The sequence below is a fragment of the Tiliqua scincoides genome, chromosome 2, assembly GCF_035046505.1.
Source record: "Tiliqua scincoides isolate rTilSci1 chromosome 2, rTilSci1.hap2, whole genome shotgun sequence".
In the NCBI taxonomy this organism is placed as follows: domain Eukaryota; kingdom Metazoa; phylum Chordata; class Lepidosauria; order Squamata; family Scincidae; genus Tiliqua; species Tiliqua scincoides.
This window is the reverse complement of record NC_089822.1, coordinates 209,882,292-210,026,470: the sequence shown is the minus strand read 5'-3', so window position 1 is coordinate 210,026,470 and position 144,179 is coordinate 209,882,292. Positions and strand designations below refer to the sequence as shown.

General features: G+C 43.1%; 1 protein-coding gene across 2 annotated transcripts; it reads left to right on the top strand.

The window, feature by feature from the left end:
• The first annotated feature begins 40,809 nt into the window (after positions 1 to 40,809).
• SFMBT1 (Scm like with four mbt domains 1) lies at positions 40,810 to 136,438 on the top strand. 2 transcript variants are annotated; one of them, XM_066614938.1, is made up of 21 exons: positions 40,810 to 40,879; positions 95,205 to 95,360; positions 100,423 to 100,517; positions 107,449 to 107,689; positions 108,287 to 108,375; positions 110,045 to 110,291; positions 112,045 to 112,142; positions 113,718 to 113,819; positions 114,547 to 114,697; positions 115,351 to 115,433; positions 116,394 to 116,520; positions 116,932 to 117,045; positions 117,637 to 117,679; positions 119,549 to 119,613; positions 123,522 to 123,661; positions 129,512 to 129,621; positions 130,958 to 131,133; positions 131,830 to 132,008; positions 132,141 to 132,386; positions 133,957 to 134,085; positions 134,763 to 136,438. In XM_066614938.1, the coding sequence occupies exons 2-21, from the start codon at positions 95,333 to 95,335 to the stop codon at positions 134,901 to 134,903; spliced, it is 2,604 nt and encodes an 867-aa protein (XP_066471035.1). In that variant the 5' UTR covers positions 40,810 to 40,879; positions 95,205 to 95,332; the 3' UTR covers positions 134,904 to 136,438. The 2 variants fall into 2 exon arrangements, with proteins under 2 accessions (XP_066471035.1, XP_066471034.1); XM_066614937.1 differs by lacking the exon at positions 40,810 to 40,879 and adding an exon at positions 42,156 to 42,231.
• Positions 136,439 to 144,179: the final 7,741 nt, after the last annotated feature.

The following is a 144,179-nucleotide window of genomic DNA, read 5'->3' as shown; positions in this document are numbered from 1 at the left end:
GGGTTGCATGGGGTGGGAGTGAACAGAATAGAAAGGTGAAGGTGAAATGGGGCAGTGATGAGGGCAGGGAGGAGGGCCCAGGAGAAGGTGGGATATGCAGCAGCAGTGCACACCAAATCCTGATCCCCTTCCCACATCCAATCCACCTTCCTGGGTCAGCACAGACTTACACCAGCCATCCAGCTGGCTCAGATCTGAGTTGAACCATAACAGTTGCTGGAGCTTACCCCAGAGCAAGAGGACAAATGTCCCCTTACCCCAAGGAGCTGAAAATTCCCTGCGGGGTACAGTGGTAGCTGCACCAGAACACCTGCATCACTACACAGGGATTGAGCTGTTTTTGTTCTTACTGCCTTTAGGACCCAGAGAGTGCAGAGCATCAGCCTGTTTCTGCAACATGGTAGTGTTAATTAATGTGAAACAAAAACTGAAGAAAATGCTGCAAATGTGGAAAAAGAACAAAGACAAGATTATAGCTAAAATTTTCAGTACAGCGAAAGGTAGATCTGTCCAAGTTCCATGGAAATCAATGAGATTTATGTGCTTAGCTGCAAGTGATTAGGTCCCAGTGAAACTGGAATGAATTTGCCCTGTATATGAGTGAATCCACAGAGAATTGGGCAGCCTTACATGCCATGTCAGCACTATTCCTGCTATAATCACGTGACGGGCATAAATAGCAGAGTTTTGCAGAAGGCAAATAGTGCATTTGCTTTTCAGCCTTGCTTAGAATGAATGAATACATATCACAAACACAGAGTGTGGTAAAATCTCTAAGGAACTGCAGATGTAACTTTTATTATTTTATTGGAAGGCAATAACCTTCAGAGGGAGGAGGGGCCGGGTTATGTGGCATGTTTGATCAAAACAAATGCCAAAGTGAAAAGTAGCGATTCACTCCCAGGCAGAAGGCTGCGAGGACCCCGACAATCAGCAAGAAACAGAACCTCTGTCAAAGTCAGGTTTGCTTAAGCAGACTGCAGTCAGCTTCCTTGCATCTATACCTAGCTGTCTGGACATTAGTGTGTGTCACTGATTGAAGGATGTTTGGTGCTAGAGGCTTTGACAGGCTAAAGGATTTGGAGCTCAGATGGAGAAGTCAGGAGAATATATCAAGCGGGTTCTAAAAAGCTAGAGGCAGTGTTGGGTTGTCATTTTTGCCAGACTGTTTCCTTCACAAACCTACACACAGAGGATCTGACACATCTTATAGAAAACATTGATAAATTAGTGCAGGGTAGAGAGAGTCTGACCTTAATGGATTTTTATTTTAAACATTGTTGTGTGTGTTGTCCAAGGACAACTTCCATCCCCAGCAACGCTCTTCCCTCCATGTGCAGCAACATCTCGACCATATTTAGAGGCTGTATGCACACAAATGCACTCAGCTTCTCCAGGGCTGCAGCACACACTTCTCCTTCATGTAAATAGAAACTTTATTTAAAGAACATGCAGCACATGCCTGTGAGCATCTGCTCAGAGGTTCGTTCCACTGGGCTCAATGGGACTTACTTCCAGGCAAGCGTGCTTAGCCTTGCCAATTCACAGAGGAGTTTTAGCCCTAACAACAGCAGCAGGGTGGTGGGGACTGCCTCTTTTGCTGCCCTGCATCGGGGGTCACAGCAGCATGGCGTGGACGGCTTCTTCACCAGCCACACTAGCTGGGGAGTGCCTCAACAGGCCTTGCACCATGCTGGCATGGCACTTTGCTGGCTCGCTCCTGCTCATAGGCCATTGACATGTGGATAAGTCGAGCCAGGATTTCAGGGTCAATTTTAAGTCCTAAATTTTTATACATTTTACCCTTTTGCGTGAACCTTTTTCAAATCATGCAGCTGTTTCTTAATAGAATGCCCCTAACCCCCCCCCCATCCTGAGTGAAAATCAATGCAAATTTCATTATGCACTAATTTTGCTGGGCTTTTTGTTGTTGTTGCCTCAAAATGATAGTCAACATTTGGTTTGACTAGGGAGTTTTCCCTTAATTTTGTGATTTGTTTCATGGTACACTCTGCCCTGGATATAGAATTGCAACTGGAATAACAGCAAGATGAGAAACAAAGCTTCCCCCTCCCCCTCGGCTTTTTTTCTTCTGCAATCTTTGAATAAAGCAAAAGTGACAGAAGGATGGCCCGGCAGTTCCTCACCCTTAATGAAGAACCCACGTTCGACATTAATTTGAAATAAAATCCATATTGTTAATATGGATTTTATTAATATGGATTTAATATTGTTCATTTTCTGCAACAAATGCCGATGCATATCTGTTTCTCAGGAACCTGTATTTGAAGTCCTAAAAAAAGGAAGACTGAATAAGAAAAAATTTCGCTTTCACAAATTTCCATAAAACATCAATAGCATCATACAAAAGGCAGCTATCGACACCTGCAGTCAGCTCTGAATTCTGAACACGGCATGAGATTAACTGGCTTTCCTCGAGGTTCATCACTTACTTGGTTTAGAAAGAAATTTTCAAAGATTGGAAAGGCAAGAACAAGTGAGGCAGCTGAGGAAAGAAAAGTTGGGCAAAATCTCCCTCTTGAGACTGAGGCTGCAATCTGATACACACTTACCTGGGAGTAAATCCAATTGAACTCAATGGAATTTACTTCTGAGTAGACATGCATAGGCGTGTGCTGCCAGGCTGTAATCCTGTGCACATTTACCTGGGACTAAGCCCCATTGAACATATTGGGACTTACTTCCAAGTAAATATGTATAGGCTTGTGCTTTAAGAAGCAAAGCTGCTACTACAAGTATATCACCCCATTGGAGAGGTCTCACTTCTGAATAATAGCTGCTGAATCTGCTACTTTTTGCATTTTAGTTTTCAATTTTTCAACTGAGAGATTTATCTGCAGGTTGAACAGTGTTTGAAATCATCACAAGAGAGAAATTGTCTCTCTTCTTTCCCATCCACCCCTACACTATATCATGGATCAGGCTTCTAGTATAAGAATTTGAAAACACATCACTTTTTGGTTCATTGCAGTCTGCTTTCCTCACCAAGCAACCTTAGGAAGCATTTATAATAATAATAACAATAATAACAGTATTTATATAACCAGTTTAGCTCATCACGAATGTTACTGACCACAAGTTGATGATACTGTACTGTATTTTGATTACTATGTCATATGCTGAAATCTTAGCTCAGTCTGAGTTACACTGGGTGGGAGAAGAAATCTATTTTTCATTGGCATGCAGTATGCTCATGCTGAGCTCAATCCTGAGCTGCCTGGCATGCGGGGCTGCAGCAGCTCCCACATCCCGCATGTTCCAGGCAGCTGAAGGGGACTTTGTCCCCTTCCCCTGGGTAAAGTAAGTAGCCCCACAATGGGGCTACTCGATTCTATGGCAACCCAAAGGTCAGCATAGAATCAACAGCCTCCATGTCAGATGGATGACCCAACACGGAGGCTCTGGATCTGGTGAAGCAAAGATCCCACCCTGCTCCTTCCCCTGGAATGTCTCCTCCCCACCCTCTCCCCGTGCTCTCCCCACCCTCCCTCTGCCTCCCCCCACCCTGCAACACCTTCTCCCCGTCTCCCCCCACACCTCCACCTACCTATCCACTGCTTGGCGATCCATGCAACTTCCGAGCTGTGGAGCTCTGGCGCTTGCCCAGGGCTAGCGCCAGCAGAGCACCAGTACTAGAGCCTGCAAACGTTCCTTATAGCACGTTTGCAACAGTGTGTGCTGGCAGTGAACTCGCACACAAAACAGGGTTGGGCCCTTAGGCTGCAATCCTAACCACACTTTTCTGAGAGTAAACCCCATTGAACAAAATAGAACTAACTTCTGAGTAGACCTGGTTAGGATTGTGCCCTTAGTTATCTAGGTACCACATGTGTTATAGCACTGCATGGCACTCACATCCACCAACTAGACTCTGAGATTATAAGCTAGAATGAATGATTTGCTGTTGTCATTCTGGTCAATATTGCATTTTGCAGTCCTGCACTGTTTCTGTTCTAGAAGATGGAAAGAAACCTTTACTGTGGGAGATACTGTGGAAAGTTCAAATTCAGAAGCCATTAATGAAACTAAGAGCACAATTCTAAGCATCTTTAAGAAGTCCCACTGAACTCGAGGTCTGAGTAGACATGTATAGGATTGCACTATAAGAGGGGGACTGACAAGGATGTAGAAACATGTAGTCTCATAAAAGACTGTGGTTTTTTATTGACATTAGGATCATTAACAGCAGATTTGATACATTCACAAAGCCATAGAATTCTAAAACAGTGCTTGATGGCACTTAAGTTCACAACCAGAGAAACAGTGAATTCTGAGGAATCTGCTGAAAACTGGACGTGACACCCAACACCAGTGGAAACACTAACACATGTGTTTTGTAACGCGGAAGTGTAAGTCAACACAATTATAGGTGGTCACATAGCTGCACTCTCGGGATCACAATTGTGCTTTTCTATTGTACCCCCTGCACACAGAACAGCGATTGAATGCATCACTATACATTTCTTCTTCCTCAATAAAACGGGTGAATCTATCTGCCTCATGGAATTCAGAATTATGTTCCAAACATACATACTGAGTGTAACTGCTACATCAGGTAGTCTTTCAATGTTTAAGGCACTAGGAAATTACAAAAGTGCCAAAGATGTGAGCTAAACTAAGGCTATACTTCACTTGGCCAAAGAGAACAGGTAAAAATGCACTCTTGAAGTTATATCTGAACTACTGAAGTATACAAAATGAATTAATTAAGTTGTAAAATATATCAAAGGGCAAATTTGTCCTCACTTTGCCAACCCATTGGGATAGTTTGATTCTCAGCGCAAAAATGACTGTTAAGGCCACACTTCTTTGACTAGCCATGGACACGTGTCAGGTAATTAATGAGTAGCAACAGCTTGGCTATATCGCATAAATATTGTGCCTATATTGTGATTTATATGTAACTGGCTAATCCTGAATTGCTTGAATTATTCCCTGGAATGACAAAAGTAGCCTTGTTGCTTTATGTCATTGAAGTATTGCCCCTGGCCTTCACTCATACAATCATGGAGCTGCTTACTACTGCTTACTAGAAATGTTATAGTCATCTCATACAGTTCAAGTCACTTGTTGTGAATGATGGTGTGACTGTTTTGTATATCCTGCCTTACCTCAAGGGCTCAAGGTGGATTGTATTGGCAATCTTCAGTCTCGAAAGACTATGGTATCGCGCTCTGAAAGGTGGTTCTGGCACAGCGTCTAGTGTGGCTGAAAAGGCCAATCCGGGAGTGACAATCCCTTCCACACCGGGAGCAAGTGCAGTCTGTCCCTGGTCTGTCTCCCTGGCTATGGGCCTTCCTTCTTTGCCTCTTAGCCTCAGACTGTTGGCAAAGTGTCTCTTCAAACTGGGAAAGGCCATGCTGCACAGCCTGCCTCCAAGCGGGCCGCTCAGAGGCCAGGGTTTCCCACTTGTTGAGGTCCACTCCTAAGGCCTTCAGATCCCTCTTGCAGATGTCCTTGTATCGCAGCTGTGGTCTACCTGTAGGGCGCTTTCCTTGCACGAGTTCTCCATAGAGGAGATCCTTTGGGATCCGGCCATCATCCATTCTCACGACATGACCAAGCCAACGCAGGCGTCTCTGTTTCAGCAGTGAATACATGCTAGGGATTCCAGCACATTCCAGGACTGTGTTGTTTGGAACTTTGTCCTGCCAGGTGATGCCGAGGATGCATCGGAGGCAGCGCATGTGGAAAGCGCTCAGTTTCCTCTCCTGTTGTGAGCGAAGAGTCCATGACTCGCTGCAGTACAGAAGTGTACTCAGGACGCAAGCTCTGTAGACCTGGATCTTGGTATGTTCCGTCAGCTTCTTGTTGGACCAGACTCTCTTTGTGAGTCTGGAAAACGTGGTAGCTGCTTTACCGATGCGCTTGTTTAGCTCGGTATCGAGAGAAAGAGTGTCGGAGATCGTTGAGCCAAGGTACACAAAGTCATGGACAACCTCCAGTTCATGCTCAGAGATTGTAATGCAGGGAGGTGAGTCCACATCCTGAACCATGACCTGTGTTTTCTTCAGGCTGATTGTCAGTCCAAAATCTTGGCAGGCCTTGCTAAAACGATCCATGAGCTGCTGGAGATCTTTGGCAGAGTGGGTAGTGACAGCTGCATCGTCGGCAAAGAGGAAGTCACGCAGACATTTCAGCTGGACTTTGGATTTTGCTCTCAGTCTGGAGAGGTTGAAGAGCTTTCCGTCTGATCTGGTCCGGAGATAGATGCCTTCTGTTGCAGTTCCAAAGGCCTGCTTCAGCAGGACAGCGAAGAAAATCCCAAACAAGGTTGGTGCAAGAACACAGCCCTGCTTCACTCCGCTTCGGATGTCAAAAGGGTCTGATGTGGAGCCATCGAAGACAACAGTGCCCTTCATGTCCTTGTGGAAAGATCTGATGATGCTGAGGAGCCTGGGTGGACATCCAATCTTGGGGAGAATCTTGAAGAGGCCGTCTCTGCTGACCAGGTCGAAAGCCTTTGTGAGATCTATGAAGGCTATAAAGAGTGGCTGTCGTTGTTCCCTGCATTTCTCCTGCAGTTGTCTAAGGGAGAATACCATATCAGTGGTGGACCTGTTGGCTCGGAATCCACACTGCGATTCTGGATAGACGCTCTCTGCAAGTACCTGGAGCCTCAAGGTGGATAATAGCAGTTTAATTATTTATGTAGGCCTATGTCTTTAAAGGGTTCCTAGTAAAAGCAGATTAATGGAGCCATGAGGAAGGAACAGTAAGGGAAATCAGGCACTAAAAACAGAATGTTAAAATATTGACACTCACAATATTGCACATGTACATTTTGCTCTCACACATGCTACCCAGCAAGAGATCTGTGTGTTTAGGCAACTTTCGCTGCACAGTACAGTTATGCATCTGAATGCACATCTAACCCATAAGTAATGGCTAACATGAATGGAAATGACTAGGACGTGTGGTCACCCTGGACTAGTTCCTTGTGATTTCTGCCACTGGATCAGGTCCACTGAAAACTGTAGGTCTTCTGATCATAGGGAAGTTGAGCTGCAAAATCTCAGCTGATCCAGGAACAGACAAGAAGATGGCATCTTCATCCTGTTCGTCTCACACAGGTCAGATCACCTTACATAGTGACTGTGGGATGGGAGACCCTGTGCAATTAGCCTATGAATAGATGGTCTCTGCCCAACTTCCTGTTCCTGGCTTTCTCTTGCCCAGGCCCACTGATACTATCATATTTAGCCAATGCAAATTAGGTAGCCTTTGTCCCATCACATGATCCTTGCAAAGGCTACTAACGGTATTTGTCAGATATTAATGTGCTGTGTGTTTCTAAAAATATTATCACAATCCAAATAGATTCACAAAGCAGTTGGAATGATTGATGCTATTGTCTCATCCCGTACAACATTTAGCCAGTTCTCCTCTGCATTTTAAAACAATGCTGAGTAAGCGACATTAAAAACTGGAATGCTTGCAACTCAAAGGCGGCATGGATCCAATGAGTCTCCCCAAATTCAATGTACTCGTATTTCCTTGTAAGCATGTTTAGGACTGCAGCGCAAAGCAATCGTCATTCCTTTGCTGTGCCTTCCAGCTGTAAAGAAAAAGGATTGCTTTGTTCGAGGGATGTTAATATGATCTTAAAATATCGGAGGACGATTGCCCACAATTCTTTTCTGATTGGCAAACATAACCATGAGAACTTCTTTCATTCTCCTGTGTCATTTCCCCTTATGAAGGTGCCCTCATGTGGTCAGATTTATATTTCACCACATTTTTAAAGATCATTTTGGTGAAATTCACAGCAGCCTGACCACGTCAGGCCTCAGATCACTGAGGGTTGCCACCTTTCTGGTTTTTTTTTTCCTAGCAGAAGTCCTTGGACTTGAACACTTGTATGTTAGGCAGCAATTCAGCAGGTGTAACTCATCCCGGTGTGGAGGGACAGTGATGGGGAAAGCACCATTTGCCTGTTTTGCAGCTGTTGAAGTTTCAAGAATCAGGGCCTAGGAGAGGGGGGTAAAGGGGGTAATTTGTACTTGGGCCCAGGGTCAAAAAGGAGACTCAGGAGCCAAAGGAGAGGGCCCAGAAATTTCCTGGGATCTGACATTTTCCTATCTACTCAGACTTGTTGCCCACACAGGAAGCTGGGGACACTACCACAAGTATGTGGCTGCAGCTACTGGCAAGCCATATCTGCTGGGCTGAGGAATGCATGCATAACACTCCTTAACACAGTGTCAGATCTGGGAGAAAACTGGCCTGCTACAGTAGTTCTTTGGCTTGTGGATCTGCTTACCACAGAGTGTATAGAGTGTATTGGAATCGCAGAAGATCTGTCGAGGAGGTAGGATATGGTGTCAGCAGTGGCCCCTTTAAGGGTGAAGGCCTGGGCATTCAGCATGGAGTGTGCTGCACAGCTGCAGCCACTGGAACGCAATAAAGCCCTCAGGCATAAAAGCACCTGATGAAGGGAGAGTTTGGTGTGTTTAGTAGAAGGAGGAAAGCATGAGGCTGGATTAATGGAACTGCCTGGACTGTGGAGACTTTTGGAGGCACTGAGTTTGGTGTTTGGCTGCCAGGCCCAAGGCCTGCTGAGGACCAAAGTGCTGCTATAGTGGTAGGAGGAGCTGCTGGTAGGAGAGGGAAGAAGGAGGACCTCTGCAGGTTAAAACCTGGTGGTGGGGTCCAGCAGTGCTGCAAGGCAGAACTAGGGTCATTTTGGGGGAAAGAAGGGGAGCTAATTAGCTCAAATGGGCATAATTCTCTAGGCAGAGCTTGGCCTTGGAATCTGGCAAAACATAGGTACACAGCTACAAGACTACAGCTACTGCAGAAGCAAGTTTTGGTATGCACAGGACACTTTCAATATTGGTGTGAGCCTAAATATGAAGATGCTAATTTTCTGTGTGATTTTTCTAAATTCAAAAGATTTTAGAGAGGAGTGTGGTTTGTTTTTTATATTACTGAATCTCACTGCTGATGTCACATGGGTGGGTAGACCTGGGCTCCAAAGACTCTTCCAGCTGTCTCCACCATCCCCCCACCCTGTTCCTATTCTACTTGTCTGTCACTGCTCTTGCCCACTCTGTTTCACCCCTTCCCCCTTTGCAGAGGGCCCAAAAGAAACTTTGTACCCCCTGATAAAATTCCTCTCAGAGGCCCTGCCAAGAATATTCCTAAAAAGAAAAGTGACAATGGTAATCAAACCACTTAGTGACTTCAGCTGGGCATTGATCAATATATGTATTTATATATTCAACTCTGGAGCCCAGTTCCATGCCCTGCCATAAACACTTATGTACTCCACCTTGAAATTCACATACAGGCCAATCCTTCACATTAGACTCTGATTGGAGGACAGGGACACAGCACTATTGTGACCTGACACATTTTTTAAAAAATTTGATGCTGACATATTTATTTGTGTGTGTATGTGGCACTGGGTACCTGCCAGGAGAGCATATCTCAGGCCAGTCTTGTGATGTTTGCACTGGGCTGATGGTAAGAAGCCCCAGTTCTCACAGGCCTCAAAGAAAACCACAACATTGGTCTATCAGAGCAATCACCCCCACATGCACACACACACTCTCCAGCTGGCAGGCTTGCTTTGTATTCATTTCTCAGAAAATTCGGTAGACAGCTGCACCTCGCCTGCAGAGCATGTTTGAACCTGTGAACAAAAGCCACATCCTGGGAGTTTCCTGACACAGAGTAAACAAAACTGTTAGCCACACAAAGGAAGAGCCCCCAACCCTAGCTCTCCTCACCAACTCCATGGCAAAGTATAGTCAACAGGTGTATGTTAACTGATGCACTGCCCCCCTCCCCCCCAGCAAATCAAGAGTTCATTCCTGCATCCTTAGCAGGCAAAACATAAAGACACCCATCTTGGGTGAATAACAAGCAATCCAGGGTCATCAAACCACAAAAGAAAGGTCCTTGATGAGCACACCCCACAAAAGCCATATGCTTTCCTATAGGTACTTGTTAAAAAAAACCCAGGGCCAAGACCCACTGTGCTCCTCATTCAGCATGCTGCCTTGTTGCTGTCACTGCCATTTGTGGACTGCTAGTGCTGTGCCAAGCCCCTTCTTCCATGCCCTTCACTATCCAAGGATATTTGTGCCAGTTGGCACTCAGGACAGGTATTAGATCACTCTCCTCCTTTCCAGCCTTGCTACCTTCTTTCCTGCCTTTCCTCCCTGAGCACAACTGAGAAGTCACTGCTGTAGCACCTTCTGAGCAGTACTCCTGTGAGCCACCTAGCAACACACTCTTTCTTCTGGGAAGGCACCTTAGTTGCCTTGCCTTGCTTCCCTCCTTGGAACTAACTACAGCTACAGCCTAGCCCCAGGTTTGCTCTTTAAGCCCTTCCCTGACCCTTTGCATCACCTTGAACCTAGAGATCACTTGGTCTTGGCAACCAAGTCACACAATCTCTGCCATGCTTTACACCCAAGTCAGCAGATAGATAACATTGGTCCTCAGCAAAATCTAATGATCAACCCACAAGCCACCCTGTATTTTCTTGTCTCATGTGCAGTCAAACTGGCACAGTGCTTCTGACTTATCCCCTTGTCCTAAGCATTGTTTGTCTAGGACTCTTGCTCTACTTGTTTCATGGGGATGCCTGAGATCAGGTCCAGGCCCCCCACATGCTATTCTCTTTAGCCCAGTGGTTCCCAAAGTCCTCCATGGGAGGAGGGAACCACTTGAGGGGGCAAGGCTGCAGCAGCGACATACTCTCCAGGAGGAGAAGTGGAGGCAAGTTGGCAGAGGGAGATGGGCATCTCCCATCAACCTGCTGCCTGAGGCAACTTCTTCAGTTGGCCTCATGGATGTCCATGAGGCCAACTGAACTGATTGTTTTTATACTGCAGCTCAATGGTTAGTATTGCTTTTTATAATTTTTACTGTGCTCAATTGTTTTCATCGTGTATCCTGCTTGCTGTTCTTTCTGAAGAGAACTGCAGTCTAGACAACGCTTAATATAAATAAGCTGATGAATCATGATTTTGAAAATAGATACTGTGCATATACTATATTTTCACTGCCTGAACTATTTGCTTGCTACTATAGGGCATGGCCACTGCCAGTTTGTTGTGCTGACGTGTCAAAAAATTCTGTACAGGCAGCTATCATTTCAAGTAGGTTGTTAGAGCCCAGTTTAATTACAGCATTAGCAAAATGTCCATCACTATGATGGGGATTGGACTAGAATGATCCTGCCTGGTGAGAGTGAAGTGAGATTCACACAGAGGATCTTCCCAGTCTGTCCGCCCCAAAGCAGGCCCCCGCAACCCCCAAAAGTCTATCCTGAGAGTCAGGAATCCCTGGGGAAGAAGTTGAGATTGGGTACAGGGGCTGCTGCTGAGGAAGTGGTGATCCCCACAAACTGAGCAAAGGCACCTTTCATAAATGGAGGTGGCAGGAGCGTCATTGTGCTCATGCAATTTATAATCCAACTCATTTTGACTGGGAGGGATCATTTGCATTTTCAGCCATGGGAGGAGCATAATTTTTTTTAATATGCTCTGAACATGGAGAGGTATTATTTCCCCACACACGTTCCCTAGCACAGTGGGTCCTCTTCACCCACAGATTCAGAACACATAGATTTGACCCATCTTGGGTTCTGAGCCCATGGGAAGAACCATAGAGAACCTACCAGTTGTGACCAGAAGCATCTTCCAGTCACATCCAGGAGACTTTCTGAGGCCTGGAGAGGTCATGCAGCCTCAAGTGCCTTGGTTGGTCTTTGGAACTTAGGGCTTAGCTGAAAAAGGATGGAAATATGTCAGTGAATTTGCTTCAGTATTTGGTACGTTGGTACGTTCATGCTAAAGGACATGAAATACTGGAAGAGAATGGTGAAGAGAACCTCTCCCTAGCAGAAGTTCCCTGGAATGGTAGCTACAGGAGCTTGCTAAATTCAAAATGCTCTTCAGTGGCGTAGCTAATGATCCTGCTGCCCGGTGCAGAGCTCAGCATGTTGTCCGGGAAGTGATGTCACACCCGGAAGTGACATCACTCCCAGGTTTTGATTTCCCACCCACTTTTTTTAAAAAGTGAAAAATAAAAAAATCTGCCACATCCCCCAAGCTGCCTCCCCGCAGCACCAGCTCCCTCCTACTCACCTCCATTCCCTCTGAGGTCTTACACTGGGCTGCTCCTGCAGCCCTATCAGGCTCATGGGGGGGAGAAGCAGTCTGGCACTGGCAAGCACCCCACCAGCCAGGCACATTGGGCCACAAGGGGCAGTAGGCTACATTGAGGAGAGCCCTGCACTGTGAGGGGAGGGGAGGGGAGGGGAGGCCCTGCCCTGCCCTGCCCTGCCCTGCCCTGCCCTGCCCTGCCCTGCGGAGGGAGGGGAGAGAGGAGGCTATGCTGGTTCACATTGATTGTGGGGGAAGGAGAACTCAGGGCAGGGGGGGGAGGATGTAGCGCCTGACAGGCTCCAATCCTATCTGCACTTACCTGGGAGTAAGTCCCATTGGTTATAATGGGACTTACTTCTGAGTAGACCTGCCTGAGCTGTGCTCTCAGGCGCCTGTCCCAGCCCCATTTTCCTGGGAGTAAGCCCCATTGACTATAATGGAACTTACTTCTGAGTAGACCAGCACAGGCTTGGGCTCTGAGTTGCAATCCTCTCCACACCTTCCTGGGAGTAAGCTCCATTGGCCACACTGGGACTTACCTCTGAGTATAGGCTCTGAGACACTGAGTGGGTGAGTGAAAGGAAGGCTTTCCTGCTGCGGCTGGGGGAGGAGGATCTGGGTCTTGGGGCAGGCAGGCGGGAGGAAGTTGTGCCTGACTGACTGAGGCTCCAATCCTGTCCATGCTTTCCTGGGAGTAAGTCCCATTGGACACAATGGGACTTACTTCTAAGTAGACATGCATAGGATTATGCTCTGAGGCCTGCAGAAGGTGGTGGCGGGGGAGACGGTGATGCGCCTCCTCCTCCCTCCCTCCCGCTGCTGGCTCTGGTGGGATAGGGGCAAACAAAGCCTTCAGCGCCTGCAGCTGTTGGCTCTCAGCAGAGGCAGGAAGGAGGAGGAGGCCCCGCTGCCGCCACCTCCTCCTGCACCTGCATTGAAGCACCCCACGAAAGCCTCCCAAAGCCCCACAGAAGTCTCAGGCACAGCAGAGCAGAGCTGCAAACTTTCTCCTCTCAGTGCCTGCTGCTGCCGCCTTGACCCCCCCCCCTGTCCAGGCTCAGCCAGCGCCAGACACGTGGTGCGTGTCCTTGTCTCCGTCTTGCCCAAATGCAGCGCGAGGGCGGCTCAGGCAGGGCCCCCCCTCCAAGGAGCTTCCGTGCTCCCTCCTGCTTACTTACCCCCTGCTGGGGGGCAACAGTGTAGCCTGCTGCCTTACGAGCGTGTCTATTTGGCTTCTGGCCAATGTACCTGGCAGGGCTGCGGCAGCCCAAGACAACCCATGTGCGGGTGGAGTTGCCCCGATGTGGCTCCCCAGCCCCTGATGTTGCCCCTCTCAGCAGCTGTAGCCCGGTGCATTTGCTACCCCCTGCACTTATATAGCTACGCTACTGATGCTCTTATTTTCCAAGCTAATTCCTTTGGAACAATGTCCTGAATCTTTGCTGATCAGACTCTGCACAGGAGGTTCAAATGGTAATTTCTCAGAAAAGTATCTCAAGGCAGAATTGTACTGATCTGCTGTTGTATGCTCCATGATCTGAACATGGCAGGAGGTAAGTCCCAGATGATTTCAGCTGAATAAATTTCCAAGCAATGTGCTTGGAATTACAGCCCAAATTAAGTCAGTTACAGTGCAATCCTAACTTGCACTGGAACAGACAGGCCAGCATGCCTGTGCTGTATCCAGTGCAAGGTTTGAGTGCTTAATGGCTCAGCAAGAGGAATTGCTTCCCCTTACCCCGGGAGAGTCACTGAAGCCCCAGTGGGGCTACTCAGATCTGAGCCACCTCCAGAGGTAGCACAAATTTGAGCAGCCTGGGGATGGTTCAGTGCTGTGGAAACAGTGTCAGGATTCATCATAACCGCCAGATCCTGGCCACACTTCTGCTCCCCGCCCACCCCTGGAAATGCCCACACCCTATCTGCTCAAGGGATCTTGTCCATTTCCATTACACCCCTTAAGGGCCAGGGAGGGAGAGAAGGCAACGACATGATCCCCAGGATCATGCTGCTGCCAGGGACAGAAGGGGGGGTTCCCAACTTACGTTCCCCTATTCGGCCCTCTGGGGGGGTGAGGGGAGACCCACAGGCGCCTTTGCAGGTCTCCCCAAGCCTTAGAAATGTTAAAAATACCAATCAGAGACGACTTCGTTTTCTTGAAACTGGAAGAGGTTTCTGATCAGCATTTTTAACATTTCTAAAGCTCCCCACGTTCCCTGAATGCTGGCACAGGGGGAGGTAAGTTGAAAACCCCCCTCTGTCTCTGGTAGCGGCGCAATCCTGGGGATCACATCGATGCCTTTTCCCCTCCCCTGCAAACTTCTGATGAGAAGTTTGGGAACCACTGGGGATGAAGAATGATGTGCACCACCCTGACTTCCTTAGAAGGGTGGGTTGAAATATATACAACTACATATAAACAACTGCATTTCATGCTCAGAAAACCTTGCCTTTCAGCATGTCTGTCTTTAAGCAAATGCCTGAAATTCATAATCAATTTTAAATAATTAGCAAAAACAAAATTAAACTTATGGCAATGAGTGAAAACAATTTTTAATTCCTGTTTTTGTTGTTCAAGGGAAAAAAGAATAGATTGCACACATCAGTAATGACCGAACAAATAGACTTGTTCTCTTATAGTGTTTGATACTGAAAGCAATGTTGTCACAATGCGTGCAGATCCCTTGCCCTAAAATAACCATGTTCATTGCAACTGTGTGCTTTATACCTGATGCACACAGCCAACCAAACAGAGTGTTTATCTGGTGATAATCAAATCACTGGAGTGTGTTATTACAGTTGAGTGTGTTATGGCAGTTATTACATAGCTTCTCTTGAGTTGGTAAAAAAGCTATTTTTCAATATCATTTTGCATTATCCCTCTATGAAAAAGAGTTCATGAGGATTTTTTAAAAGGTCTGTTAGCATTGGGCCAATTTAGTTAAGCACTGTAATTTTGCAAAAGAATTCAGAAAATCATGAATAAAACATGAAATATATTCAATGAGATGAATGGGGTGTTAAAAAAGAAGAGGACTCACAAAATATGTTTTGGCTAATAGGCAAGGCATTTGTTCTTTTCAAATAGCCACTGTGTTATTGTCCTTGTTCTTTAAAACTTCCCCACAATTTTCTTTTGAATTTTCAACCATGTCCTGGAATGGATGCCTCAAGCTGTACTTGGTCTTCCCTCTGATGTATCATATTCCATGTAATCATGAAATCCCCCCAAAAGTATAGACTTTCCTGTTAAATATCTGCTTCCTAGAACTATGCTTATTCAAAACTAGAGAAATCATTTTCCTATCATTTTGACAGGCCATACAGAAGGCCAGGATGATTAAATGGTATTATGGGGTAATTACTCTGCATGATCTGAATATACACCCTACCAGAGCAATCCTAGGCAGGCCTATTCAGAAGTGAGTTCCATGGGCAGCCTGATCCTACCTGCCCTACTGCTGGCAGAGCAGCACCAGCGGTGGGTGTTGCAAATGTGCCATAAAGCATGCTTGCACCACCTGGAGAGGAAGTAGCACTGGTGGGGATTGGGGAGGCCTGCACTGCCTCCAGAATCCTTGGCTGCCGATGATGAGCAGGTAAGCACCGAGCGACACAGGGTAGTGGGTGAGGGTGGAACAGGGGGAGGGACGGGACCAGGAGGGGTAGGACTGGCCTCTTCCACCAAATCCTATCCCCTGTGTGAGGCTTGAAAGTCCAACACAGGGCTTCTCGAGTCTGTGCCAGCAAAGCAGTTAGCACTGACTCAAGAAGCCCCATTGGGCAGGCTGGGGCTTTACTCAGGGTAAGGCGACAAATGTCCCCTTCCCCCAAGGGGACCTCCAGCCTGCTTGGATCCAGCACAGGATCTGGGGAGCCACTGCTCCTGTGCCGGATAGAATTGGGCCCTTAGTTTAGTGAAACTTAATCCTTGGTAGGTATATATCGGATTGCAACCTTAGTGCCAGTCTCCTTCTCTTCTCCCAGTGAACAGGCAAGTAAATTTTTTAAACAGTTATTTTTTTGAGTGATACTAAAGACTTGCAGGGTTTGGGTCTGATACATACATCTCTAAGCCTTGGTCAAAGTGGCCTGGGTGGCACTGTACAGAAAGAGAACCTGTGTACTTTTGGCTGCCCAACCATGTTAGCATCAGAAGTCATAGAGACCAAGTTCTTTGAGTCCAGTCTGAGTATCGGAATGCAACATGATAACAAGCAGCCTTTGAAAGCAGTGTTATGCCCTGACTGTAAGGAAAACATGCTGTACCAATAATACTTAGCTGATATTAGAGACTCCTTCAGAAGAACTGACATGCCAAGGAATAAAAAATCATTGTCCTGAATCAATAATTTTGTACACATTAATCTCTTTGTATTTTATTTCATCTGGATCCTGCTCCATCCCATGGGCTTAGTGTGGTTTATAGCAGTTTTTTTTCTAAATGTTAATAGTTCTATCTCCAAGGGGCTTGCAATCTGTACATTTTGATGTGTCATCACTGAAAGATTTAAGATGCTGCTTCTACAAAATTTTCTGTGGGGCAGTAATATTTTAAACATGTTAGACCTTAACCTTAAACTGCATCAGGCCACTGGCCCATTTTGTGCATTATCCTCTACCCTGGTTGGGTGTTGCTTCCCAGTGTTTTAAGCAAGGGACTTTCCCAGCCCAACCCAAGTATTCCATAGACTGCAATGGAGATCTTCTGCCCACGAAATATGTGCTCAACCACTAGCTACACTCACTCTACCTGGTGTTCACATACCATTTCAGTACCCCACTTCATTCCAGAGACTTTCTCCAGTGAGAGATGGAGAGGGTTCTTGCCCCAGTAGTAAAGCATTCTTGCCACACAATTTGATTTGTTTTAAATAAGTTTGCATTTCAGACATTTCCAAGGTCTCATCTTCAGTTTCTAAAAAAAGCCATGCCTCACTGTTCCCCCCCCCTTTTTCAGTTTCTACAGAATGCAAATAATTCTTCAGACTTTGAAAAAAATATAGCCTGCTAGCCCAATGGTTCCCAAAGTGATGGGTCATGATCCATCATGGGAACTGGAAGTAGAGCATTCCCCCTTAAGGAAACAAGCCCTTGGGGAGTGATGGAGCTGTGATCACTGTAGCGCTGTGGCTACTGTAGCGCTGGAGGCACGAAGTTCCCTCCAATGTCCTCCATGGCTGTGTAAACAATCCTTATCTCCTGTTAGCAGCTACTGCTGTTTTCACAAGAAAACCGGAAGTAACTATTGATCAGAGATAAGGACTGCAGCCATGGAGGACATTGGAGAGGTCTGCAAGCCTCCAGGAACCTGCAAGAGGCCAGCTCTGCCTCTCAGGTACAAAACAAGCCCATTGGTAGCAATGGAGCTGCGATCACTGCAGCGCTGTTGCTGCCCCCTCCCCGCCCATTCCCCACCCATACAAATACCTGGTTCCCAACTCCCCTTTAAGGGTTTAGAAACCACTGTGCTAGCTAGACAGTTAAAACAATGGCACAAAACAACTACTATTTTGTCTTTTATTTATGCTACTGTGGTTTTAACATGTTATTTTATTATGTACAGGATGTGCTGTAAGCCACTTTGGACACGAGGACACCTTGGATGCCTTTCTTAACTGGAGAAAGGTGGTATATATGCAAATAAATAAATAAGTAAATAAGACTGCCCCCTTCTGAAGCCATGAGGATTCTGAAGGACAAGAACCTTCTCTTCCCCTCAAAAAGAAGCCCACATCTTTGGAAACTGTAGTGGTTATCTACACAGGCACTGAGCTTAGCCTTCGTAACATGGCAACTGGTAGGCCAGCAAGCAAACTTGCTAGTTCCCCGCCACTCAGGCATGCCAGAGTGGGCCAGTTGCTGAGTCTTCACCCAGAGTCTGTCAACAAGAGGATGTTATGAAAAAGTGCATATCTAGGAATGTGTATTGCGGTCAAGCCAGAGCCAGCAGGTTTCTTAGCAGTGCAGATTTCAGTAACCTTCAATAATTTTCTCTAGTGTCATCATGTGCTTTGAGAATTAATAAAAGTCTGAGGAAGCTAGCCGGGAGAGCGGACTTCTCTCTCAATCTCAGACCGTCCTACTTCCAGCTTAGCTCTCACTGCATCAACCCTCTAAATGTCTGTTGTGTCTCTCATTGCTCTGACTTCTTGCTGCTCTAATTCTAACTTTCAAACCCTCAGAGTGCTTCTGCTTTTAGCACTCTCACTCAGGCACCAAGGTTCTAAACCCTGGGTGCTTCCCAAGTAGCGTTGCGTTGCAACAGAAACCATCTGAAAAACTCTAGCTATGTTACTGTGTAAGGAAATATAGGCCTACGTTGCCATTTGCATTTGACTCATCTATTTATTTCTGTCCAGCATTGCCCAATTTCTTCTCTCAGTGCCACTGAATACTCATTCTACTCAATTGTGTCTAATTATTTGGTTCTTAAAGTATTGTTGGGGTTTTTTTCCCCCTGAAGAATGAAATGAGGAATCAGTAGATATTTGCCAGCTACTGTGTGGAGTTCAAATTATACTGGGTGTTGTTCCTTTTCTACAAACATCTAACATTATATATTCTTCCTTTATAGTGATATTCCTTAACAGGTGATTTTAGAGATGCAAAACTATGTCTAACATGCTAGAATTTAGTCCAGAAACTTACATGACAGGAATAAAGTCCCCTAACGCCAATATGGATTTACTCGCCCAAACCCATTGGTCACATTTTGATAGCGCACATTCCTGTTTTTTTCACAGGGAGAAATGAGCATCGGTTCTCTGATCTTTTCACCTCAGAGTCTGAAACACCGTGGCAGTCTGGGGCCAAACTACACAGATACTCTGTTACATTTTTCAAGCAACTAATGCTTTTTAAGACAGAATTTAGAATCTTGATCGTAGGGCTAAGACCAATTCTGAGGGCCAAAAGCCAACCCCCAATCAACCTATGAATTACTAAATACATCTGTAAGTGTGAATTTTCAAAAATTGCTTTCTCAGCAGATATTGAAAGTCCCCAGCAGCATACAGCAGGCATTATGTTGACACTGCTGCGTCGCCACACAGGGAGTTAGCAGTGGGCTGTCCATGCTGCAGGAGCTGTTCTAGCCCATAATATTTTCTTGCATTCATGCTGTTGTGATGAGCATGTTGGATTGTCATGTTATCACCATACCGGTAGGAAGTGCACTGTGTCGCTGTACAATTGTTCACAAACTAGCACTCTTTAAAGTGGTGTGGATCCTGGTAATGTAGGACACACTGGAGTATAATCAGGATTTCTTGGCACTGTGGGTGGAACCCCCACATGATGAGCCATCAACAGGCCTGGTCCAAGCACCCCCTAATCTTCCCTGTAACATGCCATTTCCCCCTACAGACACTGCATATCACACACGTTTCCCTAACCTCTTCCCTATCTCCCACCCTCCCATCCTTTCCCTTCTGTTGTTGCCAGCACTAATGCCCTCTGATTCCCCTTGCCTTCATCCCATTTCCTGCCTTTTGGAAAGTCATATGGAGGAGACCAGAAGGAAAGGAGGCAGAATGGAGTGGTGGTGGACTAGAGTGGCTCTGTTATAAAAACAACACAAACTGCTGATAAAACTAAAGCCACAGGAAAAAAAAAAATCCAATTAAGACCACAACAGCAACCGATTACAAAGCTCAATATAAACTAAAAGCTAAAAATACTGAGGCGATTACTCAGAGTGTTGGGTGAACAAAATCAGTGTGGATGTGGGTAGGGGAGATAAAACAATCCAGAGAGGTGCCATGGGAAATTTTCTCCTTGGTCAAACAACAGCTGATATGAATCAGGATCATGGTGGGAGCTAAGGGTTAATGGCTCTAATGGTACCCTCCCACCTATCCCATCCTCCTCCTTTAGTTTAGACAAACTAAGCACATTAGATCCAAGCACATTATTGACACACAATGGTTGGCAACCTTCAGTCTCGAAAGACTATGGTATAAGCTTACAGCACCTGGTATTCCCAAGCGGTCTCCCATCCAAGTACTAACCAGGCCTGACCCTGCTTAGCTTCCGAGATCAGACAAGATCAGGCATGTGCAAGCTGCCACTAAAACACACATTCCCCTGGGGGCTGGGGATAAGAATAGGCCCTCAGTTTGGCTGTACTTGTCGTAAGAGGCGACTAAACAGCCACCGGGTAGATGGGACTCGTCAGCCTGGGAAGGCAGCTCATCTGAGAGAAGGAAAACTCTGATCCCAAACCTCCACTGCCTTGTGGCTACATCCAGTTAGGGAAAAGGCTTCAGGAGTCAACTTCGAGGCAAAATCCGGAGCCGGAGTCCCTAAGGCAGTTCATGGCTGAACACAGTCACGTTCTGGCAACTCCTGCGACGCCGCTGGAACCAACCGTATTGGCCTCTGCCTTTCCATTGGACCATTTCAGCGACGTGGAGAGGGGGGATTTGCTGCATGGGTAACAGCCTATCCTCCATACTTACTTTACCCAGGCTTCGCGCACTGGAGAGGACACTGTTCCAGAACCACCATTCAGAGCGTGACACCATAGTCTTCCGAGACTGAAGGATGCCAACATAATTGACACACATTATTCAGACCTCAGCCATGGCAGAATTATGGTACATATGATGCTGTATCCTGCTCAGGCTGGCGGCACAAGGAGACCGAAGATGCAGTGTGAACTTGGGCAGGTGAGTTGGACACCTGATAAGTCAGGAGCTTCTGGAGTGCCAAAAGTGGGATCATTTACAGCTCTGAGGAGACCCACAAAACAGACACAACATTCAAGGTAGACTCAGATGTTGCTCCATCAGAGGTTTGAGGTTGATAAAGGGTTTATATTATCGCTGTTGAAACGTTTAAAGCAGCTAGTTCTGGACATTCTCCTGGAAAACCTGTTGTGAAAAAGGACCTCTGCCTGATTTTGCAAACATTTACTCTTATGGCAGAGGGGAAACTGTGGCTGCCTTATGGGTCCCTTCTCTGAATCCAAAGAGAGGGTCAGGACTATGTCCTCTGGTCACGGAGGGAGGGTTGAGTCCAATTCCTACATAGCAATTTCCTGAAAGGCGGCATCCTGGGTCTGCACTTAGAGGATTCTTGACTGCCCCTTTTTACACCAGTTGCAGAGACTCTTGGCATCCTAACAAGCTGCTTTTCACTGAGTCAGGCTGTTGGTCCTTCTAGCTCAGTATTGTCAACACTGACCAGCAGCAGTTCTCCAGAGTTTCTGAATTTTTTTCGGTCTACTTGGAATACTGGGGATTGAATTTGGGACCTTCTGCATGCCACTAAACCACAGCACATTCCATTTGTGCTGCTGCTGCTACTAATGACTGCCTGTCCAATCTATAGCCCTATTAAATTAAGTCAAAGTATGAAAGAAAAAAATCCACATAAGTTGGCTTAACCCATTTTTGCCCAGCCCACAGGTGTACACATTTGATCCCTGTTGCATATATGCAACATTGGGCAAAAATGATTTTAAGTGAGTGGTGAATCAAATCTGTTCATGTGGTGCCAAGCAGAGAAGAATTACACACTGAAAGCTACATCTGCATACAAGTGCCCTATTCCAGTTTTCTTTTCAGTGAACAGTTTTTTTTTCCAGCAGGCCCAAACCATGACTATAGTCCCAACACCAATTATTTGCTAGATACCTGTAGTTCAAAAGCATTATTGAAAGGGAGACTTCATTTGACCTTCGTTGGATCCCTGTTGCTTTGTACTCTCCCTTGCCGTCAACCTTTCAGAGTTGATGACTAAATCCAATTACTTAACTTTAGTCCATTTTTTCTTAAATACATTTTAAACGGCAGGAACGAAACCTTCATTTTCCTCTTTTAATTAAAAAGAGCTATGGCTAAGTACTCAAATGCCAGTTAAATAACACCCTACATAAATAAATTAAGCGTGCTGTCCGTATGTACAAAATCATTACGCAATGTATGGTCATTTTCTCTGTAGTGGTCATACACTGTGGTGGTATACAAAGAGCACATCAGTGTTGGTTTGACTCAAAGATCCTTTCAGACTTCACATGATGGATTTATACAGCCAAATTTTCTACTTTTATTTCAAAATACGATAACTGATTTTTTATTTTTATTTTTTATTTTTGCAGAGTTGTGTATACATACTGTGTCCACGAACAGGAACAGGTATTACCCCCCCCTTTCCCCGTTGAAAGGCACAGTTCTTAGCCGCTCAGCAGATGAATAGTTATGTGCAAAGAAGCATCCCGGGGAAGCCTAAGGCCTCACACAGCTTTCCTTCACAGCACAGAACTCCTATGGGAGCAAAGCAATTGCTATGGTGCTGCGAAAAAAGCAATTTTAAGAGGAATTCTGATGAGAAAGAAAATAAAGCCTAGTCTGAATTTAGGATTTATTTGAATGTATGTACAGGAAGTGTACTTAAGCCATGCAAAGTGTTTTAGTATTTACTGAAGCCATGATTATCTGGAGCAAGTCATGCAGCTAACGTTTTCTAGCACAATTCCTGTGACTTCAGCAGCTCTGTAGCAGGCAGGAATTCAACAGATGTTGCTTTTTACGTCATTACACCTCCTTGCTGGGGAAAGCTGAACTGGTTGAACTTATGCCTATCCATTCACCATGGAGGAATATGCCAACTTAACATGTTACAGAAAACCCGAACCACTCTCATTTCCACCACAGTAGACATGCGTCTTTCCTGTAATGTTTTCAAGGGTATTTCCATGTTGGAAAACATGTGCTATACAGTACTTGCTTCCAGAGCCCCAAGTTGCCAAGCCTCCAGAACACAGATTTACCATGTGATTTCAGTTATATGAATTCCCTTCAACCATTATTTTTTTTGAACATGTGCATCATGTCTTTCCTCCCCAGAGGACAGCAGAGAGTTAAAACATACATGCAATCAAATAAAACATGAAAACATGTTTCAGCAGGGCTCTGCTTGGACATTCTGTAAGCATGGAGACTTTTGGAGGATGCCTGTGAGTGTGTCAGCACCACACCGTTCTCCCCACAAACAGCAACAAGCACTGTCCATGGGGAGAGATTCCCTCCCTGATTAGGGACTTTGGATGCTCAGTGTCCCTAGTCATATGGAGGATCTGTCCTCATGAAGAGTGTTCACCTCTGCAACTGCTCTGCATGGAAAAAGCAGAGGGTTGGGCTTGCCAGAGTGCTCATACATACTGTGTAAGCAGGGGGGCACTTCCCACCTACAGACTATCTGCATAAGACTTGGTATAGGTAGACCCAGAGTACAGTGCTCAACACCATCTTCCAGCCCATCTTGTCTTATAGCTGGGGTTTTAACTGAGAGGGTAGTTCTTGCTGTCACCATTCAAAGCTAAGGAAAACCAGACAGAAGGAAGCTGCCTTCGGTGGAACGTCCCTCCCAGCAGAATGGAGAGCCCCAGGAGGTCTCTAAAAGCCAGACAGTATTGAAGGCTGGTAGTCTGGGAAGATGAGGCAAAAACTCCCTGCCAAGTGAACTAATACCAGGCAGGTAAAACAGCAAAATAAAGTGCTTATTAAATAGAGGTGAAGGCAAAAAGAAGGCAGTTGAGGATGTATTTGAGACTATCTAGAAGCCACTCCTAAAAATAAATAAAAAAATAAAGTCTATAGATGCATGAAGTGTGCAATTTTATGTAATTCCTTTGATTGCTTGTAATATACAAAAATTTAAAAAAATTAAATTAATTTTTCAATAATTATGAGTAATTCCTTTGATTGCTTGTATGTCTGCTTTTTTAAAAAAAATTAATTTTCCAATAATTATTTTCACATTCACTTTATTTTAGTTTTGTTATAATCTTCTTTTAGTTGTTTGTCACTATTTGTCTGTGTCATGCTCTGGGTTTTTTTTTTTTCCTTTCATATAAAATGAAAATAAAACATTAAAAACAAAAAAAGAAGGCAGTTGAGGAATCGTATTTAGGCAAAGGATGGTGCAAAGGTTATAAAAGAAGCTGAAAATAAAACAAATTACTAACCCAACTTCTCTGGGTACCTTCCTATTTCCCTGGATTAGGATTACTTGAATTACTTGAAATCTAATTTCAATAGATTTCCATCCTTCTTTAATCTTTTTTTCTCTGTTCTGGTTAACTTACCAAGATGCATGTTGCCTCATTCCCACGACCATTAGCCCTATGCTACTGCATCCAGTTTTGGGAACCCTTTGGGATTCTGGGGCTCCTGTCACACATCTGGAAGGGTCTCCAAGTCAGTCCCTCTCTGTACAGTTTAGTGTTGGCAGCAAATTCCTATTATTTTATTCCAAATAAGGATGAATGGGGAGAGAAGAGAGGATGCCTGGTTCAGATTATCTGAGCTTAACAAATTTTGTTTGTTTGATTGGCCTCTGTTAACTGGACGAAGAGGCACCTTTTAATGTGGTGATCTCTTACATTTAGCAGGGGAAGAGCAACTGTCCCTTTTCCACCCAGCATGCTATGTAAACTGCTTTGTGAGCTACTTTAGTGGAAACGCACAAGATCCCTTGAGGAGACAGTGTGTGGTATCAACAGTGGCCCCTTGCTCTGACAGGTCAGGGAAGCATGGGGTTAACACCAGAGCCTGAGATTGTACTGCAGCCACTTAGAGGTAACAAGGCCCTTGGGGATAAAAGCAGCACCTGCAGGAGTGAGAGTTTGTGAGTAGCAGAAGGAGGAAAGGTTGGAGGAAGAAGACTGGCTGATGGACTGGCGGACTAACTGACTGACTGAGGGACTAATGGACTGGATGACTGATTACTGGACCTGCTGACTGACAAATGGACTGACTGATGGATGGCCAGATGGGTAAGTGAATGGACTACTGAGGATTGCTGGAATAGAGACAGCTGCAGACTGCTGAGTGGTGGATTGCTGAGGAGGCACTGCTGTACCCAGAAGAGCTGTTGCTTTGAGAACTGGGAGGAGGGTTCCTGCAGCCCCACAGGCAAGCTACCTACTGCTTACCTTCGTGTTAGCGCTGAGGGTCTATAGTAGTTTTGTATGCAACTAGAGCAAACTGGGTTTGAGCCAGGGGGACTAATTAGCTTAAAGTGTGCATAAGTTCTCTAGGTAAAGCTTGGAAAGGGAATTTGGCCAAACAGCTATTTTCTGTAGACCGTTGGGTACAGTTCGAACTAGAGCACCCAAAAATCCCAGTCCAAACATCTGCTTGGCTGTGACACTACTGATGATGATGATGACAATAACAATAACAATGTTATTGATGATGACGACGACAATGTCAATGTTATCGATGATGGCAATAAAAAAGCATCATGACAATATAGCAGGCTTTTGTAAAGAGTTCAACCCAAACACAGCTCTTACTGATTCACCAAGAGTAAAACTGAGTAGGCCCATTAATACTTGGCATTTATATAGTGCTTTAGAGTGCCCAAAGCACTTCACACACATTATCTTGTTGTAACATTGCAAAGCAATGCCTCATAAGGTAATCTAATCTTGTAAAGTCATCTTATAGGGTAATGCCTCAAAAGAAGATATTCTGCATTAGATCTATTTTTGTCTTCTATCTGGAGCTCTTTACTGCTCCAGAACCATATAAGAACAGAGTTTGTGCTTCAGTCTGAAATATATTAATGTATTACTGGCTCTATGATCATAAAATCTAGTGAACCTGAGAACATCTGCCTTTGTTTTAATGCCAGTCATACACTCAGACCAGCAACCTGTTCTAAAGAACAACCATGGGTCTAAATAAGAAAAAAGTATTAATTTTATCTACTGCCAATTCATTTTCCAATAATTTTATAATAGTTTCCGTTTATAGCTCTGGAGACTACAGCAATAACTGAGGTTTGTTGAATCCAGCCTAGGGCTACAATCATAACCATACCTATTAGAAATAAGTCTCACTGAAATCAATCACTCTTAGTTCCAAGGAAAAATGGTTAGAATTGGTTTTGTAACACCTGTTCTGATCAATTAAGAACGAACAAGGATGTTATACTTGGAAAATGAGGATTTGTCTGGCGTCAAAGAGGTTTTTGGAGACAAACAGTTCAAGTAAGTTGGACGGGAGCTAGTTTTGCACTGATGATGGTTTCCTTTATTCTTGTGTGTGCGTGTGCGCGCGTGGTTTTTGTTTTCTATTCCTATCTCAATATTCACCTCCCTATTCCTATCTCAATAATGGGGACTCCTGAGGCAGCTCACAAACAAGAATTAAAACAAGAACAATAAAAGAAAATCAAAATGAAATTAAAAATACAAAACACAGCAGACAAAAATTAATTTAACATAGTCAATTGAGAAAAGAGGAAGACTAGGAATTCCATTATCATCCATGCTGAAGAGTCCCAGAACAGATCTGGCTCATTTCTCATTTGAATGCTAGCAGGGAAAGTGGTCATCACAGATACCTTGCCCTTCCTCCAAGGAGCTCAGGGCAAATCCATGGAGTTAACCAACTGCATTCTCACAAAAGCCTGCAGAGAGTGATTTGCCTGAAATCATCCACTGAGCTGCATGATAAAACAGAGTTTAAAATTTGAACTCAAAGATCCTCAATATCAAGTGTTATGTTCCCAGTCCCACCTCCGCACTGGGTTCCATGTGTGAACACCTGAGTGCTCACTTTTGCATGCCTCCCCCAGAAAAAAAATAAACTTGTCTATTAGTTTAGGAGGGCAGGAGGTCTGGTCTAGAGGGTAGAGCCTCTGTCTGCCTGAAGATAACATCCACAAGGTCGCCAGTTCGAGGCCACCGGCACCGTGCGACCTTGAAGCAGCTGACAAGCTGAAGCCGAGCTATTTCCATCTGCTCTGAGCGTGGGAGGATGGAGGTCAGAATGTGAAGCCAGATCAGAATGAAACATCTGAATGTAGTGGTTCTTGAAAGAAAGAACCTTCTTTCAAATTGTAAAAATCCCTATTTAATAAGGGATTTAAATAAAGCCTGCCTATGTAAACCACCTTGAATAAAGTCTTGAATACAGACCAAGAAAGGCAGTATATAAATACCTGTTGTTGTTGTTGTTGTTGTTGTTGTTGTTGTTATTAGTGGATACATGTACATTTGTAAATAGAGAGATTATTAAAGGCAGCCTAAGTCTAAAGCACGCTCGTTCCCCAAGGAACGTATTCTATGAAGACGACCTTGAACTTCCTGCCATGCAGGGAAAGAAGACACCAAAGAATATTATTCAGGAGGTGCATTTTGAGTACTTCTTTGTAAAAGACTTTTCAGTTATTATGAAGTTCTGCTAGTGTCCGTTTCTGCTCCTGACCAGGCCTGCCTTTGTGAAGTAAGACATGTAGTAAATAGATGACATTTTCATCAGTCACCATTTTGCCCAAGCTGATTTTGCCTCTGGAATGATGACATAACATATTAGTGAGTGATAGGTGATTACAATACTCTAGTGACATTTGTAAAAATCAATCGTGGAGAACCTTTCCCTCCACAAATTGCAGTCCAAATTAAACTGTTTCACTTGACACAATTTCCTTTATAGATATCATTTTCACGTACGTAACGCAGCAACCTTGCTGAAGCCAAGTAGGTCTGGGTTTGGTCACTGCATGGATGGGATACTGCCTGAGATGCCACTCAGGGTAGCATCCTATAAATGCCGCTCTGAGTTCCATGGAGAAAAGGAAGGTATAAGGACCCAATCGTACAGGCACAATGCACTGCTGGTACTCAGGCATGCCAGCAGCCCCAGGAAAAACCCTGATGCCAGTAAGTTAGTGCAGGGAGTGAACAGGGGGTAGGATAGGCAGAACAGGACATGGAATGGGTGGAATGGGGCAGAGACCAGGACAGGGAGGAGTGTGTGTTGAGGCAAGGACGGGAGTAGTACCACCAATATCCAGTCCCCCTACCTGGCCTCAATCTGCCTTTCTAGGTCCACTTGCACCAACAAATTTGCTGGTGCACTTTGAATAAACCCATTCAGATAACGGAGGCTTACCCCCAGGCAAAGAAACAAACCTTCCCTTTCCCAGAGGAGACTTTGAGGAGTGCCCCCTGCAGCATGCAGTGTGTGCTTCAGTGGCAGGGCTGTATCAGCTGGGGAGGGGTAGATAGGATTGGTATGTAAATTTAAGAAAATCAAACCATTGGCTTCCCCAGACCACAAGAGTATGTGTGCCTGTTTTGCCACACACACATGCACAGTGTGGGAACCTGCAATTGGTTACAGTTTCCCAAGGGATATGTAGTATGTTTGCATGCAACAAAAGACATGCTTCTCACAAATGAAGATGTACGTGCAGTTGGTTGGTGTGCTTGGATTTGTGTATCAGATTTTAGGATACAAAAGTGCAGGGTATTCTCTGCACCTGCAAACTGATGAACAGGCCTGAATGCATAATCTATGGTAGGATTATATCAAGAATGAAGAACTGCAGTTAGCTGACCATTCACTTTCACCACTGAATCAATAGCCAGGCCAGTTTCAAGTGCTGTTTCATTGAAAGTCTTTTTGAAAGAGGAACATGTGCTAGTTAATGCAGATGATGCCTTATCAAGAGTGTTGTACATAGAAAAATTTGAAGAGGACACTATGAAATCTAGCCTTTTAGTGTGAGAAGGGTAGTTAGAGAATTTGCTAAATACAGTGAAACATAAGATTTTAGTATTCTTTTTCTACCATTAAGTGTGAAGGTATAAGGTCCAAACTCCTGCTAAATAAAACTGCTGTGTGACTTTGGATAGTTCAAATAATTCTACTCTCTGTCTTTTCCCATATACGTAACCTTTGGGGAACCCCTTACTAGGGCTTTGTAACATGGGAGCATTTCATAACATGCTTACCCCTGCTAATTGGGTAAGAGGCACTTTTTCAAGTGGGTGCTCCTTTTTTTTAGCAGGGGGAGAGTGACTGGCCCACCTCACCCCAGCACTGTCTGTTCTAGTGGCTGTCTGCTGGTATTCATTTGCATCTTTTTAGATTGTGAGCCCTTTTGGGACAGGGAGCCATTTAGTTATTGGATTTTTCTCTATAAACCGCTTTGTGAACTTTTAGTTGAAAAGCAGTATATAAATACTGTTAATAATAATAACAACATGGGAAGTGACAACTCATTCTGTAATACAGTGTTTCTCAAACTGTGGGTCAGGACCCACTAAGTGGGTCACAAGCCAATTTCATGTGCGTCCCCATTCCCTTCCGTATTTTATTTTTAATATAGTAGATGCCACCATGGTATGTGACTGCATTTGGGAAAATGTTACACATCTGTACTTTTAACAAGCTACTACATATATGCTTTTTACAATGAGAGTAAATGGGACTTACTCGTGGGTAAGATTGCAGCCTAGGACTGTTAGAATTTTCCTGCTTGATGGTGTCATTTCCGGTCATGACATCACTTCCGGTGGGTCCTGACAGATTCTCATTCTAGAAAGTGGGTCCCAGTGCTGTAAGTTTGAGAAACACTGCTGTAACAGAATAATTTACAGTAGCAAAAACTTGTAGCTCATCTCCTGAATTTTCTGATATTGTATATTGCAAAAGAAAGAACCTCTAGGAAAGTTAAGGAGTTACAAGCAAATCCTTAAAAAAACAAAAAAACAGCCCAGGAGAAATCTAACAATGGTAAGCTTGTAAGAATACCTTTAGTGCATCTCTGCTTCCTACGTTATATATCTTTTGTTGTAAAATAAAGAAGAAAAGATTGGGGGGGGGGCACGGGACAATTACTTGGCTGGATGATGCAACTAAAGGCAGAGACTTTGAACTACCATTAACATGGCTATCCTCACCACCGTTATGGAACAAATCAACTCTGAGCTCCAAAGCACAAACAATTAGAACCTTGTTGCTGCACCCCAAATGAAACAACAAGCAGCCATTGCCACATGGCAAACTGCTGCTCTAGAAAGCACCTGCTAAAGGGTCAGAATAATATCTGCTGCTGAAGACGACGATTATGCTGTACCAGTTGCTCCTCCCTTGGAATTGCTTATTCTGCTCCCAGGCACTGCCTGTACTCTGCTGCTCACACACTGTACGTGCGGCAGCGACTTAACAGCATTCCCGTATCTCTAGTGCACACAGTAACCATTTTGAGCCACTCCACATGCTCATTAGATAAGTAGCAGCACAGCCACAGCTCCAGCACACATGACCCCCAGCTGCAGCTCTTGGGGCATGTCCTCCTCTTCCCTCTGTGAGCATTTCTAGAAACAAAGTACTACTGCGAGGGGAGGGGGGAGAGAATCCTCGCCTCTGTTAACCACAGTGAAACCTTGTGTTGCTTTTCAGCTGCTGCTGGCCTAGGACTAAATAAGCAGGCTATTAAAGCAAGATTCTTCTACGGCACTATCTATGTTGCGTTACACCGTGCATAGCTTTGTTATACAATGCTGCTGTGCTGTTCATAGCAATAAACCAGCAAGCCAGCAGAATGCCTAAACAACTTGAGCTACAGAGAAGGAGCTAAATGGTTGGCAGTGGTGAAAGCCTCTTCCATAACAGAGTGTTTTTGACTCAGACTTCACAGGTTATTATGAGGATTAGAATTAGGATCTGGTTAACTTCTTTTATATAGGCCTTGATTTTTCTGCTAATGCAGCAAGTAGCAGGGCCAAATTGAGGGTGTAGAAGACAAGGTTAGGATTGTGGCTGACTGATCCTGAATCTAAATCTGAAGTGTGTGTGTGTGTGTGTGTGTGTGTGTGTGTGTTTCTGATGTCACTTACTGGACAAGGAAATAGAGCAACTATACAGCAGAAACCCTTTAGAAGATTAGTGTGGTATCATTGGAGATGTGCGGGGTGAAGAACAGGCCTTTCTGAGTCTTCAGTTCTTTCAGTTACTTCTGATTCTAGAAAGACATCTGTTCATCTCTCAGATGAAGAGAAGCAGATCTTTCTTTGATATGATCTGTAGAAAATGTTAAACTAACACCAAAGTTTGCCCAGAGGCAGTTTCCCCCTCAAAATGGGCTTCTAAAAGCCGCATACATGTACTGTGATCAGATGGAATTACACACATTTTTCCATATAAATGAGAAGGATGCAGGCATGCGTGGCTGAAAGCATGGTTTCAAGCTGGAGGTGGGAGTGCTCAAGTCAGATTTCAGCCCTGAAGTATAGGGTTTACTGCATCTTTACATGCACTTGCTCTGCGCTGTCCATAAGCAGAGAATCAAGTTCAAGAAGTAGTGAGGATAGAATACTACATTCATATATGCCAGTTTGCACAGACACCCAAGTTCTGCCATGTGAAATTTGTTATCAACTAGTTAAAGTTACTTAATTTACAGCACAACCCTGTGCGTGTCTACTGGAAAGAAAGTTCTATTCTGTTAAAAGGGGCTTACTCCCAGGAAAGTGTGCATAGGGTTGCAGACTCAGTTTATTTGATTCTATTGACTTCTGCTTTTGGGTAGAATCACTTGAATAGTGGAAGGGAAATAGGAATGGTGTGCATAGGACAGCTGGCACATATGTGGTCAGGAAAGCAGTGATGATCTGGGTTATGAACCCACCAAGAGTTTCGTGGGCAAAAAAGCATCCTGTTTTCTGACTACTAGAGAGCCCCGCCTTTCCTTTTTCTGTTTGCTAAGCCTTTTGCACATATCATTATTTGGTGACTCCATTCCCCACCTCCCCACTGTCCACTGCATAGTGACAGCTGGAATTTTGGGATTGAAAGAAGCTCTAAGTCACCCCAAGAAAGCAAGAGGATGTTATTTGAGGCAGGCCCAGGCAGATTCCAGTTTATCCTAGTTCCCTCTTCTTTGACAAAATTATATTCTTAAATACAAATTGTGATATATCCTTTTATAAGGGGAAAAGAATTTTCACAGTATCTGGTGCAAGAAATACCTTCTTCGCTTTTGCCACTACAGCTTTTTTTAAATGGTTTGTTTCTTTTATGTTTAGACTTTATATTGTTTTGCACTCCCCCTTCACTTAGCATTGGGAAGTTCAGGGCACTGTTTATTATATGGATTTCCTTTGGAAGATGGAGTAGTAGAGAATTAACATACCTGTGTAATAATACCACCTTGAGTGCTAGGCTTGTTGCTTGGGGAAAGGCAATATAGAAATCTCCAAAATAAATCAGTAAATATTACAGTGCAATCCTATTCTTAGCTAGTGCTAGAACAGCAGCAAGCATAAAGCACGTTTGTGATTACTCATGGGTAAGCAGTGCTAGTGGGAAGGCCAGTGCTGGCAGTAGCATATAGCATAGCTACAGGGGGACAACAGCACTAAGTTCTAAACCAGGGGTGTCAAAGGCCCGGGGGCCGGATGCGGCCCCTGGAAGCTTTTTATCCGGCCCTTGGGCTCTCAGCTGCTGAGCAGTGCTAGGTGTTACCACTGAAGCAGCAGCCCACATGAAAATTGGGCTTTCCCATATCTTGAAATATGATCAAGATTTGCGTATTTTCTCTTCTGTCATTTGCAGTTAATGAATTTCTATATGAGAGCAAGGTGCTGATTTCTGGCCATCAGCTGCTTAATTATGTCACTTTCTACTTGATGACATCATTTCCGGCCCTCAGCAGGCGCCCTGAATGCTAAGTTCGGCCTTCTGTATGAAACGAATTTGACACCCCTGTTCTAAAGGGTGCCTCAACGCTGATTAAGCTGCCCCTGCCCCTTGCCATAGGAGCTATTCCCAGTAATGGCTCTGACAGCAAGTGGAGGGGTAGCTTACACAGTGTGATGAGCTTGGGAGCCAGGGTGGTGTAGTGGTTTGGGAGGTGGACTTAGACTTGGAAAATCCAGGTTCAAATCCCCCCTCAGCCAGGAAGCTTCCTGGGTGACATTGGGCAGGTCACTTTCTCTCAGCCTCACCTACCTTGCAGGGTTGTTGTGAGGGCAAAAGGAGGGGAGCGGAGGAAGGGCGGTATAAAAGTGTGAAAAATAAATAAAACCTAGTGCTGTGCCCCCATAGCTATGCTACTGGTCTGCCAGCACTGTATCCAAAGCAGTGGCTGCTGGTGGAGGTGAGCAGTCCACTGAGTGGCACAGGGAAGGGAAGGGTGGTGGTGGTGGAATGGATCAGGTCTGGGAGACCTCCAGCAAGCTCCTAACCTGTCCTGGATATGGCATAGGCCAGTGGTTCTCAGACTGTGGGTCGGGACCCACTTGGTGGGTCGCGAATCAATTTCAGGTGGGTCCCCATTCATTTCAGTATTTTATTTTTAATTTATTAAACTTGATACTCCCATGGCATGTGACTGCATTTGGGGAAATATTACAGATCTATACTTTTAATAGGCTACTCTGCATATGCTTTTATATGATAGTCAATGGGGCTTACTCCTGGGTATGTGTGGGTAGGACTGCAGCCTAGGATTGTTAAAAATTTTCTTGCTCGATGATGTCACTTCCTTTCATAACATCACTTCTGGTGGGTCCTGACAGATTCTGTTTCTAAAAAGTGGGTCCCGGTGCGAAAAGTGTGAGAACTACCGGCACAGGCCACTTGGCCCAGCTGCGCCAGTGCAGGAAATGTTTGGGCTACCCATCTCTTTATTTACAAATACAATATACAGGTTGAATAGATATTGCAAGAGTGCAGAATCAAGCACATAGGTAGGTACCGGTACTTCTAGTCCCTAAAATCCTAAACCAGTCAAATAAAAGCAAATTGCTGGTTTTTTTCACTGTCTTTCCACACATATCCAAACTGAATGATCAGTTTTATCCCCTACCATAAGTAGGTCTTAGAGCTCAATCCTATGCATGTCTACTCAGATGCAAGTCCCTTTATAGTCAATGGGACATTCTCAGGAAAGTGTGGATAGGATTGCAGCCTTACATTCCAAATACTTGGAACATCTTTTTTGTTTCTTTTTTAATGTCCATGTCCCCCCATCTGCAGATAACATCAAGCACAGACAAAAAAAAACTATCTCTCCACTCTGCTTTGCAAAAAGGCATGACAACACTGTGACCCCAATCAAAAAAAAGTTAGTCATGACTGACAGTGCAATCCTTTGCAGGCCTACTCAGAAGTAAGCCTCATTGTGTTAAGTTGGGTTTACTCCCAGGAAAGTGTGCATATATTGGGGACATACAATAGCTTGTGTGACTCACATCTTCCCATGCTTCAACACACACACACACACACACACACACACACACACACACCAAAAACTTTCAAGATACTGAGAACAAAGCAAGCTCTGGAAAAGTCACTCAGTAGCCCCTAAAGTTTCTTGTATGTTTAGAGTTAAACTAGTTGACAAGATGCACACATATCTAGTAGCATCAAATAACCTGGTGATTTAAGCAATGTCTAACAGACTTTGAGAAATGAGAAAAGATCTAGATTTTCAATCAAATGCTGTGAAGTGACAGAAGGAAACTGCATATTAAAAATCCTAAGCAAGAGGTTTTAAGATATAATGTATTGAATAAATACATTTAAATGATGCATTAGATTTTTCATAGTAACATGCTGAACACAAGCTTTTGATGTATTTCATACAATAATGTGCACATGACAAGCTTTACGGTATTTTTATGAAATTCATCTTTCATAAAATAGGAAATTTTAGTTTGTTGATTTTCCAGTCAGATATTACTGCATCAAAGAAGAATCTTGGCACAGGGATGGAAGCATAGAATTTTGGAAGACACCTTTGAGATAATCTAGTCCAGGGGTGGCCAAACCCCGGCCCTGGGGCCACATGTGGCCCTCGAGGCCTTGCAATGCGGCCCTCAGGGAGCCCCCAGTCTCCAATGAGCCTCTGGCCCTCCAGAGATTTGTTGGAGCCCGCACTGGCCCGATGCAACTGCTCTCAGCACGAAGGCAACTGTTTGACCTCTCGCATGAGCTGCGGGATGAGCGCTTCCTCCACTGCTTGCTGTTTCACATCTGTGATGCAGTAGAGGCAGCAAAGGAAAGGCCAGCCTTGCTTTGTGCAAGACCTTTTATAGGTCTTGAGCTATTGCAAGACCTTCATTTATTCATATAAGTTCATCTTTAATATATTCATTTGTGTAAACTTATGTAAATTTATTCAAATTTTAAATGTAAATTAATTCTTTTTTCCCCCGGCCCTCGACACAGTGTCAGAGAGATGATGTGGCCCTCCTGCCAAATCTTTGGACACCCCTGATCTAGTCTAACCCCCTGTATCTGCAGCATAGGAATTTTAACAATTGAAAAAAGCAGCCCAATTCTCATAGCATTTGCATGAGCAAGAGTCCCCTTGCCATCAGTTTAGCTGGTGTCACTGTTGCCCATGCTTTGCAAATGGAGTGCAGCATTAGTGACATTGCACAAACTGGTTACCCCACACACCTATTCCTAGGTCTCGGACAGCTGAGTGATGATATCAGATTAGGCTATTGGTTGCTATACAGTGTAGCCATGTGGCTTCATTCTCCAACAGCAATTCAGATTTACAGTCTAAAAATCAATTGGTTTTGGTCCTGACATGAAACATACTTTCCTTGTGTCTGTCAGAACCACTGATTTCTACAGTAGAACTACAAAGTTAGTGGAATCCCCTTCCATATTGATGACTTTATGCTCTGTGTGCTGCTGATGAGATAGTTGCGCATCATGTCAGCACAATCATCCAACTAAACGGAGGCCTTTCCGTGCCTTATATTAGAGCTGTTCTTTGCTAGGCCCTTTTGTCGTTCTGCTTCCACTGAGATTAGTTGCATATTGCAGTCGAAGCAGGCTGTTGTTGAAGAGGCCTCCTTTGAGAAGGATGTGCTTGCTAAGATGCAGCTCACTTGATGTGCCAAGCACAGAGGCACCATGGCTGGGGAAGGGCGGCTACATTGGCTTCTTAAGTATGAGCACCTGCTCCAACCCCTGCTGCATTAACATTTCTGCCCAACACTTTATATACGCAACAGGGATCAAATGTGTACACCTTTGGGCCAGACAGAAATGGGTTAACACAGGGTGCAGGATTGCAGCCAGAGGTCCAATGCTCACTTTTCTCCAGGGAATTAGAGTAACACTGCTCCATTTTGGATTGCTGGGAACCATCAAGTTGGAGGGCCACATATTGCATCAAAGACCCACCCCAGCTTTAACTCAGTTTCTCCAAGATTGATAATGACCTGGAGAAGAGTCACAGGACAGGACTTCTGTGGTGTGGTCCAAGACCTCTCACATAACCCTAGCAACTCTGGGAGGGTTGGCACTGTGGCAGCTTCCATACCAATGATATAATGTGAGTTATAGGCCTTTGAGACTTATCATCAGAGGTGAGTGAAAACTTTTATTTTTTTCACGCATTCTGGTGTTTTCCACAGTTAGAAGTGCAGCAAGTGATGTTATGTGTTTTTATTCAAAATTTACATTATAACTATAAATTATAATCACTTTAAAAGTGTACTAGGTATGTGATATAGGTGGCATAGCACCAGTGAATGCAGTCACAGTAATTATCCATGCACCCTCCATTAAATAATAAATAAAAACCAAATAAAATTGTTTTATTTTTTTCACATTTTGGGTGTTTTGTTTTTTACAATAAGAAGGGCAGAAACAGGTGTCATTTTTTAAAATTTTATTACCGTTTTCACCCACCTCTACTTATCATCATTCTTACCATGAGGCTGACTTTAACAAAAGACAGACTTTTAATAAACATTATTATCACACAACCTTTTTTTAAAATAAAACCTGCAGATATTTAAATTCCATTGAAAAAATGCGAAAGATTGTCACCACACAACCTCAAATATTGACAGTTTGCTTAAAAGCAACAAAATACCCCAACCACGCCCAGAACATGCCCTATCTCAAAGAAAAGGCCTCATTAATATGAGTGAAAGATCAAAGCTTCTGTGTGTGTTCTGTTATCTAATGTACTTAAGACCTGCAGAGTTAAGAGAAATGAGACACTTTCTAGTCACTTAAAATAATTAGCTCAGCTAATCAGTTTCTGCTAAATATGTCCTTTGCAGGCTTGAAAAAGAACATTTGGTGTATTGCCAGAGAAGTCTTTGTGTTCAGTTTTATTGAAGAGACTGCAACTTGTTATCACTAATGAAGAGAAAGGGGGATGAAACCGGCAAGTGAGCATCTGCAGTACAAAAATAGGAGAAAAGTTTGCCCAGAGGCAGCATGGCCTATTTTGATAAAGCACTTGAAGTAAGTCCTTCTTAGTATATGTTTCTTCCGATGTAATCATAATCTGTGGTGCTGATTTGTGGCACTTGCAGCCCAATCTATATACAGTCAGTTCTCATTATCTGCCATTCATTTATCTGCAAATGGCAGAATTGCCACCTATTTCTCATTATCTGTGACTCTGTTCTCGTTATCTTCGAGTACTGTGCCAGTGCAAGCTGAAAGCTGTCTAGATTGGGTCATTTTTCCACATCAAACTGTCATTGGTATTGGCCCATGGAGAATCATCGGACACATTTGTGTCCACTTCCAGACATGCCCCACCATCTTGGGAACTCCTTTTGAAACTTCACAACCCTAGTGATGATGAAAGGTCTCTGGAAGGCTACCTGAGGACTGCTCTGGGGCTGGGACAAGCCCAAGGAAGGAGTCAAGGGACAGGTGGAGGAAGAGGACAGGTAAAACAACCTTCTCCCCACTGCTCAACTCTGAAGCCTCATTGTTGGGCCAGAAACTTTCAATGAGTTGAGGGATAGCCAGTACGGAGGGGGAAGCATCAGATGTTGATGAGCCCTCACTATCACCTAGCTCCATAGACTTCAAGTTAAGATTCAGGTTCATAAAGTTCATAGACTGTATGGTGAAGGGGGGTCCACTAGAACCTAGCCCATTTTCCCCATAGACTCAATGATTCAGTATCTGCTAATTTAGTATCCACTGGTTTTCAAGGAATCTAACCATAGCGGATAATAACTGACTGTAATATTCAGTAGCAATTCTTATTGTATCTAAGGGCTTGTGCTGGTACAGCCAGGCCACATGGCCTGTGCTGTATCTTGCACAGATTAGGAGCGGGCTAGAGCTCACCTCAGGGTAAGGGAATATTTTTCCCCTTACCCTGTGCCCTAACTTGCTGAGCCCTGTTCTGCCAGTCCCACCCCCCCCCCACAGGCTGGTTCCTCCCGCCACCCCCAAAACTCACACAGCCATTTGGCGGTGCAATTTACTTCTGGGCACTCCCATGGCATCGTTCGACAGATGTGGGCCCAACGTTGGCACTCCCTCCTCACAGGGTGTCGTAAGTGTGCTTTACTGCACTTACAAAACCCAGCGCCGGTACTGCAGCACAGCATTGGTGCCAGGGGCAGATTGGATGGGGCCTTTAATTGGAAGCAAATTCCACTGAAACAAATTGAAAGAAAAGGAAATTAACAGTGTAGTTGTACTGAAGCTTCTTCACAATTTACTACACAGTTATGGTGATTTGTTGAGCCCCCCCCCTCCCTCGCTGACTGCAAACCTATGAGTCTGCATTATTGGCTTCCCAGTAGTATCAACATAGAATAGTTTTGTTCCTTTAAAAAAATATCTTCAGTGATCTTCAACAGTGTTACACAGACAAAATTTTGCACTGATACTTTTTCCAATGGGGCAGATTTTTGTTTGTGTTATTTTTTTTTTAAGTCAGAGGTTGACGTATAAATAGTAAAACTTATTTATTTGGCCATAAGCCATAACAAAACCAAAATACCAAACCAACTTAGGGCCCAATCCTATCCAAGTTTCCAGCACTGATGCAGCTGTGCCAACAGGTGTGTGTGCAATGTGCTGCATCCTGGGCGGGACAGTCAAGGAGGCCGCCTCAAGGTAAGGGAACGTTACCTAGAAAGTTGGATAGGATAGGATTGGGCCCAAAATACAGTGTTTCTCAAACTGTGGGTTGGGACCCACCAGGCAGGTTGTGAGCCAATTTCAGGCTCGTAATTCATTTCAATATTTTATTTTTAATATAGTAGACTATGATGCTACCATGGTATGTGACTACGTTTGGGGAAATGTTACAGATCTATATTTTTAACAGGCTATTGTGTTTATGCTTTTAACAATGATAGTTGTTGATAGATAGGACTTACTCCTGGGTAAGTGTGGGTAGGATTGCAGCCTAGGATTGTTAAAAATTTTCCTGCTTGATGATGTCATTTCTGGTCATGGCATCACTTCTGGTGGGTCCTGCCAGAGTCTCATTCTAAAAAGTGGGTCCCAATGCTAAAAGTTTGAGAACCACTGGTTTATGGGAATGTGAACCACTGGTTTATGTGTGTGTGTGTATGTGTATATGTGTGTGTTACACACACACATATATACACTCAGATGTTAGAGTTCAGTAGGGCTTCCTCCCAAGCAAGTAGAGTTGCTGCCTTAAATACTCAACATTCCAGGATGCTTCGTTCTTGAGTTCTCCCTGCAAAACACATGAAGGGACCACCCTCTAGTGGCCCGACGAGGCATTTTGCTTTCCGAAAGTTGCCTGTCTGTGTCCCCCTCCCCCCTAGAAGCGAAAGCCTTGCACTGCCTGCAGGCTGCGGCTCTTTCGCCTCCTTTTCGCGCCGAGCCCTTGCAAGGCAGCGTCTCTTCTCCGTTCTTGGGGCCAGTTCCTCTCACTCTGGTCCAGGCCAGCCGACCAGGGAGCTGCCCCGAGCGGCAGTGGTTTCTTGACGTCGAAGGGGGACTTTCTCAGTATCACTGGAAGCGAGCAATGAAATCGATCTGATCGCCTTTTGCAATGCTGTAGGTTGCATATCTCCGAGATCTATTCTTGGGGTGGGTTTGAATGGGTTAGGTCAAGTCACTCACACACACACAGAGAAAGAGAGAGGAAAGTCCTGCGTTGCTTCTGCAAGCAGTGGAGACGACCAGCCTTTGCATGAAGGGGGAAGCACTGGCTCTTCGATATGATCCTTGCTTGGAAAGGCACCGCTAGTTAGATCTGCCCTCCACAAGGCGACTATTTGTCTATGGTGGGCTTCCCCCCCCCCCCCATTATTGCCTGCTTGCGTTTCCTACATGCGTCTTTCCTGTCTGGAGATCTCACAGTGTTTGCTCTGCCTGTAGGTGCCTGGGCGCATCCCTTCGCCACGACGGCTTCACCGAATTGCAGCGGAGTTTTCCCCGCACGCTGACCGATCATTTTTAGTTAGGCGATCAACTGGTGGCTGCATGGAACACATGGAGCTGCACGCTCACTTAGGCGTTTTGCAATCGCCGCCCGCCACCACAGAGACCCGAGTGTCGCTGGGACAGGTTGAGGCTCCAACCTTATCCATGCTTTCTTGGGAGTAAGCCCCATTGACAATAATGGGACTGACTTCTGAGCAGAGCATAGGATGGGGCTCTGGGGCTGCAAACCTATCCACACTTTCCTGGGAGTAAGCCCCATTGACTGTAATGGAACTGACTTCCGAGTAGACATGCGTAGAATGGGGCTCTCAGGCTGCAGTCCTAGCCACACTTTCCTGGAAGGAAGCTCCATTGAGTAGAATGAGGTGTACTTCTGAGTAGACATGGATAGGATGGGGCTGGAAGGCGCCCATTAAAGAGTGTGTAGTAGATGTATATGCATTGCCAGGGGTCTGTACATAGACTGCCTGCGCCTCTCCGGAAAGCCGGCGTGGCGTGGTAGAGGGCGATGGCTTGCTCAGGGGAAGAGCGAAGGCGAAGGGAAGCTTTTAGACATGATCACTCCCCCCCCCCTTATTTCCTTGCAAGGACGCCGTGAGCTAAAGGGAGTCCCCCCCTTTCCCCCCTCCTGTCGCCTTTAAGCTGCGTGGAACTCGCCCGCTTTTATTACTCTTCCTGATTGCACAGGCGCGTGGTCATGAGGTTCTCGGTGTTGCACAACCGCCTTCCCCGCTCTCTTTTCCCCGTCGTCTTTTCTGGGTAGGTTTTCATTTAGTGTTTTAATTTAGCCCGCCTTTCAGTGTCTCCCAGCTGCAGCAGCAGCACCCCAGCCTCCTCCTCCTCTGCCGCCGCCGCCGCCATCCCCTCCAGTTTGCACGCACTTGGGCCGCGCTTCCGTCCTGCATCTTTTGCAAGAGGGGAGGGAGGAGGAGGAGGAGGAGAGGCGGGTTGGGGGTCAATGGCTGGAGGAGGAGGATCTGGGCCACATGGCATGGGATAGATCTATGATGATCAAGGCGTGGTGGAGGGGAGCTTGGGCTCGGGCGCCCCCCATTGCACTATTAGTTCGGGGCCTCCCCCCCAAAAAAAGAAAGGGGGCAAATTCAAGTTGGCCATCAAGGGAGAAGGAGGCCTGGCTTCCAGCTCTGCACCCCTTTCGCCAGGAGGCTTAAAGCACTTCAACCAGCCTGCTGCTGGGCAGCCCAATCCTATGCCTGTCTACTCAGGAGTAAGTCCCATTAGGTTTACTCGCAGGAAAATGTGAATAGGATTGCAGAGCCAATCCTATGCATGTCTGCTCAGAATCCCATTGTGGTCAACGGGGCTTACTCCCAGGACTGCAGCCTCAGAGCCCCATCCTCTGCCTGTCTGCTCAGAGGTCAGTCCGATCACAGTCAATGGGGCTCTCCCAGGAAAGTGGGGACAGCACTGCAGCCTCAGAGTCCTGTCCTATGCATGTCTCCTCAGAAGTCAGTTCCATAGAGCCAATGGGGCTGACTCCCAGGAAAGTGTGGCTAGAAGTGCAGGGAGGTCCTGAAGGGCTCCAAGCTGGGGGAGGCCAGCGCGCCCAGCGGTGAGCGAGCGCCTGCCTGGCTCCAGCTGCTTCTCGCTCCATTCCAGCACACAGAAGGTGGTGTCTCTCCCTCCGAGCGGGCCTCGCTCTCCCCACCCGCCCACTGCCGGGTTCGAGCCCAGGCGGCGGCCGTGCGCTCTCCCTCTCCAGCGCGCGGCAGAACTTGAGGCAGGTGCGCGCCCCGGGAGGGGTAACTCCTGGGGGAGAGGCGGGGGCGCTGCGGCGGGGGGGCGCGCCGCCTGCAGGCACCCAAACTAGGGGAGCAACTTTAGCTGCTGCGGAGGGCGCGGCAGCCCCGCTGGCTGGCGCCGGGCGTCCCTCACCAGCGGCCGAGCTGCGCGGCGTGTCCCCGGAGCGCGAGGGAGTGTTGCGGGCTCCCAAAAAGCCAGGAGCGAGGGGAGGGACGGGAGGGAGGCGGCGGGCGCATGCGCTCGGGCCCGGCCGTGCCATATTGGAATGAGGCGGTGAGCGGAGCGCCGGCGAGCCGTGCCCGAGCCAGCCCCCGGCAGCGGCGCAGGGCTGGAAAAACTCCCCGCAGGTAAGGCGGGCGCGGGCTGCAGACCCTCTTGGGCGGGGCGGCGCCCGGCGCAGCTGCTGGGCGCGTTTTGCCGCCCGCCCGGCCGCCCGCGGGGGTTTTCTCGGCTCCTGAAGTTTGATGCGGGAGACGGCGAGGGAGGGCGGCAGCGGCAGCCAGGCAAGCAGGCGGAGCGCGGCGCGGCGCGGCGCGGCGCTGGGGAGGGGGAGAGAGCGCGAGCGAGAGAGCGGCGAGCGCTCCACTTGGATGCATGCACGGGCTGGAGCAGCAGCCGCCGCCGTCGCTGCAGCAGTCGCGCCAACTCCGCGCGCGCGCCGCCGCCGCCACTGCTCTCCGCGCAAGAGGCGCGCGCCCAGGCGGGGCAGCCCCGGGCCCTAGAGGGGGCGCCTGCCGCGCTGCTTCTCCGCAGCTGACGCCCTGCAAAGTTCTGGGCGCGGCAGGGGGCTCTGCTCCTCCCAGCCACCCTGGGCGCAGCAGGGGGCTGGTTGCCCCACCCAGGGGCGCGCTCCCCTTGTCTCCACCGGGCTGCAGTCTTGTGCGTGCTTTCCTGGGAGTAAGTCCCACTGGACTCGCTGGGACTTGCTTCTGAGTAGACACTGTGGGCGGGGGTGGCTAGAGTCGCTCGCTTTGGATGCACTTTCTCTTTCCACTGGGGGCAGGTTGGAGGGGAAAAGTCATCTCAAGGTAACTTCTGGGAACTTGGGTGGCCTTATGTGTTGGAGGCTGGACAGACGCAGCTTTTGCTCCCCCCCCCCCGTGACTTCCCAGGGAGGAGGCCTCCTCCCCCACCAGTCAGTTCCCCTCCCCCCCCCCACATGGCGGGGAAAGTGATCTTTAAACCCAGGGAGCTCCATGCGGGTAGCTGTGAGCACTTGGCTACCCAGCTGAGCTGTTCATGCCAGTCTCCAGCCTCACCACAAACCTGGGCTGCATCCCATTCACACTTTCATGGGAGTAAGCCCCACTGAACACAAAAGGACTGATTTCTGAGTAGATGTGCATAGGATCGTGCCTCTGGCCCCATAAATAGCTGCTTGGGGCTGGGGTGGGGGTAAGGTGAAGAAGGAGAGGAAGACTTGCATCTGCTGCCCACAGTTGTTTTGATGAAGTGCTGTTATTACCATGCTGCAAAGTTACACCAAGCCCAGCCCCTTTCCACCCATCTCACAAGTGCTGCTGATGTCTCCTCCTACGGGACTCTTTGCAGTTGAAAAACAGCTCTGCTCCAACATAGTCTGTTTTCTTTCAGTTTCCACCCTTGCTCATCTCCCTCCCCAGTTGCCCTGAAGAACAGAAAGCCCTGTTGTTGTTTTTTGGTTTTTTTTTGGCCCTAGTGTTCATCAGCCCTGGTAGCTGAGGATGCACCTGAAGCCATTAATTTGGGATATTTAGCTGCTGTGGAAAGTATAATGATTCACTAACAAATATTATTCCCAATTGGGGATATAAGCATATAGTGGCAGAGGTGCTTGTGATGGACAAACAAAAGCTCTTTTCTCACTGGACGAGCCATACCATTAGCAGCTACTGTCAACTATTGAGTGTCCAATCCAATCCAACTTTCCAGCACCGGTGCAGCCACAATGCAGCCCTGAGATAAAGATACAAATGTTCCCTTGCCTTGAAAAGACCTCTGTGACTGCCTCTCCACCACAGGATGCAGCATATGCCCCATTGGCATGGCTGTACCTGCACTGGAAAATTAGATAGGATTGGGCCCTGGGACCATCTCTGTTAATTAAAGGGAAGAATGAGTTGAGCTTAGACTTTTTGAAAAAAAAAAATTTGCTGGAGTAAAACCCAGATGGTTGGTCAGTTCTTAAAAAGCAGTCCTATAACTAGGCCTCTCATAGCCTATATAATAGGCCAGAGTGATATCTATGTAATGGTCCCATGTGAGTTTTAGTGGCATAATTATATTGGCTTTGGAAAAAAATTTGCTGTCCTCATGAAAGGTGTTTAAAAGTCTGTAACACTTAGGGCTGATAGTTTTGTCTCTACCTCATCCAGTTGGAAAGCAGAATTCTAATGTAAAATCATCTGTGAAAGAGAAAGTGGTTCTACGTAGGTATGCTTTCAGCTGTTGCTTCTTTTGCAAGACTTCTGCTGACAGTAGCCTAGGAGGTTACCATAGCAAACATTTAGTAATATAGAATATAAGGTGCACAGTTCTAACATAAGAAAACCAATATTTCTGCCCAGTGGATTACAATAATAGCTGTTATGCAGCAGGCTGAAATTATCTGATGCTTATGTAGTGAATATGTTGGGGAGAGAGCAGTAGAAGTTTCTGCTTATACTTAATGTCTTGGGGCCCAATCCTGTTGAGTATGCACTGGCTCACTGCCAGCGCACACTGTTGCAAACATGCCCTAAGGCATGTTGTGGCCATTACCGGTGGCTCAGCACTGGAGCTCGCCCAGCGTGTCAAGAGTCTGGTGATCCACTGCCACGGACTTGGTGCGAAGCACCTGGCAGTGGAGACATAAGTCGGGAGGTAGGGAGCAGGCCTTCCAGGGCAGGTGGAGGGAAGGCGTGGAATGGGGTGGGACCAGCAGAACTCACCTCTGCGGGATCCAGAGTCCTGTGTTGAGCTTTGTGGCCCAACACAAGGCTTCTTGATTCTGCGCTAGCTGAAGAGCCACCTCAGAGTTGAGAAGCCTCATTGCAGGGCTACTTCCCTTACTCGGGGAATGTCCCCTTCTCTCAAGGAACCAGCAGTGGCTGCCCGGTGTGCTTAGGTTACCGCAGCAGCCATTTTTGTTGCTGTAGCAGCCCCATGTGCTGGACAGCTCAGGATTGATCTGTTAATCTTGAGCACATTTACTTGAAAGCAAACCATATAATGCAGTGAAATTTATTTTGAGATATGTTCATTTATGAATTTGTGCACTTGTTACTGGAGGCCTCATTGCAAAACTTTTTTCCTCTTATCAGGCAACTAGTATGTTAAGCTTCAAGCAGCTGTAGGCAATTGATATCACCTGAGTTCATCAACCACCTAACTTAGGGCCACATTGCATATTACATGTAGCCTACACTATCTGTACATGGTCTCAGCTCTCAAAGCTGTTTCAACCCATGTAGATAATCATGGGCCTTGCAAACCAGGTCTTAGGTCCCTGGTGCATCTGCACACAGTGAAATAAATAACCTGTAGCTGCTTCAGGCAGGACTGTGTCTTACATTCTTTATTTGTGTCATGAGGATGCCCTAACATCCTAGGTTTGAATGAAATACCGTACATGGACGTTAACTAAGTGTCAGTGGAACTTATATCTATATATTGTGTTTAAACTAGAGTATAATAAAGTTTAGTTTAGAGTGTATGTAGGCTTACACTGTTTGGGCAGTGATGAGTCATCAAAAACAGTCTGTTTTCAGGGCTGACTACAGTTGAGACTGTAATCATGCTGGGATTTTCAACAACACTGCTGTCTTATACTGCATCATTACAGTTAAAGCCTATTAAAGTCTGTGTAGCTCTCTGGCATCACGAACCATATCTTAGACTTGATTGCACTTGCTCCCAGTGTGGAAGGGATTGTCACTCCCGAATCGGCCTTTTCAGCCACACTAGACGCTGTTCCAGAACCACCTTTCAGAGCGCGATACCATAATCTTTCGAGACTGAAGGTTGCCAACTAACTAACATTTATTAACACACCTAGTACCTGTATACCCTGAGACCATTCTTAAAGCCAGTTCAGAAGTAGCTGCGATATAGTGTTTCTGAAAGTGTACTGCTTCAGACAGCTGGGGGAGGGGGGAGGGAATTGTAGGTCTTGGTACTCCACTATATTTTTTTTCAAAGCAAAGCTCCCAGCAGATAGAAATCTTACATTATCAAGGAGAAACGTTTTAAGCTTACCCTTCTAGTAGACAAGTCAGTTTCCATGGACATTAACTTTTTTATGCACAGTACTCCCCCTTTCCCATTCAGTGAAAAGTGATGTTGTCTATGCAGGACTCTATTGTGTCTTATTTCTCCCAGTGTGTCTGCTCAGAGTATGGGAGCAGGGAGAGCACAGGCACACGTAGCATTCATTGTTTCTGCACATTTGAACCATCTCTTTCTGGACTATAAATAGAATTAGTGCTTGGAGAAAGATGCATAATGAATAGATTTCTTTTAACTATTTTAAATGTTAGTGTGTAATTACCTTGAAGATGTTTTTGGATATATAGAAATGCAGGGTCCAAACTTGGGGTCTCCAGTGACTCTATCTCAGTTGTAGCTGTGTTCATGTTTTACCATGTGGTGCCTTGCAATTCAGGCTGCACAGTGAGCATAGATAGAACAACTGACCATCTCACTTCATATGGAGCAGTAGGACGATGCTCTTCAATGAGATACAAACTAGTTTCTGCTCTAGTGGCAGTGAAACAGAGAGGGCTGTTCATGTCAATACCACACCATCTTGATGGCTTAATTAGTGTACTTCACAACGAAAAGGTTGAACATAACTGAACTTATTCTCATTGACTTTTTGTCTGTTGGTTGACTTTATTTTAATGTGACAAAACATCTCCAGGAGCTGAAGGCTTGTGAAGTTAACATATTAGATTTCTCCGCAGGGGAAAAATTGCTTAAGAGTGGTGCGCTGGATGAATAAGGGCATCCAACTTAGTAATTGATCCATCACATTTTCTTTCCTTTTACAATTCATTGGTGTCCTACTGTTGAATTCTCTCTCTTTTTATTCTTGTGAACAATTGTTCAAATCGTTGTACTATATGGAGAAGATAAACTGAAGAGAGAGGATGCAGGAAAGCATGAACTAAAATGTCACTTGTGACATGATTCAGTGTCCATCCCATTTTGATGTTTGAAATCTCAAAGCTTCTGCACATATTAGATTTTCATAATTCTTGCTTGTCAGATGTAGTACTGTTGATGGCTATTTCATAATAGCTCCATGTTAAATCTGGAAATATATACCAAATTTCTGACTGCGCTCTTGAAATTAAACTTTACGCTAGGTCCCCAGCATACCTCTGGAGCAATACCAGTATGTTTGGAAGTTGGAACGTACATATCTTGAAACAGCCAGCACTTGCTGGCTCTGTGCAAAAGCCCCATGAAGGATGTACTATGCCTTCCCTAAAGTGCCTATGCAGTTGCTTGTAATTTAGTCATCTGTAAGTTAGAGAATTCTCATTGTATTCTTTAACAATTAACCAGTGTGTGTTTTTGTAAGTTGCAGGAAGGTACATAATGTGGTGATTTTTGTTTGTTTACAGATACTTTGATAAGTCATTGTAATGGATAGATACCATTGCCATGTGACTACTAAGAAACTTCAGCTCCTAGAGCCTTATTTATGTGGTCTGTGCTCACATAGGGGAGAGGTGTGATTGGGAAACTTCACTTTGCATGCCTGCACCTGAATGCTAGGAAGCTTTTGTCTGTTGTGGCCTTGCTAGAGAATAGACTTTGTAGATGAGAAGCCTTCATAACTATTCAGTCTTCTAATCAGTTGTATAAAAGTACTGTCACTTTGATCCTTGGGTGTTACTAGTGCAATTCTCATGTACCAGTACTTTCATAGGAGGAAGGTGAAACTATTTCATGTGTTTCAGATGAAAAGGGGATGTGTTGTGATAGCATAAAAGTCTGCAGGGTCCTTGAATAATGTTTGCTACAGCATGTACTAAATCTCTGGGGTCCTGCAGGCAATTACACTAGCACAAAGTCTCCTGTCTGAATGCAACTGTTTCTTTACCTGAGCTCTTTCCCACCTTCATCTACCTCTGGGGAGCATTGTGCCTGCAGTGGCAAGTCCACCTGTGCAAGGGCAGGTCATAAAAGGGTACAGTGAAGATGGCTGCACATAACACCGCCCATGCTGATCATTTGAATAGAGTGTAACTTCAGAGCATACACATTCAGCAGTAGCGTTGGCTTAAGAGTTTCCTTTGCTAACATTAGAGAATTGAAGATTACAGTGTCTGTTAAGTTAGTGGTAGCTAGTTCTTTGACAGCAATAGCAGCCAGATTCACAGAGAAGCTTACTCTGGTGGCCTTGGCCCTGGGAACCTGAAGGCAGAAAGTCTTTTGTGCATGCATTCTCAACGTGACTAGATTTTGCTATTTTGGAAACATTTCTGTTTCAGGATTATGTAGCTTAAGTTTTGATGAAGATCAATGGGTTGGTTGCCCAGTAGCTTCTGAATCATGTATATTCCACACATCTAACTTGCAATATATGAGTAAGCTAATCTTTCTTTATGGATGATAAATTGTGGGGGATGTTCAGTGTTGTCTTCCATGAAATTAAATTATGTGAACAATTAAGGAGAGAATTTTGTGCCAGATACCAGCACTAAAGACATGGGTAATGTTCATCCACCGGGTAGATGGGACTCATCAGCCTGGGAAGGCAGCTCATCTGAGAGAAGGAAAACTCTGATCCCAAACCTCCACTGCCTTGTGGCTACATCCAGTTATGGAAAAGGCTTCAGGAGTCAACCTCGAGGCAAAATCCGGAGCCGGAGTCCCTGAGGCAGTTCATGGCTGAACACAGTCACATTCTAGCAACTCCTGCAACGCCGCTGGAACCAACCGTATTGGCCTCTGCCTTTCCATTGGACCATTTCAGCGACGTGGAGAGGGGGGATTTGCTGCATGGGTAACAGCCTATCCTCCATACCTACTTTACCCAGGCTTCGTGCACTGGAGAGGACACTCTGTTCCAGAACCACCATTCAGAGCATGACACCATAGTCTTCCGAGACTGAAGGATGCCAACAAGAATGTTCAAATATTGAGGAATATATAGAAGGTTTGGAAATGCTAGAAATGAAAGCCAGTAACTGAAAGAAGGATGGTGCGATAGGAGTTCAGATCCCTGCTTAGTGTGGACTTGCTGGTGGTGACTGTGGTCAGTCACTATCTTTCACTCTTGATTTGTTATGCATAAAATGTTGATGTGTGTGTTGAAAGAATAAAAGTGATTATGGCTTCAGTCCTAAACCCACTTGCAGAAAAGAAACTGAACTGTGGGATTTAACTTTTTAAACAGGCCTGGATTTAAACACCTGCTGACCTAAACACACTTAGTTGGGAATAAGTTCCACTCAAATTGAATGAGTGGATTTGTACATTCTACATCAATTGAAATGTTAGTCTTCAAAGTAAAAAGTTATGTATCCAGTACGTGTGCACAAATAATATGAAAGGAAATAATTTAATGTTGCATTGGGGTTTCTTTTTCTCCCTTTAACATAATTGTTCACTGTAATTAGCAATTGTCAATGCAAACAACCCCTACTGCAGATTATTCAGATTAAACTGTTACAGTAATAATCCTGCACTGAATTACGTTTGCATAAATCTTTCATTTCAGTGAATTTCTAGGTCTGTTATAAGTGCAGGATTGTCTCTTTAAATCTTCTACAAGCTACTTGTCCACTTCCATTCATTCCAGTGAGGCTTGTTCAGGGGTCCAGTGCAATCTACTTTTGAATTGAATGGAGCTTGATCAGTAGCAGTATGTGGTGGATTGATTCCTTAATGGTCAGCACTAGAACACTGAACTAATCTTGTCAATTATTCTAGTGAAATGAATCATTACTATTCCTGTGGATACTGGGTCACCCTTGACAACAGCTAACTGGTTCTGAAGATTAATAGTGCTTGTTCACTTAAATGAAAACATTATTTGCTATTATTCTTTAGGACACTCCCTATCCTTCATGAAGCCGAATGGACCATTTTTCATTAGCAAAATCAGTTATAAGGAATTCCCACTATAGCAAATAGCTGAAACTGATGGTATCTCAAAATGATGTGGCTATTAAAAATGCTTTGATATTCTTTTTGTGTTTTGATGATGAAAGCTAGAGGAGATTAATTCTTGATGTTCTAGTGAAACATTGCATGCTGGGCAAGCCTTAACTAGTGTTTTGGTGAATTTGAGGGGCAGGTGCTGAGTTTCTTTCCGAATCCAGTGCACTTATAGGAAAGAAATACAGCCTTTTCTGAGGTTTTCCCTTTAGGGAATGATCTGAAAGAAGTAAGGTTTTGCAGGAAACAGTCTGAATTTCAGAGCGTTACATGGAATATCCAGCTTGATTATTTAATAAACTTGTACCCTATCACTCTGCAGGAAACTGGGCTGCAACTGGGTAGTGTGACCTGTCTACCTGCAACAATATGAGCACTTGGACTGTTCTTTATCTGTGATGGCAAACACACTTCCTGATATAGTACTGAAATTAGCTTCATTTCATGTTGCCTATCAGTAGGGACATGAGATTATTTGTTGTTATTTAAACATTCTAACTAGTCTGTTTGTGTTGAAATCCTCAGAAGACTGGGCAGTCTCAATTTGCTGATTGTCTTAATAACCCCACCGGGACAAAAGGGTTCACTGCCTCAGAAAGTAATAACCCACCCACAACAACAGTGTCGTCCTGACATGCCTAATACTAAGAATAACTGTTTCCATCTCCTTTCAAAACATCCAGTACTGTAAATGTCTTGCGGTGTGCATGTAGCCAGTTATTTGAGCTGAAGGTACTGTGACTTCAAGAACCGCTCTTGGTGGTTGCGCTGAAATTGGGGTTGTCTCATTGCACTGATCATCTTGGCTGACTCAGTTGGGGAGTCTGTGGTGAAACTAGTAATTCAGATTTGAACTTATGAAAAATGATGGTTGCTGCAACAAGGAACAAGAAATTGGGGTGTATGCATGGAATATCATGTTATACAAACAATTCTTGCATAAATCAGCAGGGCTGTGGTAATAGCCTGATGCAACAACCATCGACTGTACTTGCATTTCTACCAATGTAGCAAAGCGTAGGATGTGAAGAGCCTTGGATCAAAGTAGTCCAGTTTTAAATGGTTTGAGGAGTATGGCCTTGGAAGAATGAGGTAGAAGAATAGAAGCAGACCACTGTATGAAAACAGATAGAAACAGGGACTACACCCAGTCTAAGTAATAGTCCTGGCTGTTAACAGAAGGAAAACAGTGGCTCTACAGTTGGTAGTATTTCAACCAAAAAATATGCAGGTGCAACCTATTTATCCACAGATTTTTAATCTGCAGATTTGTCTTAACAAATGGGGTGGTGGAACTGAAAGTCACACACACCTTTGCCCTGCGCTGGTGTTTCCAGGCAGCCCAAGACACTGCAAAAAGGCTCCGCCTCACCCAGACAGGGAAATAGCCCTGGAGCCATGGAAGAGGTTCTCCTTGCTTGAGCCAGCAAAGAGGCAGAAGAGGGGAAGGGGGGGGCGAAAACCTGTGCAGCCAGAGCACCTGCAGCAAAGTGGAGCTCTCTCTCTCTCATACACACACACACACAGAGGGGCAGGTTCGGTAGCAACAGAGGGGATTGCTTTAAAAAACCCAGAGAGTGTTTGCTGAATCCCCCCCCCCCCATGGTGCAGGCTCTCCATGCTCCAGGCTACAGAAACAAAACAGCCCAGCAAGGCTACAATCCTCTCCACACTTTCCTGGGAGCAAGCCCATTGACTACAGCGGGGCTTACTTCTGAATAGGCAGGCATAGGACTGGACTCTTAAAAGCTCAGCATCCTACCTGTGAAAGAAGTGGAGCAGCTGGCAATGGGAGGGCTGAGGGCTGACAGCTGGGGAGGGGAGGGGATTGGTAACAGCTGCCTTAGTTTCCTTCCATCCGGAAGTGTCAGGCTGCAGCGTATTTGCGTAACCCTATGGAATTTAGCACAACACTTTTTTTTGTTAATCACGCCGAGTCACGGAATGGAACTAAATGATCTTACCCCAAATTCCTGTGGCACACCTGTGGACCACTCTCAGCACACCAATGTGTCATGGAACAGTGGGTGAAAATGATTATCTTAGAGTCATAAGGAGAAGAGAATTAGGCCCTCTTACACATGCCCTGTTAGTTGGAGGCTACATGCAAGAAGTCTTGTTTTGGAATGTCCTGCCACAAGTTCTGATCAGCTCTTGCTGTGCAAGTGTTGGCCCAGTTGAATCCCCCTCCTCCATGGGTGTAGCTAGCACTGCACCAGCAGAGGCTGCTTTACAGCTGTTGTAAAGCCACCTCTGCTGACTAGCACAGCAGACCAGGTAAGCTGCTCAGGGGGTTGGAGGGAGCTTGGGAGGGTCAGAACGGTGGGGAAGGGCAGAGCAGGGCAGTGATAGGGGTGAGGAGGATGGCAGTTCAGGCCCAGGGGTGCAAGATCAGTGGCAGCGGCACATGCCAAATCATCAGCCCCTTCCTGGGCCTTCATGGAGCCACGCCAGCTTAACTGGTCCGAGTTGTCCCATAGAATTTGCTAGGGCTTACCCTGGGGCAAGGGGACAAATGTCTCCTTACCCTGAGGAGTCCTCCAGTAGACAACAATCAGGAATGCAGCGAAAGTTGTGCCAGTGTTGCTGCATTGGTGTGCGGGGATTTAGGTAGGATTGGGGTTGTGTTTCACAGTTCACTGAAAACATTTTTTGTCTTACCAATTATTTAATTTGGTTTAGTTGAGCTTGCTTTTTGTTCTTAAATTAAAAGGTTTGTTTGCTCTGTCTTTTTGCTGTCATTTAGTTTAGTTTGCTGTTTTGACCATTTATTTCTGTTGGCTATTTTAAATGTAATTGTTAGCATCCTGGGCATCTTCATGTTAGAAGGAGAAGGCATACGTTTTAATAAATAATCCAGATTCATTGGCTATGTAGCATACATGTGAAGAAATTTAAGTATGAATTCTGCAGTGCAAAACATGCGTGTGTGCTTGGAGATTGTGGATAGGTGTAAAAGGACTTGTGTGTAATTGCTTGTGTACATATGCAATCATGCCAACCAAGATTACTTGCTCAAGACACATAAGACCAGAACAGAAAGAACCTCAGAAAATCCTCTGATATAATGCAAGTCCCTTGTATCAGCCTAAACAATGTCTTTATATTCTCACTTGCCCAGAATTTCTAGAAGGAAGGCAATTCTGAGCAGGGCATTGTTTTTCTGTGAGGTAGAAAGCACACGTCCAGTCTGTTTGGGTTAATAAGCAAAGAGGTCCATAACTTCTAATGGTAATAAATGCAACAAATGATACATTCAATTTTACAATATTTTACTTCAGATGTTGACTTTGACTCCCTGTATTTTTAGTGTCTCATGTAAGAAGTAACTTTAACTTAATGTGTTTTAAGAAAGGATCATGGTTTCATTTTTAGTGGGATTGTAGTAAATTCAGATTTTATTCTATACCAGTTAATTAAGAGGCATTAATATGAGAATTCAAGAAAAGAAAATCATTGCTTCTGCCTGCTTGCAGAAGCAGATTAAATCATGCAAGCTAAAGAAATTATGCAAATTTGCATAATTTGTGTAGGTCACAGAACTCTGCTTTTCTTGACTCAGAATTTGAGTTCCTTTGGGGAAGAGTTCCAATAGATTTAACTGGAATCCAGAACAGTGTGTGCACAAAGGAGCTTTTTGGCTCCTCCCTGTCTTTGGCAGCCCTCCATGCATCCTCAAACTTTCTAGGAGCTGTTGCCAGAAGGGAAAATTAGTAGCTGCCTCATATTTGAGTGGACTTCTTGGAGCCTGACCTACATATCTATATAAATATTAGCATGTGTTATGTAGACTCAGTTCAAACATCAAGGTCAAATCATGGTTTGGTTAAGAATGTGCCATCCATCAGCTGGTTCCTTCTCTCCTGTACAGATTTTTTATTCTACTTCCTGGGTCATAACTGTGGTTTTCTGAACTCAGATCTGAGTTACTTCAAGATTTTGAAACTAAAAAAAAATGGAAGTTGGAAGAGCAATTCTTGCTGCTTTCTCCCAGCCAGTCTGGGTGCAAATTGAAATCTGTCTTGCACCGAGCAGTAATGAATCGAATATACATAAAATGTTTGTGTATTTCTGTACTCCATCTCAATATGGTTGCAGCATTTAAACCCTGAGGTTCTGCTGTCATGTCCAGATTTGTTTGTCCCCCTTTTTATTTTGCTTAATATCAAGCTTACGGAGTTTTCCGGAACTTGAAAGTTTTCTGTGGTGTTTTAGTTGACTGAATAGAGTCCTACTGTAGCTTTTGCGTAGTTTACTTTGGTGTCCTAATGGCAAGGAAAATACTTCAAACTGTAATTTTGTAAGGGTCAAACTAACTGTGACTGAAATAATGTCATTGGTTCTGGCATGCAAGCAATAGCATGTGCAGGGGCCCCTGGCTTCTGAACAGAACTACAATGAGGTATATACCCATCTGTATTCCCAACCTGAATTGGGACCCCTGCACATGGTATTTGCTTTGGGGTGAAAAAGCTCCCATTGGTGCTAATGGATGCTTTATTTCCAGGACAAGTGGTGTGAATGATGGGGGGAGAGCTCCCCAGGGCAGATCCAGATCAGAGGTGCAGTAACTACTATACTGCTGTTTTGGACTAAAGGCCTCAAGTATGCTGTTTACTGGGTGGGGGGAGAGCAAGGGTGCCAGTGCTAATGGTGTGATTTAAGTCATGTCTAATATGGCCCTCAGTTTGGTTTGAAGGCAAAGTACTGTATAGCTCTGCTCCGCCATATCGTGAGCTCCGTGTTGGACTGAAAAACCTGGCACAGAGTCTTTCACGTCTGTGTCGGCAAAATAGCCAGTGCAGACTTGAACAACCCCATTGTGGGGCTTGGGGCTTTTCCCCGGGGGGATGAAAGTTCCCTTCCCCTGAGGACATTCCCAGCAGCTTCCCAACACCGGCTGGATTTAGCAGGAGCTGCTTTGGTGCTGCTGATCTGAGCAATTCAGATAGGTCATTATAATTGCTTCTTAATCCAAATATACATTATGCTTTCTTTAAATATGCAGTATTTAAGAAGACTTGTACCAATATATCTGTCTGGACTGGAGTAACATTTTATGACTCCATAGGAACTCACGATGTGTGATCCTGCAGTCTTTTCTTTGTTTGCAGTCTGTTGGTTAGAATGTTTTTATATTACTTTCAGAGTTCTCTGAAAGATCGAAATAGGAAAGCAAACTGCCCACCTTTTCATTTTTACAGATGTGTTGCTATATGCTTTTGAGTTGACAATGCAAAACTTAAATAGCCATATAAATTCTGTTTTAATATAACAGTGATGGAGGAGGCAAATGGGTTTCTTTGGGCTTCTGAAGCAGGTTTTGTGTCTATTTTTGGCACCAAATGAGTTGTGTGAGAAAAAGAAAAGCCTAGTGCAGGTGGTCAGACTAGGTAGAAATGTACTTGTACAGTGGGGCTGGAATCAGGATCATGCCTGCTGAGCCCAACTCCTTGCATTGGCTTTTAACTTCTGCGAAGGGTTCTATGCATATAGGCTCTGAACATATTATCTTTCCCTTGCAAAAATGAAGGATAAAGATTGTGCATTTAGAGCTTACACATATAGGCTTCCATTGAAGTTACAGTCAATGTGGACTGGGGCTAGCAGACATCATGCCACCCTGCACTCGTTTCCCTACTTGGGCTGACTGCACGGGCCTAGAGTAATCAAACTGCCACTGATGTCCGGATGAACTTTACTTTGAAGCAAGTGGTGTTGGGCTGACTTGGGACACCACAGCAGAGGAAAAGCAGCAATCCTCTGCACAGTTAACTTGGTCTTTCTTTTACCATCTGTGCACTAAATTAAAAAGAAGCTTTTACACAGTGAGAGAGGCTTCTTGGCTTATGTGCCACAATTTCTTTTATCATGGAGACTTGCCAAAACCTGACTCTCTTGGTAGTGTCTTTTTATTTGGGCTGGCGTTTGGAGAAAGAGTTTCACTTTTTAAGAGGCTAGAAAGATACTAAAATCCATTTTTTATAAGATTGTTTTGTACTTGTTTGTATTGTAACCTACTATTGGTCTGTGGATGGTCTAATATTAAGTAAGAGTGTGTGTGTGTGTGTGTGTGTGTGTGTGTTCGTAAATAAAGATTTTTAGGACCTCAGTATTTTCAGCAGAAGATAAAACAAACCTAGATTTAGGGTAAAAATACAAGTAATATTCAATTACCATTACAAAATTTAACATCTAGTAAATTTGGTAAATTTAATAACAGCCCCCTATCTGTCAGCCTTCCAGTGAGGGCTGAAGACTTTCCTTTTCTTCCTGGCTTTTCCTTCTTAGTTGCCTTTTGGATTCTTTAATTGTATTCTGGTTGTTTTAATGTTTTGCAACTGTATATGATTTGTTTAATTGTTTATCAATTATTTACAATAGTTTACAATTATTGTATTTTATATTTTGTTCCTATTTTTTGCATTATTCTTTTTTGTCCTCTGTGTTGTATGTTGCCTTGAGCACTGTTTGAAAAGAAAGCCAGGATATAAATGACTTAGGGCGCAATCCTAATCTGTGTTGAAACAGGCAGGCCAACTGGCCTTTGCTGTATCCAGCACAGGTTTGGTGCAGCCAGGGCACAACTCGGAATAAGGAGATTCAGGCCCCCTTACCCCAAGCAATGCCACAGGCAGGCCTGTGAGGCTACTCGGATCTGCGCCTGCAATTTTGCAGGTGCAAATCTGAGCAGCACAAGTAACACTGCTCTGGTCTGGGGCAGGGGTTGAGATCCTATGTGTGCTGTTGCAGCCAACCCCAAACTCTTTCTGGGCTCAATCCTCCCCCCACCCCGAAACGTTCCCTCCCCACCTCTGTTCCTCCCTCCCTCTCCTACCCTTTGTGCCAGCCTTCCCAGGCTGACACAAACTTGCCCTGTCCCAGCACCACTCTGGCTCCCTTGGACCAGCGTAGGTTTGTGTGCTGGCCCAGCCTGTTCCTGAGTAGCTGCGAATGTGCTTTACGGCGCATTTGTGGTACTTGGGAGCAAGCACAAGAGACTTGTGCCATGTTGGGGGAGGGGATAGGATTGTGCTGCCCAATGAATTTAAGGATGCTTTTGCACTAGCAGTGAAATTTGAAGCATTTAAAACTACTTTTAAAATGTTCAAAGAGTAATATTATTACAGAATACCTGTAAATGTACCTGAAATGAGGGGCTTCCTGCAGTAAATGCAGCAGAAAGTTCAACCATGTTTACAAATAGGAACATAGCCTAGGTTGCTGCTAAAGATGGTATCAGTATATGCATCATATTTTTTTATTTGCATGCAATGCTTGGGTGCAAGGAAAGTGAAAGCTCTTTGAAAGGGGCTCATGAGATTTTCTGATGGACTTGCCATGCAGCATTGGATATCTAATGTGAATGCAGGTGATTGGGTATTAGAGGGCATCTTTTGTACTCTGAAAGCAGGTAGTTTTAAGAAGCTTAGTCACACTCACCCTGACTTATTAACTAAACCCCAATAAATGCAATTATTTAATGATCTGGAATAATTTAATCAAAATGAATAAGCTAGCTAAAATAGATGATTGCAAATTACAGCCTTTTTCATATGGTTCATGTTGCTATTCTCCAGTATCTTTTTGAATTCCTATTCTTCAAAAGGTAGCAATTGATACGTTATGTCGGTTAGAGGTTGAAATCTGAGGAAAGAGTCACCACATGAAAATGACACAAAAAAGTCACCTTGTGGTTGTTTCGCCATGTGTAAAATGTGTGTGCAAATTGGGATTGAGGTGATGGAAAGGTCAAGCACCAGCAGTCATGAAACCTGGATCCATGTTCAGATTCTCAACTTCTGGGGGTGGCAGCAGAATATAATCCCTCTTGCTTTAGCCAGAACTGTAGCTGAAGTGAAGATGAAGAGGAAACTCTTTTCTCAGTATCAGCCAAGAAGCTGAAATGCTTCATCAGAAAGTAAAATGTAACTTTTCCTCAGTCCAACCCAGCAGTCATTAGCTTGTGGTTTCATTTCTTTGGAATGTCTTGTCTCTAGATATAGACTTCTCATCTTCCAATACTCTTATGTATTGCTTGAGTCCTGCCTTGTTCATCCTCACTTTTGCACCTTGATCTTTTTCTTCTCTCCCTCTTATCTCTTCCTCCAATTTTTTGCCTTATTACAGTATAAGACTACAGGAAGATCAGCCTTCTGTGTGGTTTTTACGTGCAACATTAAATTTGTTAAGCCCTGCTGCTGCTACCAACTCCAGGGAATGGCAGTTGGCCCCCAACGAACCCCTGTTCACTGGCATTTAACCCAATTGACTTTGTATCTTGAGAGCTCTAGAGTTCCCCCAACTGATCTATAATCAGGATGGCCCACTAGTAGCCTATGGGTCACCAAGCATTCGTATCAACGTTCCATGCAATTTGGGCCAACGAACATACCACAAGTGTATCAACTTCTACTCAAAACTGAGGGTAAAACTTTGCAAGATATAAAAATAATTAACAGGCTACAAGTGAAATTAAGGACCCAATCCTATCCAACTTTCCAGCGCTGATACAGCCACAGTGCAGCCCCAGGGTAAGGGAATAAACATTTCTTACCTTGAAAAGGCCTCTGTGATTGCCCCCCAGCGTGATTGGTGATTGTCACAACTGCATCACCACTGGAAAGTTGGATAGGATTGTGTGTATGTTATTAAGTCTACCCTGAACTAGTAGTAAAAAATTTTGAGCATTGGAATACTGTAATACTGTGGGAGTGGAATAAACCAGAGATGTCAAATATCCAGGAATGCTAAATTTCCTGCTGATTAGGTGCCCAGGAGCTAAACCATAATTTTTTCACTTAATGTATCTGTTCCTCTGCATAATTTACTGCACATCACAATTTTTTTTAATTCACCACGCCCTTGATAATATCCACTACTGTGATTTAGAGGGAATGCAAGGAAAGGGGTACTGTAGCAATTGTAGCTATTAGATTCTGTCCCTGTGACTGAAGTGCATCAGTGTTCTTGCCCTCAAGAAGATTGAGGGCGCAATCCTAATCCGCGCTGGAGCAGGCAAGCCAAGAGGCTTACGCTGCATCCAATGCGGGATTGCAGCGAGCAGGGGCGAGGGGAAGCTCTTCCCCTTACCCCTGGATAAGGGCTGCGCACCTCATGGGTCTCCTCGGACCCACACCAACTCCGGAGGTGGCACAAGTCTGAGGAGAGCAGAGCGACTTGAAGCCGCTCTGCTCGCCCCGGGGATGGGGGTTGGGATCCGGCATAACTGCCGGGTCCCAGCCCCGGCTCCCCACGTGCCAGCCCCAGGGCCCACCCTCCTCCCGCCCAGTAACGTCGCCTCCCCATGCCTACCTTTGGTGCTTGTGCCGGCGCACTCACGCCGGCACAGTGGTGTGGGAGCTACAGCAGAAGCTTCTGTCTCTGTCTGTGTGTTGGCGCATCTGAATGTGCTGACGCAGATCCCGCCTAAGGAGGCGCAAGCATGCTTTACGGCACGTTTGCGACTCCCCTGGAGCACCTATACCGGAATAAGTGTCAGTTAGGATTGCTCTCTAAGTTATGTGGAATGTAGTAGGTCTGTTTTGGAGCACACTGGGAACCCTCCAAGGCCCTCTGAAGACCCTGGTCCTTGTTTCTGACTGCTGTGGATAAATCAAAATGCATCATAGTGTGATACCAATGTTCTTGCTCTAAGAAAATGTTTGGTATTGGACCCCAACATCAGTGATGATTTTCTTTTTTCCCAATGCTCGCCATGTGAAAACATCTAAAGCAAAAGAGGGTCTGTGGTTTTTGCCTGCCTTTGCTGAGTTGTGAGGGTTTGAAATCAGGCACTTACCTAAAAGTACTGTTCTTTGAGAAGCAGTGGGAGGTGGGTAGTGTTCTTGAAATGGTTCGGAAATTTTGCTGCTTCTGCATAACAAGAGCTATTACCCATTCTAACCCAGCAAGTGTTCACTAGTAAGGAATATCTTCTTCACATTGAACTTTTGATTTTTAGAGCTTAAACTAAGTGTTGGGGAGTGGGCAAGGTCACACTGTACTGAGTGTTAACAATGTTGATTCTACAGTTGTAGATTATGACAGATGGAGGAGTTCTGTAGTATACGTCACCCCAGCAGGAGCAGGACTTCCCTTGAAAATCTGTGGGTGTCATGAGTCATTACTACTTGTTAGTTGCAGGACTGGAGGAAAAGGATAATTGCCCAAAGTACAATACTCAGATGGGCAAAGAAAGTGGGAGGCACAGAGTGGAGATAGAAGGAGAGGGTCCCACATTAAATTAGAATAAGACTCAGGTTGTGTCTTCCAGAGGGGATTGTGGCACTGCTGTAATATTAGATTTTCATTAACTGATCATTTAACAGCCATTAATTTAACAGATATGCAAAAAAATTTTAATTATGGCAAGACACTATTAGGATTTTCATACCTCTCGTACTTCAAGTATTGTCAACAGTGAACAACAGACTCGTGCTCACATTGGACAAGCAGAAGAGTTGCGATTCTTGTAGTTGTCAACCTCTAACCTAGCTGCTTCAATGTGACAAGGGGGTTAGACAACATAAGACTAAAAAGACATTCTCGTGGGAACTCTAGGGTCCATAAGAAAATTGTCCATTGAAGTACTGCTTTCAAAGAATGTGGCTTGGCTAGCGCAAATGAGTTGTATTTAGGGCCTTGGAATGGACAATCACTTACATCACTTATCAAAAATAGACACTTTCTCCTCTTGTGTCCAAAACAGTGCAAGAGAATGTCCCATGGGATACCTTCCACTGGATACTACTCAAGTTATCTGAAATTTTATAGGTTAAATAAGCCCCTATGAGATGCATCACTCATATTATTTTGAGCACTGTCCCATCATGTTCCTGGTTTTCCTCTACCTTGCATTTGCAAGACCACTGTGTACAGGTCATTTTGAGGAGAAAGATTCAACAGGTAATAAACTCCCCAAAATCAAAAGAATGAATCAAGAAATTTCAGTGAAGGTCGCTGAGACCCACATTCCACCAGACCTCAATTGGCTTTCCAAATTTCTTCAAGGTTCACAAAATGCAAGAGCTATAAGGTTTACCTGACCATATATTTTCTTGACTATGGTCATTTGCCCTCAATATCCATCATGAAATGAAAAACCACATCCTTTTCCCCATATTCTCCATACGAGTGACTGGGAGGAAAAAGGAAGTCTCTCATTTTGAGCCAGCTGGGAGAAACACATTTCAACCTCCATGTAGTCCTCCAGCGTGCACAGATAACATAGGAAGGAATGAATCATTCACAGCAGGCCCTGGAAACAGCCCAAATTATGAGTTCTGAGATCCTCCAAAGTCTACAGCCAAGTGAGACCTATGTCTCCCTCCCCCCTGCCCCATTCCTATACATACCAGATGAGTTGGAGGAGGAGCATGATCAGTCACCACCACTGTACCCATAGGTACAGTGTACCCATTTTCCTACCTAAACCTCAAGATAACTTCTCTGGCAACTACCAACACAGGACAGGTTGAGAAACTGAGACCCGGTCTTTTTGGTGGTGGCACTGCAGCTGTGAATTATTGTCAAAGGAGATCTGTTAGGCCCACCACGCTGGTTGCTTTCAGCTGCCCTCATCTACTCTGATTAATTAGTTTAGACTGGAGTATTGCTGTTTTATACTTCGTGACTTCTTTTGTTTTTATAAAGAAACTTTATACTAAAGATTTTGTATTATGATCTCTCTGTTACAAAATTATTGTATTTCATATTGTTTTTAACTGGATCTTGTGTAGTCTCTAGTCTGGAAAACTCACTGCATATACCTGCTGTCTCCTGTGTCCTCTGCATCATTTGCTCTTCTGGTCAGCTCCTGCCTATGTTGCTTCTACTGATATCAGCAAGATATTTCAAATTGTCTTGTCCTCTGAGTCCATCCGTCTGTTTGTGGGAGGGAAAGGGGGGACAAAACAAAACTGAACAATCTCCCTCTGGATTAATTGACATTTGAATTTGGCCTCCAAAGTGTGATTTGAATTGGGTGCTTAAGTGTGCAGTATCTCAGAGCTGACATCTTTTCCTCTCTTGAAATTTGGCTGCAAAGGAAGATGTATTGCTGCATTTTTTTTCTTTTGCACTATGTCTATTTGTAAAGAGCCGACCTTGGCATAGGCTGGGTTTCAACTGACAAGGCGTGATCAAAAACTTTGATAGCATCAGTCCCTGCACTGCTAATTCTGAAAATAAATACAACTCTGATGTTCTTTTTACATCCAGCCTTGAGAAACAGTAAATCAAAACGTTCAGTTGGTTAGAGGACCACCTTAACTTTGGGTTGGTAATTAAAAAAAAACACCATGTGTGTTTAGGGAATACTGGTTAAAGAAAATATTGATTAAATACTTATTAAAGAGTTGGGTTCCATTGTTCTATTTTTTTCCTTCCTCTACTAAGGGGTTAAGGTGCAGAAAATACAGAAAATTAACGCAGGGAGGGGAAAAAAGGGGATTGTCATTATGTATATCTTTAAATCGCAAACATTTCTTAAATAGTAAAGAGCAGTATCTGCAAAAGTTGATTATATCAGAATTTTTCTTGAGTTTTTTCTGACAAATACAAACAAAACTGACATATTTAATAAAGATGCAAGATAAATCAAGAGGGAATTATATTTTTCATTAGAGTTGGATATCTTGCTCTTCCAATTTCCTCAATAATACACATGCTTAAAAAAATAGAGAGAGGGGGAGAGAGAGTTTTTAACCTTCTTAAGGGGCTACAAAATATTAGAGTTCACTTCCCAGAGCAGGAAGCAATTTATTATTCCATGTCCACCAATATCATCTGTATAGATAAGTATTTGCTCTATTGGCCACCATTGCGGAAAGCATTTATTAATTGGTATACAAGAGCTCCATGACTACTTATCTGCAGTAATTTAGGACTTGTCCTAGGCAAGAATATGAGACTTTTATCTCTGAAGTCTTTTCAGTGCATCTTGAAAGTAGATGGTACGTGCACATGTTAGACCAGGGGTGTCTAACCTTTTTGGCAGGAGGGCCGCATAATCTCTCTGACACTGTGTCAGGGGTCGGGGAAAAAAAGAATTAATTTACATTTCAAATTTGAATAAACTTGCATAAAAGAATATATTAGAGATGGAACTTATATGAATGAAGTTCTTGCAATAGTTCAAGACCTATAAAAGCCTTTCTGTCGCTACTGCTGCTCCATCACAGACAAGAAACAGCAATCAGTGAAGGGAGCCCTCATCCACGGCTTATGCAAGAGGTTGAACAGTTGCCTTGCTTTGAGAGCAGTTGTGTTGGGCCAACACAGGCTCCAGCCAGTCTCCGGAGGCCCAGAGGATCATTGGAGACTGGGGGCTCCCCACGGGCCAGATTGGGAGTGCCTGAGGTTCACAAGTGGCTCCTGGTCTGGGATTTGGGCATCCCTGTGCTATTCACAGAAAATTTAGCTCTTGTCATATTTCACCTGACATCATCCAGTGCCTTGTTCTCCACTGGCTTCCAGATCTGGCCCCAGAACAGCACTGTGTAAGAAATGAGTTTAACAAAACTTTAAGTTCATCGGGGTAGTCTAGTACAGGGGTCTCCAAACTTTTTGGCCAGCGGGACACATCAAATATTTGGCACAGTGTTGAGGGCCGGAAAAAAAATTTAAATATAAAATGTTTATAAATAAATTAGAAATGGAAATTAGATGAGTGAATAAATGAATGAATGGGTTCATTCATTCAACCTCTCTGGCCCTTCAGACCAGACGCAACCCTCCAGACGCAACCAGAACACAGTTCCAGTCATGTTTGGCCAAGTGGCTCAGAGGCTTTCAGGGGATAAGAGCCTGGCTGCGGGCCGGGTAGAGGCTCGCCGCAGGCCGCATCTGACCCCCAGGTTGGGGTTTGGAGACCCCTGGTCTAGTACATGGAGGATATGGGGCATGCATGCAGAAGTTTTCCGTAAGCTTAGTAGAGCTCACATCTCTTCCCCTCCCCCATCTCCCTATGTGTGTGTGTGTGTGGCACTTCAGTGGACTCTTGTGAAGGAATGGGAGATCAGTGCATGTCTCCCATATCTCTACCCATCTCCCCCCCTTTTGCCTCCAGACAACTTGTTCGTCCTCCATCTGTTGAATTGGAATTCTGATGCCCTGCCCTGCCTCCAGTTATTAAGATAGGCAGTTAAGTAGAGGGCAGAATTCCATTGTTTTATAGCTCTGCCCAGAATTTCCATACTCTTTCACCACTGCAGCCATGTCTGCTGTCCTTCCGTGTTCTGTGCAACTTTTAAGCTCATGAGAATTGTATTGAAATTTGTAACCCTGACTGAGGATGTATGTGGTAGGCTTTGTAAAACATGCTTTAAGTAGAGTCCTTTTGAACAGTACAGTATGGTACTAGTAAACATGAAACTTTATAGAACAGGGAATGGGGAGTTTCATTCTGCAAACTTGTGGAATGGGAATGGGATGCAGAGCATCTTGGTCTGTTAGTCCAATTTCTCTGTCATCTAAAAATGCCCTGTTTCTATTTCAGCTTTCTTTTATTGTGTTTACTGAGAACTACACATGTTGCTAAAATTAGAGCACCAAAGAAATTATTTAGAAATTATTCTTTTGGCACCAGGCACTGTTGGGGGTGGGGGGGGAAGAGTCTGATGCGGGGACAGGAGCGTTCTGATTGTAACAAGGAGCCGCCTAGGTTTGTTGAGGGGGGCGGGAGTGGTGCAATGTGTTTAGCCTGTTATTTGTTCTGCTGGAGAGATGACTTGTTCTTTTGCCCCTCTGGAGTGCCTAAAAACTTGAGAAGCGTTGGATGAAAGACACAGAGGAAACAAACTTTTATGGAAGCCGTTTTCACTAGAAGTATGTTCAAGGATTATTTTGCCCCATTTAAAAATTCATCTCTTAGTGTATTTTTAGCAGGTTATCTGCTCTCTTTCCTTAATGTTTAGTTTCAGATTACACTCTAGGCCAGGGGTGTCTAAACTTTTTGGCAGGAGGGTCACATCATCTCCCTGACACTGTGTCTCCCTGACACTGGGCCAGGAAAAAAAAAATTAATTTACATTTCATATTTGAATAAATTTACATAAATGAATATTTTAGAGATAAAACTTATATGAATAAATGAAGGTCTTGCAATAGCTCAAGGTCTATAAAAGGCCTTGCACAAAGCAAGGCCTGCCTTTCCTTTGCTGCCACTGCTGCATCACAGACGTGAAACAGCAAGCAGTAGAGGGAGCCCTCGTCCCACAGCTCACGCAAGAGGTGAAACAGTTGCCCTCGCGTTGAGCTGTGTTGGGCAAGCGCAGGTTCCAGCAAGTTTCCCAGAGGACCAGAGGCTCATTGGAGACTGGGGACTCCCCGTGGGCTGGATTGGGAGTCCCTGAGGGCTGCATGTGGCCCCCGGGCTGTGGTTTGGGCACCCCTGCTCTAGGCAAATAACAGACATTCATTTACAAACCAGTAATTTACCTCTGTGGGTATGTAAATACTAAGTATGTTGGCTATCTGTAATATCCTGCTGAAGAGGTTTTTCATACATTCGCACCTTGATCTTCTGTTCATTTAGTTAGTAGGATGTTACTAATGACTGCTGTTGGTACACTGTTCATGCTGTGGTTAGTTACTGCTTGGAAAATGGTTGTGTGTATATATTGTCTAATGTAAATAAAATTTGGGTAACTGGGGGGAAGCCTGTAACCTTAGTGAGAAATTATTGTGACAGCTGCTGTTTCCTGTAAGATTTTTAAAATTGTGTTTGTAGTGAATATGCTCATGTATATACCATAATAATTCAGATGACTAAAGAGAGCATATATAGAGCACTGCAGCCTGATGTACAGCTGCTAATTTATTAATTCCACAGACATGCAGGTTTGGGGGTTAAAAATACATATATGATGATTTTACATGGTTTGTAGTAGTGTGCACCTGCACAAAACAGGAACATATTTCCAATGCCCCGGTTCCTCCCCTGCCCTCTCTGCCACCCAGAGCTCTTACCTAGCTCCAGGCAGTGCCTAGCTGATGCTGGGCTCAGCGCCTTCTGGTGCTGGGCCAGCGCCAGCACTGAATCCGCGCAGGGTACACGAATGTACCTTACGGCATGTTTGCAACATCCAGCACTGCTGTCTTTAGGATTGGGACCTTTGTTCTGTAAATACAGTGTTTTCCTTCTATCTATTCTCCCCCCCCCCCCTTATTATGGAGAGGCTACATGTATTACTTCAGTTGCTGATTTGTTGAAGTATAATAAGTAATTGAAGAGACCCTGTCTGTCCTATTTTTTAAAAGCCATAATTCTTTCATTTGTGGGTAATTTGTGGAAGCCCACCTGGTAGGCTGCAGGAAGTACCTGTGTCAACAAATTCAGTTGTCCTCTCCACTGCTCTGCAAGGGGACCAAGCATTTGAGTAGTTTCTCTTGCCATAGTGCATGGCAAAGGAAGGGTGACTTCCAACACATTCTTAGTCAGTAACTGTTTTTGGTAAAACAGCCCCCTTTCAAAACACTGGGGAGCTAATCTAAAATTGCAGGATGGCTAGGGATGTTGGCTGCTGAGGTACAGGAGCTAAAGGATAAAAAAACCTCACTGTCTTCCAACTAAAGTAGTTTATTAATTGGCGTAGTTGGGAGCAGCTCCAACTTTGTCATATTGAGCTGCAGCTTTATTTCTTGGCTCTTTCGCTCCTGAAAGATTCCAGTTTTAAAGCAACTCTGTAGTGGTGAGCTTTAGCTTACAGCTCACAGAATTTATTTTATTCACAACTTTAAACAAAGCATAGTGTGTCACTCAAAGCCTGTTAATGCTTAGGTATTACTTTATTTTTCAATTATGCTTTCACATCTTAATGCACATACCAAACAAATAGCCATGCATAAAGCTTTGTTCTGTGGCAAAAAAAAAAAAAAGCCTTAACCCTCATATTTTAAAGCTTTGTGTGCAATTGAGCATGTTGACAAGTGTATCATTTTATGTGTAATCTTTAAGTTAGAAGCATGGAATAGGATGGAAAAGAAACCATTGAGCTTCTTTCAAAAAACATCAATGGGAATTCATCTGATCTGGTATGTATTGTTTTCTGAACATTGGTAGCAACATGTGAGCAACTCATCTTAGACTGTGAATGGGAGCTGGAGTTGGCAGGCTGTGGTTCTTGTAATGTTTAATACTTCATGCAGTGCATGCAGAGGCAAGTGGGCACTGACAGGCAACACAACACTGGACGTGCAAGAAATCAGGTGTTGGCAGAGTGTGTTGATTTCCTTTTCGCTCCATATCTCTCTTCACCCCCACCCTTGGGTCTCCAGAGAAGAGACTGAAAATATATCTCATAGTACATGTTTCAATGCTCAGAGATTCCTGCTAACCAGGGAGGAGAAAAGAGATATTTCTGAGAAATGAGAATGTGCCCATGAGTGTTGAGTGAGTGTTTATCTGTTGGTAGGTTCAGGCTGCTTTGTAGGTGCTACAGCAGTGCTTCGCAAACTTACCTGGATTACAACGTCCTCAGAATCTGAAAGGATGACACGATGACATGGAATCGTGGTGATGACACGAAACACGCAGGAAGGCTTTTCACACGCTGCAGCTCTATTTGTCATGCTTATCCTCCTGCCGCTGTGGGAGGCTCTTGCAGTGGTCCCCCCACTGGGCAGTGGGCAGCAAGTGCCTTGCAGTTCCCCAGGGCATTGCAACACACACTTTGGGAACCACTGGGCTACAGTCTGGCTTAGTTCCCTTTTACATAAGAACATAAGAACGGCCCCACTGGATCAGGCCATAGGCCCATCTAGTCCAGCTTCCTGTATCTCACAGCGGCCCACCAAATGCCCCAGGGAGCACACCAGATAACAAGAGACCTCATCCTGGTGCCCTCCCCTGCATCTGGCATTCTGACATAACCCATTCCTAAAATCAGGAGGTTGCGCATACACATCATGGCTTGTACCCCATAATGGATTTTTCCTCCAGAAACTTGTCCAATCCCCTTTTAAAGGCGTCTAGGCTAGACGCCAGCACCACATCCTGTGGCAAGGAGTTCCACAGACCGACCACACGCTGAGTAAAGAAATATTTTCTTTTGTCTGTCCTAACCCGCCCAACACTCAATTTTAGTGGATGTCCCCTGGTTCTGGAATTATGTGAGAGTGTAAAGAGCATCTCCCTATCCACTCTGTCCATTCCCTGCATAATTTTGTATGTCTCAATCATGTCCCCCCTCAAGCGTCTCTTTTCTAGGCTGAAGAGGCCCAAACGCCGTAGCCTTTCCTCATAAGGAAGGTGCCCCAGCCCCGTAATCATCTTAGTCTCTCTCTTTTGCACCTTTTCCATTTCCACTATGTCTTTTTTGAGATGCGGCGTCCAGAACTGGACACAATACTCCAGGTGTGGCCTTACCATCGATTTGTACAACGGCATTATAATACTAGCTGTAAACTGCTTTGAGACAGATTGGCCTTCCTGACAAGGCATGAATAAAGATTGCAATGGACTTAAATCCTAAAATGCTTCCTTTGTTGTTGGTGATGCTATATGTTAAAAGTTGTAGTAAAAAAAAAAGAAGGAAGTGCCGCTTACCTAGTTCTGGTGGGTCACATTTAAGAATGTAAGAAAGCATGTAGCACCTTCATATAAGCTGAGATTACTTTCTGGCACAGTGCTGCCCATAGTAAGTCTCAGCTCATCATTTTCAGGTTTGTTGTACCTAACTAGCATGATACCTGTGCTTTGCTATGGTATTTAACTACTTTAAATCCACTTTGACTCCAGTAAACTTTCCTTTGATTGCCATGAACGATTGAAATTTGGCACAACTACCCCATGTCTGGCAACACCCTGTAATTATTGAAAGTCATGGTTCCATCAAATTTTTTTGGTTGACGCATTGTTATTTTTGTATTTTGTATTGGTTTTGTACTGTAATAGCGTAGTACCCATGCTTCGCAAAGGAATTCACAAAAGTAAAGGAAAACAAAGAAGAAATAGGTGGTTTGAATAAAGTGAAGCGTGTTGATACAGAAAAATGATGAAGTGAAATTTGAAATATAACATTTGATGAAGAAATAACAAAGAGAAGATTGTAGTGAAAAAGTATTACAAAAAATACCTACGACCTTTGGTTCTCCACTTAAGAACCTCTTTGTAAACTGCATTGTTGATTCTCCCCTCAGGTGCTAGGATCACCAGGCTGCTGGGTGAGCTCACTTTGGAGCAGACCGCCCGTGTGAGAAGCAGTCCTTCCTCAAGTCAATCCCTGCCACCTTCAGTGACTGCTCCTGCGACTTTTTGATAGTCATAGCAGACCTTGAGGGGGAACCGCAGCCTCTTGAACTCACTGATGGTATGAGTGGTATGTGTGATATGAGCACCAATTTCCCCCCAAGCACAGCCAGTAAATACTGTGGCATCGATGATGTTCCCATGGAGGCCCTTCATTCGCAGCCTGGTGCCATTGGAGAGCTTGAGTGGGTTGAGTTCTGAAGCAGCATTATTGAAGCCTCCATTTTGAGGAGAAGCTTGTGTGCTGGGAAGCAAGGATGGTTAAGGGTGTTGAGGAACTTAATGGGGTAGTGGACTGCGTCATCAGTTTGCACCACTGAGTCCACAGACCTGTACTCCTTTTCTGTCCCTTTAAGCGACTTAAGTAGAGTGTCATTAATGAGGGCAGCCTTGTTGTTCTTGGGGGTCAGAATGGCACCGTCACACAACCACTCTGTGAACTTCTTTGATACTGGCGATATCAGGGTATATTCTGGTTGTGAGGTCTGCTGGGGTTGTCACTGCTGAGCCTGCGGGGGATGATAGCATTCTTGGTAACACAACTCTTGAGCCAATGTCTTCCCTAACTCTCCTCTCACTGGCACAGGGATAAGCAAAGGAAGGGCTGGCATTAGCACAGGTTCTCTGGAGAAAGGCTTGTCAAAATCTTGGGGTAGCAGAATATTGCATTGAGCTGGAAATACTCTGCATTTTACTGTTCAGTGTAAACACTAAAATGACTGTTATTTTACTGTTACTATACTTTGTCATACTAGCTTTAAAAGGTTACGTTAAAAGGGCCAGCCTAGCCTCAGTTGCCATCTAGGCTACAGGCCTCTCTCAGGCAGCAACTCAGGGGGAAAAAGCCAACCAGGCCTAAGTAATAGGAGGTGGTGGTGGTGATGTTGTTGTTGTTGTTGTTGTTGTTAACAGTATTTATATACCGCTTTTCAATGGAAAGTTCACAAAGCGGTTTACAGAGAAAATCAAACAAAATAATGGCTCCCTGTCCCAAAAGGGCTCACAATCTAAAAAAAATGCAGAAGAACACCAGCTGGCAGCCACTAGAAAAGACACTGCTGGGGTGAGGAGGGCCAGTTTTTCTCCCCCTGCTAAAAAGAGGAGCCAGTATTAGTATTGGCAACCTTCAGTCTCGAAAGACTATGGTATCGCGCTCTGAAAGGTGGTTCTGGCACAGCGTCTAGTGTGGCTGAAAAGGCCAATCCGGGAGTGACAATCCCTTCCACACCGGGAGCAAGTGCAGTCTGTCCCTGGTCTGTCTCCCTGGCTATGGGCCTTCCTTCTTTGCCTCTTAGCCTCAGACTGTTGGCAAAGTGTCTCTTCAAACTGGGAAAGGCCATTCTGCACAGCCTGCCTCCAAGCGGGCCGCTCAGAGGCCAGGGTTTCCCACTTGTTGAGGTCCATCCCTAAGGCCTTCAGATCCCTCTTGCAGATGTCCTTATATCGCAGCTGTGGTCTACCTGTAGGGCGCTTTCCTTGCATGAGTTCTCCATAGAGGAGATCCTTTGGGATCCGGCCATCATCCATTCTCACGACATGACCAAGCCAACGCAGGCGTCTCTGTTTCAGCAGTGAATACATGCTAGGGATTCCAGCACGTTCCAGGACTGTGTTGTTTGGAACTTTGTCCTGCCAGGTGATGCCGAGGATGCGTCGGAGGCAGCGCATGTGGAAAGCGCTCAGTTTCCTCTCCTGTTGTGGGCGAAGAGTCCATGACTCGCTGCAGTACAGAAGTGTACTCAGGACGCAAGCTCTGTAGACCTGGATCTTGGTATGTTCCGTCAGCTTCTTGTTGGACCAGACTCTCTTTGTGAGTCTGGAAAACGTGGTAGCTGCTTTACCGATGCGCCTGTTTAGCTCGGCATCGAGAGAATGAGTGTCGGAGATCGTTGAGCCAAGGTACACAAAGTCATGGACAACCTCCAGTTCATGCTCAGAGATTGTAATGCAGGGAGGTGAGTCCACATCCTGAACCATGACCTGTGTTTTCTTCAGGCTGATTGTCAGTCCAAAATCTTGGCAGGCCTTGCTAAAACGATCCATGAGCTGCTGGAGATCTTTGGCAGAGTGGGTAGTGACAGCTGCATCGTCGGCAAAGAGGAAGTCACGCAGACATTTCAGCTGGACTTTGGATTTTGCTCTCAGTCTGGAGAGGTTGAAGAGCTTTCCGTCTGATCTGGTCCGGAGATAGATGCCTTCTGTTGCAGTTCCAAAGGCCTGCTTCAGCAGGACAGCGAAGAAAATCCCAAACAAGGTTGGTGCAAGAACACAGCCCTGCTTCACTCCGCTTCGGATGTCAAAAGGGTCTGATGTGGAGCCATCGAAGACAACAGTGCCCTTCATGTCCTTGTGGAAGGATCTGATGATGCTGAGGAGCCTGGGTGGACATCCAATCTTGGGGAGAATCTTGAAGAGGCCGTCTCTGCTGACCAGGTCGAAAGCCTTTGTGAGATCTATGAAGGCTATAAAGAGTGGCTGTCGTTGTTCCCTGCATTTCTCCTGCAGTTGTCTAAGGGAGAATACCATATCAGTGGTGGACCTGTTGGCTCGGAATCCACACTGCGATTCTGGATAGACGCTCTCTGCAAGTACCTGGAGCCTCTTTAGTACAACTCGGGCAAACAGCTTTCCTACAACGCTAAGGAGAGAGATGCCGCGGTAGTTGTTGCAGTCACCCCTGTCACCTTTGTTCTTGTACAGCGTGATGATGTTTGCATCCCTCATGTCTTGAGGTACTCCACCTTCTCTCCAGCAGAGACAGAGGATTTCATGCAGCTCAGTGACGATGATCTCTTTGCAGCATTTTAGGACTTCAGCAGGGATGCTGTCTTTTCCAGGTGCCTTGCCAAAGGCAAGGGAGTCCAGGGCCACGTGAAGTTCTTCTAGGGTTGGTTCACTGTCAAGCTCTTCCATCACAGGCAGGCACTCAATGTTGTTCAGTGCTTCTTCGGTGACTACATTTTCTCTGGAATATAGCTCAGAGTAGTGCTGCACCCAGCGTTCCATCTGCTGCGCCCGATCCTGGATGACCTCGCCTGTGGCAGACTTCAGAGGGGCAATTTTCTTCTGTGTTGGACCTAGGGCCTGCTTGATACCATCGTACATCCCCTTGATGTTGCCCGTGTCAGCTGCTATCTGTATCTCGGAACAGAGCTGGAGCCAGTAGTCGTTAGCACATCTCCTGGCAGTCTGTTGGACTTTGCTGCGAGCAGTTCGGAGGACCTGCAGGTTGCGCTCACTGGGACAGACCTTGTATGCTGCTTGAGCTCTCCTCTTTTTCTCAATGACTGGTGTCAACTCCTCAGAGTGGGCTTCAAACCAGTCTGCCGCCTTGTTGGTCTTCTTGCCGAATATGGACAAGGCGGTGTTGTAAACGGTATTCTTGAAATGTTCCCATCTGTTGGATGCGTTTGCGTCGGCCGGGCCTGGAAGAGATTCCTCAAGCGCTTGTGCAAATTCCTCCACTTTTCTCTGATCCCGGGTCTTGCTGGTATCAATGCGAGGTCTTCCTTCCTTTTTCGTGTGATACAGTCGCTTTGTTTGCAGTTTCACTCTGCTGCACACCAGGGAGTGGTCAGTGTCGCAGGCAGCACCATGATAACTGCGTGTGATCTTGATGCTGGGAAGGCTGGAGCGTCTGGTGAGGATCAGGTCGAGCTGGTGCCAGTGCTTTGATCTTGGATGTCTCCAAGAGACTCTATGTTGGGGCTTTGTGTTGAAGAACGTGTTGCTGACACAGAGACCGTGATGACAGCAAAACTCTAGCAGGCGTTGGCCATTTTCGTTCATCCTCCCAGTGCCAAACTGACCTAAGCAAGTGGGCCATGAACTGTTATCAGCACCAACTCTAGCATTGAAATCGCCGAGGATGAACAATGGCTCTTTTACAGGGATTTTCTTGACAGTGGTGGCCAGGTCATCATAGAATTTGTCTTTGGCTTCTGCTGGAGACGACAGAGTCGGTGCATAAGCACTGATGAGAGTGATAGGTCCTGCTGATGACTGGAGCTGCAGGGACAAAATTCTTTCACTTCCCACAGTAGGTGGGATGATGGATTTCAGCAGGGTATTTCTGACCGCAAAGCCAACGCCATGTTCCCTGGTTTCGTTTGGTGGTTTTCCCTGCCAGAAAAATGAGAAATTTCTCTCCTTGACAGATCCGGAATCTGGCAGCCTAGTCTCTTGAAGGGCGACGATGTCCATCTGCAGTCTGCTCAGCTCCATGTCGATGACAGCTGTTTTGCGTGCGTCGTCTATTTCTTGCAGGTCATCAGAGAAGCCAGGTGTCATTGTCCTAACGTTCCAGGTGCCCAGCTTTAGGGCAGTAGTTTTCTGTTTTCTGTTGCATGGTGCAGAGTTGTCGATCCGCTTGTCGGTTTTCACCCTAAACCCCACGCACCCCATGAGGTTAATGGACCGTGGCGAGGCAACACCTTACTGGCTGGGGACTGCCCAGCTTAAGGCGGGCGGTAGCTGCCCAATGAGATGCAATGATCTCTCCCACCGTCGGAAGCAGCCCCTGGCGTCATGCTCTACGCCAATCGAGCAAAGACTTATAACCGGTAAACTGCTGCTTCCCGTGTTGTGCCGACGCCGTATGGCGAAGTTGGAGTGTCCTCTCCAGTGCGCGAAGCCTGGGTAAAGAAGGTATGGAGGATAGGCTGTTACCCATGCAGCAAATCCCCCCTCTCCACGTCGCTGGAATGGTCCAATGGAAAGGCAGAAGCCAATACGGTTGGTTCCAGCGGCGTCGCAGGAGTTGCCAGAACGTGACTGTGTTCAGCCATGAACTGCCTAAGGGACTCCGGCTCCTGATTTTGCCTCGAGGTTGACTCCTGAAGCCTTTTCCAGAACTGGATGTAGCCACAAGGCAGTGGAGGTTTGAGGTCAGAGTTTCCTTCTCTTAGATGAGCTGCCTTCCTAGGCTGACGAGTCCCATCTACCCGGTGGCTGTTTAGTCGCCTCTTACGACAAGTACAGCCAAACTGAGGGCCTATTCTTAGCCCCAGCCCCCAGGGGAAATTGCTCATCCATAATGCTCATTCATAATCCCCATTGCTCATCCATAATGCAAATAATGCAGCTTATGCAGAGTGGCAGGTGACACCCAGAGTCTGCCGTCAACTCCTTCCCACCCATTGCAGACAGAGCTGCACCAATATGCTTCTCTACGTGCTCACTACACTCCTTCCTCACATGGTCCCTTTAAACTTAAAGGGTAGGGATAGGGACTGCCATGGGCTACGCCCCCTGGCACAAAATATGCAGGCAGAGGCAATCCACTTTCCTGTCCCATCACCCCACTCCTTCCTTGCATGATTCCTACTGGAAGAGACCACATGAAGAGGGGGTGAGGTGAGTGAAGTGGATTGCCACTGCCTGTGTGGTCTGTCTACTTCCCTGCTCACCTCTCTCCTTCTTTGTGGTAAAATAAAACCACAAAACAGTGGTACGTAAAACAGAAAGCGTGGGGCACAGTGGAAGTTCCCAGCATGACCCACACTTCTTGTTTTGTTGAAAAGGATTCCCTAGGAAGGAGTAAGGTGTCTTCCTTTTTTCCTGGGTGTTCTGGAGGGGGATGCATGGTGGTGGCAGCAGGTTGGGGTGGCATTAGGTGGCATTAGGCATTGGACCTGGTTGGGCTGTCCCTGCAGTGAACAGAGAGAGAAGGGAAGAACAGGACCCAGGGAAGTCATTTATGGAAGCACCCCTGGGTTTCTGATAATAGACAATTATAGATAATTATAATAGATAATAAAAAGAGGAGCACCGACTTGAAAAAAGTGCCTGTTACCCAGTTACCCGGTAGGAAGGGTTCTATAATTCACCCCTGAATTTAGATTTGCTCCATTAGGGGTTTATTAGGGTAAAAACCTAAATTATTTGTGTGGGTAATCTTTGTAAGCAAAAACCAAGTCAATATCTCATCAGGCCTAAGAGATGTTGAGGAATCTGTGAAAACGCATTTTACCCCTTTTTACGCCCTTGGGGGTTGAATTTCTAAAAATTCTTAGTGGGTGCTTGCATCATGGAAGAAATATACTCCCTGAATTTCATGTTTCTAGGTCCAGGGGTTTGGGCATTGATGAGTCAGCCAGGCCATTTGTTTTTATATATTTATATAAAGAATACTCTATACTCTGTTATAGAGCACTAATTCTTTAAAATGTTCTATTTATTGTTTGAGAAAAAAAATTATATCTTGCCTTTCCCTTGCCAAGGCAAATACCCAAAACATTTTACAAATTTTTTTTGATAAAACATATAAGAGACATACAATATTTAAAAACAATCAAGATGAGCAGCAAATTCACTTCAACAAATAATATAATTAGGAGGTAACACAAAGAACAGGACCAGCTTTTGATAGAATGGGATGCACAAAGTACTGCTGTAGGAACATAGCTAATTGTGCAAAAAACTCATGAACATTTTTTAGCTAGTGGACGGATATTTTGAAAACATTGCTTAGTGAATGCTATCTTTTCTACCCAGATGGCACAGTTTTTGATCAAAATATCTGGTAGGTCAACACAATTTCCAGCGCTTTCTTTGCTACGTACTTTGATAGTCTTTGTGGCCAGCTTTGTTCCTTAGTGTAAATTCTGTCTCTTTTCACAAATGTTTTACTTCAAGGATGATTTCTTCAAGTTCAGCTATAGAATGTTCTCGCCTGTTTTGTCACATAACCCATGTCAGTTGTGTACATCATTGGTGGTATTTCATAAATACTATTAATATTTTCTGCTAGGAAAATAGCACATAAGGTCTCCTGGGAATTTCTGTAGTGTGGCGGAAAGGTAGTGTGTTTTGATTTTGTCGCTGTTAAATTTGTATCTCTCTAAATCCCAAGGGTCAAAGTGGTTTTCAGAAAGGAAGTGTTGCAGGTTAGACATTTGAACAAATGAAAAAAATCACTGTTGATAGCAGTAAACATACAATTACTAACAGTGCAGGTTCTCAGAATAGAACTTGTTGCACCTCAGGAAGAAGGTGAAATAATATTCATACCATACAGTAGGATGGTACTAGATCTTTTTCATGTGAATATTAACAGAATTCAGGAATTAGCTTCATACACGAATCTTATTTCCTTCATAGGAGTTATGAAAGGGTATGTGAATATTGGAGCCTGAACAGGAAGGGTGGTATACCTCTTTTGTTCAATGGTTGAAACACAATTTTAGTTCAACTAAATATATCTATTTTGAGCACAAGGAAAAGTGGCAAATTCCTTTCTTTGAATTCTCTGAACTTCCTCATCAACTATTGGAGGAACTATGTTTAACCACGAGTGTTTAATAAGTTCTGGGTTACTTTGGTAAGCCTGCATGTCAAGATTCTTTATATCTTTCATTCTTCTGCTAGTACTGTAATGGTATTGCAGCCTCAGCCAGAGCGACAATGCAGTCCTTTGCATTTCTACACAGAAATAAGCCCTGTTGAGTTTAGTGAAAGTGACTCTGAGGCACATGCATCTAAGATTGCAGCCTAAATTAGGTAACCATATGACACCATTACTTCAGCATTCTGTGCACCCTTCTGAAACTCAGGGGGTCAATCCGAACCTGAATCTACAATCATTGGTTGCCTTGAACCAGAACAGAACACCTGAGTACATAATAGTGGTACCCAATTCAAAGTTGTTTAATAATCAGGCGGTTTACTTTTACACACATGATTAATGTTTTATTTTTCATACTGTAGCATGTATTTTGTTAGCAAAAACCTTGATTCGTTTTGAATGTTTAAGTTTTTACTATAGTTGGTTATTTGTATTTTATAGTTACATTTTATGCAATGAATCATGTGTCCTGTAAGGAACAGGTTCAAAACTGGTTCAGAGTGTCAGAACTGGTTACCAAATCACTTTTAAAGTTAGTGTATGAACCAGAAAGTTTAAAAATACTGGTAGAGCTGTAATGGAACCCAGTTTTTTTTAAAAAGGCTTGGCACCCTGCTGACACTTGTCTGACAATTTCATGCTTACAGCTTTCCTGTTGCTGTGAATGTGTCAAAACTGTGGGAGTCATGGGAAGAGTTGCAGGCATCTGAATGCCTGACGTTGAGGTGGTGATATAGAATTACTTAGAGATGTGAAGGCCCGGGAAAAAAGCCAGGAAAAATTTGGGGAAAAATTGTTTTTTCCCCGTTTTTTTCCTGAAGGCTTTTTTGTTTTTTCCGGAAAAATTGAAAAAAGAAATTGATTATGGAATGTTTTATTTTAACACGATGAATAAAATATTTTAAGGCAAGGTGTTCAAATATTTTCCAAATCATTTCTAAAAAGTATGTATGGTATCAGATTATTCTAATTTCTGTGCACTGAGGACAAGCAAGTCCTAGGTTACAAAGTGAACTCTCCAATGCAAGAACAAGATGCATTTCTTCCTTTAGGAGGTGCTGCTATTGTCACAAGAAAAGAAAAAGGTTTCAGTTTTATTTTTGCATGTGGGTGGGTATGTTTTGTTCTGTTCTGTCCTCTTCACTAGGCCTCAAAGCATTGGAAGAAAATACAGAGCAACAAAAAGGACTTGAAAGTATGTACTTAATTTAAAAAGGTAAGAGTTTACATCTATCTGATTCCAGAAAACTGAATCATTTAGCTACATTAATTTATCTTTATAACCTTTGTGTAAATAAAAATTTAATTACTACTAATCTGGTTCTTTACTTCCCCCACCCACAACCATAGATTAGTGTCTTCTTGCAAACTAGCCATTAAATTATTTTTCCTACTCCCCTCAGGAAAATGGTGAGACCAACATCTAGCATACAGAGGCATTTTCACATTACAAGTTCTTCTGAGAAGAAAAATGTGATTTGCAAATATTATCAGATGAAATATGTATTTCCTAATGCCACCAGGATGACAAAACACATTCTTGTATGTAACAAGTGTCCTGTAGATATTTAAAAAATCCTTCGTGGTTCTAAGTGAAGAGGACCACAATGATGAAAATGCACATAGTTTTTCTCAATGTTCTTGTTCAAGAGGTCCTCTTTCTACTCCATCTGTAACATCAGCAGCAACACAAAGTGTTGTCCCATCAGCAGCATCTTCAAGTAAACATACTGAAGACAGCTGCATCTAAAAATTATTCAAGAACTTCATTTGTAGACAAGATGACACCTGAAGATCAGGAAAAAATTGATCAAGCTCTTGCAAGAGCAATATATTCTTCTGGAACACCATTTTCAATAACTGAAAATACATACTGGCAGGAAGCTTTGAAATTACTAAGACCATCATACCATTTGCCCAGCAGACATTCTTTGAGCAAGCCTCTTTTGGAGTTGGAATATGAACGTGTAATGGAATCTGTGCAAGGAAAAATTAATGAAGCACTGTGTCTTGCAGACACAGATGGATGAACAAATGTGAGTGAAGGAATTATAAATTTTGTTATAACAACACCTCAACCAGTTTTTTACAAAAGCATTAAAACAGGAGAGAACAGACATACTGCAGAGTATATCAGCTGCAAAATATGTGAAGTCCTACAGAAAATTGGGAGTCGTAAAGTATTTGCTTTGCTAACTGACAATGCCAGCAATATGAAAGCTGCATTGGAGATCATAATAGATAAGTATGCACATATTACATGAGCTAAACTTGCTTCTTAATGATATTATGAAACTGGACACCCTTCAAATGATCTATAGACAAGCAAAAGAAGTTCTATAACGTGTAAAAGTTACTCATATTGTAGCTGCAGTTTTCAAGAAGAAGCAGCAGAAAAAAATGCAAAGAATAAAATAGTGACACTGAAGCTCTGTAGTAAAACCCAGTGGGCTGGAATGGTGATCTCCTTTGAAAGTTTACTAAAAAACAAAGAAGCTCTTCAAGAAACAGTAATAGTTGAAGATCTTAAAGTACCCAGGAGTGTAAGAAACACTGTTCTTGATCTGGATGTCTTCCGGATTCAGCTGCAGAATTCCCTGAAGATTCTAAAGCCAATTGCTGCAGTAATCACTGCATCTGAATCATAGTGCACTTTTGTCAGAAATTCCTTGTCTAATGACCAAGATAAAACAACTGTTTTTGAAAATCTCAGTATATCTTCACTTACAACTATAGAAGAAAGTAAAGTGGAAGATTTTATTTTAAAAAGGGAGGAATTTTGTTGCCATCCAATTCATGCTGCTGCAAATCTGCTGGATCCAAGATTCAAAGGTTGAAATATAAGTAATGATAGCACTATTACTGCATTTGACTGGATGACAAAACAAGCATCACATTTAAGATTTGATGCTGGGAAGGTACTTTCAAATGTTGCAGAATATCCTCAGGGATTTGATCCAGGAATGCAATCTGGGATCTGCCAAACATATTCCTTCTGCAACATGGTGGCAAAGTCTTTGCACAACACAGCCTCTGACTCCTCTTGCTTCTTGCCTTCTTCAGATTCCTCCATCTTGTGTAGCATGTGAAAGAATCTGGTCTATGTTTGGAAACACTCACACTAAATCAATAAACTGACATGTGAAAGGGTAGAGAAGCTTGTTTCAATCCGGGCAAACCTTCAGTTTTAGAAGTCCATAATAACTGTGATAATGACAGACACAATGGAGCAGCTGCAGAAGCAGAGACTGAAACTGATACTGATAATTGCAGCTCAGAAAATGATTCTGATTAAATTTCATGCCCATTCATTGAAACTTAGTCCCACTCCCTTCTATAATAATAATAGTACAGGTATTTATATACCGCCTTTCATGGTCGTCAGATTTCTCCTCAGACTTTATTTCAAGGCGGTTTACACAGGCAGGCTATACTAAATTCCTATAGGGATTTTTACAATTGAAGAAGGTTCTGTCTACACTTCCCTCCTCTTCAGTTCTTTTTATGAGAATGGTTTTTTATTTTATTTTTAATACTGTGGAGAGGAAATATGAATAATTGTTACTTCTGGATTTTTATAAATTGTTTTGTGGAGGTTTTTTGTCTGTTCCACATAAACTAGTAAATGGTTCAGGAGATTGTTGCTCCATTTGTTACAATAACAAAAAAATATTATAAAGTAAATTCTGTTTGTAATAATTGTTTGGATACATTATATTTTTAATATGCTAGTTGTGATAATTTTATGCCAAGTCAAATTGTCCATAGTCATATTTTATGTTCATAAAGTAACAGAATGACTTTCAATCCGGAAAAGAAAAAAAAAGTGCTACTGTAGCATTTTTCTAAATTTTTCCAAAAATTTGTTTTTTCCCCAATAAAACTAGAAAAAAGGGTTTTTTCCCGAGCTTCAAAATTTCTGGAAATTTTACATCTCTCAGCACACTGTGAGCCAAACTAGTTATGGGCCTCATTATGAAATGTGGCCAGATGGGGGGGGGGGGAGTTCTTTAAGTAGCAAAAGGGGGCTGTGAAATGTGATGAAACTGTGATGAAGGTGTAGGGGAGCTGTAAGGGACACCGAGGTGTTGATCCCACTTGTGCCCTGGTCTTGTGTGCTATTTTTACTGCCCAATCCTTCGTGGCAGAACCACTGCCAGAACCAGTGGTTCAGAACTGTTCTAGTGGTCCAACACACTCTACTGTGTCATAAACACTGTTCCAGAAGTGCATGTAGCTACGCACATCTGGGCTGCTGTCAGATAGCAGGGGCATTTGACAGCAGCAAGGAGAGACCCAGATAAATTGTCAGGGGATGGATGGGTCATGTAGCCTTGGTGCAACCCAAGGCTAGTGACATATGCTGAATATTATCCCCTCCAGATCCTCCTGGCCTATCGCCTTTGTCTCCTTGGACTTCCACTAGCTTAAGAACTGTCACAGGTCTGAGGAGACCCATTGCTGATTGAGGGGGCTTATGGAGGGATAAGGGATATTTTCCTTTGCCTCTCCCAAGTCTCCTGACTACCACCCCTCACCACAGCATGCCATGCAGCCTGTTTTCATGCAGCTGCATCCTGTGATGGGAGAAAAGGATAGAATTGGACTGCTTGCTGGGAGAAGAAATGGAAGCTTTTCCACAGGTTTATAAGTTTTTTGTTACTTATAAAGAAAACATATCCCATCCAGCCATGTTGCAAAGTTAGATGCATTTATAGTTTGATTCCAAGTATATTAATGTGACAGCACCTTGATCTAGTGTTTGCTTGTGCTGTGTTTGTGGGTTTGCTGCATGAACCCAAAAAGTGTTGAAGCACTGTTTCTGTAAATCCAGGATACACCTTTATCTGGGATTCATAATATGTAGTGATATTTGGGGGGGGGGGGTGTCCTCCTGCATACATACTCTAAGAATTGCTCTTAAATATGCAGCGTGTTGCCCATTGCATTTGGGTAATGGCAAAGGAAGATAAAGCTGTGCTCCTTCTGTACTCCCTAACTTGAGAAGATTAGCAGTCAACTTCCTTGAAATCCTATTTGCAAAAATATAGTGATGTTTTCCTTGACTGATGAGCAACTTTTCTGTGTGAGGGATACATTTTTATCTCCCTTTTACTAAACTGCACTGTTGCACTTATTTGAGAATAATTCTTCTGGAGTTTGTATGCAGCAGGGCACAGTAAATCAGTACAGCATTACTGAGCTGGTTCAAATAATACTTTTTGTGTTCTTGTGTTGTGACCATGTCAGCCAAATTGACAAGAGGGCAGTGGCTCTTGGCACATCCCATGATGGCTTCCACTTGGGCACCCTCCACCAAACAGAGCATGCTCTTTGCTGTTTATATGGGATGGGGTAGACCAGAGAGACCACATGGAGATGGTTCTCTGGGGTTGCTGGGGAGAAGCAAGGCAATTTTAAAGAGACACAAGAGGAGTAAAGGGCAGACAAGAAAAAGAACTTGGCAACTTCCTGGCTATGAGCCTGTTAAGAGAGTAGGAGGTGGCTTGAAGGACTGAAGCATTCTAACACATAGATTAGCAAAGTAATATCTAGGTGGCACTGGAACAAGCAGTGTGGAAGTTCTCTTAGAAACAGATGAAATCTGCAGGAAAGGGCTTTGGTTGCTTGTGCTGCTATAAAGGCTTAAGGCTCCCTGTCCTAGAGAATTGTAAAGAGTAAGAGTAAGGAATGGGCTGAGTTAGTGGTTGCGAAGAATGCTGTATAGTTGGCGACTGTTTTGTTCGTGGACCCTGTATTCCAAAAATAGTCAAAGAGCAGCAGAGGAAGGAACAATCCATTTAAAAGAATTGAAGAGGAACATGGACAAAAATACAAGAAATGCAAAAGGAGGTATTGGGCATACATTGAGTTTCTGATTTGCCTCAAAGCTGGGAGAAGCGATATACATTATAGTTCTAAACGCAGAAATGGTATGATGTGAGATGACTGTCATATCCTTGCTGGCATAGTAGTTGCACTTCCAAGTGTGTTACTCTTCTTTGCATTTTGGCTTTGATTGTGCATTTGTGTTTAGCTGATGTACAGCTGGCTAGCAACATGGTGTGGAATATGTGGTTGGATGCATATGGGCTCATAGTTGATGTTGCATTGATCGGTTTTTACTGTTTGGTAGGTTTAAAATATTTCTAAGCTGCTTTTCTACTAGGGTGGTGCATGCAATAAAAATGTCAAAAAGTACAAAATAGTATGACTGAATGCCATATAGCTCCACTTTTAGTTTTCTTCTGGAAGGTGAAATCACTTTTCATACAAAGTCCATCCTATGTTCAGTAAATTGGGGGGGGGGCGTGAGCAGTACCCGCTGATGCCAGTGCAGCTGCTCATTTGGCTTTCATGAAAAAGCCATCCACCATGGGAACAGGGGCTTCTGGTTAACCATAGTTCCTGCTCCTTGTTGTGTGCAGTTACCTTGTCTTTCTCATGAAAACTGAATGTGCATAGGCAGACACTGGTGGACATGGCAGGCAGACTTGGTCCTACTCTCCCTCCCCATGTTTACTGAACTTGGGCAGGTTTAATGGGAGGAGAGCTTAAGCCATTTCTACCCAATGTTGCATATACGCAACAGGAACCAAATGTGTACACTTGTGGGCTAGGCAAAAATTAGTTAAGGAACAATGGGCAATATAAAATTATTGTAGCACAGTGTTTCTTTTGATTTGTTTTTACTTACTTTCTTGTATGGTTAAAGGAAGAACATTTATACAAAGATTTACCATATCTTATACTGACACAAAGCATGAAATTGCAAGTTACATGAAATTAATATTCAGGTAAAGACTTCAATGGAAGGGAGAAGTGACATGCAGATTGCCATAAAGTTTAAATATTGTTTAAATCCCTAGCTTTTGCTACTACTGTCTCATGTATCTCTCACATGTATACAGAAGATTATGCATTGACAGCCTTTACTAGTTGATTGTTATGGAGCAAATATCACAATTCTAAATAAATGGAAGCACTTTGGAAATCATATGACAGAAATGGTATTGCTGGGAAAAAATATTTCTCATGACTAGTTAGAACATTTCAAAACTTCTCTGAATAATGGGTCTAACAAAAGTATTTGTGAGCAGTTTTCTGGCTTTTCACACACCAACAAAACCACAAACAAACTTTGCACATTTGAATCCCAATTTATTTGTTGATGTGACAATGAAGGCAACCTATGGTGATTTTTACATCAATTTTGGGTTATGAATTTGTTTGAATCCACCCTTATATGGTTCCAACTGGTGTCTTGTTCTGGAGCAAAACAGAAGACTCGAGTTTGGGCTTATTGAACAACATTCATAATAAACAATATTGGTTAATTTATCACATCAAGAAGTAATGTGCAAATAAAACTGCATAATGAAGTTTTGAACATTGAAATGTATTGTTGACATCGTTTCTAAATTAGTAAACTATTTAGGTGCTTGTTATCCGAGGCAAACAGATTCTCAGCCACACAGAATTCAAGAATTGCAGAATGCCACCAGAGTATTATAAGTAGGAGATTTTCTGGCAAATGGTTAACCTGGCCTATGTAAGAACCCCCTAATCATTTTACCCAGGTGGCTTTCTTCCATTCCTTAATCTTGTGTGGCTGGGAGTATATTACTGTACATCATCTCAGTACAGCAGCTTTCTAAACTTTCTTTAACTCTGATTTTATGCATCTGAAGGAGTATAGAGGAGTGAACTGAAAATGTTGGGGAACCCCCTCAAACTTTTTATCTGTCTGTTTTAAATCTTGACATGGAGAGTTGGCATTATATTTTGGATAGGAGGGGCCACGTTTGCTTCCCTGCTGTGTCCTTGCCAGTGAATTGATTTTCAGATTCAAGGTTTCTAGCTTTGCCTTAGGTTAAACCTAGTGGTCACCAAGCAGCCTGTTAGAAGTGTTCCAGCCTTTTAAAGCTTTCATAATTGAGGAGGATGGTGTGGATTTTCAGCTGCACAGATCTTGGTGAAAGTATGCCTTGTCACATTAATTTTTCTGTATCAATTAAAACCTACTCAGCCACTTCAGCACATTTTCTAAAAGTCTACCCAGCAATTATTGACACATGTAACTGAACTTGTCTTCAGGGGGTCCAACTCAATAGGTGAAGGCCTAGCATCAGTTGTAAAGATGCATTGAAAAATTTATGATAACTAAAGTAAAAAATGCAGGGTAGAGAGAGCCATATAATGCTGCAGTTGGGATGGGTCGCCTACAGAATTTCATCAGCAGCAAATAAAATGTGAAGGCCGGCGTTTAGTCCTGGGTTTCAGACATTCTGAATGCTCATAGTTCCAAATTGGCATCAAATTGAGTGCAAGTTCTCTGGAACTGTGAAATTTATTTTCATATAGCAGACTGAATATCTTTCAAGTGTTTGGTCCTCTTCTCCCTGTCTCGCTTCTGCTTCAATTTGCCAGTTAAATCAACACCACCTTTCACGTTTTAAAAGGTTTGTTTCAGTGCTTTCACACGGTCACTTCCTTCTCCCACTTTATACCTTGCAGATATAATTTGCCTGTGATTAAACTCGCTGCGATGTCGGTACCTCTTGCAGTTTTGATTTCTAAATAATTGGGTAGCTCTTAAAATGCACTATTTGTATTGACCTGGAACCTATCTTATATGAACTGCCTGTGTCTGATCATAAATACAGCAGCCATTGTTTGTTCAGAATTGCCATCCCCATTAAAGCTTCAGAGAACATCTCCTCTTAAACACTTGTGTCGCAAGAGGTTTATCTAACATTTATTCTCCCTGATTCCATCCTAGCTATGAGTAATGGAATTGCTTGCCTAATGAGTTCTCTTTGGTGATTTTTTTCTAAATCATTTTTGCAATGTTGCAGCATTTCATAGCAGCAGGGTTACACCTGAGTGGTGCCTTAGTATGAATAAATAGCAGAACAAGATGAGGATATAATTTGGAGAACATTTCCTGTTCAGGAACATCAATTTGAAATAAACAGTGTAACTGCAGGAATGGACCGTAAATGTTTTCGGCATTCCCCCCCCCCCACTCAGTACACATGCGCCTGTATTCAAAAGTAGGAACCTTGTATTAAAATTTCAAGTCAGTAGTTAAGCATCTAAATGAATTCTCAAAACTTTAAGAGTACAGCACTCAACTGAAACTGCTTTAGTAATTTGAAAGTTACGGATGTTTTGAAAATCTGATAATTCATACAGACAAACTAGAAGAGAAGACAACAATATTTATAGCCGCAAAGACAAAAGTGAGATGGCGATTCCATACATAAAGAGCTGCTTTGCAAGTTAACAGCATGGAATAGACTAGCAAGTCACATCCTGGTGCGTTAAGTCAACAACAAATTTTCCTTCAAAATGCCTGGGTTCCTCCCATTTTTTGCAATGTAAATAAAGGATGCGCACACCAGCAAATCAAAGCCTGGTTCACTTGTCAGTCTCTCATTGCCTCAGGGAGACTGTCTTTTATTTTAAAGTGCTGCATATATGTTTGTTCATTTAAATGCTCATGTATCATTTTTAAGAAGTGTTGGGGAAACTGTTTCAATTATGAGAGATAATAGATTTGTAATGGCACACTAACCAGTCAGTACTATGATTAGCTGGTTTTTGCTTCAGAATTGCAGAAATGGTCTTTCCTGAGCAGAATGTGGTGACTGTGTTTCTCAGGTAGCTCCACTAGTCAACAAATATGAAGTTCATTTATGCCCTTAATTGTATTTGTCTTATCTGTAAAGCCTGTTGTGCCAGGTGGCTTTGAAAGTATAGCAGTCATGGAATAAGAGTACAGTACAGGTCCTTTTATGAATTGGTGACTGGTGAAAAGGACAGAAAGCAGAGAGTAGGAATAAATGGCATTTGTCATAGCAGCAGGAGGTCCCCCAAAGATTTGTATTGGAACTTGTGCTTCTTAACTTGCTCTTAATGATTTGGAGTTAGGGATAACAAAGAGATGGCCAAGTTGGCAGATGTTATTCTGGGTAGTACAAACCAAAGCAGGTTGTGAAGTGCTCTTAAAGGATTTCTGCAGATCGGGTGAATGGGAAACCAAATGAAAAATGCATTCATTGTCAGTAAAGGTAAAGGTATGCACATTGGGGCAAAAAATTTCAGCTTCACATACAGGATTTGAGCTGTTGGTGGTGAACCAGGAAAGAAATCTTGCCATTGTGGTAGATAGCTCAATAAAAACACTGATTCAGTGCCTGACAACTGTGAAGAAGGCAAATTCTTCTTACAGTGAAATCCTAACTTGTGCTGGAACGGGCAGGCCAGTAGACCTGCGCTGTATATGAAGTGCAAGTTTGGGGCTGACTTCGGGCTAGCCCGGAGCAAAGAAAAATAATTCCCCTTATTCTGAGTAAAACCTCAGTAGTCCCAGGCTGCCAAGCTAAACCTTGGTTCAGTAGAGCAACTCCTGCCCTGCCAGATGGTTTTGGAGAGGTCTTGCCCTAAGAAAATGCTGTGACAAGTCACACTATTCTTGGTCAACAAATTGACCTATTAAACAAGACCAAAACAAAATAACATAAGAGTCTTGTTGGATCAGGCCAAGGACCTGATCTTTTAAACAAGACCAAAACAAAATAACATAAGAGTCTTGTTGGATCAGGCCAAGGACCTGATCATCTAGTCCTGCTTCCTGTACCTCTCAGTGACCCCTCCCAGATGCGTCAGGGAGCACTCAAGAAAACATGATAGATGTATCTTGTTACCCCTGCCTTGCACCTATCTCTGAATGCTAGACTTCCTATAAAATCCAAATGTTGCATATAGTCATCATGGCTTGTAACTTGTGATAGACTTTTCTTCCATAAATATGTCTAGTTCCCTTTTAAAGGCTTCTAGGCCAGGTGCCATCACAGCATGTCAAGGAGCTCCACAGATTAATTACATGCTAGATTGAAAAAAAATTCCTTTTGTTTGTTCTAACTTTCCTACAAGTCAATTTCAATTGATGTCCTGTGGTTCTGATGTTATGAGGGAGGGAGAAGAACTTCCTTCTGACCATGCTGTCCATCCCCTGCATCATTCTATGTCTCAGTCATGTTCCCACTCAGGTGCTTTCTTTTATGCCTGAGGAGCCCTAAATGTTGTAGCTTTTCCTTGTAAAGGAGGTGTCCTAGCCTGCTAATCATTTTGGTCACTCTCATCTGCACCTTTTCCAGTTCCACTACAGTCCTCCCTTTTAATCTGGGTTCAGAAGCCAGTGAGTTTTACTCAGTATGGTGCCAGTCCATTGGGTAGCATTGTGCCAGTCCTTTCGGTAGCACTATGTACTACTGCACTCAGTCGCTGCACACATAGTAAATTTTCCATGTGTGCATGTTACTTATGCCCTAGTATTCATAGTAACATAATTTACATACAAGGAAAGGTTATGTAGGCATGATTGAGACTTATAAAGTTATTCATATTCTGGGAGAGAGCATTTTCTTCTCTCTCTCACTATTGCAGTATTACAGTACGGGGTCTCCTGTGGGAGATTTTGGATGGTGGTGCTTCAGACAGTCCATCATTTGTGGAATTAGTTGCCATAAGATGGGGCACTTGTAGTGATGACCACTAGCTTGAATAGCTTTAAAAGAGGATTGTACGAACTCATGGAGGGCTGATCTGTCAGTGACTACTTATAACTAAACCTATGATGACCTGTTTGCCTGGAAGCAATGGTGAGAGAAAGAAGTATGCCTGGAAGCAATGGTATGCCTTTCTCTTCAACTTCTGCTCTTCCCAGTAGCAGCTGGTGGGCCACTGTGGAAAGCAGGATGCTGGACTGGATGGGCCTTTGGCCTGATCCATTAGGGTTTCTCTACAAGTTGACTAATAGTCAAATTCAGATCTGTTAACATGCTTCACCTGCCAGTGTTACATAATTAAAAAGAGTGAAAAACAAAGGGAAGGGGGAGAGCACTTTTGGTCAAGAACAGACGTTCCTACAGAAATGGAGTGAACACTTCTTCCACCTTACACTGAGAATTACGTAGCTGTGTGTTTGTGATTACAGTGTGCTAGCGATTACCTTTTAGGTGCATGTTCAGATAGGTAGCATTGTGCTGATGGCTGTTTTTAGAGTTCTTAGCAGCCTGGGACTAAGAAGGGAACACCTTCTCCCATATGAATCTGCCCATCCTGTCAGTAGTCCTTCAGAGTGGTCTTTTGGCAGATTTCAGTCTTCTGCTACTCTAATGGTGGTAAGTCATGAGGGCCTCTTTTATTATGGACTCCACAATTTATTAAAAAAGCATCAAAGCATGTGGTGCTTTATATAGTGTAGAAGAGACAGGTCTCTGCCCCAAGAGTCTTGTGAGCTATTGACACAAGAGACAGCAGAGAAGGGGTCGGAGGCAGGTGTAAACGTGGGAAGCATATACAGAGGCGTTGCTAGTGGGCTGCACCGGGTAATGCACACAAAGGGGTGACACCACTACTGGCCAAAATTTTAAAAATCTTGGTATTTTCAAATAATAGCATCTTGTTATAAAGCAATTGATGCGTAAGTTCATGCAGAATGCAATGAAGCAAACCATGTTGAAATATCTCTATTCTATCAAAAGTTATAGCCAAAAAAAAAAAAAAAAACAGCAGGGAAGGGGCAATGGTGCATCACCATGCCCACTGCATTGGAGAAGGTCCATCATAGGATTGATGTGTTGGCCTCCCTCACTGGGTGACGCAAACCCTAGTGACGCTACTGAGTGTGTATATGATTTGTTTCAATTACATATACCTAGCTTTACACTGTCATTCTACACACACTTTCTTGGAAGTAAGCCCTGTTGAGCACAGTAGGACTTGCTTAGTAGAAGACATGAATAGGATTCCTCTGTTAGTTGCACTAGGAAGGGGGCCAAGGTGTAGTGCCAGAGATCTTGCAGGATAGGTGAGTTTTAAGAAGATACTTAAAGGAAGCAAGTGGGAAAGCATCTTGCAGGTGTTCCAGGATGTAGTTCCAAGCAACAGAGGAAAAAGGATGGAGACATTTGAGGGAGGAGACCTTTAGACAGATGAGAGTGGTGAAGCTAGTAGGATGAAGTGCACAGGAGGAGTGTAGTGGGCTGAGAAATAGGGAGGAGCAAGGCCTGTTTGAGCTTTGAAAGTAAAGGTCACAGTACGGGATTTTGGAGTGGACAGGAATGTGACCTTCCTCCTTCCCCAGTCTGTGATTTGTACCTTCTTTGGTATCTTCAGCTCCAGGTAAAGGTCTTTTTTTTTTTTTAGACAAGCCTTTGTCAGCCTATTACAGTCTTTCCAGTATTACATTTTTTTTCTGTCTGTAACTTGTTGCTTGTAACCTCTGTTGGCCATTACACTTTACATCAGGGTTTTCAAACTGGGGCGTCGCGACACCCAAGCCTGTGGGCTGTGGCCCCTGCACCCTTAAGGGGCGGGGGTAGCCAGGAGGCAGGGAGGAGACTGTGGCGCAATCCCCAGGATCGCACCGCTCAAGGGGCTGAAGGGGTTTGGGTGCACTTGTCTATGCGAGTGTCTGCAGGGCTCCCGGATACTTTAGAAGTACTTTTGAAGCTTTGGGGAGCTCCGCAGACAATCAGACAGAGTTCCCCACACCCCCGGGAGACTGCAGGAGGCTCTGGCAAGTGCACCCAAGCCCCTGCATCCCCCTGAGCAGTGTGATCCTAAGAATTGTGCCGCTGCCTTCCCCCTGCTCCTGCAGTGACTTACAGTGGTTTTCAAACTCCCTGAGTGTTTGAAAACTACTGCATTACATTAAATCAGGAGTGCGCAAACTCTGGCCCTGGGCCACTTGCGGCCCTCAAGGACTCCCTGGGGATCCCTGATCTCCAATGAGCCTCTGGCCCTCTGGAGACTTGCTGGAGTCCGCGCTGGCCTGCCGCAACTGCTCTCAGCATGATGGTCAACTTTTTGGCCTCTTTCGTGAGCTGTGGGACGAGGGCTTCCCTCCACTGCTGGCTGTTTCATGTCTGTGATACAGCAGCGGCAGCAAAGGAAAGGCTGGCCTTGCTTTGCGCAAGGCTTTTTATAGTCCTTGTGTTATTGCAAGACCTTTATTCATTCATACAAGTTTCATCTCTAATATATTCATTTATGTAAATTTATTCAAATTTGAAATGTTAAATTAATCCCAACACAGTGTCAGAGAGATGACGTGGCCCTCCTGCCGAAAAGTTTGGACACACCTACATTAAATGGTTGTTGGTTCTTGGAGTCAATTGCAGAGTATAAATTTAAAAAAAAATGTATAGCCAACTTACTGGAGTGTAAAGGAATAAATGAGGCAGACATGCAAATGTTTCACTCTATGGATAAAAGCCATAGGTGCAGATACTGTAACAAAAAGCACAGAGGCAAAAAGAGCATTTATTTGAGACCCTTTGCGTAAGATTCAAAGACTTCCTGTTCTGTTGAACTATTTTCTGATTAACACTTCACACAGATGTGTACCACGTGAAGGACTAATGTGTTGAATGGTGAGTGCTCAGTCTGTTTTGGTCTTTGTAGTGTTTATGATGTATGAAATGTGCACACACAATTTGTTGTGGTGATTCATAGAGGCCTCAGTTGTGATTCAGTGTTCTGTGTTGGCATGCAGCCATTTTCTGGTCTGTCCATTTTGGGTCCTACATTGATGGTGATTACCTTTGTGCAGAAATCAGCAGGTGAAGCTTTTCACAGCGCATCTGTTGTTGTTAGAAAGCATAAGAGCAGACCTGCATACTTCTTAGTCAGCTGGCAGTGCTACTTTATAACAAGACCTCTAGCCAAGATTTCCCAGCCCCTGGGGTTTGCAAAGAAAAGGCAACTTTAAATCCTTTAAAGCTAAAATGACTTTAAAATGTGTGGATAATTGCAGTCCCATCTGAAGTGGTTAGTAAATAAGAAGCCTTATGTTTTCCAGTGCTCTATATTGGTTATATATTTGTATAATTTGATTTTGTCACCAATCGGGGCTTAAATAAAAATAAAAGAGATTTGTGCCCAGATGCAGTTTAATATATTTAAAGCCAAGTCTATTTACTAGAACACTGAAAAATAAGCCAGGTTCTCTCCCAGCCATTAAGCTACTATTCAAATACCCTCCCCCATTGCCAGCTCTGCCAACTGCCACAGAACACTCTGGTTCCTCCTTTCTAGAGAACTCTGGCATCATAAGTGCATGTGCCACTGTTGTGGCCATTCAGAAAGTCTCCATTCTGTTAGTTGATAAAAGCTGTGATGGCTTTATGACATGCAAGAAGCCATTTGTCTTTGAAAATTCAGTCTTGGTAGGTTTCTTCAAGGCACTAAATAAAGTGAAGACACTCCTTGTGGAATCTTGTTGCCAGTATGATCATGCCTTCCTTTTGTCTCTATCACTTTGAATTTCCTATCTCTAAATTTTGGGATTTCCCATGCAAGTTAACTATCTAGCCCCTATTAATCTTAATAAGTGAGAACAAAAAAAAAGTCTTCTGGGTAGAATAGGACTTTTATGAGAGATCAGTGATTCAAGGATAGGATCAGGCAGCTGCGCCAGGGATGCTTTTGAGACTCCATGTGATCTTATGGAATGGTGGTTGTTCATTTCTTCTGGATCTTAGGGTGTTTTCTTCCTGTTCTTGTTCAATCTGAATGAGGTTGTGCAGCATTTTAAAGGAGACGCTGTGGGTATGTTCTGATGCTCTTGTTTTCACTTGACCTGGGCCGCTTCAACTTTGAGGAATGACCAGATTTGGATTAGCTGCTGAAAACTGAATCCAGAAAAGATTGGAAGTCATGATAGTTTCAAGTGAATGACCTGTTGTGCTGTCATCTTCCTATTGAGAACGTCCCCCACACGTCCTGTTAATTTTTTTCTAAGTTACTACTTAGCCAGTAGCTCTTATAAGTTGGCTTCAAATAATTTAAAGCTCAATCCTACCCTGCACAGGCACAGCCAGGCTGCATAGCCTGTGCACAGGTTAGGAGGTAGCTGGAGATATTTAAGGGGATATTTTCTCCCTTAACTCGAGCAATGCCCTACTCAACCTTGTGGGGCTACTATATAGGTGGGGGGAGTTTGAGCAACCTGGTTTACCACCAATTGGGTCAGCAGGGGGTGTTAAGATGGGGGGGAGGAGTCCTCCACTGATCCTGGGCCTGGTCCACCCCCTCTTGCCCAGAAACACCCTTCCCCGCCTCCGAAACACTCTCCCAGCATCCTTTCCCAGCCCCTGCACTACTCAGCGTGAAACTCACCTCTGCCAGTGGTCAGGGGCTCAGTTCCAGTGCTGGTAGGTCACTGCAGGTCGTCCTGTCAGCACTGCTTCCTTCTGACTTATTGTTCAGCACTTTGTGGTACAAAGCTCAAATACAGTAGCACTTGCTGACATAGCAGCCACTGCACCAAAATAGGACTAAATAGCAAAATAGTGCAAATTAGGTCAAAATAGCAAAATAGTGCACTTCCTAAAAATAGGACTGCACTGTCAATGAATCAAAAGAACTCTCAAATGATCACCTAACTATAAATATTGCATCTATAAACAAATGTATTGTGAATGCTTTTGACTTTGTTTTTACAAAAGCAAGATTCAAGTAGGATACTATACAGGCGTGTGATGCAATAGAACAAATTCAAATTGGGAATAGATACTCCCCCCTCCCCCACACAAATCTTTAAAATTTAGGCTTATTTTCAGTCCAAATTCAGTTTAAATTGCCAGATTAATTTTTTTTCCCTAGTTAATAACTTTATTGTGTGAATGTTTAACATACAAATATAGTATTGGCAGGATTTCCCAGAATCCTAAATTATTTGAACTTCTAAAAAATCATGAAGCTAAACTCTGCTTGCCACTCTCTGTGGAACATTCAGAGTGTTTTATAGCTTTCCAGTGAGAGATCATCTTGGCATTCGACTTACTGTAGGGATACAGAGTAAATTATATAGGTCAGAATAAGCAGAGCATTGTAATGGGAGTTTGGTTTTTAAATGCCTTGTGTCAGTGTTCTAAATTTAAGTAAATATACATGCTGTGGTAACTTTATAGAAAGGAATTAAATCATATGTTGACAGGAGAGAATAGATACATAATGAATGTACAAGACAACAAAATTAAGTATTTGAACTTCTGTCTTGATGCAAAAAAAACCCTACCATGTTTACAATCCTTAACTATTTTGACTTTTATTGTATCTGTAAGTCACTGTGAACATACAGACCAAACGTCGTTAGCTTTGTAGTAGTTCATGTAAATTGTTAATTATCTTGTTACCCAACAAGAATATGCACACCAACATCATTCTAAATAAATATTTGTGTTTTTTTAACCTGGTTTAGCATATTCAGTCAGTTTCATTGGGGTTAATTATCATTCAGTCAACTCTAGTCACAGCATGACTCTTGTCATGAAGAAACCTATAATTTCATTCATTTATGATCACAGCTATATATAAATATCAAGGTGACATTCTTGTTAAAGGTTAGAACTTTAAAAAAAATACATATTTGGCCAAGTTTTAGGTACCTTGAGATCCAGGCTAATTTCTAATAATTGGTCTTGAAAAGCAATAGGTTAATTTTTATGGTTACCTCTGGAATTATTTGCCATAGTTGCCTTCTGATCTGCCCAGCATGAAATTCTCTGGGGCATGTTTCCTGAAGTATAAATTCAATTATCACTGGGTAGGTTGACAATTAGGTGATTAAATTCAGGCAGGAAAAAATTCAAAGCAAACTGATATCCCAATCATATAGATAGCTACAGTGATACAAAGAGTGACACGTCCAGGATTGGAAACATCTTGAACTATAGGGATCATATATTGCTGCAAAAGATGGACAACTATTTTGGAGTGCCAGTTATAAGAGAGTTTGTGTGTTGAATGTTTGTGTTTAGGTGCCTGGGTGACCACACACCTGAAATTATTTTTCAGCTCTGCTTGCATCCATATTATGAGATCCATACATCATGCATGGCTATTCCTTTGCCACATAAGGTCTTATTTCCTTTGTATCTGATACCTCTGTTTATGAATATAGACTTAAGCTGCTGTGCTGATGCTATACCTTGAACTGGCGTATGGGCTCAGGTCAATCACAACATAGTTGTGCTGCTGTAGTCCCAAACCTACTTCTCTATATTGATTTGCCCTACAGTGGCTTCATATGATTCTTCTGTTAGACTCAACCATCCTTTTAAAAAATATCAGCCCGCGTTAAAACTACTGCAGATATTTGCCACATGGAGAATGTTTTTAAGCTTTTTAAAAAAGATTTTCAGAAGATTTTTTAACCTTTGTATACCATAGCATGTCCTTTAATTGAAAGTGTTCTGTCTTCAAATGATCTAAAGTAGCATAGTTTCAACAGGTGAATAAAGGATGAGTAATGTAAAATTAGCAACATTCCTGCATGCCTTAAGAGTTGAACTGGAATATTCAATTTGTATTAACCTTGTTTCTTTCTTTACCATATCTAGGCACCATCTGTAAGCCTGTAGAGCTAGATAGACTAGTTTCATAGCTAAACACCACCCGGGAAAGTTTCTCTTGGAATTTTGCTTGCTTCTTCCATTATTATGAAATAAAACAATCAGTTGTTCTGAATAATTGGGCTACAAATAAAAATACGTTTACATTTTTCTTCACAGTTTTTGTCTAACATTTTGGAGGCATATGCAGAAGCAGTGACAGTGAAGAGCAAATGAGATCAAGGCAGTGACTGGGTTGTCTCCCACGACTTCCTCCTCCCAAGGATTATTGTCTGATTCCTGCTGAAATGAATGGAGAACAGCAGCATGAGACAGGTACTTCAGTTGTGGAGCCTGCAAATGCAGGTATCTTCTCAGTTGCAATAGTGAATTTCATTTATGTGATGATCCACTGGCGTCGCTAGGGGAGTGCGGGGTGTGCGGGCCGCACTGGGTGACGCGCACAGGGGGGTGACGCGCACTGGGGGTGACGCACACTGGGCAGATGAGGCGCTAAAATTGCGGTGGTTAGGCATAACCCCATCATATTATATACCGTTGGATGCGGAATTTTGAGTGGAATGCAGTGCAAAAAACAGAATGAAATATCTCCTTTCTGTCAAAGTTATGGCCGAAAAACTGGAGAACAAAAAAATGCATGGATGCCTATGGAAAGTGAAAGTGAGCCGTATCGCGCGTTTACTCGCAAGTAGGTGAATTTGCCTTAGTCCATTGGAAAGGGCAGGCTGAGAGGAATCTAACAACACCAGAATGGTCCTGATCCAATGAATGCAGCCCCCAAAAACACCTGAGAAGGTAGTTCCTCCCTCCAAGCAGATCAATGTATTGAGCCCTATAGAAAGTGAAACTAAGCCTCACTGTTGCATTTACTCGCGAGTAAGCAAATGTGCCTTGGCTGGTGTGGAAAATCAGGTGAATGGTCCTGATCCTATGCACCTGCAGCAAAACAAGTGCTCTAGAAGGCAGCCTCCCCCCCCCCCCCCCCACTAAAAAGAATCAAAACAGAAGCTTCAGCTGATAAGGTGAACATTTTTGAGACTTGCAAAGCCAGGTGGATCCTGACAGTGATCTGGTTTAAACAGAAATTCTGAAATTGAACTGGGCACTGGGTAGGGCTGAAAACCTTACTGATTTTGGAGGGGGACAGTGTATCTGCAGGCAGGCTACAGAGGAAATTCACTTGGTGGAACAGGACTGGCTTCTGCTTATTTGTTTTACTTTTATACTGACTTATTTTAATTTGCCTGATGATGTCACTTCCACCATGACATCGCTTCTGGTGGGTCTTGAACAGATCATCATTCTAAAAAGTGGTTCCCAGTGCTAAAAGTTTGAGAACTGCTGCAATAAGGTGTTAGTAAGTTGACACCCGGGGGTGTGTGTGACACCAGTAGTGACCAAAGTCACTAAAATCACAATTTGGAGGAATAATACCATCATGTTGTATATCAATCAATGCGTTATTTCATGCAGAATGTGTTCTATCTTTGTTCTATCAAATGGCACAGCCAAAAACCCGTGGGAGTGAAGTGATGAATTACCACGCCCACCACCTGGGGTGTTGCCCCACCCACTGCACGGGGGGGGCTGACACGCTGGCATCCTGCACTGGGTGACGCGAACCCTAGTGACGCCACTGGATGATCTTGATATTAAAGTTTTGATTAGTTTTGATATTTAAATTTTGATTGATAAAGTTTTGATATTTAAAGATCTTGATTAAAGTTAAAATTGCTTTAAAATAATACAGATCACATACATAGTTAGTCTTTCTCTTAATTTACATTTTTTCAGTGTGCATGCTTATATTATTTATTGACTAATGCACTGACTGAACTATGCACAGCTTTTTGTCTCCTGCAGTTTTCTTGTCCTTCTCTATGAACATATGTGCTTCTTTTGTTGCTTTCCAGGTTTTCTGCCACACATGCAAAAAGTATAAACTTTACTCCATATCTGTAGGTCTGGTATTGGCAGATTCAGTTATCCGCAGCTGGGGAGGGGTGTCCATTACAGTACCTTTGATTTTTGTTAGTAGCACTTGAAACGCAGGTGTTTCTTGCTTAACCAGGTTCACAGAACCTGCTTTCTGTTAATGATCTGTTAGTCTCTTCCCTGTAGCATGCAGGCTGGTTGCCTGCATGTCCCATTCTTCAGTAAAGCAAGAATGTTGCTTGGTTAAGCAAGACCCGTGGTTCAAGCACTACTAAAACAAAACAGATGTAATGGGCAAAGATGCTGCCTATATGCGCAACTTCTGTGTCCTCTCCCAGAACTGAAACCCCCCCCCCCGATATGGGGGGGGAGTCTGTACATAGCTTGCAGCAACCAACCCTTTAAGAATAAATTCTGCAAATTAAGCTTATGCACACATAATGCTAAACTTGGTATAACACTAAACCTCTTTCACTTGAGAGCTTATGTTTTGTGATTTCTCTGGTACAACCACAAGCCACATCTTCATTTCAGAAACTGGAGCTTCCGTAATGCCTATTGTGGTTCATGCTCTGTGGCCCAAGATGTTGTCAGTTGTCCATCTGAGCATGTGTGCCCTCTTTTAGAGAATAAATGTCAAAATAAAGTGATTAGCTCTGAAGTGTATTTAATGTGGGTGATGCAGTTTGCCTTAAATAGAGCCTTGAAACTAGAATTTTTGTGACTCTTCGGGTTTGGCATTCCTCCTACTCCCTTTGCTTTCTCTGAATGGAAGAGTTCGTCCTTTATAAGAGTGAATGTGCCAAATGCAGTAGAAATTGTTCTACTGTCATTAGTACTAACCCCACCCATTATTTACTGCCATGATACTATTATAATAGCATGAAGCTTAAGTACTTACTATTTGCATGCCTTTGAATTTGCAAACTTGACATTGAATTTCCTGATATTCTTCTCTGTCGTGTGTGTGTGTGTGTGTGTGTGTGTGTGTGTGTGTGTGTGTGCGCGCGTGTGTGCGTGCATTACATAACAGTCATGGAAGCATCAAAACCTCACATAGACTTAAATGGCAATTGACCTGGTTATATTTGAAGTAATTTCTCAACACAGTGCAGAGTGGCTTTCTAATTTAGTTCTCTTTCTCTTTTAAACTTTTGAGCATTCATTGTAACTCAGCTTTCTGGAGAAGCTGTTCACTAATTTTAGGCTAAGCTGTACATTTGGCCTTTGGCTTCTTTCTGATTCTTCCGTATTTGTGCTATTGCAGTTTTAAACATCTCTTAAACCACTCAAGCAGCAAGATGTAATTTGTTTTTAAATGAAATTGTGATTCTTAAGTGTGCAACAAGAATCTGCTTTGCCCTTTGTCCTTCTGCATATATTGAAATAACTGGTGCTGAGAACATTTGTGTCGGATGTTTATCGTCCTTTGCCAACTTAGAGGTAATAGTGCTCATAAGTGATTTCTTCCTGTGGCTTGTCAAAACAATATTGTAAGGCCTTGTTATAAGGCAAGAATCTGGATGTGAGGAAAGGTGATTTTTAAGCATGATCTTTTAAATTGGCTGTGTCTTTAAAAATACATGAAATATTTTAATAAATATTTTTGCTAGAACTTGTTTACTGAGTTGTTACCTGCTCTAAGTGTCTGTATGGAGGGATACAATCCCTGTATGGAGGGATTGTAGCAATCTGACAAAAACACAATTCATCTTTCCCATCTAATACTTCAGTACACACCAGGCATTCTGTGAAATGTGTGTTATGTAGAATTATAGAAAATAATCATTTGCCAAAGCTGTCTAGTTATTCCAGGTGCAACTTCAATTTAAATTTCTTCTAGCAGTTGAATAGTTAATCTGAGACTATCCAAGAACTCATACATTAAGCCAGATTGGGAGAGTATATTATGGCATTGATATAGCCATTGTAGGGAGAGTGTACAACCAGGCATAATGAGTTATATTTCTGCTGAAGGATTGACCCAGTAAGATGTTAAATTAGTATAGTACTGATTAGAAATAAGCCACAAGCCAGATTTGCTTGTGAAAAACTGTTGCTCTCTTTTCATGTATTTGGATGTTGCTAAGCATCTACCACCCAGACCATTAAATTAAAGTTCTTTTTTTGTTGACCATTTTGTTGATTGCTATTCTCTGCTTTTTGCCTGTGCTTTTAACCAGTTTAACATGCAAGTTCTTATTTCTTTCAGAATTGCCATTTTTTTCTATATACATGTCTTGGATCCCAAGCACACTGACAGCTCAATCCTGAGCTGCCTGTGGCGCCCAGGCTCAGTGGCACCAAGAAGGGCTGCCGCAGGATCGTGCGCACCCCGGGCTACCGTGGGAGGCGCCTCAGGAGAAGGGGACTTTTGTCCCCTTCTCCCAGGTAAGATAAGCAGCCCCGCAATGGGTAAAGGCAATGGATAAAGGGTGCAGAGCCCTACATGAGTGCCTTAGATCCTGCGGAGCAGAGCTCCACAGACCCTCCTTCCTCCCTCCCCTGGCACGCCTCTAGCCCGCCCCCTCCCCAAGTCATACCTCCCCGTCACGCCCTCTCTCCGCCCCCCCGCCGGCCTCCCCCCTCCCCGGAATGTCTCCTCCCCGTCCCCGCCTACCGTGCTGCTGCTCGGTGGTCTGGGAGACTGCCAAGCCGCAAAGCTGGGCAACCGTCCTGTGAGCCGATCACTGGCTGGCGCTGGGCTAGCACAGGCTGGAGCCCAGCGGTGAGGCATGTCCCCTGAGCTGTGCTGCCGAGCACAGGATTGGGCTCTGAATCAGCATAGGTGCTTCAGTCAGGCTGCAGTCCTAACCACTTTCCTGAGAGTAAGCCGCATTGAACAAAATAGGACTTACTTCTGAGTAGACCTGGTTAGGATTGTGCCCTAATTTGCATTACTGGTTGCCATTAACTGACATAGTAAGATTGGTGTATGTGGTGCTGTTACTGTATTTGTATCTGTGGTGTAAAATCACTAACTTAACACTAACATGCACACACATTCCAAAAGTTGTATGACGAACCTCTTTTGAAACTAAGGGAAGTTTAAAAAGCAATTTTTATTATAGGAATGTGTCCTTCAAATAGAATAACTGAGGACTCCATGGGGTGTGCCCATTCATTCAGTGTATCCAAGCTATAGTAGCTGGGAGAAGCTATTTTCTGGGTGCGTTCTGAAACTTAGCTTTTTCTATTTGAGAGATTCTTACTGTGATATCTTCCACCTAATTTCTGATTGTGTTCTTGGCTGGAATATTTTTCTCAATTTTCTTCCCGCAAAGAGACACTGTGCTACTTTAATATTAATTATTTGATTTCTTACTACAATATATTAATTTCCAAAGCAAGTTGTAAAATTTCTTCTACTAATGGTTGTAGAATAATAGGCCAGGTGCTTTTATTTAGTAGAGGCTGTTATACTGTTTCTGCCTTTTTGTAGATGCAGGATCTGGTGTGGAAGAAGCTGACTTCAATTGGGATGAGTATTTGGAAGATACAGGAGCAACAGCAGCACCCCATAGTTCATTTAAGCATGTAAGTAAGCATTTAGTTAGCCTCTTTCCCTTCTGCCTGCATGTGTTCTTTGAGATCTTTCACAAAGCCATAATATGAAAAAGCTCTTGATTTCAATCTCTGCAGAATCTGAATGCATCTCTGAAGGTTTTTTACAACTTTGGATTGTGGTGGTCGTCCCCCCTCCTCTTTTTGGACTTTAATTTCTTCAGAGGTGCATTCTGATTATTCAGAATCCTCTCTAGTGCCAATTGGTGACTGTTTTATATTTTCCAAGGTAAATGGCCATTGTTTTGTTGCTGCAATAGACTTTATTATAATCTAATTACTCTGCCAAGAGCAACTCTTGGATCATCTTCTTAAGACTGTCACTGATTGCAAATGCAGCTTGCATGAAGCCCTTTACCAACAACATCTTTCTCTTTTCTCTCCTTACTCTCCTTTTACCCTCTAGCTTGGAGAGGAGTTATGTGATTCTTGCAAACTAAGTTACTACTTTGCAACATTTAGTTGCTCCTAATAAAGGTAGTATACGAGGGTTGCTGTTTTGCTTTTATATAATTTCATGGTTTCCATGGTAATGCTTTCATTTTAATAATGTGCAAGTGGCGACTTCCACAATAGTCTAAAGCCATGTACAGTAGTTTAACTGCTATGAAACTAGTTGGAAGAAAATGCTTCTCATCCAGATCTTTTGGAAAATGGGTGGCAAAGACTCAACCAGAGTGCTAGGTTTTGGAATGCTTTTGTTTTTACCTGATACTCTAGAGGAGAACAAGGAAGGTATTGATTTAGGAGTTAAACCTGGAAGATCCAGGTTAAAATCCCTGCTTGGCCATGAAGCTTCCTGGGTGACATTGGGCCAGTCACTATCTCCCAGCCTCATCTACCTCACAGGGTTGTTGTGAGGATAAAAGGAGGGGAGGATCTATGTATACCCCCCTGAGATCCTTGGAAGAGTGGTATAAAAATATGAAAAATAAATCAGGGGTGTAAAACTTGTTTCATACTGAATAACATTCACAGCACCTGCTGAGGGCTGGAAGTTATGTCTATAAGCAGGAAGTGGCATCATTAAGCAGGTGTTGACCAGAAATAAGCACTTTTTCCTCACTTAGGAAGTCATTATCTGCAGTTGGCAGAAGAGAAGATATGTGAATCCTGATCATATTTTCAAGATATGGGTATGCCCAATTATCACCCGGGCTCCCCATTCAGCAGGGGCTGCTTCAGCCAAGGCATTGCTTCATAGCTCAGCAGCTGAGTGGTATTCTGCAAAATGATGTTTCAGCAAAAGTGGCATTGCTGAAAGGGTGGCCCATTTGATAATTGAGCTCTCACAGCAACCTCTCCCTTTATCAACCCTCTTGGTCTGCCTCTTCCAACGTAACTGTTTCTTGCCTTTGAGCCCTTCTTCCATCTTTTCCTCCTGGCACTTCAGCAGGAATTGTGCTGGGAGAGCCCAATATCACCCTTTTAGCAGTGACACCTAGGCAGAAGTGGAACTCCTGAAAGGGTGGCCCTCATGATAATTGGGCTATCCCAGTGCTGCCCATTCAGCAGTGCCTCTTCTGCCAGTGTGTCACTTTGCAGCTCAGCAGCTGAGAGCTGCTGATGGTGGTGCTGGCCTAATTATCATAGGGGCCATATAAAGAGCTTCTGTGGGCTGTATCTGGCACATGGGCCTTTTGTTTGACACCCCTGCTCTTACTAGTCTGGAAAGAACAGTAATGCAATAGTGGTGGATAAGAAGGTCACTGCCTGTGCTGAAATAATGGGCAGCCCAATCCTAAGCTGCCCAGAGCTCCCGGACCCGGTGGCTCCACAGAGGGCTCCTGCTGGATCCTGCACCTCCCACGCTACCGGGGGAGGCTCTTCAGGAGAAGTGGACATTTGTCCCCTTCCCGCGAGTAAGGGAAGCAGCCCCGCAATGGGGCTACTCACTTTAGCAGTGACCTTTTGGTTCGTGTAGGTTGAGCAGCCCTGCCTGAGCGCCTTGGATCCTGCGGAGCTTGGCTCCGTGGATCCGCCTCTCCCCTCCTCCGACACGCCTCCCCCACGCCCCCGGCCACGCCACCACCTCCCATTCCGCAACCCAACAGTCCGGGAGACCACCAAGCCGCGGAACCCGGACTTCCAGTGGTAAGCCCCGCAAATGTGCTTTATGGCATGTTTGCAACTGTGGGCCACAGCACGGACCACAGGATTGGGCTCTTAGTCTTTAAGTTGCTGCAAGACTTTTTGGTTTGCTTCAACAGACTAGCAAGGCTGCCCCTCTGGAAGTTGCTATAAGTGGCCCACTATCTGCAGGTTCAGTAACTGTGGATTTGAATATGCTGCTGTCGCAACCGGAGGGTCAAAAAGCATAACATTTAGTTTTTAACTGAAAACCAGAAGTCATGCTTTTTGGCCTCAAAAGGCCCTTTAGACGTGACCGAAGCACAGCTCTGATCACGTTTGGAGGGCAACAGGGTGCCTGACCTGCAGATTTCAACATCCACATGTTTCATTATCTGGGGGGGAGGGGTGTCCAGGAACAGATCCAATGCAGATACTGATACAGTATACTGGGATCACCCCATACAAAATAAGATGCACCTTATTTGAGGTTAAAGGACAATGAGATTAAGGGAGGGTGGAGGCAAAATGGGTCTAGATTGCAATTATGAATTTGTGTTAACTTTGGATTGTATTTTTTATGTTTTTTTATTATTATACTTGTGTAGTTTATACCATTCTCACGTTGGTTTTTATTCTTTGACCAACACAGAGCTGCTGGGGCATGGGGGGGGGGGCGGGCTAAAAATTTAAATTAAAGTGAGTAAAGTTCATGTGAGAATGTCACTAGTAATTTTCTTCAGCTAAACTGCTTCTTCAGAGATTTAAGTCCTGAATGCTGCTTCAGGGATTTAAGCTAAATTGGAGCACTCTTTCTGCCTATTTGCAGATTGGTCAGTACAGTATCTGTTTCTGCACTTTCTGTTGTATCCTTTATAGAACTAAACTCACCCTCTTGTGGTTACATCAGTGTCTTTTGCTAACCTGTCCAAACTGCACTTGCCATGTAATTAACCTGAAGGAGTTTATTCTAACATCTTTACAAACTTTTAATGCAACTGTGGTTGCCTTCCTGTCAAGATCGTACTTCTAAAGTTACTCTTATTCAAAATAATTGGTTTACTCCAGCTATTGGGGCAAAAAAAAAAAAAATTCCTCTACCATAGAATGCAAAGTAGATGAACAGAGACATATTTCAGGCAGTTGTATATGTACACTTTTTATCCTGCACTTTAAACTGAAAAGTTATTTTCCCAAAAGTTCTCTTTATGGTTGAAGTGTACAAGCCTATAAATGGGAAAAAATCTATGGTTAACCATCTTCTAATGCAGGAGTCTCCAAACCCCGGCCCGGGGGCCAGATATGGCCTGTGGCGAGCCTCTATCCAGCCTGCAGCCAGCCTCTGATCCCCTGAGAGCCTCTGCCCAGTTGATCAAACACAACCAGAGTTGTGCTTGTGGGGTGGGGGAATGGAGGTCCTTTTAAGTGTGTGCTTTATTTCTTGGGCTGTGTTCGTTTCTGGACATTTGAGCCTGTTTATTTATTTATTCATCTACGTTCCATCTCTAATATATTTATTTAAATTTTATATTTAATTTTTTTCTGGCCCTCAACACTGTGCCAGATATTTGATGCAGCCCTTCGGCCAAAAGGTTTAGAGACCCCTGTTCTAATGTAAGTTTTGCCAGTTAAATTATCTAGCCTTTTGGTTATATCTGTGTAGTTGCTGCAATCAGGTCTAGAATTCCATTTCAGATGTGTGGCTTACTGAGCACCTGGGAACTTTTCAGATCAAGCCACCATTTCCCAGCAGATGACCCCACAAATAGTAATAAAAAAAGACCTGCTAAATGTATGTTCTGTGCTATTGCAGTCATACCAGATCACCATAAGAGGGTGCTATCTGTTTGAGCATGAAAGAGTTTTACAAATACTGTATTCTGGTTCTAATCCAGAAGTATTCCAACTATACTTGCCTGCATCAAGAATGTTGAATATCCTGTGTTGCATTTTTTAATATACTCTTAAATTGTTTCCCCCCTCACTTTTGGAGTCTAACCACCACCACCCATTTAGGCCCCTTACTAACGACTTAAAAATTAAACTATCATGTGCTTGTTGTGTTCAATTTAGTCTAAATGTGATTCTGTCAGTTCTAGTATCTCAATAGTATGTGATTCCTTGTTGCTCTGTGCATCTTAAACTTGCTGGCAAGGTAGAGGAGGAAACATATAAGAATAATAAGCGTCTCTCCATCTAACACAATGTTTAACACAGCAAGACTGGTAGTTAGTAATGAAACAGAAAGCTATATTGATTTTTTGGATGTATTGTAAAGTGTTTCAGTTTGCTAATCTAATGGAAAATGGACACCAGCATGGATTCTGTTTTGAAGAGAGGCTTACATGTCTCTCTCACTCCTGGTGCTAAACACATTTACTTAGAAGTGACTTATGTAGAAATTAAATGGAACATACTTTTCGGGTAAGAAGCACTTCTATGTTGTCTACGCAGAGGTAATCTTCATGTAGGATTTACAAGGGTTTAGGTTTCAATGTAAAAATTTAATCTCAGTTGTGGATAAAAGAGTAGTATAACAGTGTGGTACATGGTTTCAGAACTGTTTCAGACAATAATGATTGGAGATTACATTGTGTACTAAGAAAACATTGAAGCTTTTTTGTTAAGCTTCTGAACTGTCAAAACACTACATTTACTTCTATTACCAGGTCAAAGGGTGGAAGAGTAAAGAAATAAATGTAGTTAGAAATTGCTTCCAATTCTTTTAGTCTTGCAGCATGTGTTTTACATGAAGATGACAGCATGCAAGTCCTATACGCTAAATCGAGGTCTCCAAACTTTTTGACCAGAGGGCCGCATGAAATATCTGGCGCAGTGCTGAGGGCCGGAAAAAATTTAAATATAAAATTTAAATAAATAAATTAGAGATGGAACTTAGATGAATGAATATATGAATGAGTGAGCTCATTCACTCAGCCTTTCCGGCCCTCAGAACACCCTCCAGATGCAATCAGAGCACATCTCTGGTCATGTTCAGTCAAACGGGCCAGAAGCTTTCAGGGGACTAGAGGCTGGCCATGGGCCGAACAGAAGCTTGCTGCGGGCCGCATCTGGCCCCGGGGCTGGGGTTTGGAGACCCCTGTGCTAAATGAATAATGTAATTAAAGTGCTGGGGTTGGTTAGACAAACATACGATTGGCCTTGTTAATGTCAGATGAGAGCAGGCAAATAGTTTGCATGATAAGATCATTTGAAATAAATTCTTTTTAGGCTTTTAGCAGCACATTAGCTTATGAACTGTATTTTGTAATCTGTTCTTGCAGTCAGATTTTACAGATTTTGTGTTTTGTATCAGACTGACTATAATATGTTGCCCTCTTTTATGGTAGGACGTGAATTGCCCTTATCTAGTCATCTTTGCTCTTCATGAATGCCTGAGCAAAAATTCTACTTTTTTTCTGTTCTGTGCTGTATCTCTGGTAGGCTTAGGCTGCATCCTAAACACATTTGGGCTTAATCTAACTAAATTGAATGGGGCTTACTTCTGAGTAGGTATGTATTGAGCCAGTACTTGGGCAGCCCGATTCAAGCCTGTACTTGAGTCAGTGCCAACTCTAGGGTCAGCTGGGCTGGTGTGGAGTCCCATGCCAGTTAGTCCAGGCTGGATCCTGTCCATGTGCTGGTCAAGGATGGTAGGCATGAGCCAGTGGGTGAGCGAAGCTGGTGGCAGGGCGCTCCAGGGGGGGCATTTCTGGGCAGGGGAAGGGTGGAATGGGGGAGGATTGGGCCTGGGAGGAGGCGGGTTCAGTGGCAACAGTGCACACTGTACCCTAACCCCTGTCCTCACCACAGGCTGCTCAGATGTGTGCCAGCTAAATAGCTGCTGCAGATCCAAGTAGTCCCATGGGCAAGCTGGAGCTTGACATGGGGTAAGGGGAAAAAATTCCCTTACTCCGAGGAGACTTCCAGCAGCCTCACAACCTGCATTGGATACAGCTCAGGTCACTGCGATCTGGCTGTAGAAGTGCAGTTTGGGATTGTTCCCCAAGTCACCTTTCTCTGGGAATAGGTTTGAAATGTTCTTTGTTTTAAACATCCTTTCGAAATCCCCATTTGCTTTTTACTTTTTTGTCTTGTATTGTATTCCCAAGCAAAGATTATTTGTTTATAGTATCTTAGTGACATCTTTCATTCAGTTTCTGTCTGGTTTTTCACTTGATCACCAACTCATAAAAGTACATTCTGCATATTCATTGATTTATTATGTTTTTTCTTTGTTCCTGGTTAATTTGGTTGACATCGACATGAATAGTTTTATTTGTTTACATTTTATTTAATTATATTTTTAAATGTCCTTTTGAATTCCTATGTACTGCTTTCTAGCCAGTTAGCTTACCTATTAGATTACTCAAATTCTGTTCAGCTTAAATAACGTGTCTGTCTTTAGTTGTTACTATTATATCATCAACATTTGTGGTTAATTTCTTGCTAGCTGTTGTCAGTTGATACTTCATTGAAGAAGCTGATCCCTTCCTGTCTCAGTACTGAAAGCTGAGCTGGCTCTGGACCTATGATGTTATGACTATTCTTATTTATATACATTTTAGGTGTAAATTATAGAAGTGATACAGACTATACCACTTGTGATGCATCACAGATTAGTACCACAGTTAACATTTTTTGCCTCTAGATCCATGTGTATTTGTATATCTGGCAATTGCGGAAAAAAGACACCTGAACTAGTTCATGAAAACATATGGTCCAGTATATTTATTAATCTTTAAAATGTCACAAGAATCTTTGATACCTTGTTGTGAAATTAAAAGATTATCAGATTGTAACCAGAGTTTTGAATTCACATCTTCCTTTTTAGGTGGACACTAGCCTGCAGAATGGGTTTGCACCAGGCATGAAACTGGAGGTTGCTGTCAAACCTGACCTTGATACATACTGGATAGCCACCATCATTACTACTTGTGGGCAGTTATTGCTCCTACGTTATGATGGTTTTGGAGAAGACCGTAAGGCTGATTTCTGGTGTGACATAATGACAGCTGACTTGCACCCAATTGGTTGGTGTGAACAGAACAAGAAGGCTCTCAAAATGCCTGAAGGTAATAACCCCTCTTGGAAAGGAAGGCAGATTTGGTGGATCCTCGATCTAAAAACCATAAGATAACTTTTCAGTTATAACTATTTTGTGATAGCAGCCTATCGGTTGGTTTGGGGAGCAAAGCCCTATTCAGAATCCTTGCAGACTTCATTATCTAGTATTCTCCATAAACCTCTGTTTAGAATGGCCTTGGGTAAATTGCACTTGTATCCAGTATAATCATTTTGCTGTAATTTCTGTAAGTGAGGTTTAGACTAATTCATATTCATTTTGCTATTTTTCAATGTGCTTTTTATTTTTTCATTACTAATAACAAATCATTTTTGCAGTAGCTATATGTGTAATGCCACAGCAACTCTGCAACCTCCCCCCCCCCCCAATGGGTCCTTCTGCTGTGAATTCTAGGAACATGGGTATTGAGCTCACATAAAATAGCCTTAACTACAATTTGTTGCTGAGCTATGAAGACATTTCAAACCTGTATGGGAATAACCATATGGACCCTGCTGGTGTCCTTCCCAGAGTTAATAGAACTCTCAGCTACATGTTTATAAGATAGCAAAAGTACACACTGATTATTTTTCCTTTTTTATTTTAGGCATCAAAGATAAAATTTCTAACCAGGAGGAATTTCTTAAGCAGACTCTGAAGGGAGCTTGCAGTGCCCCTGCCAACCTTCTAGAAGGAGTAAGTGATTGTGCACACAGATTGCAGCAGTAGAGACACTTTACCCATATTCTTTCAAATTGTTGACACTGAAACCATGTAGAAATCAGGCTATTATGTGGAACTGGATTACGTAACCACAGCTGTCTTTTGATATAACTTTCCCAAACGAATACAAATGAGTTGACCCAACTGATGCTTCTTAAACCGAATTGTTTAAGGGGCACAAGAAAATGTGTAAATGTTAACTCTATATATTCTTGGTTTTAAACTTACTTTGAAAACCCTGTGATTTATGCACAAATTTTTAAAGTGAGTGGAGAAATGTGGTGATACTCACCTGCAGTGGTTAACATAGATAGATGGAAGTAAGAGAACTTTGCAGTGGAAGAGACACACTGCATTGAAAGTGATCTCTAGGAAGAGACCTAGTTCCAGTTGTATTTCCATCCTACAGGGTCTCTTGGTCTAAAATTCCTTAATCTCATTTGCAAGACTGAAATACTTTGGTGTTTGCTTGTCTGCATGACTGTTCAAGTAGGGTGAATGTGCATGTGCAAATTCAGGGGATGCCAAACGGAAGGGCGGAATTTGGTGTATCACAATTTTGGAAGATAGGTGCAAAAGCGTTCTAACACAAAGAGGAAAGAGGCCTCATAATCCGGATAACCAGCTGCTTAAAAGACAATCTTCTATATTTAACTGTGCAGACTCAGATTTTTTTTCTCTGACACATGGATGGAAAAGATAGAGACAAATTGAGGGAAACTGCAAGTCCCTTGTTATCCTACAGTTATCATGAATATGCCTGCAGGTACACCCCTGCCATAGGCAGTAGCAATGCGCAGATGGAAGGCAGGAAAACTGAATCTGGCTGTGTTGTCGGGGTGCATTGCGAGAAATTACATTTTGTTAAATAGCTATGGAAGAAGAAGAGCTTCATGAGTTTGGACTCTCTAAATCTAATTCATCTTAAGTATTTGATAATCTTTCTTTTACAAACAAACTACAGGAGGATTTTTAAAGGAATCTGTTGTTCATTTTCTTAGCTCTTCAGTGAAGAAAAAAATTCTTGACAGGAAAACCTGGGGCCAGATTTAGATTCCAGATTGCTCTGAACTTTATGATGATAAATATTTAAATTATCATATTTTGGCTGTGTCAAGAGTTTTAGTGTAAGCTGTCAAGAGTTTCAATGTAAGCTGCAGTGTGAAGAATTGGAAAAACGGCAAGCCTGACACAACTTGCTTGATTTCTTATTATGCTTAAGCTATCAAAAAGCATGGTAGAGTGTGTAGAATTCAGCAGGAACAATGGAGATTAATTACACAGGCCAATACACATTTTGCTTCTTTAAAGGTTACACTAATTCCTGGGTATATTTGGGGTGCCGATTCCAAAAATGACATCCGTTTTGCCCCATCACGTCTAGTTTTGAAGATATAGTATAACCTCATTAGTGAATGGTTCAAGCAGCTTCCTCATGAGGAAGCCTATAACATGGCTTCCTCATGAGGAAGCTGCTTGAACCATTCACTAATGAGGCTATATTATATCTCCAAAACTAGATGGGCCAAAACTGATGCCATTTTTGGAATCGGCCCCCAAATTCATATCAAACCACCGTAAAGTTTGGGAAAAACTTTTCTGTCTTTCCAGCCATCCTTTATTATTATTTTTTCCATTGCAGCTCCATAGAGGCAAGAATCCCCTGGATCTCATCGCACCTGGATCAAGATTAGAATGTCAACATTTGGAAGATTCTCTAGGAGCTTGGATAGTCAGCGTTGTAGAAAATGTTAGTGGAAGGCTCAAACTGCGTTATGAAGGACTTGGAGATTTAGACCAGTATGATTTGTGGATGTTTTACTTGGATCCCTTTCTTCATCCAGTGGGTTGGGCATCTCAGCAAGGATATACACTTGAACCTCCTTTAGGTATAAAACAGTACATTTAGCAGTTTGAAGGTTTTAAAGAAGTTGTTTTTAATTAAATATTTAAACTAATTCATTTGTGTGCTAACAAGTTTTATCTGATTGGAGTAAAAATAAGAGAGCATATACATTTTATCTATAATGGATTATATCTCAAATCCTTATTCTGTGATCTGAAGGCACCAATTTAGGCAGCCTCCTGTACTCCTTGAAAATCTACTCCTGAAGACTCTCTATGGTACAGGATGACATGGTGGGAAGACTGGAGAAAAAGATGGGGGGCAGGCATTCATGGAAGAATGCCCACTGTTCCCTGTCTCAGATCTGGGGCATACTGAGAATCCAACAGAGCAACTCTGGGGCTAAACATTTGCTAGTACAGCGGTTCCCAAAGTGGTGGGTCATGACCCATGGGAACTGGAAATAGGGCATTCTCCCTTAAGGGGAGTAACCCTGCTCTGATGGCAGCAACTGTGCTGCAGTGATCACAGCTCCATCATGATCAAGGGGCTTATTTCTTATCTGAGGGGAAGAGCCAGCCTCTTTCAGGCTCCTGGAGGCTTGCAGCCCCCTTTGATTACCTCTGTGGCTGTGTAAACAGCCCTTAGCCCTTTCCCTCAAAAACCGGAAGTAACTGCTAAGTGAAGATACTGGCTGTTTACACAGCGCCGGAGGACATGGGAGGGGCCTGCGAGCCTCCAGGAACCTGCAGGAAGCTGGTTCTACCCCTCAGGTAAGAAACAAGCCCCTTGGTAGTGACGGAGCTGTGATTGCTGCAGCACCCTCACTGCCCTCCTTCCCGCCCACACAAACATCGGGTCCCCAACTTCCCTATAGGGGTTTGGGAACCACTGTGCTAGTGTATTGGAATTCAGTGTGTTCCAGAATGAGGAAAAATGATCTGTCAAAGAAGCTGTGTTAGGAAAAGGGTCCAGTACATACACCTAATAATTGGGGGAATTCTTTGAACATATGGAAGTGAACTTGTTCTAACCTCCTCATTATCTATCTTTTCAAGTGGTTTTTGGCTCAATTCCAAGGGTCCCATAATCAAGTCCAAAATCAACACATTCTTATCTCTTGGCATGATGTGGCATTAAGAAAGATGTGGGCCCAAATGAATTACATGTTCAGAACTTGGGGGCTTTGTATTTTCACTTGCCCACATTCAGTATTCCCATGACAACAGAATCAAATGAGTATTCTACATATGTAGTTCATTTGTCCTTTTATTGCTTTCTCAGTTTTTTCATAATCTGAATGACATGTTCTTAGTACATGTGGAGCATGGAGATTCATGTTTAAGGCATAATATAAAGGCACATGTGCACTGGAGATACCTTTTAAGGATTCTGTGCCAGTAATTCACCTTGCTTCCCCTTCACTGAACTCTTAGTCAGTTTCTTAAAAACCCTAAATTTAAAAAGCAATTGAAGATTTGGCATAATAATGGATAAAAGAGAACCTTAGTGGAAAATGTAGTGTGTCTGCATCAAAGGCAGTTTAAAAAGTCATTCAGATTGAGGTTAGCATGGAGCGCTGATAAGAAAATGTGCATTCTCAGGGTGTTCATGCATAAGATAGCTAGTGGTTTTGCTGTTTTCAGTCTATTGACTTAGCTGTGACATAGGAGTAGTATAATGGATTTATTTTAAAAACTGCTGTTCATTGCTCTTAATGTGATAACAGGTTAATACACATTTGATCATTTAGAGGCCTGTCTTTACTCACAGAGCTACCGTTTTTTTAATTGAAGCTGTTAGGCATCTGAAAACTGAGGAAGAATGGCAAGAAATCCTAGCAAAAATAAAAGAGGAGGAAGAAGAATCTTTGGTGCCCACTGATCTCTTTAAGGTATGTCATCTGAGACTTGTTGCTGGAGCCCTGTATTTATTATTTAACAATATTTATATACTGCTTAACAAAAAGTTCACAAAGCGGTTTGCAGAGAAAATATAATAACTAATGGCTCCCAATGGTAACGAAACTTTTAACAAATGGCATGGTGAAATAAAGTACAAAAAGTAGTCCTCAAAAACAAGCCATGTGAGCTCATTTTAATTAGATGTTTTGCTCTTAGAACCTCAAAGGCATGGGTAACTGTCTGAGCATGAATATACAGTAGTGCCCCTATATGCACAGTTTCACTTAGCCACAGTTCACAAATTCCCCCCATTGTACAAATGACATCTGTCACTGTTTGCAGCCCTCCTGTCACTGTCTCCTGTGCTGTCTGTTTCCTGTTAGTGTCCCATTGATTGCAGCCCTCCAACTCACTTCCTATTACCATTTTCCCTGTTTGACACTAACAGGAAGTGGGTTGGAAGACTGCAACCTCCATACCAAACTTCAGACTAAATAAGAGTCTTGTAGTACTTCCAAAACATGACTTGACCTTGCAGAGTTTCTCTAGGCAAGGCATTTTTGCAATTTGTGAGGCAGCCATCAAGGTTGCTTTTCTACCTTCTCTTAATGGCCTAACCATATCCAGATAGTATTGTTCAGTGGACTCTCAGTAAGTCTGAGAGATCGTGCTGTGACATAGTGGAGGAGGAAGTTGCACAGGTACACTGGACTCATGGTGTAGGTTTATCAGTTTGTAGGTAAAGAACAGTTTCTTTAATTGCATCTGACAGCAGTATGATATTGATGCAAATTCTGTGCAACTAAATACTTTTTTTCATCAGTCATCTTGTGCACCTTTTTTGGAAAGGCTATAATCTAAAGATTCCAAAAAGTGATCAAGCATAGCTCCTTAGAAATAGCATTTACAGAGAAATGGAGGGGAGAAACCCAACTAGCACCTCTGCTGTCTTGAACACCTGCTGGGAAGGAAGTTTCTGTTGGGGGCACAGGAATGGAATGTCCCCCTTCTGCCTTGTATGAGTGGAACACTCCTTCCGTTTTCAGAGGGAGCTCACAGTAGCAGAAATGCTTTCTGTGTCCCCACTGAAAGATCTGTGATTTGGTTGGTCATGGCACTATTCTTGTAGTTATGGGGCTGGAGATCTAGACCAGGTTATTTTTCTTCCAAGAATTTTTTCCTGCGTTGAGGATTTATTTATTTATTTATTTATTTATAAAATGATCTCTTTGTGAATCAGAAGAATACTTCTTTATTGCCTTCCTTGTCTGCAAATAGGAAATATCAAGCTTAAAAATACATCAAACCAACATTGAAACAGAATGTCATGTCTAGTTTAGTAAGAGACCATTTGCTACATGTGTTAATTTGCTGGTTTCCTGTAAGATGAATTACCTTAAAAATGTGAGGATGATCTAGCCTGCCTCTCAGTGAAATGTTAAAGGCTAAAGTTTACTTTTTATTGTATCTGTAGAAGATACTCTGTGTCTTATTTGCTACTATGAAAAATTTGCTATGCCAAGGAATCTCTGTGCTTATTAACATTTTCATGTTGTCCTTATTAGGACAAGCCTGTTGTTGGAATTCATTCATTCTCCGTGAACATGAAGTTAGAGGCTATTGATCCGAAATCTCCTTATGTCCTTTCACCTGCTACAGTTATAAAGGTAACTTGAGTTTTGGTGTTTGGGTACCTATTGTAAAAGCCTGCTGTGCCAATACTTAATTCAGCAACTAATCTGAATAAGGCTGCAATACTAACCACACTTTCTTGAGAGTAAGTTCCATTGAACAAAATAGGACTTACTTCTGAGTAGACCTGGTTAGGATTGTGATGTAAATTATTCAGGTTATTGAACTCTGCTTTCAGTAACACATTTCCACTCGAGCAATGTGTTGAGAAAGTCTAGAACGCATTTTCAGTTAGATTATAAAGGCCACTCAAATATGGGTTTAGATATAAGAGCATTTAGAATACTGAACAAAATTTTAAGATAGTCTCCAATTGTTGAATTTCTTTCTAAAAAATTTAGCAGTGATGCTAAGCCTGAAAATAACATTGAAATAATTGAAATTAGGAGCTGGAATTAAAGTTCAGTATGCCCAAGAATTCTGTGGGTTTTTGTTTTTTGAACTCCCCCAATGCCACATGGTACTTTTCTGAGATGACTCTCAAAAGCAGGTTAAGATGCATCATGGAGACCAGTTCTTTCAAGGAAGTTAAAAATCCCATTGGGTATGTCCAAGTTCTTTGGTATAGTTAAAGTAGCTCATTGGTGCACCTACCAATAAATAAACAGCATTCACTAACTTAGCAGAGCAGACTTGCTCTCTCAAATAGGGACCTTGTTGCTTGTATGTAAAACTGTTTGAGCCATGCCTGATTTTTTGCAGGTGTTCAATGATAAATATTTCATGATAGAAATAGACGATTTGCGACCAGAACATACTAGGAGCCAGTCTTATATCTGCCATGTCAACAGTCCTGGCATTTTTCCTGTGCAATGGAGTCTAAAGAATGGCTTGTATCTTAGCCCTCCACCAGGTAAGTACATTCAGTCTTCTTTTAATGGACACATTAAAAGTACAGGTCGTGCCACTGGGATTCCGTTTCAGAACCCCCAGTGGATAAAAAAAAATTAGTGGATACCAAATCTGTAGAAAAATAGCTTTAAAGATCCACTTCCAGATTTCTTCTAGATTTCTATTGTCGCCCCAGAATACATGGTATACTATACCACTATACTGCATTCAACCACTAGATAGGGTGAATAATGGAATCTAATGGAATGAAATTATAATTATTCAACAGCGTGAAGGTAGGAAATTGGATTTTGGTGCTTTTTTCCTTGTTACAAGGCATTTAAAGGTGGACCCAGGTATCAGTGGATACCAAATCACTGGATACTGTGGTCCCACCTGTATGTCTATCCATGTTTGTTGCTACAGACAAATGGTGAACATAGGAAAGGGAAAGGCTAGGTGCACGTTTCATACGTAAGCTTTGGAGAAGCCTTTACACATTCACCTCCCTTTGGAGATGTGCCTTGATTTCAGTTACAGATAGTTGGGAAGTTTAATTGTATCTCACCTGCATTATTCAGTTATAATAGCAACCAAAGTAGGTCTGGGAAAAAGGCATTGAGTGCTTTCATGTAATGCTTATGTCAAAATGTCATTTTGTTTGCTTATTTGTAGGTTATCCTGGGCAGGATTTTGACTGGGCAGACTATCTCAAGCAATGTGGAACTGAGGCTGCTCCCCAGAGCTGTTTTCCCTTGGTGAGCATACACAGCATGTGTTCATTCAGCAGTATTGGGGGTGGACTGTAACTTCTTAGTCAAACATAAGCTTTATGTGCAGAATGTCCCAGGTTCAGGCCTCGGCTTTCAGGTCAAAGGGTGAGAATGACCTCTTGAAAGATCAGAGTAGATGCAACTGGGCTGGGTGGACTAATACTTTGATAAGACAGGTTGATGTGTAGTGGTGTAGCTAGGGGCGGTCGGGTGCAGTTGCCTTGGGCGCCATGCCTGGGGGGGACATCAGTGGGATGCCTTTCTGAAACTTGAGGAAGCCATGCATAGCCTGCCAGAGGCCTTAGAAACACATTGATGATGATGGTTGATGGTATGGCAGCCTTGCATTAGGCAACTGTGTTTGACATCTTTGGCTTAGTTCTCACAAACAGTGAATGAGATGGTAAATCTGCACCTCAATTGTACCACTTCATACAGCAGTTGAGAGCTCATGTAGTAAAATGCTCCTCCATGCTAAACATGTCCTTATATGTAGAAAGGACCATATTGGGGAGGAGGTTAGGCTGGAACCTTTCCCCCAGTAGTGCAATTATGGGTGTATTTACTTGGAAGTAAGTTCCTCTATCTAGTAGAGTATATACACTAGTTATAATTTGGAACAGTGATTTTCATCCTCTGAGCTGTGGCCATTGGTGTGCTGTGAATGGTCCACAGGTGTGCCACAGAGGTTGGAGGAGAGTCATATATTATTTTATTTATTTTAAATATTGTAAGCTGTAAGTTTGCAGCTGGGTGTGTCCCCCACTTTATTTTTTTCCTTTCAGTCTTCATATTCTAGTAATTTTTGTGGTAAAACGGCCATGCTTGTTGCTAGTTCTTATACTGCAACTTGGGGGATCACCATGAATTTAGATCTGTTTTGAATCTGTTTTCAGCTAAATGCAGTTTTTGCTTAATAATCTCTCTTGGGTATGTTCCTTTTAGCTAAATTATGACCATGGTTTTAAGGAGAACATGAAACTTGAAGCTGTGAACTCTGAAGAGCCAGACGAAATTTGTGTAGCTACTGTTACAAAAGTCAAGGAGTCCTATCTCTGGCTACAACTGGAAAGTAAGTTATCTTTAGAGGACAGATGTTTTGCATTTGGTTAGCTTTCCCAAGGCGTCATGTTAACAACACTGCATTGTTTGAGTTTTATAAATCATCACTTTGGAGATGCTTTACTTCTAAAAGAGGCTGAGAAATCAAATGTAAAGGAAAATCTTGTATTTGTTGTTGTTGTCGTCTGTGTTTGTTGTTGCCACTCCTGATACAATCCATACAAAAGATGTTCAAATGCTTGGACCCGGCAAAATTTATATTTGTGTTCTGTTTGTGAGACCCTGTTATAGTACTGAGAATGAATTTCAAATATGCAGGCACACGGTCATGTAGCTTAGCAAGCTATATGTTCTGAGATGTGTCTAGCCACAATAAACACTAGATTTTGGAAAGCTTTTAACACTTTGCTTATTTTAACAGGCTCTAAAATGCCAGCCCGTGAATGCATAGTGAGCGTAGAATCCATGAATATATTTCCGGTAGGTTGGTGTGAAACTAATGGATATCAACTCACACCTCCTCGCAGAGCAGTAGGTATGAATAACATGATTACTATAATAAGATGGGATGGAGTGTGTTGTAGAATTGATCTGATTGTAGTACTTCAGAGTACTATATATATGTATATATATGTTTCTCAGCAAGCTGTCTTAAGTATATACATCATAACAGAGAGGGGGGCTGAGGTGAACTGGTATGCAGTACATTTTAATATTTCCTCTAGAGCTTCCTAAAAACTAGTAATGCATAATCTCTTGGCAGGTATTTGGATGTCATAAGAGTAATACAAATTCACCTGTGCATAGGCTGTGCTTAGTGTTACAGTATAGTAAATTTTAGAAACAGAATTGGAGAAAATGTATGCAGTAAGTTCAGGAGCAGGAAAATCTTGTGCACCCAGATTGAAAGTTCAGATTTCTCGTTTATTGCTGCTTGTCTGATGTTTCACAAAGAAGGTTTATCTGCGTGCACCAGAAAGAAGGAAAATAGGATTGTAAACTGTTGCCTGCCCAAGTAAATACAATGACTTGGTATGCAGAGGATTGAAATGTAAAATCTACCTATTACAGGAAATTTTTGTAAACTTTGTACTTATTATTCAATGTGTTATTCCTTGGCTGACAGTGAACAAAGAGAAGAAAATTGCAGTGGTCCAACCAGAAAAACAGTAAGCATTAAACTTTATCGTTCATCATTGACAATGGCATCTTATTTTTTTGAGGACCTTGATTATAGGCGTGCGTTGCTTAACAACCTCCTATCTAACACTGCATATACAACAATGATCAACGCACAATAAAGAAGCTCTTAATGAGGCAGTTGGTCTCCAGTAGCTTGGGCAGGGAATGTCTGTTTACACAACAAAGGCACTAGATGAGGCTGAACGCTCGCTTAATGACATGCAGCGCAATCCTGTCTTGCACTGGAACAGGCAGGCCTGTGCTGTATCCAGTGCAAGATTGGGGCCAGAATCAACACAGCCGGAGGTAAGGGGAAAGTGTTCCCCTTACCCCCAGGTAAGCCACAACAACCCCAATGTGTCTCTTCGGACCTGTGCCACCTCAGGAGGTGGTACAAGTCTGAGGAGAACAGAGTGGCTTCGAGCTGCTCCGCGGTGCTTGGGGAATGGTGTTGTGATCTGGCATAACTGCCAAGTCCCAGCCCCACCTCCTGCCCGCCTGCCTCCTGGAACACCCTCCCTCCACCCTGGAACGCCTCACTCCCATCTCCTCCCCGCCTTCCCCGGCGTCCTACATCAACCGAGCTTTGCTGACACGGCTGTCCTGGCTCAAGCCACCATGGAGGCTGGATGCAACCACCGTGTTCCAGCACACCTCAGTGTGCTAGCATGGCTTGCTCCCAAGGAGGCACAAATGTGCTTTACAGCATGTTTGTGACCCTCCTAGGCTGGCACAAGGGACTTGCACCAGGAAATTTATTTGCTGCTCTGGCGTGTGATACTATAGTATTCTAACTCTAGAGATGAGGTATGCCATTAACTGCAAGGTAATCTACATAGGTACACTTCCTCTGTATCTGCTCTGTCCTTCTTATCTTTGGAATGTACACTATGTGAGAGCAGAGCTACTCTTAATAGTCACAGCACAGATTTTTTTTTTAAAATCCACATATTGAGGAACATTGTGGAGTGTGAATGTGTTTGAAATGCTGCTATTCTGTGGAACTGATCTGTTTGTTTTGGTAATATTATCCTATACCTGTAGTTGCACCTGATAAGAACTCTGGGCTATTCTATGAAGGATGTGTTGCTACATACGTTTGTACAAAAACACAGTTGGCCTTTGGTATTTGGTATTTGAGGGGATCTGTTTGTGGACCCCTCCCCCATACCAAACCTGCAGATAATCAAATCCACAGGTTGAGGCCATCGGAGGACTTCTTTATGTGACTGAAAGTGCCTTCCAGTCATGTCATGAAGTATTCTGAGGCAAGGAGAAGTTGTGCATGTCCTCCCCACGCCTCAGAAGGCCTCCTTCCCAATGTGACCAGAAGATTCTTCCAGTCACATCCAGGAGGAACAGTGAGGCCCTCCTAACCCACGTTGGATCAAATCCACAGGTCCTGAACCAGCAGATAAGGAGGGCTGGCCTGTATGTTTCTTTGAGCTCAGTGAGTCTCGCTGCTATATCATGTGTTTGGATTTAGGTATTCCATGTTTATAGACCTCTGGTAAAGTGTTTAAGCAAGTATTCTCCAGCTCTTGTGGGGACTATTGCAATTTTTTGCTTTACTGCTCCTAGTTAATTTTACTCACAACAGTTAGCAATGTTCCTTTTTCAGGCTGTATTTGATTATTCATCAGGAACACCAATCTCTGACGACAGCTTAGTGAAATCATATTAGAATTTCTGTGTCCATGTACAGTACTATGTATGTGTGCCAAATGCAAAATCCCTTTGTTTTGTAAAATAGTAGGAATACCTAAAGAGCCATAATTCTTTAGGGAGTAGAACTGAGTAGAACTCAGGCATAAACAACGGCCTGCTCTTTGGCTTTCTTTCTCTTCCTTTACCAGAATATTGTCTTCAAGAGCTGTTCATGAAGGGCTAAAGAGTCAGGAACTGAACTCAGCTGACACAAGTAAGAAATGTGTGGGGGGGGGAAGGGGGGAGAGGTGGAAAAAAAAGAATCTTTAACATTGTTCAGCTACTAGTAGAAAAGGATAACTCTAAAATCCTATAAAGAAAATATTGTATTTCTCATCTTCCAAAATACTGTTTAGTATAAGGGAACTGTCTAATATAATACTGAGACTTTTTTATTTCATGCCTGGAACTTGGTTCAAAAAACATCTGTGAGATTCTGCCTTTCTTCCTTCTTCAAATCCTTCCTCAAACCTCACTTTCTCCATGAAACCTTAGGTGCAAGTCCTTAGTCTCCCTATTATACTTTGGTGAAGCCTGGTGACACACATTGATTTCAGTTATTTGGACAGGCTTAGGGCCCAATCTTATTCAACTTTCCAGTTGTGATGCAGCCATGCCACTGGGGCACACGCTTTATGCTGCAGTGAGGGGGCAGTCACAGAGGCCTCCTCAAGCTAAGGGAACATTTGTAAACTGACCTTGGGACTGCATCGGCAGTGGGATAGAATTGGGCCCTTAGTAGGGTATGGGGCACTGCATATTCTTTTCCAGTTTACTCCATCTCAGTTTCCTTCCCCTTCCTTGATAAGTTTATCTACTGTTTTGGATTATAAATAGTAACAACCACAAGGCAGGAAACTGTCCTGTTGTCGTTTATAAAGTGCCTTGTGCTTAGATGGCACTATATAAATAATTGATGACGAAGCAGAAAGGGATGAGTGGAGTCGCAGTGACATGTTTCACTTACTTTTATCACAGAGCATAGGGTTCAGAATAACAGTGTGTTCCGACAGAACATATAATCTACTTCCATCGTTGGCTGAGAGGATGGCCTGATTGTGTTGGGGTTGCACTGTTTCATAACAAACATTTCCTTCCTTGTACTTTGAACTCTTGTCAATTCTGCATTGTGGTGCTGTGTTTTGCTTTACAGACAGACCATTCTGGCAACTCTCTAAACAAAAGACTGTGTGACTGTAAAATATCCTTATGTGCCAGATGGTGAAATCCTATCATTTACTTAAACCAGGGGTGTCCAAAGTTTTTGGAAGGAGGGCCACATCATCTCTCTGACACTGTGTCGGGGCCCGGAGAAAGAAATAATTAATTTACATTTAAAATTTGAATACATTTACATAAGTATACATAAATGAATATATTAAAGATGAACTTCTATGAATGAATGAAGGTCTTGCAATAGCTCAAGGCCTATAAAAGGCCTTGTACAAAGCAAGGCTGGCCTTTCCTTTGCTGCTGCTACTGCATCACAGGCAAGCAGTGGAGGAAGCCATCATCCCACAGCTCACGCGAGAGGTCAAACAGTCGCCGTTATGCTGAAAGCAGTTGCGTTGGGCCAGTGCGGGCTCCAACAAATCTCTGGAGGGCCAAAGGCTCATTGGAGCCTGGGGTCTCCCCGAGGGCCACATTGAGAGGCCTCGAGGGCCGCATGTGGCCCCAGGGCCGGGGTTTGGGCACCCCTGACTTAAACCATTGAATGAACAGATATTAAATAAGTACACCTGCCGGTGAAATCACTAAATAAATCTGTCAGTTTAAAAGTTTATCGCATGACATGCAATGTGGCAAAATTGTGCGAGGCATTCCCTAATAGAAGTTTCACAGCAATGGGGGACTCCTCATTCTGGGATTTAATTGGTTTTTAAATGGAGACATGTTATGTCAATACAATCTGATCTCTTTATATGCCATTTATAAGCTCCTGAAATTGGTTCTTTTTTAAAAAAGTGACTCTTACTTCAAGCATAGCTAGAATGAAGTGACTATTGATACATAAATATCCTTATTTGTCTTGAATTTTTTAAAGATTTATATACTGCCTTCCCTATTCTCAAGGCAGTGTACAATGAAAAAATAAAAGTACAAGTAAAGACATAAAAATAAAAACGTATAACTAAGAAACATTAAAACAACGAAAGAAACCACATGGGGTAAACTATATGGATAAAAACACCCACAGCAACATGATTTTCTTGCAGTGTTACATGTAACAACCCCTGCACAATACTGAACAACTCTGCTAGATGACATTCTGCAGCAGTATATCATTTAGAATGCCAACTAATTTTGCAAACTTGAGTAATTTATCTATAACCTAAAATATGTATGGCAGTGGTTCTCCAGACAGAGAGATGTGAGGATACCAGTATTGTAGAGCTGGTCTGTATAACTCATGAAGCCAAAATTTGGTCTCCAAGCATTTTGTTCTTTTGCGTAGGTGCTTGACAAGTCCCCTCTTATTGGCAGTCCCAGATAGGCAACAAAAACAGGAGGTTTATCAAGCCTTTGTTGGGCCATCAGTATATGTCTGGTGAACTTTGTTCAATTTAGTGACGCAGGAAAATGATAAAGCAGAACCAATAGCCACAAAATGTTTTATTTAAAAAAACTGGCTTCCAGATACAGGGGTCTGCTTTATAAGTCAAAGTTAGGGACTGGAGACCTTTGACTTGTAGTGAAACAACTTATAAAGGGGAATTTTATAATGTAAATAGGGGATAATGGCTAACATTTATATGTCCATGCTCTGCATTAGACTTAACATGGGGAATTCCATAAGAAACAATGGATTAAGGTAGGGATTTGGCTGTAGGTGTGCAGTCCTGAATATGTGTAAACCAATATGCTCCCTGCAGGGCCAGCTCATCCACCACATGAGTTGAAAACTTATTATTATATGAGAGTTGGATAAAGCTGGTTCAGACCCCGCGGAGGCTACAGGCTGGGGGAGGTGGCAAATGGGTGCAAGGTATCCCACACCATCTCTCCTGACTCACTGCCTAATTGAGAACATGACAATCACAAATACCTTCCCATTATAGCCAGCTGATTTAACCCTACCAAAAGGCAACCCCTAACAAATGTTAAAATGTCCACATTGAACTCTGATGATCTCTAGTGAAAGGTTTGCACAATCGAATTCAAACAGGAACAGAAAGCCAGTGCAAATGCTGGAGATGTAAAGCGTACAAGGGCTTCTGCATTCATTACCAGTTGGTGTGTCTATGTCATGGCAGACCTGGCCTGGTGCTGACTGGGGGCACAAGACTGCAAAATGAAATGTGCTGTTTTCCAGCATTTTGAAGGCTGTAAAAGGCCTTCTGGTGGTCGGGGAGGCCATGGGCAGCCTCCCCAGCCATTAAAAGGCATTCTAAAGCCTCAAAAACAGGCCCAGAAAAAGTAAAAAAAAAAATGGTGTTGGGGAAAAGGGTCATTGTGCTGCCCCCTCCCCATGGAGTGCCACTTGGAGCATTTGTCCCCCCCTTAACCTCCCTCCGGTACACCATTGTGTCTGTGTTGTTATGAAAGACCATTTTAAAGTCATCGGTGGCATTAGAAATCCCTCTTCTCACATCTAGCCCCAACAGACTTAGGGTGCAATCCTAACCCACTTTCCAGCACCGACATGAGAGCAGTGCATCTCCTAGGTAAGGAAACAAATATTCCCTTACTTTGAGGAGGACTCCATGAGTGTCACCCAACTGCAGGATGCAGCACACGTCCCATTGGCATAGCTATACCAGTGCTGGGAAGTGGGTTAGGATTTGGGCCTTGATGTCTAAATTCTGTGACTGGTATTCTGAATTCGACACACTTAGCTTCAATTTCTACTGTTATCTCTTGTTAGAAAAGAGGATGGTGTTCTTAAAAATTCACTTTTTGTTTTGGATATGTTTGAATTGTTTTGCTCAAGAAAGTGTCCATAATTCCAGTTTCACCAGTCTGAAATGGAAGTTAACCCATTGTAGTAATTGTTTGAGTTATCAAGTATAAATATGTATACATGTGAAGCTGTAACTTTCACTTCTAGAGTTTAAATAACCCTCATAATGCTACATCTAAAGCATGTGCACAAAGAATTCTAAAATTGTTCTACTTTTCCAGTTGTAACTAATGGTAAATACTGCTGTCCAAAGATCTACTTCAACCATCGCTGCTTCTCAGGGCCATACCTTAACAAAGGAAGAATTGCAGAATTGCCACAGTCTGTAGGACCTGGGAACTGTGTTCTTGTTCTTAAAGAGGTAAGAACATTCGGGAAACATGATTATATATTTGTGGCACTATTTGCCATTGTTCTCTGTGTAAGTGTCCCCATCTATATATAATAGTAGGCCAGAAATACACTAATGGAGCATTCAAAATAAGTGCAAAAAACTGTAATGATGTATGAAATAATGTGCTAGTCTATTGTACTAGATTAGAGGATTTTAAAAATTGAGATGTAGACAGAAGTGGCAGGAATATGTAACTCATGAAGTTTTTCAACTTCTATCCCTTGAAACAAGAAATAATGGATAGCATCCTGCCTAATGCATTCAATGCCAGCTTTTTCCTCCATGAATGGAAGAAGCATTTCACTCCCACATGGGTTCAGTGGGCAAGCAGGAGGGGCCCTTGTGCATTCGGATCATGGTTCATGAAAGGAACTTTTGACAGCAGACACTTTAGTCAGGATGCTACCCAGTTTTTAATTTGCTTCTGCATGGAAAAAGTTCATCTGAATTTGATTTTTCAATCTGTATTCCACTGAACTTTGGGATTCTGTTCTGAAATGGCCCATGGATTAGCCAGAAGGCCTCTATTATATCAGAAGGTTGATGACATTATAAAAGTGCATTGTGTAATGTGCCTAAGGCTTTCATGTGTTTGTGGTGAGTCCTTGTATAGCCTGGGATGTAGTAGACTTGCCAGTGCTCTTAGGTAAACCATGGGTTCAGTTCTCTGGGATTATGCCAGAGGTTGTCAAACTGGGGCATCACAGCACCCCAGTCAGAGAAGCCCTGTCTCTACCCCCATAAAGGGCGAGGTAATGGTGAAGGCAGTGGCACAATCACCATGATTGCACCATTGCTGGGGATCAAAGTTTTTGTTTTTTTTTACACTTACCATTAGCAATACTGGCCTTCTGGGGGTGTGGGGAGCCCACAGATCCCTTTGCTGTGCTCCTTGCACCTCAGAACAACTAAAAAAAAAAGTGCTGAGACCCACTTCCATTTTGCAATTGTGAAACCAGATTTGGGTCCCAATCACATTTTTTAGTTCTGAGGTGCAGGGAGCACAGCAGAGGGGTCTGTGGGCTCCCTGCGCTCCCACCCCGAATGCCAGTGCTGCTAATGGTAAGTGTAAAAACCTCCCTTGTATCCCTGGCAGCAGTGCGATCATGGCAATTGTGTCATTGCCTTTTCCCCTCCTCCACCAGCACTTACCTCGCCAGAGTTTGGGAACCGCTGGCTTATGCTAAAGAAGTTATGCCAAATCCACCATTGCAAATCAGATTTTGACAGTAGCATCTTTGTCTGTAATGGAGAACAGTGAAGAATGTGACCAGGAATTCAAATGGATCAGAATACATTACATTAGACAATACGTTCCACTCTAAATTCCTAGGGAACACTTTATGCCTTTTGTACAATTTGGGATCAGCCCAGTAATTGTGAATTTTTTCAGCACCCGTTGGCAACCTTCAGTCCCGAAAGACTATGGTATCGCGCTCTGAATGGTGGTTCTGGAACAGCGTCTAGTGTGGCTGAAAAGGCTGATTCGGGAGTGACAATCCCTTCCACACTGGGAGCAAGTGCAGTCTGTCCCTGGTCTGTCTGCCTGGCTATGGGCCTTCCTTCTTTGCCTCAGACTGTTGACCAAGTGTCTCTTCAAACTGGGAGAGACCATGCTGCACAGCCTGCCTCCAAGCGGGCCGCTCAGAGGCCAGGGTTTCCCACCTGTTGAGGTCCACTCCTAAGGCCTTCAGATCCCTCTTGCAGATGTCCTTGTATCGCAGCTGTGGTCTACCTGTAGGGCGCTTTCCTTGCACGAGTTCTCCATAGAGGAGATCCTTTGGGATCCGGCCATCATCCATTCTCACAACATGACCGAGCCAATGCAGTCACCTCTGTTTCAGCACATGCTAAAAAACCAACAACCTGTTTTGTGAGTTTTCTTCCAGCTCACAACGTTGGCGCATATGCACTAATGGTGCTGTGTGCATGCATTTTATTGTTCAGTCCTCTGAGCTCAAATTGTTCTGCTTCTTTCCACTAGTCGGAGGGCATCACTTGCCCAAATTCTGGAACATTGTACTTTTTGTAAGAAGCAGCTTGATCATATTATCAAGACAGACCAAACTTATAATGGTATTTATTGCATCTGTTTGAAAAAAATTGCCATCAAGCCTTTATTCTGGGGCTTACAGTATAGTTTTAGGAAATCAGAGGGCTTGTAATTTAATCCATGTGGGATTAAAGAGGAGAGAACATATACCTGCCTATGAACTGCCTATGTATCAGCAGAAACTGCTCAAGGCAAGGTATTAGATTTGATGAGTCAGTAATTTGATCTGTTATGACAAATCTATAGTCCTTTGAGAATATCCTAATTATAATAATTGCCTCTGGGGACTTCCGCTGCATGTTGAACATTATTGGTTATTCCTCATAGTGGCAGCTTTGTCAGATTCAGTCTCATATCTGATTAAAACAGCGCAAAGCCCTTTATATGAGACATCCTTGAAATATTTCTCAAGTTTGTTATTCTGCCTTATTCTGCCTTGGAATTGAAGTCAATAGAACAATTTTCACTGTGGGGTTTTCTCAGATCCTTAATGCAGGGGTAAATATTTTCTTTGAAACTAAGCTGGCCCTGAACTATTTACCAAATTTACATTATTATTATTATTATTATTATTATTATTATTATTATTATTATTATTATTATTGACAGTATTTATATACCGCTTTTCAACAAAAATTTCACAAAGCGGTTTACAGAAAAAAAAATTTTTTGACAGAGTAGAGCCCATTTCTACTGTGAACTTGCTAGGTGACTTTGAACTTTATCCCAGAGGAGGCTGCACCATGGACTTATGCACAGGCACCACTGGCGTCACTAGGGGGGTGCAGGCCGCACCGGGTGATGCGCCTGGGGGGAGGACGCACTAACTTCACAGCTTTCGGAGCCACCCCGTCGTGCCATGCACCGTTGGATGCGGAATGGCCAGCGGAGTGCAATACAAAAAAGGAATCGAAATAGCTCCTTTCATTAAAAGGTATGGCCAAAAAACTGGAAGGAAAAAATGCATGGAGCCCTATAGAAAGTGAAAGTGAGACATAGCGCATGTTTACTCACAAGTAGGCGTACTTGCCATAGTCCGTCAGAAAGGGCAGGCTGAGAGGAATCCAATGACACCAGAATGGTCCTGCAAGTAGGTGGACTTGCCTTAGTCAAGGCAGGCTGAGAGGCTCCAAGGATGTCAGAATGGTCCTGATCCAATGAAAGCAGCCCCCAAAAACATGGAGAAGGAGGTCCCCCCTCCCAGCTGCAGGTCTACGGAGCTCTATGGAAAGTGAAGCAGCCTCACATCTTGTTTACTTGCGAGTAGGCAGACGTGCCTTGGCTGGTGGTCAGGCCAGGCAAAGGGGAATTTGAGGACACTGGAATGGTTGCGATCCATGGAGCTGGAGTGCAACAAATGCTCCAGAAGGCAGCCTTCCCCCTCCCACTCAAAAGGACAAAAAAGTGGCTTGAACTGGTAAAGGGAAGTTTTCTATTTTGCATTTGCAAAGCCAGGTGGGTCTCTATCTTGATATGCTTGAAATAGAAGAACTTTAAACTGGGTACTGGGGAGGGCTGGAAATCTCATTTATTCTTTTTGGGGGTTTTATTGCAGGCAGACTACAGAGTAAGCTCCATTGACCACTATGGGACTTACTTCTGAGTAGACATGCATAGGATTGGGCTCACAGGCTGCAATCCTACCCACACTTTCCTGAGAGTAAGCCCCATTGACCACTATGGGACTTAATTCAGAGTAGATTCACTTGGTGGAACAGGACTGGCTCCCCCTTATGTAATTATTTTATTTTAATTTAATTATTTATGATTATTTATTTTAATTTGCTTGATGATGTCACTTCTGGCCATGACATCACTTCCAATGGGTCCTGGACAGATTGTCATTCTAAAAAGTGGGTCCCGGTGCTAAAAGTTTGAGAACTGCTGCAATAAGGTGTTAGTAAGTTGACCGGGGGTGTGTGTGTGTGAGACTCTACAAGTTTTCAAAATCACTAAAATCAGAGTTTGGAGGAATAAGACCATCATGTTATATATCAGTCAATGCGTAATTTTGTGCAGAACAAACCACATTGAAATATCTGTGTTCTAACAAAAGGTACAGCCAAAAAACCAGTGGGGGCAGGGCAATAATACATCATCACGCCCACCTGGAGCGTTGCCCTGCCCACTACATGGGGTGACGCGCAGGCCTCCCACACCGGGTGACTCGAATCCTAGTGACGCCACTGACAGGCACTATGATCTTCTCTTTCTAGGATATCTGCTTTTCAGTTTTCCACTTCTTTTAGCCACTTTTGATCCTTCATCAGCCATCCGTGATCAGCCTCAGTCACTCCCCTCCCCCATTCAATATCATGCAGCCCCTCCTGAACCAAGTGCTGTGAAATTTGTTAAAAGCGTCATATCTGCTCAGCGTATTAGTACTTTGATTACCCATCGTTTGTACCCTTTTCCACAAGCCTCTTTTTCCACCTACCCTTATTTAGTCCATTGCCTGTTCTGCACCCTTCCTTTATTTGAACCTCCGGCCTTTCTGTCCCTTAGCCTCCCTATTTACCAGGAACCCTCTGCAGTCCTTAGTCTACTTCTGCATGAGGTTTTAATCCTGCATGAGGTTTTAATTGGACAGTTTTCCTTTCCATCACAGAAGGTTAGCAACTGAACATTCCAAACCACTACATCAGCCAATTGGTGTCAGAGGCTTCTCCACCATGAGCCCCTGTATAACATAGACAACATGAAGTGCTTCGAATACTCTAAAACTCTATGTAAATGTTTTGTTGTTATAAAATAACATAGTGACTCGTGAGGAATCTTGGGAAAGAAGGAATGTTCATACATTTACAAATTTTGTGAGCAATTGATGCTGCTTGCATTAAACAGTGAATATGTTACAGCCCCAGGCCTGTAGAGAATTTACAGGCTGGATAGAGCAAGGCCCTGATGTCTTGGCCTGCATACAGTGTAGCATCATGGGAGTGGCTGATGCAATACCTTGTCACCAGGTATGTCATAGGTGAGTCATAGGATCACCAGACTGTAGCCCGCCTCTCATTGGCCAGTGCCAGTATATACTGCAGCCTGTGCAAGCTGCTATGTGGGAGATGTTATGTGGAGTGTCTGTGGGAATCTACGTTGGTGTGATTCGTGATCAGAGTGTCGAGAAAGAGAGCTATCTGTGCTGTTTGCTTTCAAAGCTGCCTTTGCACTGTAAATATCTTGTACATACTTCAAGTAAAGGAACATCTGGTGGTGGAGCACTGCTGTGTGCCTCGTTACTTGCCTGACCTTGGGTCTCTGGAGCTGTGGTGTCGGCTGCGTACAGCAACAGAATATTATCTTGCACTTGGAATGAATTGTGTTGTGGTAGACTTTAGTGCAAAAGGAACTATTTCTTTGGCAACAAAAATGGCATGAAATCTGGATTGGAAGTATGGAGGGGGCATACTAGCATGTGCTTCAATAAATGCTGCGCTGTGATGCTTGCAGATTTTTCCTGTGAATAGAGGTGAGGGAAATGAGGATAGGCAGCCTGGCTAAACAGAGAATTCAAAAGTGTTGCAATAAGAAATCATTTGGCAATCAAATAATAAACCCCTGGCAAGTCTTGATTTGTTATCTGTTTTTATTAGCAGTTACTACTGTTCTTCCTAATCTTATTATGCTTGCATATTTGACCTGATGATAGTGGTACTCTCATTATGGCTAATTCAGATAGCAGATTTATATAATCAATCTGACTCATATTATCATAGTAGTTATTGCTGAATATTTTTCTCTTCTCTTCATCTCCCCATCTTCAGGTTCTCTCTTTGTTGATCAATGCTGCCTATAAGCCTAGCCGTGTGCTTAGAGAAATACAGTTGGATGAGGAGGCTGCATGGCATGGATATGGAGAGACCCTGAAAGCAAAGTAAACTGTCTCTTCTATAACATATATCAGAATTTTCATCCTTTGTTCTCAGGGCCAAATCTTGACATTTACAAGAGGAAGCATTATTATTATTATTATTATTATTATTATTATTATTATTATTATTAACAGTATTTACTGTTTATTATTAACTTTCAACTAAAAGTTCACAAAGTGGTTTACAGAGAAAAATCAAACAACTAATGGCTCCCTGTCCCAAAAGGGCTCACAGTCTAAAAGATACAAAAGAGCACCAGCAGACAGCCACTAGAAAAGACACTGCTGGGGTGAGGTGGGCCAGTTACTCTCCCCCTGCTGAATAAAAGAGGAGCACCCACTTGAAAAAGTGCCTCTTACCCAAATAGTAGGGGTTATACCTACATGTTCATGTAGCTTGTTCATACCTTTAATGCAGGGGATGTATGTGTGGCATTTGCAAGGCAGAAATGGTAAGTGAGGATTCTTAACATGTCCCCTGCAAATGCTCTTCAGTAGTCTTCCCTCCCATTTCCCAGCTTCTGAATATAGCAGTTAGCCTTGCCTTGGAGCGTGTATCATTTGGCGAGGCAAATTGCTGGGCACATAAAGGATTAAGCACCCTTTCCATCTCCTGATTCTTTCCTGTAAGTTGGGCTGCACCTTTTCTGTGATAACATTTAATTTGGTTCTAAGTAGTTAACAATCGGTTCTCTCCCTTTCTACATTTTACCAAAATAAACACTTGTATATTTTGAACCAAAAGGAAGTAGCATTGCAGTAAATTAAACCATAATGCTATTATGTAGTTTTGTTTTATTTTCCTTAACATCTTACTCAGAACAGTTGGACCTCTGTGTCCACCGGGGGGGGGGGAATCCTTTCCCAGACCCCCTGCATGGATAAGCAAACCAACCCCTTTCAGTTTTTCAGGAGCTTTCAACCCCTCCCTGTCCTTACTTGGCAGTAATGGCTTCTGCTTCAGCAGTGTTAAAATAAAGGATTGGTCTCTCCTGCTCCTTGGTGTCTCGGATTAATACTACTGTAGAGGCATCCCAGGTGTTGCGGATCTTCAAGATGCTTTTTCCAAATACTGTTTCCCAGGGGCACTTGGGATACTGCTGTAGCAGGGTTCATTATGGGTGCCAGGATGGAAAGAGATACCTATCTTCTCTCCCAGATGCTCAGTGTGTGGAAGTGGGAGAAAAAATGGTAGCACATTTAAGAATGTTGATCCACAGTGCTTTTACCAGCCCTAAAATGTTTTCTGTGTATTAAACTTCTTGAGTTGCATGACTTTGCAGCATCTTTTTTGTTTGTTTAATTATAATCTAATCATATATTTACATTTTTGCTACAGGTATAAAGGAAAGAGCTACCGTGCCACAGTGGAAGTTGTACGAACAGCTGATCGGGTGGCAGACTTCTGCAGGCAGACCTGTATCAAACTGGAATGTTGTCCAAATCTCTTTGGCCCCCAAATGGTGCTAGACAAATGTTCAGAGAACTGCTCTGTTTTAACAAAAACCAAATACAGTGAGTAATGACATTGCAGACTGCCCACGCTATTTGGGTCAAAACAGCTCAAAAATCTCACAAATGGAATTTGTCTTTCACTGTTGAACAGTGGTAGGTCACTGGCTGAAAAGCATAACTTTCAGTAGATACAACACAGTAGTCTTAATGCTGTTGGTCATGCCCATCTTGCTTTATGTGCTCAAAAAAACAAGTGCACCAAGATCACATTATATATTGTTATCATATAACATCTGTATCATATGACAGTCTATCTTGCCTGGTATTATTCTGTGTCCATTCATAGAGTTATAAGGAGTTGGTATAGTTGTATGGAGCACTTATGTAATCCAGTAGTCTCTACTTATAGTTTTGTAAAGGGTTTGCATTCAGCTCAGAGCAAAACTACCATCATCTAGCTATTTTATTTTCACTTTGAGCATTCACTGGGAGCTCATATTTGGTAGGGGGAGTTAACCTTCCCCCACCCCAGCATTTTCCTGACCCAACAGCTTCTGTTAACACTAAGGAAAAAAATATGGTTCCTTTTATCTTTCCATCACATATAAAGGTTCCTTCACAAACAAAGGTTTCGTGTGGGAGACAAATCTGGGACCTCTATAGCTACTAAAGTCTTATCCCCTGTCCTGGAAGTTCCAGTAAATGAGGAGCCATCTTGATGTTTCAGAGTAAAAATCTTCTTTTAATTTCCCTTAGCCCATTATTATGGGAAGCGGAGAAACAAAAGAATTGGCCGGCCACCAGGTATCCACAGCAACATAGAGGCCAGCATGAAGAAAGCAAGCAAGAAGAGAAAGAAACGAAAAAACTTCTTTGTTCATAAGAAGAAACGATCCTCTACCTCAGTGGACAATACACCAGCTGGCTCACCCCAGGTATGCTATCATTTATTTATTACATTGTACACTGAGTATCAGATACACTCGTTTATGAACATGCATCTGCATACAAGTGTCATCATTCCACATTATTCTGAGCCTACCAATGTCTGTTCGGTACCATATCAGGGCAGTGGAGGTGAAGAGGAGGATGACCAAGATGAGGTGGATGAGGAATCATTAACAGAAGATAGTACCTCTGAGCATCAGGATGAACTGCTAGAAGAATCTGAAGTTTCAGAGAAGAAATCACGGTCCTCGTCGCCCACGCAGAGTGAGCGGTCTCATCTTGGGACTCAAGACCAGGACAAGCGGAAAAGAAAACTACGTACATTTTCCTTTTCAGATGATGAAAATAAACCGCCCTCATCAAAGGTAAGTCTTGCATTTTTTTTAAGATCCCTTAGCAATGGGCATTTATAACTTGTAGAAAAGAGAATTTGGTTATAGGTCAATCAGTCATGTATTGCCCTACCTTGAATTTTTGGAACTTTTCTCACGTAACAATATATGTTCATATTTGTCATGTTTTTCTCAAACCAAAAGCAAAAAGCACAATATAACCAACTTCTCCACTGAGCAAGCAAATAGTATCACAAGTTATGAGGAGGCATTATTAAAACCAATTGTTTTGATATTTTTAGAAGAAAAAGTAATCTGCTATATATCTACATTCTAATGAAGAATGTTAATGAAGAATTAAAATTCATTCTAATGAAGAATTCTAATTTAAGAATGTTCTTAAACAGCACAGAAATATGCATACCTGTGCACATGATTAGTCACCTCCAATGTGGTAACAAAGAAACTTCTGCAAAGTGCTGCCATGCTTCAACACTGCAATACACAATACAAATATTTTGTGCCATCTTGAAACTTCTACCATTAGTGTACACACTTGTGGAATGGATAGGAGGAAATGGGATGGTGATGGATCATGGAATGGTGATGGATCATGTTAGGAAGCACATTCACCTATTGTCTGCTGGAAGATTTTACCTGGTTACTGTATGCCCATCTGGGTTAAGTTTTTCACTGCACTCACAAGTTTTTCACTGTTGACACATGGGGAAAAAAAGTGGCACACAGAAAAAAGGGAAGTGGCACACAGTAGCACATGGAAAAAAGTGAAGATTCTTAGGGATTCTAATACAAAGTTATCTAATAGTGCAAGCCAAGTGCACCAGTTTATTTTAGTTCTCTTCCAGTGTTTAAAACATACTGGCCTTGGAAGTCCAAACTAACCAATCTAGGCCCAATTCACAGTGCTGATTCTGATGTTTAAAGCCCTTTATGACTTAGGACCAGAGTACCTGAGGGACTACCTTCTTCTATTCTGGCCCACTCCCTGAGATTGTCAGGGGGAGGGCCTCTTACACATGCAACCCCCAACAGAAGTAAGGGGGTACCAGCAAAGGAGTAGGGCCTTCTCAGCTGTGGCACCACAGATATGCAATTCCATCGCTAATGAGTTAGACCCCTCTGTTGAAGCTTTGTGGTGGGGGCTGAAAACATTTTTATTTTGGTTCCCATCTGTATAGCGTTGTTTGGTGGTGAGGATTATTGTATTGTGTTGGCTTTTAAATGTTACATCCACTTTTATTGCAACCTTTGCTGGCTATCTTTTATTGTTATTTATTGCTGTTTTTATTTTTCTGTGTCACTATATTTTATGCACCCATATTTTTATATATTGCTGATGCTTTTATGACTTTATGCTGCTACCTCTGGTTTTTTTGCTATTTTATTGCTGCATTGTATTTACACTGATTTCATATAAGCTGCCTTGGGTGTCCACAGTGCGGCAGTGTAAAGTTTATTCAATAAATAAATAGTTCTAATCAAGGTACATACTAACATAGAGTTTCTTTAGGAAAAATAATATATCCTTGAGCAGGGCAAATGTAATATAATTTTGCTTTTGTTTGGGGTGGTTGTGGAATAGGAAATAAAGATTGAAGTTGGTGAAAAGCTGCAACTGGACAGCAATCCTCTGGAATGGAGTGTAGCAGATGTTGTGCGGTTCCTCAAGTCCACAGACTGTGCTCCATTAGCTAGAATATTTCTGGATCAGGTAGTATACTTATTCTGTTTCTTCCTTTATTATTGGCAGTTACTAATTGAACATAGGAAACCAGCTTTCTTGCTAAAAGAATAAGGTTCACAGCCCAAGCCTGTCGCTGATTCCACCCAGGGAAGAGGCAGTATCAGTGATAGTGGCATCACCAATATCCTGTCTCCTTTCTTGGTCTTAATCCACCCTCCAGCAAAATAGCAAAATTGGACTTGCTCCAGCAAAATAGCTGGTGCAGAGCCTAGTAGACCAGTGCAGGCAGTGGATGTGTATTCTAGCCAAGGAAAGATGTTCCCTAACCTGGAGTAGACCTCCAGGGCATGAAACTCTCCTGTGGGATGCGGCCTGTACCTCTTTGATGCAGCTGCATCAGCACAGGGGGAGTTAAGTACAATTGGGCTGTTTGTGTCTTTATGAGCTTCAAACATAGGGATATTGTATTATGTTACACAATGTTTTACAACTTGATTTATTAGCTTCCAATCACACTACAAATTTTTCACTGTTGAATGTCTTGTGGGTTCAGGTGTACTGTTTAGAAGAGAGTTAGATCAAATGTAGCAGATTAGAGATTATAAAATTGCAGTACAGGCTGAAACCAGATTGAGAATTGGAAAAAAATAAAAAACAGGGAAATAAAATTATTCTGACTGCTGCTGTTTTTGTTTTTTCAACAGGAAATAGATGGGCAGGCACTTCTCCTGCTTACCCTTCCCACTGTTCAGGAATGCATGGATTTGAAACTTGGCCCAGCCATTAAACTTTGCCATCACATTGAAAGGGTCAAATTTGCCTTCTACCAGCAGTTTGCTAACTGAAGGGGATGGGAGCAAGAAATTGAAACTTAATTTTTCGAAGCACAACGGCAGCATCCTGCTCTCTTCCTTCAGCAGGGAAAGCCAAGAAGAGTCAGATAGTAACTGCCTTTGAACTGGCATTTGCAGTCTTGCACTTTGTAAGAAGGAAAAAGATACTTGGAGCAAAATATTGATGCAATCCTAGACATCTTAACAGCTGACTTTCGGCTTTGGAATGTAGTAATTACTTATTCTGTACATCAGGACTTTTTTAATGAATAAAAGGTGTTGAAGTCTCTCCTCTCAGGGGAGAACTGTTTCCTCTAGTTCTGTCTGAAAAGGACAAACTGACAGCATGTGAAAGAGAATGCAGAGTGATGGAAATTGCCCTTTCCTTACCATTTACAGAATTACCCCATTTTTGTTGTCTTAAAAAGATCATTTGCTCATTATCAAGATGAGTGGTATGGCCACAAGTTTGAAAACGAAAGTGCAGCCAGTTTGTTTGTGATCTTTATTTTAATGCTTGCTTTCTACCTCTGCAGCTTGAAAGAGTGATAAGGGAAGTAAATTTTGTGGAGAAGCTTACATATTGCAATCCAACAACTGCTTTTCTGCAGTTGGAGTGGGGGTGCCAAATCTCTTGTCTTGACAAGGTCTGTGCCTTTATCTGCTGTGTGACAGTCACAAATTGAACAGGTAAAGCTTTCTTCACTTGTCATGGAGATGTTGTGGCAGTGAAGATTGTGCCTATTGAAATTTCTGCCTGTCATGCTGCTGCTAAAGACACAGCAAGAAGGGGGAGTATTTGGAAACCATGAATAAAAAGTTCAAACATTAGTATATGGCTCTGCCTTAAGGATAAACAATGATCTAAGTGGGGTTTTTTTTGGGGGGGGTTGTTTTTTTAAACTGAGAGCTGCACAGAAATATTGACACTTTAGTAATATTTTTCTGTTTGGAAAAATTTTAGTAAAATATTGCATGCTGCTTTTTGTACGGAAAATGACACGAGAGGAAATTTAATGTTCTTCTCTTGTTTTTGTTTGTTTGGAACATTGGCCCTTGTCTTTAAAGGAAGATAAATCAAAAGAAAGAATTGTTCTCAAATACTAAGAGTTTCTCCAGGTAATTGTATTTGTTTTGTAAAAGCATGGGTGGAATGTCGTCTTCCCTCTTCTAGCAAAGTATATAACAGAACATTAATTGTGATGTCCTTTGTGGCACAGATCATGCAGTATACATGACTGTATGTGTACACATGAGGAGATGGGGATACATAGTTCTCCACATGACTTTTGTGGCTTAATGTAGAGAGAACTCAACTGTGTTCAACTTTATGTGCTGGCTTATGCTAATCTATAGAGCAGTTTTTCACCAATGCAACTGTTGCTGCACGCTATTGAAGAATGATAGGTTTTGCTTTTTAAAGTGGACCCAGACTGAATGGGATCCAGGCATATATCAGGTGGCTTCTGCTTTTTTCCCCATGCTTGGACATTCTTTCTATCCCATTTTATGTGTATGTCAAATTTGAACTGCATCTGGCCACTTCAGTCTGTGGATATTTGGTATTCACGGGTGAAAGTGTTGTCTTCCTGGGGAGCCCTGCCCTAGGGTATATATGAGTGCTTCTGTTTAGGAAGAGGATGTGTTGAAGGAAATTTCCTCAATCCAAATGGGACCATGAACTGAGGGTGCAGAGTGACTTCCCCAGAGCTTTCATACGTCACGTTTTAACCAAAGTAGTTTTAGTACATGAAATGCTATGTAACTGATTTATGGGCTGAGTTTGCAACTTACATTTATATATTGAACACAGTCCTGGTCAACTTATTTATGAAAAGGGCACGTGTGAGTGAGTTGAGTGCAAATGGCTCTAACTGGCACTGCTCATCAGCCAACTTCACTTTGTTAAATGGGAACTGTTGGGTATCTTTCGAAAAATAATCTGAAAATAATTCATAAGAACTTCATATGTGCAAACTTTTATGATTTAAGATTTTCAGGGTTTTTTTTTAAAGTAAGTTCATATTCCATACTTTTTTCTATGAACAAGTCAGTTGTTTCTAATGCCAGTGGAATGAGTGCTGGCTATCTATATATTTACAAACTGTTATTTTTGCCCTGAAGCCTCCTATATTTTAGGGGGTTTCAAAAAGAGAGATGCTTTCCATTGTTTTTACTTTAGTGCAAGTCATTTCTGTGCAACCCACGGGTACTTTATTTTTTTGAGGTAGTTCAAGTTTGAGTCTTGTGAACGTGGAGTTTGATGCAAACTACAAAGAATTATCTCTAGGTAGTTCTGGAATATTTTCTGACTTCAGTAAAATGTGACTTCACCTCCAAACCCTTCATCTCCTTCCATTCACTTCCCAAATGGGTTCAGTTGGAGTCTTATCTTACTGAGTACTGATATAACATTCAAAAGACTCTTGTGCTATTGTAGTGGAGTGGGGGGAGAGTCTGCAAAGTTAGATAACATTTGTATAGTTTTACTATGCCAGTCTCACTAGGAGAAAGAGCATGCATCCGATTTGATGCCAAGGTGTGCATTATATCTTCACCAAAGCAAAGTGTAGGGAAAGATAAACATTAATTTTCAAGTCTCTGTGGGCTAGTTGCTTAAAAAGATTGCACGAAAATAAATTCTTGGGCACCCCTAAAGAGAGGCATAGGCAATAAAGTTTTTTGCTGTGAATTTCATGTGACATATAAGACACAATAACTTATAAAATTAGTGGAGCTAAGAAAAACATGTAGATAAGTTTTTACATTAAAATGCCTTGAGTGTTTGAAGTTACACTCTGAATTGGCACAGTTATCAAACAAAATAGCTGTGATCTAATCTTCCTGGGCATAGCTATCACTTTTATAATGCTGGGGATTTGGGGAAGAAGATGAAAATTCAATGACTTTTAGAGCTTGTACCAAACTCTCAATTTGAAGAGGCTTCTTCACATGTACCCTCTTTGTGGAAAGGGAGTGTGTGGTTGATGGTGGCAGGAGTGTGCCAAGTGAGCCCCACTTACTACCATGCTTACAGCTTTCGTCTGCATAAACAAATGCTGACAGTACTGTGAGCAGGGCTACACAGCATAGTGTGATGGGGCTTACCAACAGATTCCTGGATGTTATAAAACCATGGAGAAACTTGGTAATTTCAGAATATCTGAACCAGGACTAAGGAGAATGTGTTTGGGGAGAGTTTATGTACCTGATGTGCAATCCTGTTATGGCACATGCCCTGTTAGTCCCAGTTCCATAAATGGAAAGGAGACAGAATTGGTCAATTACTTACTAAATCTGTAGCAGTACATCAACTTCCTTATTAAATCAAGCACACTTTTTCATATGATGTGCTGGTGTTTATAATGTATTAGTAGCCAAAGACTTCTCGGCTCAGAGAAGTTAGATTGTACAGTCAGAGTAAACAGTTTTGCAAATATGCCAAATCTTGAAGTTTGAAACCAGGACAGGCAATGCACATCTTTGCCTCAGCCACTTTATTTTTTTCTGTACATACTGTGTTGTAAAACTTTATGAATTTTACACAAGATGTGTTGCCAAAAGTCATTCTGCCAGGGAACAAAATCCAATGTTTTAAATGAAACTATCATATTCTTTTGTCGTGTTTTATCATAAGCTTTTGTCTTGGATCATCACCTACTGTGAACATTTTCAAACTACCCAAGATTTGCTAAGCACAAAGGAATTGGCTTTACCTGAAAACCTCATGAGTGTAAACTTGATTGCATATGGAGAACTCATGTTGGTATTTAGCTTTCCCCAAATCATTCTTATATGATTTTTCTTTAAGGCAGCCTTATGGATAAAAAGGTTAGAGTGGATTTTGAGTGTACAATAATAGTTCTAAAACCTATTTATATAATGCAGTGGTATCTACTATGTGTGCAGTAATCTCACCCCCTGTAGGCTGAATTTGCAGCAGATGGACTGTCTAGTGAATATCACTAATGTCGGTTGGCTTTTATATCCTATTTTAAAACTAGCAAAAGTGAAGGAGGCTGTAATTTCAAAATATTAGTTAACCAGCTCACTATAAACTAGATCTGATGCAACCATTGCAGCCTTCCAGATTTTAAAAAAAAAATTGTTTACAGAAATACAATCACACACCAACTATAAGAGCCTGAACCTTCAACTGTTGAATGCATCAATTTGCTTCATCCAGGGTTTAAAAAGAAAAAATGCTCAGCTCCATTAGCTTCTCTTGTTAAGTTTCAAGGCTATAATGAAGACTGGAATAACCTGAAAGTTGGAACTCAAGTTGAGGGGCAGTTGGGTTTACTCAAAATTTTTCACCAAAAACTAGTCAGTTTCAAATTGCAGTTGTCAAGAATATTCAAATACTTTGCATATGTCTTTGAGGTTTCATATCTTGTCAACTTTTTCTGCTATCCTCACTGAGTGCACACACACATATACATATTTTCCCATCTTCCTCTAAGCCTTTCTGTTAATGTTTATAGACAATCAAAAATCTCTTGAAGAGGCTCCTAGGGCAGGTATGGCCAACGTATATATAGATCTGTTTGTTGTAATAGCTCATTGGACATGCACTTTCCCTGCTTTGTTCTTTAAAGAAGAAAAAAAGAATTAAAAGATGTATATTGTACTGTCTCTCCTGCTTGCTGTATCTTTTCCTTGATTTAATTAATATATATGTGTGAATTGAGGGTAAAATGGACATGAAAATATGCACATGAAAATATGCCTATTGAAGTTCTTCCTTTGCTGAACACGTGTATCAGTTAAAGGGTTTTAAAATATTTTAGATTATTTGCTTCATTTTTTTCTGTAAATGAATGTACATAATTTTGTGGTACTTCAAGACCGTTTTCAGTGGTTGTAAGAAAATTAAAAATACTTACATTGGTACTGGTTTTCTTTGTGTTGATAAGCTGAATATTGTTGAGTGCTCAGAATTCTATGTTCAGTCATTGGAAAGGACGGACTCCACTTGAACCAGAATGGAACCAGACTGCTGGTGCATAACATTAAAAAGGTGGCAGAGCAGCTTTTAAACTGATCCCTGGGGGAAGGCCAACAGGAGCCGAGGGGCATCCGGTTCGGGACTCCTCATCCCTATGGGTTGAGGATGGGGAGGTTAGAGAACAACAAGACAAAGGCAGAGTAGGAGAAGAAATTGGGAAAGGTAGTGTGATGGGATGTGATAGACAGTTTGGCACAATGAGAGGATGCGGGGACAAAGGAGCGAATAAGCAGCGCATCCTGGGGCATTCCGTGTACAAATGCTTTTATGCGAATGCCCGAAGTCTACGAGCAAAGGTGGGAGAACTGGAATGTCTGGTGACAAGGGAAAATATTGACATAGTGGGCATAACGGAAACCTGGTGGAATGCGGAGAATCAGAGGGATACCGCAATCCCGGGCTATAAACTCTACAGGAGGGACAGGCAGGGGCGTGTTGGAGGTGGGGTGGCCCTTTATGTTAAGGAAGGGATAGAATCCAGCAAAGTAGAGATTGAAGGTGGGTCCGACTCCACCGTAGAATCTCTGTGGGTTAAATTACCAGGCTTGTGCAGCGATGTAATACTGGGGGCGTGCTATCGTCCTCCAGACCAGAAATCTGATGGGGACCTTGAAATGAGGAAACAGATCAGGGAGGTGACAAGGAGGGACAGGGTTGTAATCATGGGGGACTTCAATTATCCTCATATTGACTGGGTCAATTTGTGTTCTGGTCACGATAAGGAAACCGGATTTCTTGACGTGCTAAATGACTGTGGCTTAGATCAGCTAGTCACAGAGCCCACCAGAGGGCAGGTGACTCTGGATTTAATATTGTGCGGTACGCAGGACCTGGTTAGAGATGTAAACGTTACTGAGCCATTGGGGAACAGTGATCATGCTGTGATCCGTTTTGACGTGCACGTTGGGGGAAGAATACCAGGCAAATCTCTAACAAAAACCCTTGACTTCCGACAGGCGGACTTCCCCCAAATGAGGAGGCTGGTTAGAAGGAGGTTGAAAGGGAGGGTAAAAAGAGTCCAATCTCTCCAGAGTGCATGGAGGCTGCTTAAAACAACAGTAATAGAGGCCCAGCAGAGGTGTATACCGCAAAGAAAGAAGAAACCCTCCTCCTCCACTAAATCCAGGAGGGTGCCCGCATGGCTAACCAGCCAAGTTAGAGAGGCTGTGAAGGGCAAGGAAGCTTCCTTCCGTAAATGGAAGTCTTGCCCTAATGAGGAGAATAAAAAGGAACATAAACTGTGGCAAAAGAAATGTAAGAAGGTGATACGGGAGGCCAAGCGAGACTATGAGGAACGCATGGCCAGCAACATTAAAGGGAATAATAAAAGCTTCTTCAAATATGTTGGAAGCAGGAAACCCACCAGAGAAGCGGTTGGCCCTCTGGATGGTGAGGGAGGGAAAGGGGAGATAAAAGGAGACTTAGAGATGGCAGAGAAATTAAATGAGTTCTTTGCATCTGTCTTCACGGCAGAAGACCTCGGGCAGATACCGCTGCCCGAACGGCCCCTCCTAACCAAGGAGTTAAGTTAGATAGAGGTTAAAAGAGAAGATGTTTCAGACCTCATTGATAAATTAAAGATCAATAAGTCACCGGGCCCTGATGGCATCCACCCAAGAGTTATTAAGGAATTGAAGAATGAAGTTGCAGATCTCTTGACTAAGGTATGCAACTTGTCCCTCAAAACGGCCATGGTGCCAGAAGATTGGAGGATAGCAAATGTCACGCCTATCTTTAAAAAGGGAAAGAGGGGGGACCCGGGAAACTATAGGCCGGTCAGCCTAACATCCATACCGGGTAAGATGGTGGAATGCCTCATCAAAGATAGGATCTCAAAACACATAGGCCTTGCTGAGGGAGAGTCAGCATGGCTTCTTTAAGGGTAAGTCTTGCCTCACAAACCTTATAGAAGTCTTTGAAAAGGTCAACAGGCATGTGGATGTGGGAGAACCCGTGGACATTATCTATCTGGACTTTCAGAAGACGTTTGACACGGTCCCTCACCAAAGGTTATTGAAAAAACACAGGGAATTGGAGGACAGGTCCTCTCGTGGATTGAGAACTGGTTGGAGGCCAGGAAGGAGAGAGTGGGTGTCAATGGGCAATTTTCACAATGGAGAGAGGTGAAAAGCGGTGTGCCCCAAGGATCTGTCCTGGGACCGTTGCTTTTCAACCTCTTCATAAATGACCTGGAGACAGGGTTGAGCAGTGAGGTGGCTAGGTTTGCAGACGACACCAAGCTTTTCCGAGTGGTGAAGACCAGAAGTGATTGTGAGGAGCTCCAGAAAGATCTCTCCAGACTGGCAGAATGGGCAGCAAAATGGCAGATGCGCTTCAATGTCAGTAAGTGTAAAGTCATGCACATTGGGGCAAAAAATCAAAACTTTAGATATAGGCTGATGGGTTCTGAGCTGTCTGACAGATCAGGAGAGAGATCTTGGGGTGGTGGTGGACAGGTCGATGAAAGTGTTGACCCAATGTGCGGCGGCAGTGAAGAAGGCCAATTCTATGCTTGGGATCATTAGGAAGGGTATTGAGAACAAAACGGCTAATATTATAATGCCGTTGTACAAATCTATGGTAAGGCCACACCTGGAGTATTGTGTCCAGTTCTGGTTGCCGCATCTCAAAAAAGACATAGTGGAAATGGAAAAGGTGCAAAAGAGAGTGACTAAGATGATTACTGGGCTGGGGCACCTTCCTTATGAGGAAAGGCTACGGCGTTTGGGCCTCTTCAGCCTAGAAAAGAGACGCCTGAGGGGGGACATGATTGAGACATACAAAATTATGCAGGGGATGGACAGAGTGGATAGGGAGATGCTCTTTACACTCTCACATAATACCAGAACCAGGGGACATCCACTAAAATTGAGTGTTGGGCGGGTTAGGACAGACAAAAGAAAATATTTCTTTACTCAGCGTGTGGTCGGTCTGTGGAACTCCTTGCCACAGGATGTGGTGCTGGCGTCTAGCCTAGACGCCTTTAAAAGGGAATTGGACAAGTTTCTGGAGGAAAAATCCATTATGAGGTACAAGCCATGATGTGTATGCGCAACCTCCTGATTTTAGAAATGGGTTATGTCAGAATGCCAGATGCAAGGGAGGGCACCAGGATGAGGTCTCTTGTTATCTGGTGTGCTCCCTGGGGCATTTGGTGGGCCGCTGTGAGATACAGGAAGCTGGACTAGATGGGCCTATGGCCTGATCCAGTGGGGCTGTTCTTATGTTCTCTTATGCCCTATCTTATACATCTACAACTCCATTTTCAACCAAGCATAAAATGATCTCCATTTCTCTATCTGTGTCGGTTTATGCTGTTGATCCAAAGTCTCTGTAAGCCTATCCATTTCCGCCACATTCATTATTTTCTCTGTTTATTCATCTTTTGTTGGAATTTTAATAACATTCCAGTATCTAGCATATAAAATCCTTCCAGCAGTTAATATCATAACTAAATACACATCATTTTCTTTATAATATCTAAGATAATATTAAGCAAATAACTTTTGCAATTAAAGGAAGACTTTCGTTTTTGAGGTGAATTTAAGCCATTTATGTTGACAGAGTAAATATTCCATCCTGCCAACCATCATGTTTCTTTTTACTATTCACCTTCTCTTTTTGTCTTCTTTCTTGTTGCTATCAGTGAGTGGCTCCTTGCCCCTCTAGTTTCTTCCTTCTCTGATTCCACAATTGTCTCTGAATCATTTGATTTCTTCCAGCTCCATTTCTACACTTTCTAGTTCTTTTCTTCTCAATTCCTCTTCCGCATTTTCTTCATTTCTCATCTCATCTTTCATCACTGTACTCAAAAAATTTTCTCATTGTTGAATTTATATTATATCTCTGTGACTGGAATTGAAAAAACATACCTTCCAGGAGAAGCCATCTATACGGTATTTGCTTTCCTCTTAAGAATTTTGCTAGCTCTTCATATTCTTTTCTCTTCTTTCTCACTCTCCATGGGACATGTCTCAGAATTTTCACTTTGCTACCCTCCACCATCCATTCCTTTTCCTGTGAGATCTTCAATATTTTATCTCTGTAAAAAGTTCTGATGAATTTCACATTAATTTCACTTGGTAGTTCATGTTTTCTTAGATAGAAAGTGCTCACTCTTCTCATTGAATCCAGATCCATGAGTATCTCCTCTGTTGGTGTGTCAATCCACTCTGATATTAAATCACCAATCAGATGTCGTGTATTTTCCCCTTTCTGTTCTGGTACATTTTATATTCTCACCACTCGAGCTGCACTCTCCATCTGAATTTCCATTAAAG

Bases quoted from the DNA above. Each gene is read 5' to 3' on its own strand.
- SFMBT1 (XM_066614938.1), top strand. From the start codon at position 95,333: ATGAATGGAGAACAGCAGCATGAGACAG. The intron at 114,698-115,350 runs GTAAGTACATTC...GCTTATTTGTAG, and splicing joins GTATCTTAGCCCTCCACCAG to GTTATCCTGGGCAGGATTTT. The intron at 119,614-123,521 runs GTAAGAAATGTG...CTACTTTTCCAG, and splicing joins ACTGAACTCAGCTGACACAA to TTGTAACTAATGGTAAATAC.